The sequence below is a fragment of the Dryobates pubescens genome, chromosome 22, assembly GCF_014839835.1.
Source record: "Dryobates pubescens isolate bDryPub1 chromosome 22, bDryPub1.pri, whole genome shotgun sequence".
NCBI classification, from domain to species: Eukaryota; Metazoa; Chordata; class Aves; order Piciformes; family Picidae; genus Dryobates; species Dryobates pubescens.
The window spans coordinates 19,403,169-19,509,560 of NC_071633.1; the positions used below are offsets into that span (position 1 = coordinate 19,403,169).

At 62.6% G+C, this 106,392-nt stretch overlaps 11 protein-coding genes across 11 annotated transcripts; 4 read left to right on the top strand and 7 right to left on the bottom strand.

The window, feature by feature from the left end:
- The first annotated feature begins 1,950 nt into the window (after positions 1–1,950).
- MPEG1 (macrophage expressed 1) lies at positions 1,951–4,437 on the top strand. Its single transcript, XM_009897489.2, has one exon. It carries the CDS (start codon positions 1,994–1,996, stop codon positions 4,148–4,150), a length of 2,157 nt encoding a protein of 718 aa, XP_009895791.2. The 5' UTR covers positions 1,951–1,993; the 3' UTR covers positions 4,151–4,437.
- Positions 4,438–5,000: 563 nt separating this feature from the next.
- DTX4 (deltex E3 ubiquitin ligase 4) lies at positions 5,001–15,723 on the bottom strand. Its single transcript, XM_054171867.1, has 9 exons — positions 15,310–15,723; positions 10,658–11,381; positions 9,731–9,792; positions 9,421–9,582; positions 9,229–9,290; positions 8,765–8,917; positions 7,670–7,831; positions 7,264–7,353; positions 5,001–6,902 (listed from the first exon to the last, which is right to left on the bottom strand). Exons 1-9 carry the CDS (start codon positions 15,518–15,520, stop codon positions 6,669–6,671), a joined length of 1,860 nt encoding a protein of 619 aa, XP_054027842.1. The 5' UTR covers positions 15,521–15,723; the 3' UTR covers positions 5,001–6,668.
- A 2,482-nt stretch (positions 15,724–18,205) lies between these two features.
- Positions 18,206–20,022, bottom strand: CNTF (ciliary neurotrophic factor). Its single transcript, XM_009897487.2, has 2 exons — positions 19,647–20,022; positions 18,206–19,383 (listed from the first exon to the last, which is right to left on the bottom strand). The coding sequence occupies exons 1-2, from the start codon at positions 19,758–19,760 to the stop codon at positions 18,910–18,912; spliced, it is 588 nt and encodes a 195-aa protein (XP_009895789.2). The 5' UTR covers positions 19,761–20,022; the 3' UTR covers positions 18,206–18,909.
- A 1,561-nt stretch (positions 20,023–21,583) lies between these two features.
- ZFP91 (ZFP91 zinc finger protein, atypical E3 ubiquitin ligase) lies at positions 21,584–38,389 on the bottom strand. Its single transcript, XM_054171677.1, has 11 exons — positions 38,049–38,389; positions 37,220–37,245; positions 31,945–32,166; positions 31,692–31,728; positions 30,558–30,647; positions 30,088–30,210; positions 26,721–26,771; positions 26,170–26,248; positions 25,775–25,889; positions 25,166–25,265; positions 21,584–24,466 (listed from the first exon to the last, which is right to left on the bottom strand). The coding sequence occupies exons 1-11, from the start codon at positions 38,387–38,389 to the stop codon at positions 23,956–23,958; spliced, it is 1,695 nt and encodes a 564-aa protein (XP_054027652.1). The 3' UTR covers positions 21,584–23,955.
- Positions 38,390–43,883: 5,494 nt separating this feature from the next.
- On the top strand, positions 43,884–47,336 carry LPXN (leupaxin). The gene is made up of 9 exons (XM_054171708.1): positions 43,884–43,951; positions 45,239–45,372; positions 45,485–45,540; positions 45,858–45,945; positions 46,027–46,194; positions 46,273–46,446; positions 46,518–46,599; positions 46,777–46,925; positions 47,003–47,336. The coding sequence occupies exons 1-9, from the start codon at positions 43,939–43,941 to the stop codon at positions 47,267–47,269; spliced, it is 1,131 nt and encodes a 376-aa protein (XP_054027683.1). The 5' UTR covers positions 43,884–43,938; the 3' UTR covers positions 47,270–47,336.
- A 2,228-nt stretch (positions 47,337–49,564) lies between these two features.
- CTNND1 (catenin delta 1) lies at positions 49,565–76,992 on the bottom strand. Its single transcript, XM_054171770.1, has 21 exons — positions 76,962–76,992; positions 62,990–63,107; positions 61,929–62,252; positions 60,915–60,986; positions 60,499–60,657; positions 59,816–60,348; positions 56,114–56,577; positions 55,843–56,026; positions 55,471–55,588; positions 54,739–54,892; positions 54,335–54,352; positions 54,029–54,097; positions 53,398–53,525; positions 52,725–52,875; positions 52,000–52,192; positions 51,780–51,894; positions 51,016–51,103; positions 50,662–50,709; positions 50,426–50,520; positions 50,208–50,273; positions 49,565–50,025 (listed from the first exon to the last, which is right to left on the bottom strand). Exons 3-21 carry the CDS (start codon positions 62,121–62,123, stop codon positions 50,014–50,016), a joined length of 2,862 nt encoding a protein of 953 aa, XP_054027745.1. The 5' UTR covers positions 62,124–62,252; positions 62,990–63,107; positions 76,962–76,992; the 3' UTR covers positions 49,565–50,013.
- Positions 76,993–84,112: 7,120 nt separating this feature from the next.
- On the top strand, positions 84,113–85,127 carry BTBD18 (BTB domain containing 18). Its single transcript, XM_054171709.1, has 2 exons — positions 84,113–84,242; positions 84,340–85,127. The coding sequence occupies exons 1-2, from the start codon at positions 84,113–84,115 to the stop codon at positions 85,125–85,127; spliced, it is 918 nt and encodes a 305-aa protein (XP_054027684.1).
- A 71-nt stretch (positions 85,128–85,198) lies between these two features.
- On the bottom strand, positions 85,199–86,324 carry SELENOH (selenoprotein H). The gene is made up of 4 exons (XM_009897482.2): positions 85,886–86,324; positions 85,657–85,802; positions 85,466–85,579; positions 85,199–85,391 (listed from the first exon to the last, which is right to left on the bottom strand). Exons 1-3 carry the CDS (start codon positions 86,029–86,031, stop codon positions 85,479–85,481), a joined length of 393 nt encoding a protein of 130 aa, XP_009895784.2. The 5' UTR covers positions 86,032–86,324; the 3' UTR covers positions 85,199–85,391; positions 85,466–85,478.
- Positions 86,325–86,805: 481 nt separating this feature from the next.
- On the bottom strand, positions 86,806–89,427 carry TMX2 (thioredoxin related transmembrane protein 2). The gene is made up of 8 exons (XM_009897437.2): positions 89,203–89,427; positions 88,575–88,635; positions 88,290–88,403; positions 87,862–87,938; positions 87,684–87,790; positions 87,516–87,581; positions 87,270–87,399; positions 86,806–87,183 (listed from the first exon to the last, which is right to left on the bottom strand). Exons 1-8 carry the CDS (start codon positions 89,389–89,391, stop codon positions 87,037–87,039), a joined length of 891 nt encoding a protein of 296 aa, XP_009895739.2. The 5' UTR covers positions 89,392–89,427; the 3' UTR covers positions 86,806–87,036.
- A 222-nt stretch (positions 89,428–89,649) lies between these two features.
- On the top strand, positions 89,650–91,765 carry MED19 (mediator complex subunit 19). Its single transcript, XM_054171763.1, has 5 exons — positions 89,650–89,862; positions 90,291–90,547; positions 90,630–90,726; positions 90,813–90,907; positions 91,047–91,765. Exons 1-5 carry the CDS (start codon positions 89,667–89,669, stop codon positions 91,113–91,115), a joined length of 714 nt encoding a protein of 237 aa, XP_054027738.1. The 5' UTR covers positions 89,650–89,666; the 3' UTR covers positions 91,116–91,765.
- A 1,374-nt stretch (positions 91,766–93,139) lies between these two features.
- Positions 93,140–106,161, bottom strand: ZDHHC5 (zinc finger DHHC-type palmitoyltransferase 5). Its single transcript, XM_054171747.1, has 11 exons — positions 105,930–106,161; positions 98,469–98,590; positions 97,979–98,136; positions 97,722–97,894; positions 97,029–97,131; positions 96,470–96,561; positions 96,251–96,383; positions 95,777–95,900; positions 94,760–94,872; positions 93,796–94,655; positions 93,140–93,399 (listed from the first exon to the last, which is right to left on the bottom strand). Exons 1-11 carry the CDS (start codon positions 106,031–106,033, stop codon positions 93,234–93,236), a joined length of 2,148 nt encoding a protein of 715 aa, XP_054027722.1. The 5' UTR covers positions 106,034–106,161; the 3' UTR covers positions 93,140–93,233.
- Between the last annotated feature and the right edge of the window lie 231 nt (positions 106,162–106,392).

Genomic DNA, 106,392 nt, shown 5'->3' on the forward strand with positions numbered 1-106,392 from the left:
CCACAAGCATTTGGGCTCCAGTTACCTGGTGGTTGCAAGCTGTGGCTTTTCTCCTCACCGAGTAACAATCTTTAGTTCCTGCCCCCAGGAGCTCTGCTGCCAGCTGCTGCATTTGTTAGTACTCCTTGGGCATTTTTCGTAGGCCACTCACTTTTCACAGCCAGAGCAGCAGACTGTGCTGCCTTCCCAGACTGATTTGTTGTTGACTCCCCAGTGCTGGGAATGAGCAGCAGGGCAAGGCTCTGTGATGCACTGCTGCAGGAAGTCCCAGCCCACTGGCAGCCCTGGCATGATGAGGCATGAGCCCGGTGTGCCAGGGCACCGTGTCCTTGAGGCTTGGGACCTAGGTGGCCAAAGCTCCTCACCAGAGCCAGCAATGGGCCCAGAAGTCAGACCTGGCACCAGCAGAAGTGGCACCAAGAATGTTTTCCATTGCCCCCAGGCATCCATCCATCCATCCCTCCCTCCATCTCAGGCCCTGCCAATCCAGGCTGCATCAGCACCACGGCTTGCCATGAGCAGCCTGTCCCTCACCCTCAGCCTGGCTGCTGGGGAGCTGCTCCTGCGTGGTGGGGAGACAAGGCAGCTCCTGTCTGCCCTGTGGGGCTTCTCTCCCTCTTCCAAGCCCAGGGCCCACAGCCATCTCTACCCATGGATCTCCACCAGGAGTCACTTCTTGAGCTTTAAAGTTGGGTGGCAGTGAAATCCATGGCTAGAGTTTAGGTTAGGCAACCTCCCAGCCCAGTCTGAAATGCAGATGGCTCCAGATGGTCTATTAGGAGCCTCCAGGAGCCTTCCCATGCCAGGGCTTTCCAGCTATTTCCAGGGTCCAAGCCTCACACTGGGGCCAGCAAGGCCATCCCCAATGTTCCTGTTGTCTGTTCCCCACCTCCTGGCGTTACCTCAACCTATCTGTGGTCTGTGCTCCCTACCTCCATCACAGCTCTCACTTCAGCCTTGTCCATGCCAGAACCATCCTGGTAAGAGGAACTAACCAGCAAAAAAAAGGGGAAGTGAGCCTATCCTTATGGAAATCACAGGCTTCACATCAGAAGCTGCCTTAACACTTTATTCCCTGAAACAAACAGCAGCTGCCCTGTGCCACCCAAACTGGGACATGACCATGTGCCAGCCCTCCTGGGCAGAACCAGGCAGTATCCTTGGTACCAGCTTCCTGTGCCTGAGAAGCCCTGAGCAGGAGCTGCTTTGCCCAGCTTTTGGCACCATGGACACTGGGAGAAGGACAGGGATAGGGCAGAGAAGGCTGTAGAGGGTCCTGCCATAGGTGTTGGTGTGGGGATGTACCAGCAGGGACCCCTGTGCCAGGGGATGGCCCACATTGAGGGGAACCTCCAACCCCACCAATGCCTGCCCTGGGGGGTCGGCAGCCTTCTCCCCAAGAGAGAAGGGAGATAAGCATTGCACTGACCCCCACAGCAAAACCACTCTGCACCAGCTCCCTGCTTCCCCTCCTTGTCTGCCATGAGAAAAGCCTGAGTCAGCAGCAAAACTCACGAGACCAAGGTCAGATCTCAGCCCACCACGTGAGTGAGGCTGTGGGGCTGGGGACAGGTCCCTGGTATGGTGCAAAGGAGGGTGAGTCACCCAGAGCAGCAGAGAGTCATCTCAGAGGGAGTCACCCAAGCACCAGCCAAGGGACAGCCATGCAGTGAACCTCCCTGGGCAAAGCAGAGAGCTGAGGGAGAGATTTCTCCCTGCCCCATCCCTGGCAGAGCAGCTTCCAGGAGGGCAGGGAGCTTTTGCCACAGGGAAGCCATGAGCTCCAGACACCTCCAGTTTCTGTGCCCCACCTGCTTGTCTCACTCTGCTGGGTCCCCTCTCACAGTCATCAGCTCTCACTTCTGCTTTCCCTTTTGTTCACTCAGCCCCCAAAGGAGGAACTGCCCAGCAGCTGCACCCCTCAGCCACTTCATTTCCCCAGCTCCTGCCTCACCACACAGACGTTTGCCGAGGCCCCTGTGCCAGAGCAGCCATGGGCTGGGTGCTGCAGGGGGTCCTACTCGCGTGGGTGTGGATGGCTGGGGTGAGGGGGGCTGAGCCTTCCCAGGAGCTGTCCTCTGCAGGGTTCCTGGACTGCAAGAAGGCTCTGAATCTCCCAGGTCTGGAGGTTCTGCCAGGTGGGGGCTGGGATAACCTGAGGAATTTGGATATGGGCAGAGTCTTCAGCCTCAGCTACTCACTGTGCAAGACCACAGAAGATGGAGCTTATGTCATCCCGGACGAGATCTTCACTATCCCTCGCAAGCAGAGCAACCTGGACATCAACTCCGAGATCATTGAGTCCTGGAAGGATTACCGAAGCATCACCTCTGCCTCCATCAACCTGGAGCTGTCCCTCTACTCCTTCATCAACGGCAAGTTCTCCTTCGACTTCCACCAAGCCAAGACCCACCAGGTGAGAGACCAGGCGGTCACCACCCGGGCACAGGTCAGGAACTTGGTCTACACTGCCAAGATCGACCCCGGGGCAGCCCTGGACAAGGGCTTCAAGAGGCAGCTGCTGGCCATTGCCAGCCACCTGGAGAGCAACCAGACACGCATGGCCGATTTCCTGGCCGAGGTGCTGGTGCTCAACTACGGAACCCACGCCGTCACCTCCGTGGATGCCGGAGCCACGCTGGTGCAGGAGGATCAGATCAAGGCGACCTTCCTGAGGGACAACTGGGCCACGCGCAGCGCGGTCACCGCCTCGGCCGGCGTGGCCTTCCACAGCATCATCAGCCTGAAAACAGAGGAGTCCCTGAGCGCCAGCTCCGGGATCACCAAGCAGTACTTGGAGAACCGAACCCACTCCCGGGTGGAGAGCATCGGGGGGCCCCTCTTCTACCCGGGCATCACCCTCAAGACTTGGCAGGAGGGCATCAGAAACCAGCTGGTGGCTCTTGACCGCTCGGGGCTGCCCCTGTACTTCTTCATCACCCCCAGCGCCCTGCCGGAGCTGCCCACGCCCACGGTGCGGAGGCTGGCCAGGAGAGTGGAGACGGCCGCCCGCCGCTACTACGCCTTCAACACCTCCCCGGGCTGCACCGACGCCGCCTCGCCCAACTTCAACTTCCAGGCCAACACCGACGACGGCTCCTGCCGGGGCTCCGCGGCCAACTTCACCTTCGGGGGAGCCTTTCAGACGTGCGCGGGGCTGGCCGGCCCCGGCGCCGACGCCATGTGCCAGGGCTTGGCGCAGAGGAACCCCGCCACGGGGGCTTTCTCCTGCCCCTCGAACTACACCCCGGTGCTGCTGGGCGTGCAGGAGCGGGAGGAGGGCCACAGCCGCCTGGACTGCCGCAGCAAATGCTTCCTCAATTGGTTCTGCCGCCGGCGGTGCCAGGACGTCTTCCAGCTCTCCCGGGTGCGATTCAGTGCCTACTGGTGTGCCGCAAGCAGGTCGGTGGTGCCGGGGTCAGGGTACCTCTTTGGGGGGCTCTTCAGCACTCGCAGCGCCAACTACGTCACCGGTGCCCAGTCCTGCCCCTCCGGGTACTTCCCACTGAAGCTCTTTGACGAGCTCCAGGTGTGTGTGAGCCAGGATTACGAGGCAGGTGGACCCTATGCAGTCTCCTTTGGGGGCTTCTTCAGCTGCCAGGCAGGGAACCCCTTGGTGAAGCACCAGGGCACCACGGAGGACTCCTATGCCAAGAGCTGTCCCCCAGGCTTCAGTCAGCACTTGGCACTCATCAGCGACAGCTGTCTGGTGCAGCACTGCATCCCGGCTGGCATCTTCACAGCGGGCTCGCTGCCGCCTGCCCGCCTGCCGCCCTTCACTCGACCCTCCCCCAGCCTGCCAGACACTGACACTGTGCTGGTGAGCAGTGGGGACGGGGCCAGCACCTGGGTCAGGGATGGGCAGAGCCACGCCTGGCGGCTGGCCCAGCCAGAAGACGTCCAGCAGGCGGCAGAGATGCTGAGGGGCCGGGGGCTGACGGGGGGCGAGGTGGCTGGGGTCACCGCAGCAGTCCTGGCAGGGCTGGCCGCCGTCCTGGCCACTGTCTGCTACAGCCGCCGGAGGCACAAGGCGAGGGGGTACCAGAGGATGGGTGAGGAGCACAGCCCAGCAGCTGCCCACCCTGGGGACAGCACTGTGCTGAGTGTGGGAGAGGGCTACCAGCAAGAGTCCGAGGGGCCAGCAGCGTAAGCCTCTGTTCCCCACCACTTGCCAGGCAATGCCTTGTGCCTGAAACCCAGGCAGAGCCCCCTGCCCACCCTCCTTCCCACAGGGAAAGCTGCACAGTGCCACCAGACCCCTGCCCCTCACCTCCTGGAGCTGCCCACGGTGGCCCTAGGCCGACCTCTCACGAGGTGCCAGGCCTTTGCCCTCCACTGGATCCCCAAGCTCCAGCCTCGAGCACCTGGGAGGCTCCATGGCCCTTCAGACATTCCTTGCCCCCTGCTCTTGAAGGCCAGCTCCCAGGGTCAATCTGACACCAGTCCCCTCCACGGCTACCCCTCCACCAGCTCCTCCTGCACCTCCAGGGCTGCATCTCCATGGAGAAGGGGCCCCAGGGAGAGGTGCTGCAGGGCTGGTGCCCCTGGGAGTCGACCTGTGCCAGGTGTGCCCCTCGGGGCAGCCACACACACGCATGCAGGGAGCATGGAGCAGCTTTATTTCAGCCAGCAGCTAACTGTGTAGGCAAAACAGCATTAAAAAGGAAACTAAAGGTTGTGAGGAGATTGTGTCATGTTGTGAGAAGTCACCCTGGCACCCAGGGACGGGGGGTGGGGGATGCTCCCTTCCTCCCCCCAGATCAAGGGAGGGTTTTGCATAGCTCCAGCCAGGGATTTTTTTTCTGCAGTGAGGAAAACCCCAGGGCTTGGGCAGGGGGGAAGGAGAAATCACACTGCTGCACTGCCCCAGGCTGCAGAGCCACCCAAGGAGGCTTCTGTTCTCCTGGGGAAAGAGGCTTGCTCCCTTGAGGTAGAAAAGAACATCCCCTGCTAAGGGCAGCTGGAAACAGAGCAGCACAGAGGGGCAGCCAGGGGGATGAGAGGGCCTGGCCTCCCCCCCCCGGTGCCACCTCACTCACCTGGGCACACAGACGACGGACAGAAGACAACAGAGAGGCCAGGCCGTGCAGTGTCCCCTGCCATCTGCTTTATTGATGCCCTCTCCCCTCTGCAGAGTGCCTGGCTGGGGCTGGCACACATTTCCCAGGCCAGGGAGAAGAAACAACATCAAGGACAACAGAACGATGCACAGCAGGGTGCCCCCCCCATCCCACACTGCCATCCCCTGGGACACAGGGCAAGGTGACCCCCCCAGGAGAACCAGGAGGTGAACACAACAGAACAGGCTAGGAGACCCCAGGCTGCCCTGGGAGCAATGGTGCAGGGCTGGGGGCAGCCTGGGCAGTGCCCTCCACTTGCTCTCCAAGCCCGGGGGTCTTGTGAGCACAACCAGCCCCTGCCAACGAGAAGAGTGCCCTGCAGGGCAGTCAACAAAGCCATGCAGACCTCCATCACAGGTGACTCTGAGAGGTCCTAGGAAGTCCCCAGGGGCTAGCAGGGGCTCCAAGATGTCATGCAACACCCACCCCCTGTTACCCATGCTCCCCTCCCCACATCAACCACCCTGGCCCCAGCCCAAAACCACTGTGCCAACCCAATTCCAGCCAGCTGCCCACCACCACCCCTCAGGTAGTGCTAAGACCCAGTGGGAAGGGGACCCACACTTGCACCTGGCCCCATGGGGACCCACTGGCAACAGCCCCACTGTGGGGCACTGACCCCTTTTCAGGGTGAGGAGTCCCTGCAGTAGGGGAGTGGTGCTCCCCCTGCTCCCCACCAAGTGCCACAGGGCTCAGCCTCCAGCCTGGCCACAGCACTAAGCTCTCCCAGCCCCCAGCTCACCTCCCCAGCCCCCAGCACCTATACACACAGATACACAACACAGCCCCAAAAGGTGAGGTATAGATAGAGTCACACAGGGACACCCCCATGAGAAGTTCAAGGAACCAACACAGGAGGGTGGCAAACAAGCCAGGAGACCTCTGCCCCTGCCCCTGCTCCCTGCCACCCAGCAGCCCCTCCCCAGGACAGCCTGGGGGTGCAGCCCAGGCAAGGGGACCCTGCAGGGCACAGTTCAGACACAGCCAAGAGGAGATGGGGGCACAGGGCTGGGGGACCCAGCTGAGGCAGACCTGGGCCCCCCAGCCTCCACAGACACAGGAGACCCATGAGGAGGGACCAGACAGGACAAAGGAACAAGGAGACAGTGGAGGGAGAAGGCAGAGCAAGGGGGACTCCTGCGGATCCCACTCCCACCCGAGGCCAGGTCCCACGCCCAGGTGGGTGTCAGGGGCATGAAGCCAGCCTGGGATCATCCCATGCATGAGGAAGGAGGGCACCCTGGCACCCCTCAAGCCCTCACCATGGTGGCAGAGGGGACAGGACGCTAGGCAGAGGGTACAGCCAGGCCAGCACAGAACACTGTGGCTCCCTCCCTGCCAGAGTGAAGGGGACAACCTAGCAGACCTGCTCCCACATTCCTGGCCAGCCTGGAGATGCTCCCACTGGGCAGTGCCACCAGGACTGGGGGGCTCTAGGTGCCCCCTACAAAGCCTCCAGGTGAGTTTCTCCAGCAGCTTTATCCTCGGGAGGTGGGGAGGGCGGAAGAGGGGCACAGGCACCCCTTCCCTTGCCTCCCTGCCGCCATCTCAGTCCTTCTCCTGCGCCAGGCTCTCCTCTGTGATGCCCTGGGCTGCAAGCTCAGCGAGGACATTGTCCAGATAGTTGATGTCAGGGTAGCCATGGCCGGTGAGGTTGGATCCAAACTCTGTCTTGTGGTGGATCTCGTTCCAGATCACCGTGTCCGACTCGCCTGTGGTGCTGGAGGTCCCAATGGCAAAGATCAAGCGTCGGTCCCAGGCCACCAGCAGCAGCTTCAGTACCTGTGGAAGGCAGAGGTGAGGCAGGCAGCAAGGGGAAGCACTCACTCCTGATCATCCTGGCGCAAGCCAGCAACATGCACAACCCACAGCAAAGCCCTCCAGGCAGCTCCAGATCCCAGCTGTTGGGTCCTGCTCCAACCGCATCAGCAGGACCAGGCTGCAGAGCTCCCCCGGCACGTGGGAACGCCACCGGGCTCCTCCTGCGCAGCACACCAGAGGGGCCACCAGGAAAGCCTCCACCCAGCTCTGCATGCATAAGCCCAGCCTGCTTGTTGCAGCGCTCCAAAGAGCTGCTGACTCCCTCTCCCCCTCAACACCCCCCTGAGCATGCCCTGGCCAGCTGAGCCAGCCAGCCCCTCACCTTTCTGCCCTTCTCGCTGTCTGGCAGGTAGCAGTGCCGGGGAAAGCCGCGGGCGGTGAAGCTCTTCCCAGGGTTTGGATGCTCTGGTCCCTGCAGTGTGTGGAGTGGGACAAAACCCTTTTGGAACTCAGCAGGATGCTCTGGGCACAGTGTAACCCCCCCACCCCCAGTGGGTGGCCCTAAACACCAGCAAGCAGGCAGGGCCAACGCTTTCCTGCAGCTGTACCCCAGACTCTGCACATCCGTACGGGTGTGCGGCTCCAGAGACATCACCCAGCCCAGAACCCCCAAGCCCAGGCATGAGCTGCAGCATGACCCAGAGGATGCAGCAGCAGTGACAAGGGCCACCAGCCCCCACAGGGGACAACCACCCCTGCACCCTCCTGAGCACAGGGCCAGGCCACACCTGCACCCCCGGGGGGATGTTGTAGATGATGCGAATGGTTTTGCACTCGGAGTGGCCAGGCAGGGCATGAGGGATGATGTGGTACTCCATCTTCCCCGGGGGCTGCGTCCCTGTCTTCACCCCATAGATGGTTTTACAGGTGGGACACTGCAGGCTTCCATCCTGTGAGCAGGGAAAGAAGGGAGCATAATGAAGCCAGAATCCTGCAGGCCTGGGCACTAACACTGTGCTCGTGGAGGCAGTCGCCTCGAAACCACTCGGGGAGCAGGGGGTAGGGCTGGGAGAACCTGCTACAGTCACCCAACTGTGACCAACAATCCAAGGCCTGCACTGCTCCTCCTGTTTTATAGTCTATGATCACAGAATGCCAGGGGCTGGGAGCGACCTGCAGAGCTCATCCAGCCCAACCCCCCTGCCAGAGCAGGAGCACCTAGAGCAGACCACACAGGAACACATCCAGGTGGGGCTCGAGTACCTCCAGCAAGGAACCTCCACACCCCCCTGGGCAGCCTGTTCCAGGACTCTGTCACCCCCACAGGGACAAACACTTTTCCTGAGGTTTCCATGGAACTGCCTGTGCCTCACCTTCCACCACTGCCCCTTGTGCTGTCCCTGGGCCCACATGATGCTGTAGCCCCAGGATTCCACAGTCCTTCCTGCTTTCCCTACCTCTGTTCTAGGGTTTGGTGAAATGCACTTTCCTGCCAAAGCCCAGCACAAAGGCTGTTTGCAGGAGGCTCAGGCAAGTCCACCCACAGCTGGAAAAGCACTGCCCAGCACCAGATGTGAGGCTCTGCTCAAACATGCAGGGATCAAAGTTCACTGCCACTGAACCCAGGAAGGAATGCGAGGAAGTAAAGCCGGGCACAGCAGGAGGGGGAACACACACCCCCGCAGCCCTGGCTTCTGGTTTCCTGGTCCCAAGTGCTTGCTGCTGGTAAAAAGTAAAACTCCCTTGTCAGAATGGGGAAGTCAGAGTGCCCTGAGTCCCCTGGGGCAGCAGGACTCAAGCACGGTCCCACTAAGGGCAGGTAGAGCCCAGCACAGGCCACTGAGCCGGGGGCTGAGGCATCCCCTGGGGCTGCAGCCTTGCACCTTGTTGCCGTTGTTGTACATGGCCACCAAGCAGTGGAGGTGGAAGATGTGTCCACACTTCACCAGCTTCCCCACCAGGTCAGGCTTGACGGTGGGCTGGGGTCCCTTGTAGCCAGAGGGTGCAGAGAGGCGCTCCATGCAGATGGTGCAGTCCTGCACAGAAGAGGAGGAGAGGGTTCAGCTGTATGGATGCAGTCAGAGCCTTGCCAAGGACGCAGGGCTGATGAGCTGCCCTGCTCCTGCCCAGGAGCCAGCACCTACCCCTGGCACAGTGCCACCACCCTGGGCCACTACAGGGGCCAGCCAACGGCACGGCCCTCTTTCAAGGGGGGCAGGCACAGGGCAGAGACATGAAGGGCTGCAGGAGCCCCCTGCACAGCACCAGGGCATCACCCACGTCCCCAGTCACTCCTCCCAGGGCAAAGCACCCAGGGACCCCTCTGCACGACCCCCACCGGCCTCACCTCATCCAGGGGGTGCCGCACCTTCTGCAGGTATTTCTTCAGCACCTCCTCCGGGGTTTTACCTGCGGGGAGCCAAGAGTCAGAGGGGCTGGAGGGCAGCACAGGGGAAAGCCGCTGGCGGCAGGAGGGGACAGAGGACCAGGTGGGGATGGTGGCACGGGAGCTGGGGTCAGCTGGCAAGGTGCCCCTCACCCTTCTTGGCCTGCTTCTTTGTGGTCTTGCGGCAGGTGTGGGAGATGCCAGGGATGGACTGGATCTCGCTCTTGCTGACGGGCGGGGGGTGCAGCACCAGCTTGGGGGGCCGGGTCAGGCACACGGGCAGCCCGGCCGCGCTCATCAGGATCCCGGTGATCCCTGCCAGAAGGGGTGTGAAGCCTCACCGAGCGTCCAGCACCGCTCCAGGCAACAGAGGTGCCCCCCACAAACCACCCCCCGGGGCTGACCTGCCCCCTGGGAAGCACAGCGCAGAGCAGCGGGCGCCCTGCCGCAGCCTCCTCCTCACCTGCCAGCGCTGGGTTGACCGGGCTGGAGCCAGTGAGGTTCTTCACGGGGACGGTGGGGACCCTGTGAGGAGCCAGCAGAGACTATGTCAGGGCCATCCGCAGGCACCCAGCTCCCCACAGCCCCCAGGGGCCAGCGAGGGCCAGACAATAGTTGCCTGAGCGACTGCACGAGCCCTGGCTGGAAAGGGAGAATGCAGCGAGAGGGCGACGGAGCCCCCCCGCTCCACCGCCGCCTTTTCTCCGGCTCTTCACAAACTCCGCCTGCATCTCCATTCACAGCCCCTTTTTGTCACCGCTCCCCGGGACGGGCGGCTGAGCGCTTTTCCCCCCTTTTCTCCTACGGCCACGCCGCTGCCGCAGCTCTTTCCCCCTCCTCCCCTTGGGGCTCTCTTCCATGGGAAAGTTTTCCTGCGGGTCAGGAGCGGAGGGAAGGGGGAGGACGGAGAGGGAGAGGAAAGGGGCCAAGCTGCGACAGAAGGCTGACGGCAGAGCCAGACAAAGGGGAGAAACAGACTCGTTAAGTGCCCACCCCCTTGGAAGAAAAAAAGTATCTTCAGAGTGCGGAGGTCTGGAGGGACCCCTTCTCATGGGGCTTGAATGGCTTTTCTTTGGGCCTTTCGCAGTCCCCCACCCATCCCCTGCCACCAAGAGAAAGGGCAGCCCGAGCCTCCTCATTGAGATGCAGGAGCCACACCATCCCTGCTCCAGTCCCCAGGCACCCGTGAGGAAGGGGCCCAGCAGAGCCCTCCGTCTGCAGAGGGACTGCCAAAGCCATCTCCCACCGGGCTCAGGGGTGACAGCACCTCTGCAGTGGGCAGCTCCATGGCACTGTGGCCTCCCCGCGCCCTGGCAAAGGGGCAAAGCAAAACCACACTGCCCCTGTTCTCCCCACAGCTACCCTCTGGCTCACACGTGGCAGGACTCACCCAGAAGCAATCAGCACCCGGGACTGGGCGATGGCCAGGCGCTGGAGGTGGCTGCGGTTCAGGGTGCTCAGGGCAGGACGGGAGGCCTTGGCACTGCCCGCACCAGGGGGGCTGGCGGCGGAGCTGGCCAAGCTCAGGGCGGGAGTGCTGGCCGCCTGCCGCCGGCCTCCTTGGGCTGCCAGCGGCTTCAGCGTGCCACGCACCGTGGCTGTGCCGTCGGGCGCCTTGGGCCCCGAGGCCGGAGCCGGAGCTTTAGGAGCGGTGGGCGGCGCAGGGGGCGCTTTACGGGGCTGGAGGGTGGCGGCGCCAGGGCCGGCGGCCGACACGGTGGCCTTGACGCTCATGACCAGGAGACACTGGGGGCAGGCGCAGGCGGGCACCGGGGGCGCCGCCGCCGCCCCGGGGCTGGCCGGCCAGGACTGCGACTTGGGCAGGGTGCCCGAGACCAGGGGGTAGACCATGTCGAGGCGGCGGCGGATGCGGCGCTGGCGCTGGGTCTGGCGGTTGATCTGGCCCATGGTGGCGAAGTCGATGACGTAGCAGAAGCCGATGGCGCTCAGGTCCACCCAGGGGTGCTGCTTCTCGTAGGCGCGCTGGATGGTGATGCCCACGTCCATGTCGTAGGGCGTCCAGGAGCCGCTGTCGTTCTCCCACTCCCACACCACTCCCTTGCCCGGCGCCGACGAGGGGTCATAGTAGCTGCGCCGGACCGGGCGGATGGTGCCTGAGGGAGGGTGAGAGGTGACATCAGACCCTGGTGCTGGCATCCACCAGGGAGTGAGGCCACCCCCAGCCTGCCCCATTAGTGCCATTCAGCACGGGGACAGGAGAGCTTTTCAGCTCAGCTGTGCTTTGGCTGCCCCAGGCTGCGGCTGCTGGCGCAGCGAAGAGGCCAGAGAGCCCCTGGGCCTTATGTGCCTGGCACTGGGGGGCACCCCCAGCACAAGGGAAGGGCAGATTTCACCCCCATCAATCAGTGGCGGCGGTTTGCCCTCCCAGCCCCAGTGTGCAGTCACTCAGCACTGATGGTGAAACACAGAGCCACAAACTTAGCGACTCCCAGGTGCGCCCAGGGCCCTCCCACAGGAGCCTGGCAAAGCCAGACAGGTAAACACCGGGAGTCCTGCAGCGCCTGCCACAGCCCTGTCTCCCTCTCAGCTCCAAACCAGGATGAGGAAATGCAAGATTGACAGGGCAGCTGCAAGCCCCACGGTGGTGACGTGCAGGCACCCACATGTGCAGAGGTGGAAGCCTTGTGCCAGCCTAGAACTGCCACACAGCCCCACTGCCTGTGGCTGCCAAGCTGGCCCAGGATGAAAAATCAGCCCACAGCACAAGGCAAATCCATGCAAGGCTAAGCAAAGGACCTGAAGTGGGGCCCCACGTCCAGCCCCTGCTCCCTGTCAGGGAGCATTAAGAGTAGGATGGGAGCACAAAGCATGAAGGCTTTGTAGTTTGCATCCTTATTTTCGCCAGGCAGTTCCTTTCCCACCACTCACAGTCGACTGGGACACGCTGGAAACGCAGACACAAAGTTAGGAAGCTCCTACAATGAGGCAAAAGCTTTCCCCTTCAGGACATTTCACAGCACAGCAGGGCAGGCTAAGTACGGCCGGGCTCAGCCCGGGGGTCCCGTCCTAAACGTGCACCGAGAGTTGCTTGGTTAAGAGGGGAGAGGAACTGACCAGCACCACCGACCCCAGGCTCTGCCACCACAGCCCATGCCAGCAGCAGGAACAGCAAAAGCCCAAGGGAAGAAATGAGAAGTCTGCTCCTTGGGCTTTTCACCATGTCCAGGGTAAAGCCTGCAAGCAGGGCAGCTCCTTTTCACTCCCCTCTCTCTGCTGGGAACAGCCACCACCGCCAGCCCCCAGGCAGGCCCACTCCCCAGGCAGGCCCACTCCCCAGGCGGGCCCACTCCCCAGGCAGGACCACTCCCCAGGCAGGACCACTCCCCAGGAAGAAGTGGGCAAAAAGGAAAAGCTGTTTAATAGTGCTGCACATCCAGCACCCTGCCAGGGATCTTGGGGTGCAGCCGTGCATCCAGCACCCTGCCAGGGATCTTGGGGTGCAGCTGCGCATCCAGCACCCTGCCAGGGATCTTGGGGTGCAGCTGCACATCCAGCACCCTGCCAGGGATCTTGGGGTGCAGCTGCACATCCAGCACCCTGCCAGGGATCTTGGGGTGCAGCTGCACATCCAGCACCCTGCCAGGGATCTTGGGGTGCAGCTGCACATCCAGCACCCTGCCAGGGATCTTGGGGTGCAGCTGTGCATCCAGCACCCTGCCAGGGATCTTGGGGTGCAGCTGCACATCCAGCACCCTGCCAGGGATCTTGGGGTGCAGCTGCACATCCAGCACCTGCCAGGGATCTTGGGGTGCAGCTGTGCATCCAGCACCCTGCCAGGGATCTTGGGGTGCAGCTGCACATCCAGCACCCTGCCAGGGATCTTGGGGTGCAGCTGCACATCCAGCACCTGCCAGGGATCTTGGGGTGCAGCTGTGCATCCAGCACGCTGCCAGGCATCAGGGGTGCAGCTGCACATCCAGCACCCTGCCAGGGATCTTGGGGTGCAGCTGTGCATCCAGCACCCTGCCAGGGATCTTGGGGTGCAGCTGCACATCCAGCACCCTGCCAGGGATCTTGGGGTGCAGCTGCACCCCAGGCCCAGCCGGCCCTTCGCAGGGGCACCGAGGGGAGCGAAGCTGCTGGCAGCGGCGGCAGGGAGCGGGGCCGCCGGGGCGCGGGGCGGGGAGGGCAGCGGCGGCATGCGGCATCTGGCAGCCCCCGAGCAGCGGTGTGGGAATGCCGGGCGTCCCCCAGCCCGGCACAGCCAGCCGGCCTCCCATTCAGCAGGGGAAGAAAAGGGACAATAGCTATTCAGGGCTTGCCAGGGTCGCGACCCTCCCAAATCAGAGCTTTTAATGACCCAAAATACCAACATCCCCAGCAACCCAGGGACAGACAGAACAATTCCCCTTTCAGGCCTCCTCCCTTGGTGACAATAGCCCTCAGAGGCTGGCCCCCAGCCTCGCGGCAGAGGTCCCTTGGCCCCCACACCCCTCTGCAGGAGAGGGTCACTGCCAGCCCCTAGGGCTGCTGGGGGAAGGACAAAGAAGGGTGTCCAGCGTCTCGCTACATCAAACACCTTCGTGAGGGTGTCAGCAGAGGCACAAGTCCCCGGTGCCAACCTCTTCCCCATCGGTGCCCATGTCCCACATCCCAGATACCCCCAGGGCCGTATGTGTCTCACCACAGTGACAGTCCTCCACATCCTCACTGCCCTGGTCCCTCATATGCCTGCTTGTTGCCTCCCCACCCACAAATGCCCCCCTTTACCTGTCCAAGCCACCACCCTCGGGACTCCCCCACCTGCCAGTGCCTTCCCTAAGCATTCCTCCGCTTGCCTGTGCCTCCAACCCCGGTCACCCTCATGGGCTGCCATGACTCAGAGCAAGATTTGGCCCCCAGGTACCAAATGGCACCAGGCCTTTGGGGTTGATGATGGCTCAAAGAGCCCTGGGAAGGGTTTGCAGGGGACAGGTGCTGCACACAAAGGGAATCCCGGCTAGAACAGAACATAGTGTGCAGTAGGGCACAAGGAGGCTGGGCAGCGTGACCCCCCAGAGGAGCCAGGAACACGTGGGCAGTGCTGGGCAGCATGGGACACAGCAGGCACCTAGGGACCAGGCAAGCCCAGACTGCAAGGGCTTAGCCAGCACGGGACTGGGCAGCGAGAAGCAGAGCTGTGAGACTGCAGCACAGGCAGAGCAGGATGACATGAGGCAAAGCCAGGCACAACCTGGGACCAGACAATGCAACCTGCGACCAGGGAGCACAATGCAGAGCAGTGCCCAGCAGCACAGCACGGCTCAGTACAGCCAGCCACACACCAGCAGAGCAGGCGATGGGATGTAACGCAGGGCAAAGCAGCACAATGCAATATGGGACCGTGAAAAGCAACGCAGCACAAGCCAGCTCCAGATCAGGCAGTGCAATGCAGCATGGGACCCAGCAGCACAGCATTGTGCAACACCGTGCAATGCAATTCCAGGTCAGGCAGCGCTGTGCAATACCAGACCCGGCTGCAAAGCACTGCACGATGCAACTCTCCGCCAACCACTGAAATGCAATAAGGGACCTGGATGCACAGGAGAGCCAGATCAGTCGTGTCAGGCAGGAAAGCACCTGACCGGGCAAGGCAGCACCGGGGCCTGGCACCGTGACCCCGTGCAGCAAGGGACCGGGACTGGGCAGCTCCGGACGGGACCCGGGCACTGAGCGGTGCTGCGAACTGCAGCGCTGGGAGCACGAAGCGGGGCGAGAGCAGGAGGGGCTGGGCAGCACCGGGAGGCACGACAAGGCGCAAAGCAGCTCCAGGGCAGGCAGCACCGTGCAGCGCCAGGCCGGGGAGCCGCAGGCAGCGGGGACCGGGCAGCGCTTCGCGGCGCCGAGCACCGCAAGGCCAACCCGCGGAGCCCGGGCAAGGTGCAAACCAGAGCGGGTCCCGGCAGCGCAGGGCAGCGCAGGGCAACGCGATCGCAGGCCGGGAAAACCCGGCGCAGGGCCCAGCAGGGCCGGGCTGGACAGGGCAACGCACACCGGGACGGGGAGCGGCAGCCCGGCGGCCGTCCCCCGGGGCGGACTCACCGGTGTCCTGGCGGAACTGGTGCATGGACTGCAGGTCGATGATGTACGGCGCCAGGCGGCTGTCGGCCTGGCCCAGCACCACGCTGCCCCCCGCCCGCGGTCCGGCTCTGGCCACCGCCTCGATGTGGTGGCTGACAGCAGGGCTGTAGGGCCGCCAGCGCCCGTGCTCGTTCAGCCATTCCCACACCACCACGGCCGAGGCCAGCAACATGGCTCCGCCGCCCCGGCCCGCCGCTGCCCCCGGCTCCGGCTTGCCGCTGCAGCCCGCCCCGCCGGCACTCGCATGCTCGGCGCCGCGCCGGGCTCTGCCTGCCCCCGCCCCGGGGCCGGCCGCCGAGCGGCGCGGAGCGAGGCCGCCCCTCAGCGCCGGGCGGACCGCAGCGCCGGGCGGCCCCGCCCCTGACGTCACCGCGCCCGGCCGCGGCCCGGCGGCACCGAGCATCCCGCCGCGGGGCCGGGAGGGGCGGGCGGCGCGGCGGGGACCGGCGGCTGCGGCCAGGGGCGGGGCGAGGCGCGGCCCTGGGCGTCCCACGGACCCCGTGCCGGAGCCCGGGGCACGCCGTACCCCCTGAGCCCCAACCCTGCAGCCCGCGGGCCCCACCGGTGCCCCCCACACCCTCACCCCTGAGATCCCGGGGTCCCTGTGGCTCACCCTACACCCATGGGACCTCTTCCGGTGCCCCCTGCAGCCCAAGGACTCTACTGGTGCCCCCCACCCCTAAGACCCCAAAGTCCCTGTTGTCCCACAACCTTAGGTAAGATTGCAGCCTCAGTGCTGTAAGAGGAACCTTGCCTGCTGGCCCCAAGCCTGCCAGCAACAGGACCCAAGGTGGGGAGGGTGTTGCATGCCCAAGCCAAGGCAGGACCCCAAAGACAGAGTCTACTTTACATGGTGGGGCAGAGAAACACGACCTGAGACATCTCCTTCCTTGCACTGCAGCACCTGTGGGGAGCAGGCTGGTGAGCTACCCCCAGCCATGGTCCACAATACATTAGCCATGGGGGTAGGACTGTCCTCCATCAGGCTCTTCCTTTCTGCCTCCAAACTCAGCGGCTTCAGTCACCTCCAGACACCCAGCTCAACTTACCTTCAGCCTGGGATAATGCAAGTCCAAAGGGCCTCCTGTCAGCAAGGCAGCTTCACTGTCAGGTGCCCCTGCTCTGACCAAATCAGTGACCAGGGATTCCCTCCACAGTTGCAGCTGAAGCAGAGCACTGAAACCCAGCAGGCTCGGGGGGCACCAGCTCTCTGCTGCATGGAAGGGGCTTGCCAGGGAGGAAAGCTTGAGCCTTGGAGTGCCAGCCAGAGTAGAGTTTGCTTTTGCACGTGTTCCTGGTCACAGTGGCCATTCCAAAGCATTTCTGGGTGCTTTGCAAACACTTTTTTAGCTGCTGGAGAAGAAGCAGCAAGGAAGGAATAAGGAAGGCTACAAAAGTGGCTAATTGCACTGCAGGGCACAGCCTAGGGAAGCTGCAGCACCATCCTGATCCACCTTCAATACCCTGCTTTGACTCACGGGGTGTGATTGTAGCAGGCAGAGCTCAGCTCTCAGCAGCACCTGACCTGGAAGGATTGAGTTGCATGGATCTGTGCCAGGGCTGGGGCCGGCTCCTTGGAAGTGGCCTCATACCCAGGCTACTGCAAGGGGGAAAACGTGGTCTGTTCCTGTGTGCTGGGGTGGCAAGGTTCAGGGACAGCCATGCAGCAGTTGAGAGGGACACACCTGCCTCTGGGCTGGCAAGGATGCCAGCACTTGCCCACTGCTGAGCAGGGAGGTGCAAAGGGAGAAAAGTTAAGATGGCTTCAAGTGCACAAAGCAGGCAGGGCTGGGAAGCAGAAATACTTGTGGGGGAAAGGGACTGACTCTGACTAATCCTGAGAAACAGAAAGGCCTGAAGTTGTTAATCCCAAGTGCGGGAAAGCAGAAACATTACCAATAATCCCTCCTGAGCTGCAAAGCTGCGGTCAGGCACGAAGGTGCTCGTTCTTCCCCTTGGGTGTCACCCACACACCACCAGGCACCACTAAACCACCCGTGGCCAGACTCCACAGGGCCCTCCTTGCCTTGATGTGGACGATGGAGAGGGCAGGATGGGTGGCAGGGGCTCTGCGCCTCAGCGTCGCCCTTTGTCCTCCCGCAGCGCCTGGGGCCCCTGTGCCCATGCAGGCAGCAGTGCTGCTGGGGTGGGCGCTGTGCCCAGTGTCGCCACCACCCACCACAACAAAGGCTCTTTGTATGGGGCCAGCCAGGCACGTCCCCAGCCTGCTCCCCACCTCGTGCCCCTGGCGTCCCTCTACATTGCCTTCCCTCTCACAGGCCAGAGAGGAAGGCAGGGCCACACCAGGATGATGCACAGCCCCAGTCACCCTCTCCACCACCTCCTCTTCCTTCATCCCCAGCTCCCTCATCTTCCTTATGGCCTCCCAGCAGGCATCATCAGCCCCAAACCTCCCACCCCACCAGGACCAAACCTTCCCTGGGGTAAGAGCAGTGTGGCTCAGGCTCTCTGGTGAAGTTGAGCCCCATTGTCCCACCTCTCCCAAGAAGTCACGTCACCCCATTAGCTCTCCCAGCCCTTTTATTCACTCTGCAGCCGGCAGCCATCACATCCATTCAGCAAGAAAACCACAGCCTGGGCAGCTGCAAAATGTCACAGCATTCCCCCTCACAGGGTAAGCATAGATATGGTTTGGGCTACTTAATCCTCTGTGCCATTTCCAGTCCCAAAATAACCCCTGGAGGCACAAGCCTCCTTGCAGAGAGTCTTCTGAATCACAGCCTTCCATTAAAAGCTCTTCTCCATTACTTTGAGTGCTTAAGAAACCCCTTCCATATTGTACTCCCACACCCCCTCTCCCCCCCAGAAAAAAGCCCCCAAGCAGTTAGAGCAGAAATTCAACGTGCAGAAAATGTGAGCCAGGAAGGAGAAAGGAGTCCCTGTGAACATGGCCAAGTCTTGCATCTCACACCTGGGGGGCAGGTCCCCAGCTTTCTTCCACTAGGCAAAATTCTTCTGTCCTTTTGCTCCTGCCTTGCCTCTGCAAGAGCCCCAAGGCAGCTTCTCTCTGCCAGAGGCAGCATCTGGCCACAGCAGCCCAGGCAGCAACTGGATTTCAAAGGAAGCCCACTGAGGACCGCAGCCTCTTCGCCCTGGGGTAAAGACCAAAGCTGCTTCCCAGGGGATAATTCTGACCCTGCAGCAGGCAGAGTCAGAGCCACCCCTGAGGCTCACCCCACCTGGGTACCCCAGCTTGCTCCAGGGCAGAATGCATCATAGGATGTTAGGGGTTGGAAGGGACCTTTGAAGATCAAGTCCAACCCCCCCTGCCAGAGCAGGACCATAGAATCTAGCACAGGACACACAGAAACACATCCAGATGGGGCTTGAAAGTCTCCAGAGACTGAGGCCCATGCCTCAGTTTCCCCCCAGGGAGTGGTACCAAAAGCATGAGGGAGGCCCAGGGGTTAGAGACTTGGTCCCTCCCACCTGCACCCCATCCTGAACAGCTCTGTGCTGTCAGCAGCCCTCTGCAAAGGCTGCAAGGAGCCCCCTGCTATGCCCCAGCAGGACCCAAGCCCTCCCAACACATACCCAGCTTCAAGGGCTCTCATCGGGGCTGGGCACCGAGCTGCTGCCCGGGCTGGGCTTGGCAAGCTGCCGCAGGTCCCGCGCGGACCTGACCGCCCACTGTGCCAGCTCCCGCAGCACCCCCAGGCCCCGCAGCTTCCTCTCGAACAGCCCCAGCTGGGAGGGGGGCGCCGGCACAGCCACCTCCTCGCTGGGGGTCCCACGGCTCTCCAGCTGCAGCAGCTCCTCGAGGTGGTAGGTGAAGGCTGAGACCTGGAGCAGGACGGCCGCCAGCGCCCGGCCCAGGGCAGTGTCAGCCTCACCCAGCTGCTCCTGCTGCTCCTCCAGCATCTGTGCCAGCAGTGCCCGGAAGGCTCTGTACGCTGCCAGGTTCTCCAGCAGCCGCTGGGTCCCCGTCTGCTCATCCCAGCGCTCCACCGCCGCCGCCGGCACGCCCTCCACCGCCGCCACGCTGGCCGAGGCGTCCAGGCCCTGCCACTCCACCTGCAGGGCACACAGCAGCTGGGTATCAGTGGTGAAAGACAGGAGGCCTCTCCAGGGATCAGCTCCAACACCGGCCAGGAGGCACTCGGGGCGGCGCCAGGCAAGGTGCCTAAGGCTTGCCCAGGCGGCAAGGCCTCAGTACCACCAGGAATTAATTCCCCACTTCCCCTGGGGGCCAGCCCCCTCATGCCCCAGCACAGCCACAGCCCCCCCAGCAGTGCCCCCCACCCCGCCAGCGGGCAGAGGGGGCACAGCCAACTCACGTAAGTGTCCAGGAGGTCCATGACATCCGAGCGCATCTTCCCGGCCAGGCGGATGCCTCTGCTGCAGAGGTCGCGGCGCCGGAGGCCGGCGGAGGGGCTGTCTGCCGCCGCCATGGCCTGGGCAGCCGTCACGGGCACCAGGCTCAGGGCACGGTGCCTGCCCAGCCCAGAGAGGACAATCCCTTGCTGAGCTGGTGCATTCCAGCCGAGAGCTCCGCTCACGCGTACGCCGGCCTGGCACTACCCTCCTTCTGCGCCCGGGGGCTGGCACGGCGCTGCCAGTTCTGGCCTCTGGGATCAACAGCAACAGATTATTGCCCTAATTCCCGCATCGCTCCCCCGAGAGCTCGCCCATGATGGCCCTGCCCGGCGGCAGCAGGCTCCCAGCCCCAGCTCCCAGCCCCTCGTCCCTCCCAAGCACACAGTGAGATTAGCAGCAGGCTAATCCCCCGGCTCACGCCACGGCGCGGGGAACCGCTGCCGGGAAGCGGCCAGCAGAGCCCAGACGTTGCTCAACGCCTCGGCCTGGGCCGCGGTGGGGCAGAGCACTGCGACCGACGAAGGACGGAGGGGAGTCCCTGGGCTGGAGACCCAGCACCGGCTGCAGCCCGGGCTGCAAACCAAACCACAACAGAGGGCTGCAGGGGCCTGTCCTGGCCCTCTCCAGTCCTCTTATTTCCCCGTGGCTGCAGGGCGCTGGGTACCTCTGGGTGCCCTTTCACAGAGGGGCCCTGCAGCAGAGGAGGAGGTCCCAGGCATTAGCCCAGGGCAATGCTGGCCACCCACTAGAGCAAACTGCATGCACCAAGACAAAAAGAGCCCTTTAGGTTGGTTCGGGTTGTTTTCCTCAGTATGTTTATTTTGGTTATGTATTACCCAGATTAAGAGAAAGAACAGAAGAAAAACCAGGGGTTGAAAAGCAGTTTCCCTTTAGTATCACAGTACGCTGAGCCTTGCCCCAGCCTGGCTGGGGGGCTGCCCCGGCCCCACCAAGTCCGAGCTCCCAGGGCCGGTGGCCAACCCAACAGCATCGTTGCCACCTGGTGGCTACTGCAGAAAGTGCTGCTGAGCTCCGGAAGCCCCCAGCCGGCGCTGGCACAGCCCCCGGCCCCAACCCTGTGCCCTGGGGGCTCCCGGACCGAGGCCCCTGCCCGCACGCCGCTGCTCGAACTGGGTACAGCGCCTGCAAGCTCCCCAGGGCACCGAGAGCAGGCACAGGGCTCTGCACTCCCTCCATTCCCTCCCCGGGGAGGAGAAGAAAAATAAATACAGGGGGGGGAAAAATACAAAAAAGTTTATTGCAAACTACTACAATAATTTATTGAAGCAAACTGCATGCGAGTGAAGGAGAGACATCGAGGGCGGGAGGAGCTGCAGGAGGGCTGTGTCAGTTGAGGGTCTCAAATGGGAGTGGGAAGGAAGCTACAGCAGTCCCTCCTGCACCAGGGGTTAGCAGGCTGTGGTTAGAGGACAGACAGGCAAGGGGCTGAGCCCAGGAAAAGGGGGGAAAAAAAGGAGAGAGCTGAGAGGGGTGCGTGGAAGGCCGAGGTGGGGAGCAGCAGGGACCAGAGGTGCCCAGGCTGGGAAGCAAAGGAGCTGCTCGCCTGCATCCCAGCAATGTGGCTGATGGTAAACTCCTCGCTCTGCTCAGAGCTGTTGGGGCAGATGCAGACGAGGCAGCCTCCCTTGCCTCCCAGCCAGGTGCCAAGTGTTGCATCACCAGAGGTGAGCAAGCCCTTGACTCAAAAACATTTTAAGTGCCATCTCTCAGAAAACAAAACCCCAAGCTCTCCATTTAGTGTTCTGTGCCAGGCCCTGCCCGCCTGCACCTCCCACGGGGCACGGGGGGAGGGCACGGAACCCAGCTCCAGCAGTGCGCTCTGCAGTAAGCGTGGGGACGACTGTGGCCAACCTGCACTACACCGGCAGCACGTCTGCTGCTGCTGGCAGGATCCAGGCCAGGAGATGCCAACGCCACCGCCACGCCACGGGGCTCAGTCAGCCCCAAGCCTGCCCAGACAGAAGAGCACACTGCTGGGGCACGGAAGCACCCGAGGGGAGTTTGAACACAGCTCTGCTGCGCTGCAAGGGAGCCACCTGGGAGCTACCTGCTGGAAACCACACTAACCTGATCCAGGCAAGAAACTGGATCGCCCCAGCTGCAGAAACTGGTTCAGTTTAACAAGGTACCACCATGGACCTGACATTCACCATTCCAGAGACCCACGTTCAGGTACTGGGGCCCTCAGCCTTATCTGCAGGAGAGGCTCATGGCCAGATGCATCTCCTGCAGGCATGGGAGTCATGCTGCTGCCAGGGTGCAGGAACGTGGGATGCCCACACCCAGGACGTAAGACACCAGCCACGGTGGAAAACTGCTCAGCCACAAACCACCCCAACACCAGAAGTGTTTCAACTTGCCCTGACAAAGCTATCAGTGTAAAGGGGGAAAGGTGGGGGGGACAGCTCAGGACAAATGGCCTAATGAAAGCTGTCAGGTCTGGCCCACAGCTTCGTTTCCAGGCAGCACAGGGGACAGAGTGGGTGTTCAGAGCCAGTTTCCTCTCAAGAGTCTCCAATTAAATTCCCTGGTTTATTGCCATCCTACAGCCCCCCAGGTCCCCAGTCCTGCCCAGCTGCTGTGTGCCACAGACCGACTCAGCCAACCTTGTGCTCGAACAAGATACCTCAGTTCTCTGCTCCCAGCCACACGACCCAGAAACCAAGCAAACAGGAAAGCAAAAAAAGAGCTCAGGTTGTCCTTCACCTCTTCCAAAAAACACCACGAATTCAAGGCCACTGAATCTCCACACACAACTCAGGTCAGAGCAAAAAGATCCAAGTCTCCATAGCAGACACACCATATCCTATGCAAACTTCTGCCAGGGCCCAGAGCTGTCCTGGCCACACCAGCAGACAAGGCTCGAACCGACAGGCTTCGCGGACAGCACAGGAGAGAGAAGCTTTGAGACCGTGGCTGCAGCAGCCCCTCCCCCCAGGACGGGCCTGGGGCAGAGATGCTGACAGCCTCTGCGTCCCCTGTCAGTCTATTGCCTTGGATAAACAAGCCTGAGACAACCACATGCCATCCCTGCTTCTGTATCTCTGTCCTAGACCTGGAAAGAGAGAGGCAGAGCTGGAGGAGCTCACCCCCCAGCAGCAAGCAGCTCACCGCTGTCCTATGTCACGAGAACAAGCTCCTGGCTGATGTTCTTCCCTGAAAGGCAGGGAGCAAGGGGGAGGCTTCGAGAGCAAGGAGCTCGCCCCTGGCTGGGAGGTAGGCAACAGCCAACCGTTCCATCACTCACCGCATCCTCCTGCTACAGCGCTGCTGCAGAGCCCCCCAGCGCGAGCAGCCTCTCCTCCAGGGGCTCTGCCTCTCCTCTGGAGAAGCTGAGAGACATCTGAGCCCAGAAGGCTGCCTCCAGCCCAGCTCTCCCAGCGACCTGCTCCCTGCAGCTCGCTAGTGCAAAGGAGCCTACTGGGAAGTAGCCCAAGCTCCTTCCACCTCCACCCCCTAAGAACATAACTAAAAATACCGACCCTCTTTCAATCAATAAATAAAGGAATCTCGTTACCACAACACAAAAACGAAGCATGTTCAAAGTGCAAATTACTGTCGTCAAACTGGGATGCTCCTCCTTGCCTCTCCCACGCAGGGCTCCCGTAGCCCCCGGGCCTCTCCAAGCAAACATGATCTACGAGCCAGGGCGTTCCCTCCCCTCCACTTCCTGCCGGAGCCGGAGCCAGGGAGCGCGGTGGGGAGAGGGACGTGCGCCGCTTCACAGCTCGCCCTGCTGAGGGGGCCCTAAAGTGCCAAGCCAAACTCCCAGCCCTGGGAGAAAGAACCAGTCTGCGAGGACCAGAGTGCAGCAATGCATAGACGTTGGGACCGGGGGCCAGAGGGAGCCCTAAGAAACTTGTCCAGAGCGTATCAAATACTTTCTAGTTTGCAAGTGGTGCCACGTCAAGGAGCCAGAAAGGCAACTGCTTTGGGGTAGAGTGAAGGGTCTCAGCAGTCCCCCCCCTTGCCCTCCACCGGGGACATCCATCGCTCGGTCCGGCTCGCTCTGGTAACGGCAGCACCTGCCCCTTCCTACAAAGGAGCAGTGGGAGAGAGAGAGAAGTGGTTGGAAGAAAGAGGATGTGCTGTGATCCACACTGGAGGGGAGCAGACCCTTCGGTTATTTACTAGTACTGTAAGTTGTGTTGAACTTTCCTCTCTTTCAGTTCAGTCTCTGTTTGTTTGTTGCCTGTTTTCCTCTCTTTAAATACAGCGTCCCAGCACCCGAGGCGCTCCCCACCCACACTAGGGGCCGGCGGAGTCTGAATCCTCGATGAGCACCTCCGTGGTGGCCCCCAGGATCTCTGTGTTCATGACCAGCCCCTCCGGGTTGGCGCTGCTGCCGCCGCCCACGAAGAGCTTGCCGTCGGCCACCAGGCTGACGCGCTCCGCCCCGCCGCAGTAGGGCTTCGGCATCCCGTCGGGGCCCAGCAGCAGGCACTCCGCGGGGGCGGCGCCGCCCAGGGGGTCGGGGAGCAGGGGGAGGCCCTGGCCGTCGGTGGGGGGCGCGATGGCCTCGGGGTTAGCGCCCAGGATGTCGGTGCTGGTGATGAGGGCGCCCGCGTTGGCAGCCAGCGCTTCGGCGATCAGCACCTCGGGGTGGCTCTTGGCCTTGTGGGCCACCACGCTGTCCTTCTTCTCGAACTTCTTGCCGCAGATGTTGCAGGAGAACTGGTAGAAAGAGTCTGCGTCGTGCTTCTTCATGTGCCAGTTGAGGGAAGCCTTCTGCCGGCAGGTGAAGCCGCAGATCTCACACCTGCCAGAGGAGAAGGGGGAGGTCACCGCAGAGGGACGGCAGCGAGGAGGCCGCCCGGAAAGCAATGCAAAGGAATCATCTGGTGCTGGCTGCAGCTCTGCCAGCTCTATCTGCGCAGGGCTGCGGCGACCCGGAGCAGTGCTGAGACGCTGCCTCGAGGAGCGGGTGAGCCAAGTGGCAGCTCCCACTGATGTGTGTTTGGAGAGCTGGGATGCCAGGCTCCAGCCCTCAGAGCTGTCCCTGCGCTCAGTGCAGCCCAAGAAAGCTGTATCCAAGGGTCTGTTCAGGTTGACAGAGAGGAGGCTGAGGGGAGACCTTACTGCTGTCTACAACTACCTGAAAGGAGGTTGTAGAGGGGCTGCTGCTGGTCTCTTCTCACAGGAAATTAGTGCTGGAACAAGAGGGAATGGCCTCAGGCTGCCACTGGGTAGGTTTAGACTGGACAGGAGGAAAACGGTTTCCAGGGTAAGAGTGGTCAGGCCTCAGAACGAGCTGCCCAGGGAGGTGCTGGAGTCACCAACCCTGGATGTGTTTAGAGGCGGTTTGGATGTGGTGCTCGGGGATATGGCTTAGGGGTGAGCCTTGCAGAGTAGGGCTCTGGGTTGGACTTGGTGATCCTGAGGGTCTGTTCCAAGCGGGATGTTCCTGTGATTCTGTCCCTCAAAGCAGGGGAGCAAGGGCCAGGCAAGAGGTACTCACTGCAAGGGCTTCTCGCCCGTGTGGATCATTCGGTGCACTGCCAAGTTATGAGAACTCTTAAAGGCTCGGGCACAGTACTCACAGATGTAATCCCTTTGATCTAGAAAGCAACACCAGTTGGAGCATTACTTCCCTGCAGACCTGCTCCCCTTCCCAGCTCTCACATGCTGCAGGTAAAGCTGCCCAAGAAGCAGCAGAACTAGAAGTGCTGGGAGGCCAGCAGGCATAGCAGAGGAGGAGGTGTCTCCCAGTACAGCCCAGCAGCTGGCTGGGAGAGTTAAAGCATGATTAAGACTCTCCTAAGAGCTAATTATCCATTCTGGCCAATACTGAAGGGCTAGCAAATGAGGTTAAAGCTTGGCTTGGTTTCTTCCCCTACACAACTCTCAAGTGATACTTGCCAGAGGGAGAACTCCAAACTCTATGGCCTGTTCCTTCCATTTCCTTGAAAGATAGCAATCCAGAAGGACAGAACACCCTGCTGCTGCAAATTATCCCACCTGCCTTGGCTTTGCTCTCCTCAAAAGCCCCAGAGGCTCCTCCTGCCCTCCCTTCTCTCTGCTCACCGACCTGAAGCGCTTGCATCGTGCCTGTCCCGCTTCCCTGTACCTGTGTGATGCTTGGCGTGCCGCAGGAGCTGCTTCTGGAGGCGGAAGAGCCGACCGCAGGAGGGGTGAGGACACACATACTTTTTCTTCAGCAAGTGCTGGTACTTTATGTGATGCTGTAAAGCAAGAGTGAAAGCCTGAAGACTCTTCACATGGCTAAGAGAACAGCTGAGACACAGGGAGCCCAGAGGGCCCCTCAGCAGACTCCAGTCACTGAGATGGACACCAAGCAACAGGACAGGGACACGCACGGCCACAACTGATTGCATCTACCATAAAGGCAGTGCTAGGAAGGAGTGCCCCAGTGCCAGCCAGTGAAGGACCGGCTTGCCTCTTCCAAATGGTCCTTTCCCTGCCTCAACCCTTCATCCAGGAAGTGAAAAAGCCTTAACCAACCTGCAGGTACCGTGGGTGAGCCAGGACTGTGCCACAGCCTTCCATCTCGCAGCGCACATACTGGATGGGAGGCTTCTTCCTAAGGAGTCAGCAGGGAGAGTGGCAGTGGTTAGCTGATGCAGCTGGAGCCAGGGCAGCAGCGAGGTCAACGAGTGCCAGGGCAGCTTGGTGATGGCAGAGCACAGGATTACTGCTCCAGCAGTCCTCTTTGGGCTATGCTGATAAAGTCTCTGTCTGAGAGTTCCCTCTGCTCCTAGCACTACCTGAGGAGTCTCCCCCGAGCTGAGAAAACCACAGGGGACACAGACTTCCCAGAGCCTTGTTCCTGGGCAATGCCAGGCTAGAGAGCTACTTGGAAGTGGGGAGGGGGAGTGCTGATTCAGTTAGCTGAAACCAAACCCACCCTTACAGGGAGAAGGAAAGGAGGGAAGTCAAAGCACAGTGCTTGTGCCTTGTGCACAAGTGACAGCTTTGAGACAATCAACATGTCTGTGCAGGGTGCAGGGGAAGCAAGTCCTGAGGAGGGAGCTAAGCAGAGGGCACTCACTCACCTCCTCTTGGGCAGCCTTGGACTTTTGTCATCCTTTCTCCTCCTTCCCCTCCTGTGACAAACAAGGTTACAGAAACAGACCTGAGAGCAGCTTCCTTACAACATTAGTGAGCAAGACTTTGTGAAGTGTGTGCTAGGGAGCAGGAGCAGGATGTGTGAAACACACTACAGTGCTCCTGTGCACTTTGAGCCTGGAAAGCAAGGCTGCACCCAGCAAGGCAGCTGCTGTGGATCCCAGACCAGGAAACACTCTGGTCAGAGCTGGGCAGGCTCCCTAAAGCAGCTGAGCACCTGGGCCTCTGTGTGCAACCTGCTCCTGCAGGCTGCTCCCTGTGGAGCTGTGATCCCCACACTTCTGACAGTTTCTTTGCAGGACACTGGGTGCCATGTGGCAGACCTCAAACCAGCCCAAACCAGGCTGGTGCTGCATGGCTACCAACCAGCTCTAGTGCACAGGGCTGCCTCTCTCCAAGGTGTCACAGCTCACCACTCACCACCACACAGCTGCCAGCACAGGACAAGGGGCAGTGGCTATGAACACCAGCACAGGAGCTTCCACCTCACCATGAGGAGGAACTTCTGCACTGTGAGGCTCCCAGAGCCCTGGAGCAGGCTGCCCAGAGAGGTTGTGGAGTCTCCTTCTCTGGAGCCCTTCCAGCCCCATCTGGATGCACTCCTGTGTGACCTGTACTGGATTCTAGGGTCCTGCTCTTGCAGAAGAGTTGGAGTTGATGATCTCCTGAGGTCCCTTCCAACCCCTAACATCCTGTGCTGTGTTTCTTTCCTCTTGCTGGTCCTAAGCTGCTGCACATTGGGCTCTTTTCATTCTGTTGGAGATGGCTGCCTGAGGCTCGTGGTGATGTTGTTTGTGTCAGATGCTGCTGTGCATAATGAAACCTGTGCCCACTCTGAAAGCTTGGCTTGAATGCTGAGTGCCTGCTCAGCATCTTACTGGCATGGTTTTGCAATAAAGATGTCTCAGTATGGTCTGGAAAAGACTTCCATCAATCCACTGTAAGTGTCTCTGCAGCAATGTGAGCAAGCAGGCAGAGTGCTCTGGGCAGGGCTGCTGCCTGGGAGCTGCATCCTGCACATCAGCAGAGGGCTGCTGAGGCACAGCAGAGATTTTGTTTTGCCTTGACAGGTGTACAACCTGCTGTGGTTAATGCAGAGGGCTGCAGAATAGCTGCTAGGTCATTAACCTCGTTCCTCCTAGTTGTGCAGGTTGTTTTTCACATGATGTGAAATGTTAGGCAACAGAGCAGAGGAAGTGGGGAGCAGCAGCAGCTGTGGACTGTGGTGGCAAACTACCTGTTTATAAACCATGCTCTGGGAGCTGGAAGCTGTTGTGTGAGCAAACCACATGAAGGAAACCACAGGAATCTGCCTCTGACCTGCACTCTATTGATTTTTTTTTGCCTTTTTTGCCTCTTCTCTGGAGCTTGCAGTTAATGAGGCAGCAGCCTGCTAGCTGTCTGCAGCAGGCACTTACACAAGCAGAGTGCTGAGTGCTGATGTGCAGCCTGGAAAAGGATGAATTTCATTCTAACATCAAAAGTTGTTTGGACAGTTGCAGGCTGAAAAGAAAGGGCAGGGTGTGGTGCCTGGGTGAGGGCTCCCAGAAAAGCCTTCCCCACTGCTCTGTGCAGGGGAGTTGGTCACTTCTGACCACAGCCTGCTGGGCTGTGCCTGGCTGATACACAGGCTCACAGGATGCCAGGGCTTGGAAGGGACCTCAGGAGATCATCAAGTCCAAGCCCTCTGCCAGAGCAGGACCCTGGAATCCAGCACAGGTCACACAGAACACATCCAGATGGGGCTGGAAAGGCTCCAGAGGAGACTCCACAACCTCTCTGGGCAGCCTGCTCCAGGGCTCTGGGAGCCTCACAGTGCAGAAGTTCCTCCTCCTGTTGCAGTGGAGCCTCCTGTGCTGGAGTTTCCATCCACTGCCCCTTGGCCTATCCCAGGGTGCAGCTGAGCAGAGCCTGTCCCTGTCCCCTCCCTCTTGACCCCCAGCTCTCAGCTATTGATAGACATTGATCAGATCCCTCTCAGCCTTCTCCCTCTCCAGACTGAACAGCCCCAGGGCTCTCAGCCTCTCCTCCCCAGGCAGTGCTGCAGTCCCTGCAGCATCCCTGCAGCCCTCCCTTGGACTCTCTCCAGCAGATCCCTGTCCCTCCTGAACTGAGGGCCCAGAACTGGCTGCAGTATTCCAGGTGAGGCCTCACCAGGGCAGAGCAGAGGGGGAGGAGAATCTCCCTGGCTCTGCTGGACACACTCCTCAGTGCACCCCAGGACCCCATTGGCCTTCTTGGCCCCCAGGCCGCATTGCTGTCCCATGCAGAACTTGTTGTCCAGCAGCACTCCCAGGTCCTTCTCCCTGGGGCTGCTCTCTAGCAGAGCCCCAGGCCCCAGACCTGCAGAGGGAGCCCAGATTGCTCCAAGGCTCCCAGAGGAAGGAACCACAGCAGCTTTTGTGTACTTTCAACTCAACAGCTCTTGGTGTTTTGAACTCAGCACCCCAGAGAGTGGCTGGGACAGGCACATCAACACAACCTCCCTCAGCTGCCAGAAGGGAAGCCTCAGTGCTGAGCTCCAGTGGCAGCACACCCAAAGGTTTTGAGTCTCCACTCCAAGCACCAGAGACTGACTAGGTAGCAAAAGTTTCTTGTTTCACTTCTCCAAAATGAGGGAGGACACAGCTGGCTGTCCTGAGCCCTGGCATGTTAGTCCCCAGTGTAGGAAGAGGACACTTAACCAGATGCCATAGAATGGTCTAGGCTGGAAGGGACCTCCAAAGCTCATCCAGTCTGCAGGGCTGGAGCAGCTCTGCTCTGAGGACAGGCTGAGGGAGCTGGGGGTGTTCAGCCTGCTGATGAGAAGGCTCCAGGCAGACCTCAGAGCAGTCTTCCAGTACCTGAAGTGGGCTCCAGGAAGGCTGCAGAGAGACTGCAAAGGCCTGAAGGTACAGGGCCAGGGGCAATGGCTTCAAACTAGAGAAGAGCAGATTGAGATTGGATATCAGGAAGAAGTTCTTCACTGTCAGGGTAGTGGAACACTGGAGCAGGCTGTCCAGGGAGGTGCTTGAGGCTCCTTCCCTGGAGATACCCAAGGTGAGGCTCAGCAAGGCCCTGGGCAACCTGATCTAGTTGGAGCTGTCCCTGCTGACTGCAGGGGGTTGGACTGGATGACCTCTGGAGGTCCCTTCCAGCCTGGACCATTCTGTGATTCTACCAGAACCAAGGCTTCTGCCTTATTATCTTTCAGGACCAGATGAGGAGGAGGGAGGTCACCACCACCACAACACTGATACACAAGCAAGGCTGTGAAATGAACACCACACTCTGCATAACTGCACTTTTCCTTACTTCCTTGGTGGTTCTTCATCTTCCTGGAACTCACTCTCTTCTTTCACTTCTACTTTGATCTCTTTCTGCTTCTCTTTTTCCTCCTTCACCTTGCTAGCTTTCCTCCTCTGCTTTGGTGCTTCCCTACAAAGACATAAACACAACAGATCACTCCAATACCCTTCCCATTGTCTGCTCTTCAGAAGCATTTAAGCAATAAAAAACCCCTGGAGCTACATTCAGCTCAGTTTATCCAAGTCCCACTTTCAAGCAGAACTCTGAGCAAGGATTAATATAGAACTTGGCAGCCAGCAGGGCTCTAAAGGCTTCAGTCTGCCAGAGAAGCAGCATTTAGGAAGCACTGAGTCCACTGGGAGCCATTCCACCTCTGCAGCTAGCACAGGTGCTTTGGGTCACACAGTGCTCATTAACCAAGGTGTCACTTTGGTTGTCTGTGTCTGCAAGCACAGCAAAGGCCTAACCCAACTTACTTCTCCAGGTGGGGCCGGTAAGTTTCATCTCTTGGATCATCTTTGAAGGGAACTTCTTCCTCACTGATGAGCATCTCCTCCTCATCCTCACTGTTGGGAGGGGGAAAAAAACCAAGAGAGGACTTTACACAATCACAGAAACATTCAGCCTGGAACAGAGCCTCAGGATCACCAAGTCCAGCCAGAACCCTGCTCTGCAAGGCTCACCCCTAAGCCATCTCCCCAAGCACCACATCCAAACCACCGTGAAACACATCCAGGGCTGGGGACTCCACCACCTCCCTGGGCAGCACATTCCAATCCCTGACCACTCTTGCCAGGAAAAAATGTTTCCTACTGTCCAGTCTAAACCTGCCCAGTGGCAGCTTGAGGCCATTGCCTCTTGTTCTGTCACTAATGACCTGTGAGAAGAGACCAGCAGCAGCCTCTCTGCAAGCTCCTTTCAGGAAGCTGCAGACAGCCAGGAGGTCTCCCCTCAGCTTCCTCTGCTTCAAACCAACCATCCCCAGCTCCTTCAGTTGCTCCTCATCAGATTCATTATCCAGGCCCTTCCCAGCTTCCTTGCCCTCCTCTGCACTGCCTCCAGCACCTCCACAGCTGACTGAGCTGCCCAAAACTGGACACGACACTCAAGGTGTGGCCTCCCCAGAGCTGGGTCCAAGGGGACAATCCTCTCCCTAGCATCAACAGCTTAAGCCCTGCTGCAGGGATATTCCTGCATCATCCCCTAGGACAGGAAAAGCACTGCTCCACAGCACTTGCTCACCCAGCCTGACCTTGGAGAGCTAACAGCTTGCACTGACTAAGAAGCACAATGACAGCCAAAACAGACAGGCTGGGCAGAGCAGTCCCCTCCGACGTGCCCCCTACCCACAGCCCCTGCTCCTGAGGGAGCAGAGGCAGCAGGTGCGATGCCCAGACCAAATCTCACTGCCCACTCCTCCACAGCACCTCCTGACATCTGCAGTCCACCTGGAACCCAGACTGAGAGCACACAGGTCCAGGGCTGAGCAAGAACAGAGCTCCTGTGCAGCCCAGAGCCTTCCACAGAGGACATAAAGCAGAGCCCCTCGAGTGAGCTTCCCCGTCCGGAGGAGCGGCGCGGGAGGCAAACAGCACCGAGGCGTCGCCTACCTGAGTGCAGCGGGAGACTGATGTCCTTCTGTCACCTCTGAAAGGGAAAGTCGCCATTAGCTTCAGCCTGTTCGCCGCAGTGAGCTCATCCAGATACCTCTGCTGCCGTTCAGTGCCCGGAGCGCCGGCGGCAGAGGGTTCCCACGGCCGAGCAGCGCCGCGCCCGCGCCGCGCCCGCGCCACGCCCGCGCCACGCCCGCCTTCGAGGCTCCCGGCCCTCGCCCCCTGCAGGCGCCTCCCGCCCCCCGCCTACCGTACTCCAGCTGGTCCGTGTTCGGCTCCGACTTGCAGACGAGCTGCAGGGAGGCAGCCTTGGGCCTGGCCGCCCGCGGGAGCTCAGGGTCGCGCTGGCGCCCGGCGGCCGCCCTGCTGCTGCGCCAGCCCCGGCCAGGCCTGCCGGCGCCGCCGGGAGAGCCGTGGCCGAGCGCGCCCGAGACCTCCTCCTCCTCCTCCTCCTCCTTCTCTTCTTTGGGATCTGAAACACCCGTGGCAGTCTCTGTAAGGACACGAAGCGCAACTGCTGCCATTAACTCGCGCCCCCCGCCCGCCCCGCCGGCTGCTGCCCACAGAGCTGCAGCACAGCCAAGCAGGGCACAGCCCAGGGTGAGCCCCAGCAAGCCTTCATGTAAAGCTCTCGTCGCAGCCCCTGCTGCCTCCAAACGGGCTCACACCTCCCCCTGACAAAGGCTTACAGAAACCCCAGCTCACAGGTGCCAGGGGCTGGCAGGGGCCTCTGGAGATCGGCAGGTCCAGCCCCCTGCCAGGGCAGGAGCAGAGAACCCAGCACAGGTGGCACAGGAACACATCCAGGTGGGGATGGAAAGGCTCCAGAGGAGGCTCCTCCACAACCTCTCTGGGCAGCCTGCTCCAGGGCTCTGCGAGCCTCCCAGTGCAGAAGTTCCTCCTCCTGCTGAGGTGGAAGCTCCTGTGCTGCAGTTCATATCCATTGCCCCTTGGCCTATCCCAGGGTGCAGCTGAGCAGAGCCTGTCCCTGTCCCCTCTCTCTTGACCCCCAGCCCTCAGATACTGACAGACATTTATTAAATCCCCTCTCAGTTTTCTCCTCTCCAGGCTGAACAGCCCCAGGGCTCTCAGCCTCTCACAGGGCAGTGCTGCAGTCCCTTCAGCATCCTTGTAGCCCTCCCTTGGCCTCTCTCCAGCAGATCCTGAACTGAGGAGCTCAGAACTGGATGCAATATTCCAGGTGAGGTCTCACCAGGGCAGATTATTTACTGTCTCTGATCTCTAAGCACAAGACAGACACTCCTGAACCTCAGCAACTGCTTGATGACAGACTAGCTTCAAACCTGGGCCATGTTAGAAGCCAGGCTGGGAGAATCCCCCAAACACATAATTAAGCAGGCTTGGACACCTTGTAATTACCCTGAGGAATCTGAGCTGGATGCTCCCAGCCTCAAGCTCAAGCCAAAGGCATCATGAGCCCTGTTAGCCCAAGGTCTCTGCACTCATTTATAGCTTCTGCAGGTGGTTTCTTTTTGGCTGGTGGCAGAGCTCCAGCCATGGTTTGGCAAGAGAACAGAACTGGCTAAGATGTTTGCATGTGAGCAAGTTCCTCCCTTAAAACCAGCATCTCCAAGCCCTTCTCCACAGCACTGCTCTCAACTCGCTCATCCCCCAGCCTGGATCTGCCAGGACCCAGGTGCAGGACCTTGCACTTGGTCTTGTTGAACCTGATGAGGTTCACAGGAGCCTGATTCTGCCTGAGCACAGTGATGTGAACTCTGTGTTGAACAGCAGGTGGGACCAGGGGGATCCTGAGGTCTCTCCCAACATGAACTCTTCACACCAAGCCTTTTGAGTCCTTTTACTTCCAGCATGTAGCCTGCTCTGTGTGACTCATTCCCCAGTCCTTGATTAACAGAGTGGGAACAGTCACCACCTGACTGGAATACAGGATGCTGAGGCATCACAATCTCACTGTAGAGCAGCAACCAAGGCCAATGCCTTGCACATATGAAGCCACTCCACCATCAGAGCATGAACTGCATTGACCCACACACCTCCTGACTTCCTGGTTTAGCAGATCCAGGTGAGCTATGACTGCTTTACATTGTCAGTCCTAACTGTGAACACCTCCAGGGCTTTGGGTGTTTCCTGGAAAGCTAAATCAAACCCAAAGGCACCTGAAGCCCTCCTCTCAGAAACCTTCCCCTCACACCATGCCCTGCTGCCAGTGCCAGCACACACAGCTGCTCCTGGAAGAGGCCTGCTCCCCTGAGTCAGGCACTCGGCTGAAAATCTCTTAGCAAGGGATTTTCAAAGCTCCTTGGGGTGTTGAAAGAGACCTCTGCCAGGACACATTTCTACCACTCCCCACTCTGCTTCACTCCTCTGCAGTGAAGCTGTTCAAGGAGCCTTCCCCACAAGAGCCCTCCTCCTTTGTACTTCCTCCTCTGCCTCAGCATGGCTCTGAACACCCTGATCTAGTGTGAGGGGTCCCTGCCCATGGCAGGGGGATTGGAACTGGATGATCCCTGAGGTCCTTTCCAACCCTGACAGTCTTGACATTGCCAAGAATACCCCAAAAAGGCCTCAGTGCCAATGAAAATGACAAACTGAAAGCACACAGGAGAAGTAAGTTGCATAAACCAAACCTCCACATCATCTGCTCTGCACAACTCCAGCAGAGCAGCACCAGGCACACAGAGCCTGAGTGTTCATTCATGGGGTGACACCTCTGTACCAACCCTTCCAACCCCACCCTCTTCCTTCTTACTGTGGCAGGAGCAATCTGCTCCCAGTCTGCAGCTCCAAAACCTCAAAGACAAAGCACAGATGGAAGGCAACACACACACAACAAAAACAGCCAGAGGGGCTCCAGCACCAAGCACAAACCTAGCAGCACCTCTGTATGCAGCCACTACTCCAGGACAGCTGCACAGCCTGGTCTTTCACCTGCTACAGAAAGAACTTCACTCAGAGCCTTTAGAGTGATTGGCAAACAGCAGAGGCAAAACAATCTTACTGAAAAAAAGAGAGTGGATGAGAGTTTGCAGCTGGCTTGGATGTAATATTAAATGGGAGAAGTGGCTTTTGCTTGACTGCTGACCTGGCTGGAAGAGTCACACCAAGCACTGGGAAGGAAGCAGGTCAAGGATGTTCACTGAGCTAGATCCCAATCACTAAAGCTATCCAGGCCTAAGCAAAATGAAAATCATTTCCCCAAGAACACAGAGAGCAGCTTGGGAAGCCAGATGTGAATCCTGCTACTACTACATTGCCTGACTCCAGCCCCATCAATTCTCTGATCAGCTGAGGTGGATCGTTGCACTGCTGCAGCGGAGCTGCGGGCACAAAGAGGAGGGAAATGTTTGCCACTGCACGGCTGAGCAGGGCCAGGCAGGGAATGCAAGCAGCACCACCTCCTAGCTCTGACACAACACACACCTCTAACCTTCCCACCACACCTGCACACTCAAACCTTTGTGTTTGTGCTCCCAAGCCAAGAGAAGTGCCTGCCCCCACGGCACCACCGAGAGCAGCAGCGCTGCCCCCGGCCCAGCAGCTCGCCGGCAGCGCAGATTCAGCCAGGGCTGCACACATCACAGCCAAGAAGAGATGGAGAAGGACCTGGGGGTGCTGCTGGACAACAAGTTCTGCATGGGGCAGCAGTGTGCCCTGGTGGCCAAGAGGGCCAATGGGGTCCTGGGGTGCATTCAGAGGAGTGTGTCCAGCAGAGCCAGGGAGGTTCTCCTCCCCCTCTACTTTGCCCTGGTGAGACCTCACCTGCAATACTGCAGCCAGCTCTGGAAAGCTGCAGCTTGCTTACATCTGAACAGGCTGCTTCCAACATTCTGTGCTAAAGGCCACAAAGGAGGGAGTGGGAAGGAAGTTTCTCTCCTGCAAAGTGCCTTATCTGTCTGAGGAAGGCACTTCATTTGCTCTGCCTCATGCCTTCCCCAACAAGCACAAGCATGGTGCAGCCACCTCATCCAGCTGGAGCACAGAGGCACAGATTTCTCACCTCTGTGTTTCTAAAGACTGGAGGGGAAAAAGCCACAAACAAAGCAAAGCAAAGCAAACCAAACCAAAAATCAGCAAAGCAGATTTCCTTTGGGCTCCTCAGTGACAATTTCCATTCTGACTGGGAGGCTCATCACTTCAAAAAGAGCCCAAGAACCGGAGGAAACACCTTTTCCACTCTCACATTTTAGGGCAGCTGAGTTTCCCACAGCCTAAAGCTAAAACCCTAAAATGGAAGGAGTGCAGAGAGCCCCAGATGTGGGAAACCTCAGACTGGCATTTGCTATTTTCAAGCAAGTCCCAGGGAAGAGTGGGGTTAAAGTGGAACTGTTCTGCCCATTTTTCCACCCCTACCACATAAACATTTCTCCTGAAGGGTACCCAAGACGCTGGACTCACCACAAAGCTGTGATGTTGGCACTACATGAAGTGATGACCCCAGGCCTTCTGCCACACTCCTGCGATTGTGCCTTGGCCCAAGGGGTTGAACCTCTCTTACAATGAATCCTCTGCCCACCCTCTGTGCAGCAAGAGCCAAATGCACACCAGTGGGGCCTGTGCTAAACACACATTGGCTAATTCTGCAGCAATCCACCTTGCCAGCCAGAATTCTGATGGATTTCAACACTGTCATGGCTTGAGTTGAACCTGCTGCTGATTCAAACCAATACAAACCCCCAAGGGAACAGAGAGCTACTGAAGTACCAGACTAAAAGGCACCCTTCAAGACACAGATGCCTGCAAACAACAACTGAACAGCTCCAGCAGAAAGGTGAAGTCATTTGCACAGGTGTCTGACCTTCCTTCCTCACCACTTCAGGTCTCTGACAGTTCTCTAGGGCCAGACCAAAACCAACACTGCACAAAGCCTTTCACTTGGAGCTGCTTCAGAAGTCATCACTGCATGAGGAGCAAAGCCCTCTAACATTTTGTTTGGACAAGAAGCTGTTAAGTAGAGAGGCAGAGTTCACATGGCTGGCAGTGGCAGCACAGAAGTTCTGCTCCTGGCTGCATGCCCCCCAGCTGGGGCTTTCTGGGTTAGACTCATCAAGCTCCTCTCTCCTCTTCAAAACTTTGCTCTTTCATCCTTGAAGACACAAGCATGAGAAATTCACCATCCACCAAAGCCAGAACATGGCAAGGGTAAATATTTGAATACTCTCACTTCAAGACCTCTTTCACATGTCTCTTGAGGACCCACACCTGTACTTTAAGACCAGCAGCACTGATAGCAGCCCTGGGTTTGCTGCCTCCTGAGAACCACTGCATAACAAGAGCTGTCAAATGGTGTGGCCTCAACCTCCCCCAGCACAGCAAGACCCTGGTGCTTATCTAAAAGAGTAACTTTTAACACACTGAGCACAAGCAGCAGCAGCAGTTTATTGCAGTTCCAGAGTCTTGACAGAGACCTTGGGAAAAAAGAGCCAATCATCAAGCAACAAAACACTCTTTAAAAGGGCTCCAAGAGATGCTTGGCTGCCTTTGTGGGAAAGCTCTGACTTTCTGGGTGGCATACAAGAGTAAGAGAGTGATTTAGCTCTTACCTTTACCAGCTGCTTTATCTGTGCACCTGAAAAAAAGAGTACAAAACATGAACATGAGAGAGCTCCTACAGCATGGCAGCAGAAACAAGAAAATAGATGATGCTGAGAACAAACCCTGACTCCCAACTGGGGGCAGACCCATTGCCATGTTCTCAAATCACTGCTTTCAACCCCATAAACCAAGGTGGACTGCCTCACCCAGAAAAAGTTTAGGTGAGCTGGAACAATAAAGCAGCAAGAGCCCACTCTGGCCCACAGCAAGACTAAACTGAAGAGGCTGTGGTCAGAGAAAGGCAGCTCAGCTCCAGGACCAAGTGCCCCAAGCACCCTGGTGCAGGTGACTGCAGTGGTGACTGCTCTGCTACTCCAGAAAGAATGCAGCAATGAGATGCTGTCATCCTCTCCAGGAAAACAAACGCCGCCACCGCCTTCACCGATGCCCTGGGGCATACAGGGCCAAAACAAGCTGGAGACCGAGGAGCACGGAGGAAGGCAGATGCTCTTCCCGAGGACGCTGCGCGGCCGGCGGCTCACAAGGTGCTTCGGTTCGACTCACAGTCGAAGGCACACCTGCCGCAACAGGCAGGGCGGCCGTGAGCCGGTGGCACTTGAGACACTGTTTTTCTCGGGCAGGGACCGGTGGGGCCGGCCCGCAACAAAGAGGCACAGCGCCGGGGCACCCCCCAGACGGAAGCGGGCCCCGGGGCCTAGGTGCCACCCGAACGGGACAGAGAAGAGGCCCCTCGTCCAGGACAGCTTCCCAGCCTCCCACCCCCGATCGCGACCCAAGGGAGAGCGGGGACCAAGCCCGGTGCCGCAGGGCACTCACCCGGCCCGAGGGGCCTTCTTGGCCGCGGGTGGCGTTTCGGCGGCGAGCTGCTCGGCGGCGGGGCGGGCCCCGGGGCTACTCCGCCGGCGCCGAGGATACTCGGCCTTACGACGGCGAGAAACGGCGGCAGCGGCTCCCCCCGCGGCCGAGGCGGCAGCGGCCCGGCCCCGTTCCCGGCCGCCCCTTAGCACACGGCTGCCTCCAGACTCCTCCCCTTGATCGGCGGCGGACAGGGGCGGACGGCGGCGACCCGAAGGCGGCGGCCTCTCAGCCGCCGCCGGCGGGCCTTGGGCAGGTGGCTGCTCCTCGGCGCCCGCCGGCTCCTCGGTGCCCGCCGGCATCGGGGCGGCGAGCGGCAGGACCACAGCTACGCCTGCGGGCTCCACCCTCCCTCCCGCCAAACCTCACCTCGCCCGCCTCGGCCGCGCCCAATCACCGCCCACCGCCCACCTCCGCGCGGGGGAGCGAAGGACCCACCTCCTCCCGCGCCCGCCAATACGCGGGCGGGAAGCGAAGGATAGCCACGCCTCCCAGCTCCGCCTCCTCCTTCCCGCGACCCTCCCGCCCGTCTCCTCCGCTCGCGCACCACCTGGCCAATGGGCTGCCCGACTGCGACGGGGCCCGCCCCCTCCACTGTCGTGCGGCCAATGAGCGGGCCACGCCCCGCACGCCCCGGGCGTGCGCCACGCCGCGCAGGCGCCGCTAGGGCCACCGCGCTCGCTCTCCCACTCCCCCCCCGGCCGACCCCGCCGCGGCGCCCACCCGAGCGCGGCCCCTTCAGCTGCCGCTCCGCCGGCCCGCCGCCCGGTTCGCCCCTCCGCCGTGCGTCCGCCGCGGGGCGCTCGGCGCTGCCAGACTCCCTACCGCCGCCGCTGCCTTGCGCCCCTCCGGCTGCCCCCAGGTCCCGTCACCCTGCGGGCGAGGCCTGGCAGGGAAAGCCGTTCGTCCCCAGCCCCGCGCGGCCGCTCCCTGCCGCCGGGCTGCGACGCCGCTCGCGGTTCCGGCGAGGCCTGGCGGCGGAGCCTGCTTTTGGCTGTCGCTTCTCCTTTAAGAAAAAAAAAACCGCCCCGTCGGGCGGCGGGTGAAAGTCGGTGACAAAATGGCGGCCGGCGCAAAGGGGGTGGGGCTTGGCTGTCCTGTACCGCCCTCTTCCGTCCAGCCTCCGCGCATGCGCGCTGCTTGCCGGGAGATGTAGTTCCCCGCGGCGGAGTAGGCTCGGCCCTGCCGGAAGCGGCCGCGGGGCACGCCGGGAGGCGGCCGGCCGAGCCGCCCTTGCCGCGGACGGCAGGATGGCGGCCGGCAGGATGGCGGCCGGCGGGCCCGCCCCGGGGCCCAGGCAGTGCCCCTGCGGCCGCAGGATCTCCATAACGGATGAGCACGACCGTTGCGTCCTCTGCCTTGGAGCGGGCCACGACCCGCTGGGCTGCGGGGTCTGCGCCGCCATGGCCCCCTGCGCCGCTCGGCTTCGCGGGAAGCAGCTCCGCGCCCTGCTGCAGGCCCGGCCCGGCGCTGGCACTGACCCGCTCCCTGGGCGGGTGAGCTGCGGAGCAGCAAAGGGGAAAGCCACCAAGCGCCGGCACGATCTCGCCTTCCCTGCCCGTAGTCAGGGCTCGGTGCCAGCGCCGCAGCCGGTGACCCCGCTGTGCCTTCCGGCAGAGCCTGGGGGAGCAGCTCCGCTGGAGCAGCCGATACTGCCATCTCCAAAACCTGAGCTGCCTCCTCAAGGCAAAGCTTGGGCAGTACCTGACAACGCGTACTCCCCACAGAGGAAGCACTGTCATGTAAGAACCAAACAGAATCCAGAAGCTGCAAGCCCACAAATGCTGAAGCCACCACCTTCAAGCGGTTCTGTGTCCCAGCCTCCACCCCATGCCCTCCACCCACTGTCGGGACCAGAAGAGCCCTCTGGGGACTCCCAGTGGCTGGGCATGCTCTCTGACCTGGCCAGATCCATCCTCCTTATAGCCGAGGCTGCATCAAGACCCAGAAAGCAGCCTTCAGCACTCGCTGCAGAGCCTTTGGTGAGCTCCAGTGCATCCAGGATGCTTTCAGAACCAAGGACATCCTCTGGATCTCAAGAGCTGTCCTTCCCCCTGGACGAAGGAGTCACCTCCAGTCGGATACCCTTTCTGCCAACAGCTTCAGTACAGCCACTGTCGCCCCCCTGCCCAGCAGTGTCCCCTCACCCCACCTCACCAGCAGTGGTTTGTGACTCATCCAGCTGGAACCCAGGTGTTGCCTTTGGGCATGAGGATTCCTGCTCTGATTCTTCTGGAGAGGAGGATGTGGCTGATCTTGCCTCCCCTTTCAGAGCAGAACAGAAGGGTGCTGCTTCCACATCAGAAAATCCATCTTTCCCCCAGTTTTTGAGAAGATTGGCTAATCTGGTTGGGTTTCATTTAATTCCACTCCAGGAGTCGGCAGGGAGCCTCATGGATCAGTACCTGGGTCAAAGCCCCTCCTGCAACAGAGTTGCTGTGCCCTTGCACCCTGTCTTGGACAGGCTGGTAAAGAAAGTGTGGCAGGCACCGCACGCTGCGCTCCCTGTGTCCCAGGAAGTGGAGAGGAAATACCTCCTCCCCGAGGACGCGGTGGGTTACAGCTCTCAGCCTGCCCACAAGAGCGTGGGAGTGGAAGCAGCAGCAGCGAGGGAGAAGGGCAGAGGGGAGCCCAGCTCTGCACCCCAGAGCCCCCAGCTGCAGCCCCTGCAGTCGTTTGGCCGGAAGGTTTACCGGGCGGCGGCCGCAGCCCTTCGCGTGGTGGACTACGAGGTCTACATGGCCAGAGGGCAAGCTGAGCTCTGGAAGAAAGTTTCTGTGCTGACAAAGAAACTGCCTCAGGACCTTCATCAGGCCTTGCAGAACATTGCCCTCGAGGGCACCGACCTGGCCAGGCACCAGCTGCAAGCAGCCTTTGACGCAGGGGACACGCTGGCGAGAGCTGCTGCCTTGGCGGTGGATGCGCAGCGGTCTGCTTGGCTGCAAGCCGCCGGCTTCCAGCAGGAGGTGCAGGCAAAGCTTCAGAACTTACCCTACACGGGGAAGGATCTGTTTGGGGAGCAGGTGGAAGCCGCCTTGCAAAGGGCTGAAGAGAGGCAGGCAACGCTGCGCTTCCTGCGCTCCGTGTACTGCCCCCCTGCCCCCGCGCGGCGGCGCCGGGAAGGGGAAGGCTCCGCTGCACAAGCCGGCGTTCACCTCCACGCTGTGCTTCAAAGGCATGCAGCGCTCTCCTGGGAAGGGGACCCCGCCACGGTAGCAGCACCAAGCGGTCTTTATTCCCTCTGACACCAGAAGGGGAATTCAAAGAGCCTGAGGTAGTGAGCTGCTCAGTCAGGCTCGGGAGCCGAGAGCCATCCCTGTGAGCAGCTGGGCTGCCTTTGGTTTCCTTCCCCTCTTGTGGTTTGGACTCCTAAGCTTTGTTAGGTGTGACTGGAAATGGGTGCCCACAGCTCCACTCCTCAACTGCTGAGAGTGCTCCAGGGACCCCTCTGACTGGAGGGCTGCACACAGGCTGGTTGCTCCTGGCAAAGCCAGCAGGCTGTAGGGAGCAGGACAGCCTAAGGAGGAAAGAGCCAGACAAGTTCGGGCCAGGGGGGGATTGCTCCACCCCTTGCAGGCCAAGGCAAGAGGCTCCTGCAGAAGCTGTGGCAGTGCACAAACCTTCTGCAGAGTTGGGTTCCTGGGTGGCTTGAGGTTGGGTTTCAGCACAGCCAGCTGGGCTGGCTCCTGGGCTGGGGCAGCCTGGTGTGCATTTGTTTTTCTTTCAGCTGCACTGCTGCTCTCTCAGGGAAGGAATTAAGCAATGCCTGCTGCTGTGTGTGGTGTGAGGGGCTGAAAATGCTCTCTCTCCCCACAAGGATTTGTCTAGCTGGAAGCCTGAGAGGCAGCACTTCCCCGGCACAGCCCTTCTGCTGCAGGTGAGGCAGCCTGGCAGCTGGGACAGGACTTTGCCTTCCTCCTTAAATAAAGTCACTTTCCTTGCAAGGAAAACACTCTGGCTGGGGGAAGTTATTCTCAGCTTGCTGTTGGGATGGGTTTCTGCCTTGCAGGTGAGGCACAAGGCCTGTTACAAGGGCTTGGCTAAGCCAGGGCAGAAGGACACAGCTCAGGTCAGGACACAGGTGTTGGGCTGCTGTTTTGCAAGGGGAACATTTGCAAGTGAAGCTCCAGCTCCAGGCAGCCATTCCCACCAGGGCTCACCTTCCCACTGGAAGGGGAGAGTAAATTACTGAGAAGTCTAAAGCAATCCCAACCCTGCCACAAAGAGGAAGATTCTGTTCTCTGCAGAAAGGGAAGTGCCTGACCCAAGGGCCCTGTCTGGAGGCAGCTGGAAGGGAGGGATAGAAGCAGCTCCTCCTCCTCTCTTTCAGGTGGCTCTCAGTAGTGCCTGCCCTGAAATGCAGCCCAGGACTCAGAGTTCAGCCTCCCCAGTGACCTTTCCTGAGGTGAGACCCTTGGGACATCCCTGCTGCTGGCAGGTAGCAAGAGAGGTGGTAGCAGCTTGGAGGGGCAATAATGAAGTGAGCCTCAGCATTCCAGCTTGGTGCAAAGGGGCTGAAGTTGACCTTGCTCCCCCTTGCTGCTGCAGATGGGACCAAGGGCGTGTGAGAAGGAATGCCCAAGGCCACCTCAGCTTGGCCTCTTGAGCAAGTGTTCATTCCTCAGGGGTGTAGGATGCTGCAGGGCCCATGGCACAGCGCTCAGGGGACTCAGGGAGAGGGTGGGTGTGGAAGGAGCAAGCTCAGACCAGTCTGAGAGACACTGACAGGTGCTGACTGCAGCCCCTGATCCTGCTGGCCTGCTCTTCCCCAGCCTGGGGTTGGACCTCTCGCTGCCCAGGATCAGCAGCACGCCTGAAGGAAGCACCTTGTGTCGTGGTGGAAGCAGTGCAGTGCTGTCTTGCAACCCTTTCTCTGAGGGTCTTCTGGAAGCTCCCTTGATGAGGCATAAAAGCTGCCAGAGCAAAGCTGTGCCCAGAGCTAGAGCTGCTCCTGCCTGGCAAACACAACAGAGCCATTTGGCTTGGGTAGGAATTGCTCTCCCAGAAGCCACCTGCAGTGCCCCTGTCTCAAGAGAGAGATGCAGGTGCCCAGGGGCTTCTCCCCCGAGGTGCCAAGGAAGGGAGCAGCCTGGCTCAGGAGAAGCAGAAAAGCCCCAGGGGAAGGTAAATCCCTCAAGTTGCCAGCACAGAGCACTGCTCCAGCCTGCTCCTGGCTGTTGTGCCTGGCTGGCAGTGCTGTGCTGAGCTGTGCCCAGCAGCTGCACGTGTGGTACCTCTGGAAGGCTTTTAGGCATCAGCACAGAGAGCATGGAGAAGAGGCAGCAGCGGTGGCACTGCCACCAGCGCCTGCCCTGCTGCAGGCAGCCCAGCCCTTGTGCTCAGGCTGGCTCTAAATGACACCAAGAGCTTTGCCCTTAGCTGGGAACAAGAGGAGGCTCCCAAAGCATCCCCCAGAGGCTGAGGCTGTGCTAGAGCTGCTGTCACTGCAGGTCCTGGGCCTGCTTCTGTCACAGACACATTGCCACCTGGTGCAGGGGTGCCACTGCTTGTCACAGGCAGCTGGTGGCAGCTGGGCAGGGCCTGGGGCTGCAGGCTGCCTGTGCTCAGCCTTCCAGCTGAGAAGGCCGAGGGGCTGGGGTGGTTTTACCCAGACAGGCTGAGAGCCAGGCTCTTCCTCCTCCAGACCCAGCCTGGGGCTGCTTCTGGCTGCCTTTGCCCCAGCCCCTGCCACTGCTTTCTTCCTGTTGCCCATCACGTGGTGCAAAGCACACAGCCCACAGAGGAGAATCTCCCCGAGTGGCAAACCCCAGCCCCAGAGGGGAACTGCAAGCCTGCAGCCTCGTGCCCTGCGGGTGCTGCCCCGGCCCCCAGGACCCCCCACCACGGCAGGATGGAGGATTTAGGTAAGCTGGGGCTCTGCAGGGCCAGCCCTACGCCCAGGCTTGGGGCAGGGTCTTGCTTCAGCAGCTCAGAGGAGCTTTGTCTTTCCGCTGCCTCGGGGTGGGGTGGGGCGGCCCTGAGCGCCCTTCACCCAGCTGCCCACCCCCAGGGCAGGATGCGGCCACCACAAGGGTGCTGCCCTCCTGAAGGAGTGCTTGCAGCAGGGCTCCTGCTTTCCCCTGCGCCGTCTCTGGCTTGCCAAGCAGCACTCACCAGCCCTCAACTGCACTCCGGCACAACCCCCGGCAGGGCTGCGCCTCGGGGCCCTTCCCGCAGAGAGCGAAGTGCTGCTTCGGGCTGGCCCTTGGCATCCCCCTGCCCTCACGCTGGGGGAGCAGGGGGATTGCCCCCACTCCAGCGCAGCTGCTTCTCCGGCCCCGTGCCCCGGGGCAGGGCTGACCCCCGGCTCCCTTAGACCTTCTGCTGCTCTCTTTGGGGCCGCTCGGCTCCGCGGTGTGCAGCCAGGATCTGCATCGCTGCTGCCGCAGCCGTTTCCTGCCGCTCCAGTTCTGACCAGGTGCTCGTTCAGCCCCCCGGCTCCGTCCATCCATCCCTCCCCCCAGGCAGGCGAGGCGGTGAAAGACTTCCCGATCGCTGTAATCGTTAAGAGCACGCTGGGAATCGACCCGAAGGGCTGCGAGCCCCGAGCGGAGCTAAGCGCGGCTCTTAGGTGGAGCTTAGCGATACAGATGAGTTAGGACGGCTAAGAACTTACTTTACATCGCTGAGGTCCTTTCACTCCTGGGCTTTCCTTGTCACCTTCTGGTCTTCCAGCGACATCTCTGCTGCATCTCCTCCTCCCCGCTGAGTCTTCCTGCTGGTTTCCAGCTGATCTTTGAGGGCTAAGAGTTTTTCTCCTGGTCGCTCTGTACCCAGCAGCTGCAGCTTCACCTGAGCTCCAGGCTGGACCAATGCCTGTGTTAATTAAAACACACAAACCTATCTCCTGTGCTGAAGCCTCTCTCTTCTGCTGCTGGGAAAGCTTCCTAGCAGGCAGGAATTCCAGCAGAGAGAAAACCACCGAGTGGAAAACAATTAGGGACTCCCCTTCCTTCCTTCCTTCCCAGGGGAGACGCCGCAGGGAGAGCAGCTCCATTGCTGCCCCAGCCACAGCTGGCACAGCTGGCACCAGGCTGAGCTGCTCCTCCTGCTCCTGGGCTTTCAGCAGCGGCACAAAGCTGCTGTGGGGAGTGCAGAGGCAGGGAAGGCAGCCAGGGGCTGTGGTACCTGACCCAGGGCCCTCTCTGCAGATGCTCTCCTGGCAGAACTGGAGCAGAGCTCTTGCCCAGCCTCTGAGGACTGCAGGCTGCAGGTGCTGGGCTCCTTCAAGCAGGATCCGGTCCCAGATGAGCCTCCCACCCTTTGTGGCCATGAAGCCCCAAAGGTAAGGCCTTGGCACAGTGGGGCTGGTGGATGAGACCGGGGCGGTGGTGCCAGGCAGGCAGAGGGCCAGGGGAGCACCCTGCAGGCTTGGCCACAGAGGTTTGTCCCTCTAGGCACAGATGCCACCTCAGGCTCAGCCTCTGCAGCAGACTTTGAAGACAGCACCCAGGTAAAACATGGCCTTGGGAGGGCAAAACCATCTGGGGCTCCACTTTGCCTTGCTTGGATACATCCTCTGGGGGCAGCTGACCTACAGCACACCAAAGATCAGGTGCAGGAGCTGAGGGGGGTGGGGGGAGTTGTGTACCCTGCATCTCTACAGCACTGCTAAAGTGAGGGCTGAGGTGCCACAGGTGGCCATCCCTCCACAGACTGTGCCCTAGAAGGAGAGGGCAGCGCCTTGTGGGGGGATGTTTCTCAGCCTCAGGTACTGTCTGACCTTGGGGTGGAGCCACAGCCTCCCTCTCTCTCTGCTGTGCCCAGCAGCCCCACGCCAGTCCCACAGCCCCCACCCACGGCAGCTGCCCAGCAGCTGGATGAGCTCCTGGCTGCCCTGGGCCAGATGCAGAGCAAGGTGAGAGCCTTGTCTGGGGGAGGGGACACCGGGGGCCAGGCCCTCACCAGCCCCTCACCATCCTGCTTTCCTGGCCAGCAGGGCTGCTTCCTGGCAGAGGCTGCAGGAGAAGGAGCCAAGGCGCCAGCAGAGCCCTCACCCTCACTGGACAACATGCTGGGCAACCTCACCCAGGACCTGCAGCAGCTGGGCATCACAGCTGCCCCCGCGGGCATCTGTGCCACCTGCCACAAGCCCATCGCCGGCAAGGTGAGCCCTCGCCCTCCTGGTACCCCTCTCTCCTCAGCTCCTGGCCTCCCCTGGAGCTGCCCTCCCTCCTCCTCGCAGGTCCTCACAGCCCTAGGCAAAACCTGGCACCCTGAGCACTTCACCTGTGCCCACTGCGGGGAGGAGCTGGGCAGCCAGCCCTTCTTCGAGCGGGACGGGCGGGCATACTGCCAGGAGGACTACCAGCAGGCCTTTGCCCCCCGCTGTGCCTACTGTGCCAGCCCCATCTGTGAGGTAGGACACCCCCCGGCCCCCTCCATCGCCCTCGGCCTCCACCAACCTCCTCACCTCGCCTCTTCCCGCAGAGAGTCCTCACAGCCCTGGGCCAGACCTGGCACCCGGAGCACTTCTTCTGTGCTCACTGTGGGAAGGTGTTTGGAGACGAGGGTAGGTGCCAGGTACCCCCTACCCCCGGTACCCCCTCCAGAGCCCAGCCCCCAGGCCTGTTGCCCCACCCAACATCAGCCCATCCCTTGCCCACCGCCTCCCATCCTGGGCACCCCGCAGCCATGCCCCGCCGCAAGCCTTCCCCGGGGGGTGCCCACCCTAAGGCTCTCCCCCCAGGTTTCCACGAGCAGAACAAGAAGCCCTACTGCCACCAGGACTTCCTAGCCCTGTTTGCCCCCCGCTGCCAGGGCTGCGAGCGCCCCGTGACAGACAACTACCTGGCAGCCGTGGGGGGCGCCTGGCACCCCGAGTGCTTCGTCTGTGCGGTGAGTGGGCAGCAGGGGAGAGGCCCAGCAGGTGCCCGAGGCTGTGCCAACCTTCTTCATCTCCTTCTACCCCCCAGGACTGCCTGAGAGGCTTTGCTGGCAGCTCCTTCTTCGAGCTGGAGGGGAGACCCTACTGTGAGCTGCACTTCTACCAGCGGCAGGGCAGCATCTGCCAGGGCTGTGCCCGCCCCGTCACCGGGCGCTGCATCACGGCCGGGGGGCGCAAGTACCACCCCGAGCACTTCACCTGTGCCTACTGCCTGGGCCAGCTGCAGAAAGGCAACTTCCACGAGCACCAGGGCAAGATGTACTGCCAGGCCTGCCACAAGAAGCTCTTCCTCTGAGTCCTCTGCCCCACCACCAGCCCCCAGCACCGTCCCTGCCAGGTCAGCCCTGGCATCATCCCTGCTAAGCTAACCCTGCCTCATGTTGTCCTTGCCAAGCCACAGAGCCTGGGCATTGCTCCCTTGCCCTTCTGAAGCAATAAAACAGCTGCCCCTGCTCCCTGCCTTGGCTCTGCTCACTGGTGGCTGCAGGGGCGAGGTGAGGCAAGGTGGGAGGGCTGGAGGCCCCCACGGCCAGCTGCATCCAGCTGTGCTGCCCCTGGGTGCAAGAGGTTCCCCTCTCCCGGGGTGACTCTGTCACACTCACTTCTACCCCATAAGCCAGAGGGCAGCAGCCCTGCCCTCCCAGGAGCAGGTCAAGCTCCAGCTGCACTGCACCATGCAGGAACTCAGCACCACCCCAGCCCAGACTTGCTCTGCACCCTACTGCAAGGCTGCTGCAGTAAAAGCTGATGGACAGCAGGAAGCAGAAAACTGCTCCCTGAAAGGAACGGCCACAAAGCTCCAGCATTTCCTCCTCTACCTTCAGACACAGAGAGGTAAAACCAGAGTGAGTGGAGCTGGTGTTTGAGCCTGGCTTTGCTGTTCCCCAGCAGGGGATCTGCATGGTTGCAGCCTAGTCCTGCTCTGCCAGGGCAGCCCTGCCTAGAGGGCTCCCCCAGCAAGGCTTTTCAAGCGGCATCTCTTCACTTGTGCAAAGCCTACCTGGCACCAGAGGTGAGGGAAGACTCAGGGAGAGACCTCCCCAGCTGGGTGCTCTGCAGAGGGCTTCCAGCTGTCTCCCAAGCACTCTGCAAAGCTGCTGGAGCTCAGCACAAAGCCTCCAATGCTTTCTGTGCTCTCCCCTCCTGGGCTGGGAAGGAACACACAATGTCCCACAGCAGCCCCAGAGGGCTCGCCACAAAGTGGCATCTCGCAGGGCTCAGAGGCTGCCCCTGGAAAGGCAATTCTTGAGGGCAGCTGCGGGAGGAAGGGCCAGGGGGCAGCCTGGGAGGCAGAGAGACACTTTAAAAACTTTATTTATATAAAAAACCCTCATTTTTGTTTCCAAAGCGTTACAAGAGTGTGCACAGGAATCAGCCCACGGCCCGGGCTGCTCCCCACCCCCCGCCCCGCAGGGCTGGCCCCGGGCAGGAGGGGGGAAGGGAGGAGCCTCTCTTGTTTTCTTTTTTGGTTCATTTGAAATTCAACATTTAAAAAGGAATTAGTGTTTTACATACTCAGAGGAAAATAGAAGAGTTAGACCCCAGAACAAAACCAAACCAAGCTGAGGTGGGGCTGGAGTCAGGGAGGGCTCAGCCAGAGCTGGGAGGGGCTTTGGGGCAGGAGCAAGGCACCAGTTCTGCCCACGGCAGCCTCCCCACCCCCCAGACGAGCCCAGAATGGGGAGGGGGCCTGCTCCAGTTTGCAGCCTCCTACAGAGGCTTCCAGTTGCAGAGGGAGCCCAAGGGCTTCCCTAAAGATCACAGCACTTAGATACGCTCCCACCACCACCACCACCAGCGCAGAGGGGAGGAAGGTACAGCCCAGCTCCTCTGGCAGCTCACTCTGCCCAGGACAGGCTGCAGACCAGAGCCCTGCATCCCATCACTGAGAGGGGAGGGAGGGGAGGTGCTGGGATTCCCCCTCCCCAGAAACAGACTTCCAGCCCCACTGCAGACAGTTAAGGCTCCCCGTGGGGAAGAGCTCAGCCCTGCCAGAAGGCCAGGCCTCCCCTGCCCAGGGAAGCAGCCAGACAGTACGATTCAAAGAGCTATTTCACAGTGGCAAAAGAAAGGCACGTGTCGAGTCGGGGGCACTGCTGCAGGCAGCTGCTGCCTGCCAGTGGGAGGGGGGATCCTGGCTCTACCTGCTTGCAGCCCTGCCAGTGCCTGCTCCTCACACCTGGCACACAGTGTGCCCCAAGAAGCCAACCTCTTTCTTCCCAAAAGCCCTGCTGCATCTCCTCCTCCCACAGGGACTCCTCACCTCCCGTGCAGGGAGGGCCATCCCAAACACCCTGGACTGACCATCTTCCCTACATAAAGATCACTCCTTGCAGTCACTGGGTAGGGGCCAGCAGCCCCATACAGACCCTTCTGCAGGCCCCAGAGCCAGATCCCCCTTCCCATGTCCCCAGAGCCTCATCTAGAGCAAAGCAAGAGAAGTTATTGCTGTTTTTCCTTCCCATCACCCCCCCGACGACTCCAGCCTCCCTCACCCCGGCTCTCGCCACCACCAGGGAGGAATGCTCCCACTGTCCCCACAGCCCTGGTTGAAGAGTGACCCCACAGCAAAAAACCAATATATCCCATAGGCAACAACCCCCCCCCCAAAACCAAAAAGGCAGCAACTGAAGTCCCAGTCTGTCCCTGCAGGTGTCTGCGTGGCAGAGCGAAGGCTCGGGAGAGAAGGCAGCTCCTGGTCGAGGCAGAGATCCGGAGTCCTTTTGCAGCATGACAGCAGCTGGCCTGGCAGAGGCCAGCAGGAGGTTTTACCCTCTGAAGGAAGGTGGAGGTGATGGCCAGGAAGGAGGAGTTATTGGTTGAGGTGTCCCAGAACAGGGAGGTGCAGCAGTCTCGAAGAGGCAGGGCGGCCCCCTGGGGGCCCAGGCCCAGTGGTGTGGCTGGCTTCGTTGGCACAGGCAGTCCAGCAGACAATTCCCAATGAGACAGAAGTGAGTCTGTTCCACCACGAGGAGTTTATATATATTTATATATATAATATATTAGCAACCCAGACTGAGTGGAGGCAGGGATGGCAGCTTAGATCTTCTGCTGTGGAGAGAGAAGGAGACACATTAGCAACCCAGAGCGCGAGCCAGCAGCAGCAGCACGACCGAGGCCCCGGCGGATCAGGCACTGATTGCAGGGAGCAGCGATCAAAGCAGAATCTGGCTGGCCAAAGCACCCCCTGGAGGGCAGCAGCAGCTGTCCCCACTGCTCAGACAGGGACATACCGACACGGGGGGGCACAGGGCAGCATCCTCCTCCACCTCAGGCTGCAGTTCCTGCCCCTCCTCCTGCTGCAGACACAGGGCTGGGTTAGTAGGGGCACTGGGGTGGGGGGGTGTTAGTTGAGCCCAGATCTCCCCTCCTCCAGCCAGGACAGCGATGTGGCATCATGCCCTGCACCTCAGTCCCACTGCCTCCTCCCTCCTCAGGAGCTGCTGCTCACCATCAAGGGCACTGCCTTCACAGGCTCCATCTCTCCCAGGTCACCGGCGCGGTCCAGTGTCCTGCTGTGGTCCCTCTCGTTCAGCGTGGAATAGTCTGGAGCAGAAGAGGGGACAGTCACTCAAGTCAGCTCCATGGGAGGCAGCATCATCCTCATGGGAGATGTGAGCTCCGACCCCTCCTAGCACAGCAAGGAGGCTGAGGCCAAACACCCCCCAGTTCCATTCCCTCTCCTACCTGGTCCCATGTTGCTCATCTGGATCTCCTCCCGGGAGGATTTCTTGTCTGCAAGCATGGGAGAGCAGCAGATCAGACACAGCCCTGCAGCCAGGGGCAGCAGAACCACCACTGCCCAGCCCAGCCAGAGAAGCCCAGACACAGCTGCAGCACTGTTGACCCAAGGATGCTACAGGATCCATGTTAACTGCCCCAAGAAGCCCAGCTGATGCTCTCGTGTGAGCAGCTGTGGCTGCCAGGAAAGGCAGGGCTGAAGGGCAGGGCCGAAGGCCAGTTCTGGGCGGGTGACAGCAGGGTGACAGCAGGGTGACAGCAGGGTGACAGCAGGGACAGGGGCTAAGGGAAGGCACATACCTGATTTTTGGTTCCTGTCAATGAGAGGCAAGGTGCTGTCATCAAAGGAGTTGCCCCCTTGGGTCCGAGATGCATTGCTCAGGTTCACCTGGGGCATCAGACAGTGACCACTCACACTCTGGTCCAGGCCCTTTCCCCATCAGCACATCCTATCCCTCCGGCCCCAGGAACTCTCCCACAGCCCTTGAGCAAGGGGCCTGAAGCAGCCAGGAGGAGCTTCAGAGCCCCTGGCTGCACCCACATTGGAGTGGAGGTGGCCTGCCTGGACTGGGTCAGGGCAGCACACAGGCCCTAGGCAGCAAGGAGAGTCCCAGCCCTTGTGAAAGAAGCTGAACTCTGCAGAGCCTTCTCAGCACTGAGTGACTTCAGTGCTGCAGGCTTCAATCACAGACTGCTGGAGGCTGGAAGGGACCTGGGAAGTTCATCCAGCCCAACACCCCTGCAGAGCAGGATCACCTCTACCACATCACACAGGAACACATCCAGGTGGGCTCAGAGTATCTCCAGAGAAGATATTCAAGATCTGCACACTTGTGTGGGACCAAGGACTTGCAGATTTACAGAGTGGCTCTTCAGCAGAGGCTTCCTGACAGCCATGCACTGAGCAACAGTGGAGTGGACACCTCCAAGGGTCTCCAATCCCACCAGCAAGGTAAGAGCTGCTATCTAGCATTGCTGAGCTCCAGGAACATCCTTCTCCCTGCTGCACAACCCTGCCTACCACCCCAGCCACAACAGGGCACCTCCCTTCCCTCTCTCCATACCTGGAAATCTGACTTCTTCCAACCTTCCTTCTCGAGGGGCTTCCGCAGCTCCTTGTACCCCCAGACCGTCTGCAGGACCAGGGCAGCCGCTCTGACTTCTCTCTCTGAGCGGTTCCTAGCACGAGGGGAAGAAGAGATGTTGGGCAATGCCCCTGGCTTTGAGAAGGGCCCTGGAGAAGCCCCTCTCTGCCCCCTGCATTGCCCTTGGAGCACAGCCTACCCAGATTTGTTGATCAGCACCAACTTCTCAATGCCCTGCGTCTCTCGCAGCTTCTTGGCAGCCTCCAGGTTGTCTACAATTACTTCATTGATAGTGTTGAGGACTGACACCACTGTGTCCTCAGAGAGGTTCTTGGCTGGGGTCTGCTGGCCTCCAGGCAGGTTCTTCACTAGGTTGGGGATGGCATGTTTACCTGGCATGGGCAAAGAGCTGGGCATCAGCAAGCAAGGAAGAGGACTACAAAGCCAAAGAAGATCAGTGTAGAAAGATCAGGGACAGGTTTTGAGGTCCCTCAGTGGAGCTCAGCACACTCAGAGGAGCAGCAGAGAGGCTGTGCCAATGCCATGCCCATGCTCCCCCTGAGCTGCCAGCAGCAGGCAAGAGTGTTGGTGTCCCTCACTGGAGCTCAGCACTCAGAGAGGAGCAGCAGAGAGGCTGTGCCAATGCCATGCCCAGGCTCCTCCTCAGCTGCCAGCAGCAGGCAAGAGTGTTGGTGTCCCTCAGTGGAGCTCAGCACACTCAGAGGAGCAGCAGAGAGGCTGGGATGATGCCATGCCCACGCTCCTCCTCAGCTGCCAGCAGCAGGCAAGAGTGTTGGTGTCCCCCAGTGGAGCTCAGCACTCAGAGAGGAGCAGCAGAGAGGCTGTGCCAATGCCATGCCCAGGCTCCCCCTGAGCTGCCAGCAGCAGGCAAAGGTTCCTGCCCCCCCGGCAGGGCGCCCTCACCTATCAGCTCCTTGTTCCTGGTGTCCACAGCCAGGTTGCGCAGGGCGCCGGAGGCAGCCTTCACCACGCGCTCGCTGTCGTGGCTCAGCAGGTCGGCGATGGCGGAGAGCCCTTTCTCCTGGCGCAGCGCCGAGCGGATGCAGCGGCCGTACTGCGGGCACAGCGGGCAGCGGCATGGCACCGGCGCACGGCGGGGCCGGGAGGCTGCCCCCGGCCCTGCCGCCCGCCCTCACCTTCCCAGCCTCGCCCGCGGCGAGAGACTGCGCAGGGCCCGGTCCCACCCCAGGCCTCCCTGCAGGACGGGCGGCTAAGGCCTCCCAGGTGGTCCTCCCGCAGGCACCAAGCAGATGCAGGTCGAGCCCAAAGCTTGAGCCTCTGCCCTCAGAGTCCAGAAGGGGAGGAATGGCAGGGAGGCAGCTGCAGGGCAGGGACACAGCCAGGCCGCCCTTGGGCACAGGGCTGGCAGGGAGTACAGGGCCCTTAGCGGCACAGGAGAGACCTGACCCACACCTGACCCTCGGCAGCGAGTCACTCATGGAGCGACAGCCTGAAACAGCAGAGCCTTGGCCATCTGCAGCTCTGCTGGCACCCCAAGGTGATGTTCCCTGCTCCCCAGAGTCCCCTTCTGGGCAGGGCTGCCGGAGGAGGGCAGGGCCAGCTCTGAGGCACTCACCGTCCAGCTGCCAGCACACAGGTTCTGGATGGCTCCTGCGGAAGCCTCGAGGATGGCTGGGGTCTTGCTCTCCTTCAGGAGGGAGATGTATATCCGCACCACCTCCGGCTGGAAGAGCAGCTCGTAGCCTGCAGGACAGGTTGGAAGGGCTCTGCTGGCATCCCATGCCAAGCAGCACTGCTGGGCTGACAAGGCTGCAAGTTTTCTCCCAGGCTAGCTGCCCCCCCAGAGGCTGGATCCTTCATACAGAGGGGACCAGGTCCCAGAGGGGCAGAACCCCCAGCACCAGCCCCTGGCAGGGGCTGTGGAAGAACACTAAGGCAGGGGCTTCCGGCTTTAAGTCCTGCCTGATGAGGGGAGAAAAGCAAGCAAGAGAGCAATTGTGCCAAGAAGCCTGAGACCACCATAGAGGGGCTAAGCCTTCCCAGGGCTGTGTCTCACAGGGCAATCTTTCCCTCTGGCCTCCTCCAAGCATCCTCACAACTGTCTATGGCAGAGCTGGCAGACTCTTGGGCAGCCAGAAACACCTCCTCCAAACCAGCCTCTGCCCATGTGAGAGGCCCACACCCATGGGAGCTCCTGGGCTGCCTGGGGACGTGCAGTCCTGCAGACCAAGCCCTGGGGAACATACCTTTGGCTGGAGTTGTTCTCTTGGGAAAGTCCACTGCATCAGCACCAGGCTCTTCTGGGAGCTTTTTACCTTCAAAGGGCAAGCAGGGAGGTGTGAGCCATCTCTCCTCTCCCCACCCACCGCAGCCCAACAGCTCTCTGCCACTTGCTGGAGTAACGAGCCCAGAGAGATGAGCTGAAGCTAAGCTAGCAGCATGTCCCAGGAGGGATGTCAAAGGCAGCATGTGCCCAGCTAGGGGGGATGACAAAGAGCTAGAGAAAGCACCACATTAAACCACAGAGGAATTCAAACCAAGAGCACACTCACCTCTGGAGAACCACTCGTCTAGTGGCCAAGCGGAGAGGAGGAGAGGAGAGAGGGGAGGCAGGAGGAGAAGTGCCGACAGCATCATGGGGCAGATCAGTTGGCAAGAAAGCAAAGGGAAGGGGCAACACAGGAGAGAAGGGAAGGTGTGGAGTTAGAGGACATCTACCAGTCACCAGCCCACCACCACAGAACCCACCATCAGCTCGTGACAAACGCTCTGGGGAGGCCAAGCAGCAGTTCCCAAAGCCAGAGCAGGCACAGACCACCACCTCTCCAGAGACAGCTGCATTCAGCCTTCACACAGGTGCCAGAGTAGGAGCAGAGACCCCAGACCACCCTCAAACTCCACTGCAGTGGATCTGTCTTGATCCCACCTCGCTCCACACTGCCGCCACCAAACCAACCTTTGCCCTTCTTGGTGCCAAAGCAGCTTGCAGCATGGGGCCCAGCATTGTTGGCAGGGGCCAGAGGAGTCTCCTGGTAGCGCTCAGCGTGGGGGATCTCACGGTGGACTTGGTAGGACAGGTTTCTCAGCAGGCACACACAGTTCTCCACCAGCTAGAGAGAAATTCAGAGTCTGTCTTGGAGCAGGCACGTGGCCACCCCCTGCCTCTGTCCAAGGGCCCTGTCACAACCTGCAGCCAGGCCATGGGGTCTGAACTGGGGGCCATGGAGGTAAGCAGCTCTGCATCAGGTGGGAGCTGGAGCACATCCCCACCTCTCAAGGGGCACAAAGATCTCTCTGCCATACACAGAAAGGTCTAAGGAAAGGCTCAAGGAGGATTCAGACCAATGCCTCATCCAGGTGCATCAGAAGAGCTGAGCCAGGGGACACCAGCATGGAGGTGACACCGGCTGAGCCCTGCTGGAGAGCCAACATTCCCCCTGCAGGCTGATTACCAAGCACCTCCTGGTCAGACCCCATGCAGGCTCTCTTCCCAAGTAGAGACTATGGAAAGGTGTAAGCCTGGACTGGGTTTTCCCAAACCAGTCCTGCCAGATCAACTGCCCCCCTGCTGAAGATTCCCCTCGTCCATCCTTCGCCCACCCTGGGACGAACACAGCTTCAGCCACCACAGAGCCGGTGGGCAAGGGCAGAGCTCTGAACGTGCCCCAGGGAGCCCCTGCTGCAGCACCTTGCTGTCAGAGTCCTTCTGGCCTATCTCAGACTGGACGATGTAGATCAGCGCATCCACCAGCCCGTCGCACTCCCGCAGCTTCCGACGCGCCTCGCTGCGCTCCGAGCTCACGTTCCTGAGGGGCAGGGGAGAGAACAGATGAGGGCGAGGCAGGAGCAGCCCACGGCCCACAGAGCTCACAGCAACAGCTCCCACGGCAGCCCTCCACCGAGGAGCTCCTCCAGAGCCACAGCCTGCACCCCCAGCAGCTGTCCCAGGGCAGCAGCTCCCCGACACGGGCGGGCCCAGAGAGCTGCCAGGACCGGCCAGAGCAGAGCCCCGCCGCGGCCCCAGCCGCCTCCGCCGGGAGCTGGCGGCCCCCCGCGGTACCTGAGGCAGCCGGCGGTGTTGGTGAGCACCGACTCCCACTCGATGTGGCGCGGCTTGGAGTCCTCGTTGGGCTCCCGCTCCCAGCCCGAGCGGGGGATGACGACCTCGTCGGTCAGGGCGTGCAGCGCGTGGTCCACGATGGCCATCTTGATGGAGTCGTGCGAGGACAGGTTCCAGAGCGTCCCTGCAAGGCCACGGGGGGAGGCTTTACCACCCCGGCCCGCGCGCCCCCCGCCCGGCGCCTCCCCCCGGCCCTGCCCGCGGCCCGTACCGGTGATGATCTCGGTGAGGTCCATGTCGCTGGCCTTGCGCAGCAGCCGCACCAGGGCCGGGACTCCGTCGCAGTTCTTGATGGCGATTTTGTTGTCCTGGTCCTTGCCGAAGGAGATGTTCTTGAGAGCCCCGCAGGCGCCGTAGTGCACCTCCTTCTTGGGGTGGTCCAGCAGCCCCACCAGCACCGGGATGCCCTTCAGCTTGCGCACCTCCGTCTTCACCTTGTCGTTGCGGTAGCAGAGGTGCTGCAGGTAGGCCGCGGCGTTGGACTTGACGGCGTCCAGGCGGAAGCTCAGCATGGCGATCACCTCCGGCAGCTCCGGCTGGCGCCAGCCGCCCGGCCCCGCGCCGCCCTTCCGCAGGCTGTCCAGGCTGGCCAGGCTGCCCCGCTCGTGCTGGGCCAGCGGCGCCCAGTAGTACCGGTCCGGGGCCACCTCGTCCACCAGCATGTCCTCGTAGCTCCTGCAAGGGGAGGCGGCAGGCGTCAGAGCCGCGGGGGGACGCTGCGCCCCTGCCCACCCGGCGGGCACAGCCGTGCTGAGGGCAGCCTCCTGCTCCCCAGGCAGGAGCCCAGCCTCCTCCACAGCTTCCCAGGCCGGCTCGGGAGAGCAGAGGCTGTTCCCCGACCGCTCCTCCAGCCCCTCCCCACCCAGCGGCTCCGGGTCGGGGCCTGGATGCCAGTCCCCAGGTGACCCTGGAGGCGCCGGGAGCCAGCCAGGCCGTAGCCACTAGGGGGCAAGTTCAGACCACATCCAGCAGCCGTCCCGGCCCTCACCCCGGCGCTGCCAGCTCTGCCTGGGCACGGCAGGAGCCCAGAGCCCACGGTCAGGTCCCCCCGGTCTCAGCTGCACCCAGCAGTGCACCTGTCAGCCCAGCTGCCCTGCAACCCCCAGGACATGCCAGCTGCTGCCAGACCAAGCCCCTGCCTGAGCATCGTGGCCAGAACAGCTCAAAACTTCTGCCTGCAGACACTGGGTGGCAGACAAGTGGTTCTGCTGCCCAGGGGACAGAGCCAGGCTCCAGGGATCAACCTGGCTGCCCCAGCTCAGGCACAAGGAAGAGCTGCAGCCCCACACCCTCTGCCCTGCTGAAGGGGGGTGAGGTCACCCACAGACCCAGCAGGAAACACACAGGTGCTGAAAGGAAGTGCAGCAGGGTGACATTCAGCACCCCCAGAACACACACCACAGAGCCCCAGAATCCTCACCCTAGTTCTGTAGTCACTGCCAAGCTCATCCTGCCCCCACTCAGGCAGAGGAACCCAGGGACTTCCAACAGAAGGGGGTGGGAGAGGACTTGGCACTTAAATGGAGCAGCCTGACTGTGCCAGGGTGCAGGATGAGGCTGCATCCTCTCACCTGCCTCCACCCCAGGGACCTCTCAGCCACCTTCTGATCTCCCAGATGAGATGCAGGCAGACCCCAGCTCTCAGGCAAGCAGGAGAGACTGGGACAAAGGACACCACAGCCTCTGGGAAGGGGCTTGCAAAGACCACTGGCTCTGGGTGGCAGCCAGGGCTCCCTCGGGTGCTGCTGCAGAGCTGCCCACCCAGTGCCATGGCAGAGGGTGGCAGCAGGCTGCGAGTTTGGCTCCTGGGGAAATGTGCCACTTGCACCATGTCCTGGCTATTAAGATGTCAGGAAGCCCAGCTCTCGGGGGAGTCACTCCCTGCTGCTGGCACCACCCTTGCAACAGGACAGAGCAGCTGTGCCAGCACTGCAAACAAGCCACCCAACGCTTGGCACCACCGCCAGCAGCTGACCACATTCCCACACCAGGGCACAGGTGCCCCAGAAGGGAGCTGCTGCCCAGCACAAGGGTCATTAGGCACCGATCCCTGCCCCTGCAGGCAAGCTGTGGCTGGCAAGGAGCAGCCCCCTGCATTGCTGCTGAACCTCCCCCCACTTTGCCTCTCCTCCTGCAAGAGGAAGCCCAGGGAAGAGCCCCAGGAGAGAGGGCTGGCAGACAGCAGGCAGCATGTGCCCACGGCTGCCACATGCCTGGCAAGCTGCCTCCCTGAGGGAAGCCATTAGCAGCCAGGCCCCTGCTCAAGACAAACATCTGGGCCAGGGGGATGCTGATCCTGCCTGCAGATGGTAACTGAGAAGGCAAGGGACAGGCCAAGCTCAACAGCCCTGGATTCCAGAGATTGCTGCAGTCTCCATTGGTCTGCCTGGGGAGGGAGAGCCTGCACCAACCCACCCTCCAAACCCTGCACCATCCCTGCAGGACAAGGTGGTGAGGTCTCCACCAGGGTGGGACCTTCTCCCTCTGCTGTGGCCCAAGTGCCCAGGTGGCTGCAGCCCCTGCACACAGCCCCTGTAAGCCCTGGCTCTCCAGGATCCAGAGGGGCAGGAGGAGCACACACACCATCCAGCCCAGCATGGAGGACTTGTGGCCTCCAAGATCAAGCAATGCAGACCAGGCCATCCAGGGAGGGCTCCTTCAAGCCAGAGCCTTCTGTCTTGACCAGCTTCAGTCCCTCCACAAGCCCAGGCTGGTCACTTAACCCCTCCTGCCCAAGCTGCTCACTAAGGGCCACAGGCTCCAGCTGCTGACAGGCTCCTCGTGCGGGGGCAGGAGGCAGGGGCAGCCCTGCCTGCCCTCCTCCAGCCAGCACAAGCCCCACAAGGTGAGGCAGGACAGGGAAATCAATCCAGGAGCACAACTGCCCGGACTGGTTCAGCACAGCAGCAGCACTTGTGCTGGCACAAGCCGGAAGGACAAAGCTCCTCCTTCAGCAGCTCCCTGGAGTCCCAGCACGTGGGCAGACCTCTGGCAGGAGCCTCCCAGTCTCTCCCTTCCTGCCTCTGTTCTGTGCTCCAGGAGCTTAAGCAGCCTGCCCTCAACCCTACCTGTCCCACTCTGCCCCAGGCACTCAGGAGATGCTCAGTCCCTCCCTCACCACCCTTTCAGCAGCCCCCCAGCACCTTCCCAAACCTCACTGACAGCTCAGGCAGCAAGTGGAGCAGGCTGAGAGGCTCAAGCAGGCAGCAGCAGTGTTTGTGGAAGAGACAACAGCCTGCAGGAGTCACTGCCACAGGCACCCCACATCCCAGGGCAGCCATGCCCACACGCCTGGCCAGGCAGTTAAGAGATCCCCAAGGCACTGCTCTGGCTGCCCAGAGGTGGCCAGAGCCTGGTGGGGCAGCTGCTCAGTCGGGCTGGAGGAGCCACCATTGCCCACAGCCATGTGAGGGGGAGAAGCTGCTACTGCCAAACAGGTCGAGCAGCTCCTTCCGCCCTGCCCTGCGCAGGGCTGGGCCCCGCTGCAGGAACACTCCCCGGGGCACCGCGTGGCTGAGCCTTGCTCGCCCCAGCCCTGGTCTGAGCACCACCCCAGGGCTGCTCTCAGCTCAGCTGACGGTGAGGCTGCTGCTGCAGACGGTGGGGGTGGCTCTCAGCTTCCAGCGGGCACAGCCTTGTCCAGGCAGGATAAGCCAGGCCGGGACACAGGGGAGCCTGAATGGGTCCCAGCAAGAGGGAAGGGCCTGGAGCTGCGTGCAGCTGCCCGGAGGAGCTGCTGGCTGCAGGGCGACCTCCTCAATTAGCACCGAGTTTTAACCACCAATTAAGCAGACAATTAGAAGCGGATGCAGCTTTCCTCCTCGTGTGACTCAGCTCTGCCATCCTCCTCCCCCCGAGGAGGGGGAGGCTGAAGGGAGGCTCCACAGCCGCCCCAGAAGCTGCCGGTGCCTACCTGAGCCGCCGCCGAGGGTCGGAGGGGGTCCCGGCCCGCCTGGCGGTGCCGTAGTCGGACACCAGCCCGTAGTCCACATCCTCGAAGCCCACGCTGCGCTGGTCGTCCTCCAGGCCGTAGGGCTCGGGGTGGAAGTGGTTGAGGTCCATGCTGCTGCCCCCGACGCGCACCTGGGGCTGGGGGCCGTAGATGTCCTGGCGGCTGGGGGCGCGGTAGGTGTCCATGGAGGGGCGGTAGCGCTCCTCGATGCGGGTGACGCGCGACAGGCTGCCGTAGCTGTGGTCGCCGCCCGGGTAGCCGTCCTCGTAGGGCCGGCTGTAGCCGTCGGGGTAGTGGTAGTTACGGGGCAGGGTGGCCGTGCCCGGCTGGCCCAGGTAGCCGCCGGGGCCTCCGTTGCCGTTCTTGCGGAAGTTCCTGTCCATGGTCTGGACGTAGCTGCTGGGGACGGGGGAGGCCTCCAGGGGCAAGCCGTCAGGCCCCACGGGCACCTGCTGCACCGTCCGGGTGGTCATAGTCTTCACCACCTTCTTCACCTAGAGGAAGGGACGCAGGGCAGGCTGCTCAGGAGGCCAGCACGCTCCACACACAGCCCCCTCCCGGGCAGGGCCCGCAGCACAGCAAGCTGGCAGACGCCACGGCTGCAGGACCCCAGCCCGGCGGCCTCCCACCCCCCGGGCCGGTACCGTGGTCTCGGTGCGCCGCGTGGTGCCGTCGTCCGACGTCTCCACAGACACCACCGACATGGCTCCCTCCGGGTCCTCCTCCATGGTGTAGGTCTCCTCCACGATCTGGCCTGGGTCCTGCATCCTGGGGATGGTGCTGTACAAGAGGTGGCTGTGGTCCTGAGGGGAGCGAGGGACAGGCCGTCAGCCCTCCCCCATGCCATGGGCCTCCCCTGGAGTCAGCCCAGGAGGCCTCACCTCTCCAGACAGCCTCCTGCAGGGGAGGGGACACCAACAGCCCCACGCTCCAAGTCCCCTCGAGCTGGGTCAGCCGCATGAGGCCTCCTCTCGGCTGAGGTGGGGACACTGGAGCCCTACCTCTGCACCCCCAACCCAGCAAGCAGGCTGCCCAAGCCAGAGGGCCCAGGCCTCCTTACCTGTGGCCCGTTGAGCTTCAGATCTGAGTATTTCTGCCTTTCCAGGTCAGCATCGCCCAAGAAACGGCCGTTCTGAAACACACAGCACCACCACCTCATCTCCCACTGCCAGAACGCCGTCCCCACAGCCTGCCCCTGCCCGGCTCCGAGCTGGCCACCTCTGCCACACGTCACTCCCAGGAGAGGAGCACACTCCTTGGGGTCCATGCCACACACAACAAACCACCTCTCACTCCAACCTGGAGCACCCCCCTCCAGACACTCCAGCTCTCCCACAGTGCCAACATGCTCCTCATGGAAGGGCTGAGGCCTTTCCCTGCTCCCCAGCACAGCTCTGGAGACCTTCTACATCTTCTGATGCAGGAGCTGCAAGCAACCCTCCCACACCCCACAGACTGTGAGGGAACAGTGTGGGTGCTCGGTGGCTGTTGATGCTCCCGCTGTTGGACTGCTCTATGTACCCTCTCCTCCCCCTGACCCAGCTCTCTCCTAGCACCACCACCTTCCACAGCTGGAAAGGCACCAGCCTGCTGCACAACATCCCTCCAAGCACCCCTCCCCAAAACAGAGCCTGGGGAAGCAAGAACAGAAGAGAGACCTCAAGCCAAGACAGACAAAACCACATTTCCAGTCCTGTATGGAAGGAAGATCTCTCCCAGCCCTGGTTTGGCTGTGTGTGGGATAGACAGAATGCAGGGATTTGCCCAGGGGCACGAGAGAGAATTCCTGACAGCTCCACAGCAGCCCCTGCGCTCCAGCCACCTTCCAAGCAGCACAGAGGGACGTGGAGCAAAGGTGCCCAGGTACCAAGTACTGCCTCCAACCTCACCAATCAGAGCAGAGCTGGCTGGCAGCAGGACCCTCCAGCCAAGCTCCTTCTCCCAGGAAGGCTCTGGCCCCAGCTCACTGCCGGCACCTCCAGGGCTCCCGCGGCAGCGGAGGGCCGAGGCCGGGGGGGCCGAGCCCGGGCTGGCGCGGAGCCTCGGCGCCCAGCCGCGCCCGGGGGGCCGTTACCTGGTGCCGCCGGGTGAGCGTGCCGTTGGCCAGGCCCGGGCCGGCGTCCTGCGGGGAGACGCGGACTCGCTCCAGCTGGGCAGAGACATGGCGCCGCTCCTCCTCCAGCGCCCGCGTCAGCTGCTCGAACTGCGCCTCCTGCTCCTTGACCGACGCAAGGATGCTGGCGGTCGACTCCACCTCCGAGTCGTCCATGGGTGATGGGTGCCCAGGACGGGCGGGGCGGGGGGGCGGAGGGCACCCGGAGGCAGGAGCGGAGGCGCTTTGGTGTCAAGGTGAGGGGGAGAAAAGCGAGCCCGGGGAGGGCGGGAGCCCCTCTCTTCACTAGGCGTGATTGGGGGGGAGGAAAGGGGGAGAGAAGAGCGGTCAGGAGAGGCTGATTTCATTAAGACAGATTCTCAGAGCATGAAAAATCAATTCCCTTATGGCATGAGCACCCATCCCCCCCACCACCAGAGAGCTGGCGAGAGTCTCAGAGCAGCAGAGCCCCAGGCGTGACTCGGAGGCTCCTTGCCCCGGCACTCGAGCCCGGGGAAGTGGCACTCCGGGGACAGAAAGTCCTCCCCCATCACAGCAAGCAGGTGGGGTTGAGCCAGGTTCAGCAGAGGGCCCTCCTCGGGCTGCCAGAAGTCCCAGCCCGGGGGAAAAGCTGCCCACAGCCAGTGGCAGGAGGGGTGGGCATGTCCCTGGAGCAGAGCTGGGGACACTGCTGCAGAATCGAAGTGACCCACAGGGCAGGGCTGAGGGACAGGCCTGTGCCACTTATCTGCTCCCTCCTCCCCAACAGAGGCAGCCACAGTTCCTTCCTCCCTAGGAAGAAGGATGAAGTAGGACAGGATCCTCCTAAAGAGGCCTCCATAAGACCCTTTGCTGCCACACCTTACCACCCTCCAGGTTCTCACTGGGGCTCTCAAGGCTGCAGCGACCCAGGAGGTCCTCAGCCCAGAGACCTAAAGGGCAGGCACTGGCTTGGACACTCCAAAATCCCCTCCCAGAGGAGCACAGAGAACGAGCACAACCATCAACGTTTCTGTCAAGGAAGGCAACGATTCCATACAGACCTGTCAGAGGAGGAAGGTCAGGTCTGATTGGCAAAGGCACAGGACAGCCAGGTCTAGACGCAGAGAGCCATGGGGGAAACAGCCCAGCCACCAAGGGAGGAAGCAGGAGGGAAGAGAGCTGCAGAGACAGCAGGAGAGCAGGTCAAAAATCACAGCCCTCGACCCAGCACAGGAGGCAGGGCAGGCAGCGAAGGGGAAACGGGCTCCTCCCGAGGGACGCCGCAGCATCGCCGGGGCGGCAAACGGGGCTGCCTCCCCCGGCAGCCCCCCGCGCCTCCAACCGCTCCCCACCGACAGGGGAGCTAAAGGCAGCGCAGGGGTGGAGGGGAGTGGCAAGGGCTGAGCCCTCCGCCCCTCGCCCAGCCCAGCCGAGTCGCGGCAAGCCCGGCGGAGGTGTTGCCAGCCCCGCGCAGTCACGGCAGGCGTGTGGGGACTCGTCGGAGCCAGGCAGCCAGCACCGAAACTGCTTTCCCACGGTCTGCAGCATCAGCTCTGCCCACTCCCCCCGGTGCCCCCGCGCTGGTGCGGCCGGAACAGCAGCCTCGGGCTGCGAGCGCGGCAGGGACCCATCGCCCCTCCAGAGCCCTGTCCCCTTCCGCAGCCCCGGGCTCCCCGGCAGCCCTGCCCCCCAGGAAACGCTGCTTCAGAGGAGCTCAGGGCAGGGGGGGTCAGTTTATTTCCCCATGTAATCTCCGGTGTATTCACACCAAACACCTCCCAAAATGCCTCCCCGACCCCCAGCCAGTCCGTGCTCCCCCCAGACAGAGGCAGCACCAGGGCTGAGCCCACAGAAGCAGGACAGATTTTGTTTGCAAGAGCTCTGGAGGTCGCCTACAGCTTGTTTGAACATCTGGTCACCACCACCCTGTAATCTGCCTTCCAACCAGCCAGTTCTGCCACTTGTGCCCATGTGGTGCCCGGCCAGAGATGAGGCCGTGGCACAGGCACACCCGCCTCGGTGCCCTGCCCCAGCCAGGCGGGGGTCAGCCTGCACCCCGGGAGGCACACAGCCCACCCAGCTGAGCTCAGGACCTCAAGCAGGCTTTTGGAGGCTTCCAGACTCCTGGCTCATGCAGGCAGCTTTCCACTCCTCCCACCTGGCAGCAGGGATGCCCTAAGGCTTCCTCCAGCAGTCTGACTCCCCAAGCCTTGTATGGAAATGCTCTGCTCTGACCCTTGCTGCTTCCAGGTCTCACCTGCCCCATGGATTTGCAACTGAGAGCCTCTGAGTGAGAAGCCTGGTACACCCCAGAGCGCTGCTGACAAATCCTAACCCTCATCCTGCAGTCATTTCTGGTGGGCATCCGTGCCCTTCTGCCAGGGAACAGATCCTCTGCCCCTGGGACCTGCTGAAGGTCGCAGCCAGGCCACGCAGACATGGAGCAGGTGGCAAGGTTCAACTCCACAAGGCCTACTGCAGGGCAGAGGCAGTGTCTGGGCATGAACCTCTCCCCCTCGAAGTGGGCAGCATCTTGCCCTATATGCCAGGTCAGGGGATGGTCCTGGCACCCAGACACCCTACACAACCCCAGCCAGGAGTCCCAGTGGCTTGCTGCAATTTACTTCCAGAGTGGTATTCCACCAAGCCCAGAGAGGAACATCTGCCACAGAGCAGGGACCCTCCAGGCCATGGCCCTGCCCAGGCAGCTGTGCTGCTCTGCACCAGCTCCCCAGCCTGCCCTTGCCCAGCTCTCTGCAGAAGGGGCAGATTTTTGGGGTGCATGGGGTCAGTATTGTGGCCTGGAGGAGACACTTGCAAGCAGCCTCAGTGCTGAGCACAGAGCAGCAAGGTTGGTGTGGAGGAGGCAGCAACCCCAGCAGACTCCTCCAGCCCTGCATGGCCGCCGGGCAGGCCTGGCACAGCCGTCAGTGCCCGCTCAGCCCCGGTCCCCACCTCCACACATCTCCTGGGAAGGCAGCTGGAGAACGTGGAAGCTAACAATGAAACTCCAAGGGCAGTTGAGGGCCCCAGATAAGGGGCCAGAGCAGCCAGAGGCTGTTTCCTTCCCGTCCCTTCCACAGGGAGTAAACACAACAGCAGGGGGAAGGCACAGGACAGATTCTTTGCCTGCCAGGTCCCCCAGTCCCCTCCAGCTCAGGCAGGGGAAGGGGTGGTGACTCAGGCTCCCCTCTCCCCCTTCGGGCCACCAGGTCATAGCAGAAAGCCTGAGGGCAGGGAGGCGGCTGGGAGGCTGTGGGGGAGCTTGTCACAGCAGGGCAGCCCGAGAGGGGCTGGGCTGCGGTCCCAGGCTGGCTCTGCAGACCCATCAAGAGCAGCCACCCGAGGGCTCTGCACAGGACCAGGCCATGCTAAGCAGTGACTCTCCGTGTCTGGAGGCTGTCCTGCACACACAGCTGTACTCCTGCTCCAAACAGCAGCACAGCTCCATCCGGGGCAAGAGGTGCCAGCAGGATGGGGCACACACTGCCCAGCTCTCTTCTCCTGTAGCCTCCACCATCAGGACACATCACCTCCCCCCCAGGCTCATTCCAGCCATGTGGAATTAAAGACAACGCTAGAGGCAGCACCAGGTCCCCAGAGGTTAGCAGGGACCGACCCCAGCTCTGCAGCCACACACCAGCCCCAGCCCAGGCTGCAGGGCAGCCACCCCCCCGAGCAGGCTCACACAAACCCCAGCCAGCTCCATGCCCTCCTGGCCTGGGGAATGTGTCTCAAGCCCCTGTGTCCTGGCTCACATGCCAGCATTTCGTGGGCAGGGGCCTCCTGGACACAGCACAGCCCCTCACTGCCTACCAGTGACAACCCAGGGCCTTGGTCACTTTCAAAGCAAGGCGGGGAGCGGGGGGAAGAGGAGAGCCTCAGCTAGCAGCCTGATCACGCCAGCCCCAAGTCTCTTGTGACAGCTCAAAGCCAAGCATGCCAGATCCCACAAGGGTGGAATTCCAGGGATCACTTGGAGCCCGTTGCCCCTCCTCCTCCCCAGCCTCTGAAGACACAACTATAGAGCATTCTTCCAAAGCCAGACCCTGACCATCTTTGATGATGGCTGCTTGAAAGCCTTTTCATCATGAGGCACTTGCTGACACACCCGTTACTTACAAACCCCAGCCAGCCCAAAATACTTCGGCTGGCTTGGTGCAAGGCTAAAGAAGCCTGAGGACAAAGCACAGCCCCGAGCAGCTGCTGCCCCAGGGCAGCACTTCCAGTAGCTGCCAGTAAGAGAGGACCCCCGGGGCCCAACGCTGCTACCCAGCAAGCTTCACATCCAAATCCCCCTGGCCTCATCTCTCCACTTCCCAGCACCAGCTCAACCCTGTGCTGCACCCAGAGGTCCACCAGAGACCAGTGGTGCCCTTGGAGAAGAGCCCCTGGCCAGCAGGAAGGCAGCCAGGAGCTGATCCCCATGCACAGAGCTTCTCTCCACGAGTGCCCACCATACCCCTGTGACTGGCAGCAGCCAGAGAGCCAGCCTCAACCCTGACCCTCCAGAGCCCTCCTGCTGAGGGCAGCTCTGCCATGGCACACTCCCTCCAAGCCCCTGACTGCTGCTTCTCAGGACTGCCTTCCCACAAAGGAAAAGTCATTCCCAGGGTCAAACCACAGCCATACCCACCCAGAGTTCACCTGCACCCTGCGCTGCCAGAGGATGGAGTTCAAGCCTCGAAGGCTCCCCACCAGGAGTGCTTCCCTGTCAGCCATGAAAGATTAACCCTGAGGCCCAGATGGGACTCACAGAGCACAGGCCAGGGAGAACAGACAAGATCTGTCAGCTGAGACAGGCAGGAGGCTGGACAGACACCGCTCTGCAGTGCAGGGGATCTCCAGCACGCAGACCCCTGCTGGAGTCTTCCCAGCGACCTGCTCCAGCCCTGCTCCATGCCCTGAGCCTCCAGAGAGCTCTCACCCAAGGCTCCTGGGATCCCAAGGGCTCAGGCCGCTCCCTCAGCATGGATTTGGAGCAAAGTTCAGCCAAAGCACCCAACTAAGCCAGAAGCCACCTCTGCCACACCAGCCCTGCCCCAGCTGCCTGCTAAGGGACACACCTGGCACCCTCTCCCCACAGCCCACTGCCCCCAGGGAGAGGGACAGACTCACACTGGCTCTGACCAGAGCCCCAGCCCTCCTCACAGCCATGGCAAGGTTTGTCACTGCAGCTGGGCATCCTGACAGGCATGAGCCAAGCAGCCCTCCTCCTGCTGCTCACCACCAGTGTGAGCAGAGCCGGGGCCAGGAGGGGCTCAGTGCATCACTCAGGCTGGCTGAGCCCCTGTGGGCACCAGGAGCTTGGGGCTGCCAGGCCAGAGCTCCCAGCCAGGCTGACAAGAAGGGCTGCACTCCTCAAAGAGCTGCTCCAACAGAGCTCCCAGCACCAGCTCCACAAGAGAGCACTGCTGAAATGATTGGCCAGGGAGGGCCTCTGAGGAGAGACAGCTGGCTGCTTGCCCTGCAAAAGTGAGCACCAGCAGCTCTGAGCACCAGATACCCACTCTTGAGAAAGGAAGCAACAAATTCCCCTGGTTCCAGCTGCCTCTCATGATGCACTTAGGGAAAACAGAAACTCCATCAATAATTCAAGCCTGCAATTGTCCAAGCCCTCGCAGGGCAGCACCACACTTGCTTGCTCTGCACAGGATCACAGCCCTGCTCATTCACCACAGGCTTCTGGTCACTCTCAATTAGCTGAAAAATAAATGAGCCAGCATCTCTGGCATCTTTCCACCACCTTGAGCACTGAGCCCAGGCTCACACATCAGCCCTCGAGCTGCCCGCGGCAGCAAGCAGCGAGGCTGGCCCAGGCTGGGTATGGGGCAGAGTGCCCGAGCTCACCCCCACCTCCTCTGCTTCCCTGTTCAGCTCAGGAGGGCACAGCACCCCTCAGGCCTTGAAGGAAGCAGGAAGGTTGATGGACAGCAGCTGCCACAGCAATGCAGCATTTTGGCTGTGGCTGTTCCCCTCCCACCACCCCAGAGGCAGGAAGGTGCCCACAGACTGCCAGCTCCCACCACCGACCAGCGTGCCAGGGAGGGACCCACCTGCCCAACCACACGTGTCCTCACTGCCAGGTTGTGAAAGCCACTTGCTCAGGCTCCCAGGGCCTTGCCAGACCCCCTCCAGGGTCCAGGCTGCCCCATCCGAGCAGAGGGCTGCGGCTGCTTCCTCCACCCTGCCAGGAGTGGCTCTCCCCAGAGGCAGGTGACAGAGCACAGGGACTTTGGCCAGGCAGGCAGCCAGGGAAGGGCTGCTCCCGCAGGCAGCTCAGGCAACCCTCCGGGCACCCACCCTGCCCAGCCCCACCTTCCACAGGAGTACCGAGCCCCATGTGCCCAGCCCCAGCAAGAGCCGGGCCAGGGAAGTGCCAGGAGTGGCTGCCTTGTGCAGCAGCAGGCAGGGAGCCTCTCGCCTCTGCCTGGCACACCCAACTGGTTGAACTGGCAGCAGGATGACTGCCTGGGCGACCCTGCCTGCCATCCCCAGGGCCAGGGTGAAGGCCAGGAAGGGGGAAGCCTCCCTGGAGAGGAGAGTTACCTGCAGAAAGGCACTGGGACAGGCAGCACTCGCACCTTATAAGGGAGCAGGCGAGCAGCCAGCCCAGGAGGATGAGGAGCGAGAGATAAGGGCGGGTGGGGCCGCTGCCGGCCGCAGGGAAGGAAGCAGCTTGCTGGTCCCCAGCAAGGGCAGGGGGCCCAAGAATGCAGATACCGATCAGACCGAAGGGTCCGGACACAGCTGGGGGTTGTGAAATGCGGTGGGCGATTCCCGGGGGAAGAGCTCAGTCCCTGGCCCAGCCGAGGTCACCGCCTCGATGCCGGTCACGGCCCCAGGGGCGAGGAAGGGAGCAGCTGGGGCCGGCCGCAGGGAGCAGGGCCGGCCCCAGCGTAGGGCCCGGCACAGGCAGCTGTCGGGCGGGCACGCCACGGGGCCACCCGCCCCGAGCACGGCCGGGACACGGCACGCAGGAGCCTTCTGCTGCGGCTGGCCGAGAGGCTGCCGGAGGGGCTGCCCGCGGCTCCGGGGCGAGGGGACGAGCGGCCGACCTCGGTGCAGCGCTTTCGGGGAGGGCAGGACGGGCACGGCGCCGACTGCCTCCCAGAAAGGCGGCCAAGCCGCACGGCTCCAGCCAGGCAGAGTCCGCCCGCAGCGGCGGCAGCAGCCCCACGGCCGCAGGGGTCCCGCCCGGCCCGGGGTCCCTGCCCCACCCCCCGCCCCAGGCCCGGGGGATTCACATGGCCGAGCCTCCCGCAGCACAAAGGCAGCTCTCTCCTCGCTGTGGGAATTCGCAGCTGAGCGCCGCAGGGACAAAGGGATTTCACAGGCACGTCCCCCCCGCTGCCCCCGGCGTCCCCGCTTCCTGTCACAGTAGCACCAGACCAGGGCGAGCAGCAAACAAACACCAGCGCCGGGCTCCGGGAACGGGGCCAGAGCATTCCCCGGCCGGCCGCGCTCGGCAGCCGCGGCTCCGGGGGCGGGGGGTGGGCGGCAGCCCCCCTGGCTCCGACAGCCCTGGCCAGAAGCGTCCCGCTCCCGGCGGCACCCAAGGGACCGTGGCCACCTGGACGGGCGAGGCGAGACGTCCCTGTGCCCACAGGGCTCGGCCGGACGCCCGGGGGGTTGGGCTGAAGGCCGGTGCGGCCCCCGGGCCCACCAGTGCCTCTGTCCTGCTGCCGTCTCTCCCCCACCCATCGCCAGGCTGAACTTTCCCACTCGCCGCCTCCCTCCCGCAGCGAGAGCAAACAGCAGCCGAGCTCCGCCGAGATAAGCGGCGCAGGCAAAGCCCAGGGAGCAAAGTCCCCTCGATTAAATTCAAGGCTGCAGCACGGCAGGAGCCGTGCGGAGGAACCCGGCAGGGCGAAGCCACCCCGGTCCCCACCCCAAGGGCAGATTTAGCTCCCGGCTGCCCTCAAGCACAAATCATTTCCTCCCCGACACCAGTGGCCAGGCTGGGCCCCAGGGCTGAGCCACAGCGCGGGTCCAGCCTCTGCTCCATCCGCGGCACGAAGGCTCAGGGCACCGGAGCGACATCGCCTTCCCCGCACAGCACTCGAGTCCCTCAGGAACCACGACCGCAACACCGAGCGGCACAGGAGCAACCCCAGGCAGGATGTCCCTGCCCAGGGGAGCCTCAGGCGTGCTGAGGCAGACGAGCTCTCCCCCCCTCTGCCCGGCAAGCTACACAACTCTCCCCTCCCCAGGCTGAGCAAGCAGGCGAGCGGCAAAGCAGCGCCTGGCAAGGGCTCACTGCTGAGGCTAAGCCAAGCTGCCCTCAGAGGGGCAGCCCGAGGGGGCAGGACACACACCCCCACCCCTCGCCCCGGTCAGGCTCCCCAAGCAGGTAGGGCCCCGGCCAGGCTGAGTCACAGCAGGAGTCAGGCAGGGCTGGGCGCCCCAGCTCCACTCGGCATGACCTCATCAGGTGCCCTGCTCTCCAACTGCTCTCCAACTGCATGCCTGCGGCTGCGCACCGCCAGCGCTGGAGAGCCCTGCCAGGAGCAGTAATGAATGGGTGAAGGAAAGCCACTGGAGAGGCATCAGACAAGAGCCAGGGAGTGAATCACGGCTGGGGGCAGGGAAGGGGCTGCTGCCCTGCTGAGGGGCTGTGAGAGGGTAGCAGCAAGTGCCCCAAGTTCCCCTCGTGCCTGTGGCCGGGCAAGCTGCACGCATGGGCTGGCACCAGCCAGCACTCGTACAGCAGGGGCCTGATGAGACAACAGGGCAGACTGTGCTGAGGACACCCCAAATTATTCACTGGTGCCACGTCTGACTGCTGCTCCCCCCAAGCCACTTGCTGAGAAGAGGCTTCCCAGGCTCCTGCATGAGCCAAAGGGAAGGAAACCTGCGCTTCCTGGTCAGACAGGAGGTGACATCGTGGCTTCCCCTTCCTGCAAGCTTCTAAACACAAAGTCCTGCCAAGGGCTGCTCCCCACCGCCCCTGGCCTGCTTACAGGCACCCTGGAACCAGGCTAGGAGTGCCAGGCATGGGCACCACCACTGGCCCAGCCTGTGCTAGCCAAGAGGTCCGCATGGAGACCAGATTCCTGACCAGCCTGCTGGAAGCATCCTGCCTCCAGGGAACACACTGAAGGGCTCCTCATTCACAGCAGCATCACACTCGGGCCCAGGGTTGGGAGTACCTCACAAGCAGAGAAGATTCTGTTCTCCAGCCCCATGAGGACATGGCTGTGCCCACACCACGCTGTGGAGAGGCTTGTGCTGAGCTGACTGCTGCTCTCCACCCCCTGCCATGCACAGCTCCATCAGGGCTATCCAGCACTTTGTGGTGCCCCCAGTGCTTTCCAAGGCAGGGCAGGGATGTCCCCAGGAAGCCAAGCTAGGAGCCCCTGTGATGGTATGGAGCCTCTGCTGCAGCTTTGCTCCCCAGGCCCATCCACTGGCCCAGCCCAGGACGCAGCTCCTCTTGCTGCCAGGAGACTAGCAGAGGGAAGTGGTTTTCCACCTGAGACAGCTGCTGGAGACCAACACTGGTGTGGTCGTTTGAGGCTGTGCCTTTAAGAACAAACACTGCTGGAACACACTGGCTAATGTTTTTAGTACTAGAACCAAAACATTCTGATATTCTAAACGAATTTCATTGGTTGATAAACAAAAATTCAGCTTTAGATTGTGAAGCGGTTGGAAAATTTTTTCCTCAGTTCAGTTCGGTTTGGGAGTTGGGGGAGTTTGGTGTTTCAGCCTGTTCTCCCTGCCTGCTTCTTCTGCGAACTGCTGGACTTGGCCTTCAGATAAGCAAACACTAATCCTGCATGGGCTTTTGAAGCTTGCTAACAACTCTTTTCCTTAGTAACTTGCCTTTCTCTCTCTCTAACCCCTTTTTGGGGAAAAAGGGAGGTAAGGGGGGGAGAGAGGGGGTTCCAAAGAGGGGATCCCTCCCTGAGGGAGGGATTTTTGTTGTGTTATTTGTCTTTGCTGTGTATTTCTGTGTATATATTGTAAATACCTGTATATATTGTGTTATATATAACCTGCTTTCCATATATGCTTGTAAATATATAGCTTTTGCTCTTCGACTGAGTTAGCTGTGGTTTCTTGCTCTGTGGAGGAGGGAGAGCTAAGCCCTCTCTCAACCTACCACAACTGGGCAGAGATCAAGGGAGAGGAGGTTTGCCACAGCAGTGTGCTCTGGAGGGGAGCTGCAGGACCCTGGGAGCTCCCTCCTGCAGGTGAGAGCAGACAAAAAAAGAGAAGCAGAGAGGAAGGAGGGCTACAGAGGTAGCCTCCCCACATCAGAGACAGCTTCTTGCAGAAGCACCCCAGGCTGTCCCCCTCCTCCCTATCAGCCTCGGGTGAGCACGAAGCAGGGTGACAGCTCTCCCCTGGAGCCGAGGGAGCCTGCCTGCAGCCAGAGCCAGGCATGGCAAGCAGCACTGCATGCAGCAACTTGCTCCAAGAATGTGTTACTCCGGCGGGGCAGGGGCCTGCCAGCACCATGCAAACACAGTGACCCACCCCTGCAGCTCGGCAAAACTCGTCTTTGCAGTTCCACACAGTGCAGCCACCCACGGGCACGAGCTGCCCAGCACCAGCTCCCCAGCACCAGCTCCCCAGCACCAGCTCCCCTGCCCTCCCGGGCCGGGAGAGCAGCTGGGAGCACCAGGGGGAAGCAGCTGGGAGACCTGGGGAGCTCTCAGAACAGCCCAACCCCGGCACCACCAGAGGGAAACTCGTCAGCTGAGGACAGCAAGGCGCCTTCCTGCGCCCGGCCAGGGAGTCAGTTCTCTACTCTGAGGCTACCCAGCTCCCACACTGGGCCACCTGACTCCTGGGAGCAAGCCCACCCCCTGGGCAGGCTGTGCAAGGCGAGGGGAGAGCAGCTCAAGGAGGCGATTCTGTGGCTGCAGAGGCTTTGCGAGGGAGCGGAGTCAGCGGCTGCTCTTGCTGCCTCTTCCCCCATGTCCGGGCTGCTCTTGCCCCCTCAGCCCAGCTCAGGCAGCTCCCGGGCAAGCAGCAGAGGCAGGTCGAGCTGCCAGGCTCCCCAAGCCCCCCAGGGGCCAGGCGGCAGGAGCCGGTGAACTTTGAGCAGCGTTCAGTGTAATTGGGGCCAACGCCCAGAGAGCAGGAGAGGGAGCAGCCGGGGCTGGGGTGAAGGCACAGGAGCAGCTCCTGCTCGCCCTGTGTGCCCGAGCCCAGCACCCAGGTCAGCCCACCAGGGCCTGGCAGGGGTGCCCTCGCACCAGCCCTGGAGCCACAGACGTTCAGCAGCACTCCCGGGGCCGCACCACTACCCTGACCAGGCTACAGAGCGCCGCTCCCACGGCTCACTGCGCGCTCCCCGGCCCCGCCGTGCTCAGGGGCCAGTCCCTCCCAGCCCGGACGGGCACACCGACAGGGCTGCTTTGCCAAGTGCTGCTGCCAGCCAGGATGCCCATGCACCCACCAGCACATCCACAGCCACCCCCACCTCCTGCTGCACTAAAAGGTCAGGGCTGTGGTTTCACAAAACAAATGCTGACCTCCCACCAGGGCAATGAACTATTGAAATCAAACACATGGGGGAAGCACTCGGCCTAGATCAGTTCCCCTGGCACACACTGGCACAAGCAGTTTTGCAGGGGCAAGAGCTTTGCAGTGCAAAATCACCCTGGAGACACAGCTTAGGGATGTGGGGACAAGCCCCCAGACAGCCCCTGGTCCTGTCATCACCCCTTGCAGGGATGCTCACCTCCCTGAGGGCAGGGAAAGCTGCCATGGAGGCTGATCATTCCCACCCCCATCCAAGGCACACCAGACATCCCACTGCCAACCTGACCTACAGCTGCTTGGGGCTGGTAAAAGCAGCAAAACGTGGAGGCAATGGGCACCTGGGTTAAGAGTTCACCTTCCTGGCACCATGCCTGCCAGCTTGTGCTCCTTAGTCACCTGTTTGCCCCCACACCCAGCAGAGCCACCTCATCCCACCCCTTTACACCGTGTGACAAAGTGGCATCTATCCCTCTCGGGGAAAACTCACTTCCTCCTGGTGTGGAGCAGTGCTGCAGGAGGATCACAGGGCATCCACTGCCACCCCAGAGCCCACTCAGGCTGAGGTCACACAGGAATGCACAGGGCACATCACCCCACGGGTCAGCCCCCGAGAGCAGCAGCCACCAGCCTCGCACTGCTGTGCTGAACCAGCAGCACCCAAGGGGGAAGGAAGGCAGATTAGCAACGAGCACAAGACAGGCAGGAGCCAGACAGACTCAGCAGCCTGCTGCTGGGAGTTTCCAGTAAGAGAAATGACTCCAAGAAACAGTTCCTTCCCCCCCCCGGCTCTAGACAGCCTCCTCAAAACATAAGCAGCGAACAGAAGGTTGTGGCCACCTTGGGGAACTCGAGGACTTTGGTCAAGAGACTGTAAATCCAGCCCCTTTGCAACAGCCTCATGCTGAGGCACATTCCTGCACTCTGTGCCAGAGGACAACCTCCTCCAGCGGCCAAGCCCTGTGTCACACACCACAGAGCCGCCTGAATCACCCAACAGGTTTGGGGTTTGTCACCGCATCCAAGCAGCACCTGTTGCCTTTTATGGCCCCAGCCGGCTCCGCGGTTCTGCTCCTCGCCGTCAGCAGGGCAGGGAGAGGGGAACACAATCCTGCTGGGGTTTCAGAGCCAGCAGGAGAGCTCTGCAGCTCCCCGGAGACAGCACCACCGCAGTCTCGGGAAAGGGCTCCGTCTCTGCCAGCAGCAAATGAGAGGCAGTTCCGAGGGGTTGTTGGGAAGAGAAACCAGGAGATTTAACCAGCACTCTTCCCTCAGGTCACAGACACTGGTGAGCTATTTTGAGAAGCCAACAGCCTTCCAGGCACGGTCCAAGCTATCCTATTATTTTCTGGGTGTCCTAAAGCCACCCCCAGCACAACTACAATACACCACGGTCTTATCTCCACGCCAGAGGCTGGAGGAGGGAGGAGGTGAGAGGCAGTCCGGGGACAGAGGCACTGGCTGCCCGGTCTGGGCTGGACTATTCATCTAACTGCAACCCATCCCCAGGGAAGGGATGGCCTCAAGGGCTGCTCAGCCACAAAGATTAGGGTCTGACCTCCGAGTCGGAAGGGAGGAGGCTCACTCCTCTGCAGCAGCTCAGGCAAGCCCAGCTCACTCCACAAATCAAGTGCTTTCCTCTTCCCACCCCTTCCAGGAAGGCTCCGTGCGAGATTCCAGTCAGCGCCGCGCATCGCGAGGGACACTCGCACGCAGCACAGCCCCAGCCAGGCTCAGCCAAGCAGAGGGGAAAGAGCTTTTCAGAACCCCCTTTCCTTCTCTTTAAGGTGAGCACCAGTAGGCAAGAGAGCCTGCCTCCAGAAAGTGCTGGGAGCAGGAGGAAGCTGGCACTGTAACCATGGGCATGGAGATTGCCCTGTGCGGGCTCTTCCTGCTCTGACTTCCCACAGACCTGGAGATGCTTCCCCAGTGGGAGCCCCAGACAGCTCCACGGATCCCTCACAGCCAAGAGCTTTTGCTGGGGGCAGGAGCCTCAAAGTTGCCTGCCAGCTGTTCACCCCACCTCAGCCTGTCTAGGAGAGCTTCTCAGAGGAGGACAAGCAAGACACAGAAAGGGAAGCTTTGAATGCCTGATGCAGCCACCAACTATGGGATTCCCAGCACACCAGGGTCCTGGAGGAGCTGAGCCTTCCCTGCTCCCTACAAAGCCAAGGACAAGACTGTTTTCAATTCCACACCAAGAACTGGGCAGCTGAGTCCAAAAGCATCCACTCAGGGTGGGGGGCACATCGAATGGAACTACAGGCAGCTGTAGTTAGATGCCACTACAACGCCCCACACGCACTCAGATGCTCCCCTCCTCCCCCCCACCAGCTGCCGGACAGGAGCCTGTGCAAGGCTGGGTGCCACAGCCCAGCCAGGGAAGGGCAGCTCTGTCACCCCACTGTTACAGCCCAACGAAGAGCCTGGGCACGAAGCCCTCACCAGAGAGGGAGGCACCTCCAGGAGGTCCAGCCCTCTCCAACAATCAGAGGAAGCTTTGTTGTCCAGGCTCCCTCGCCCAAAGCCCAGGGGCATAACGGCAGTGCCCGCTGGCTCCTGCGGGCCCGCCCGAGCCGCGCATTCACCTCGTGACGGAGCCGCCCCAGCCCGGGCACCTTCCCCGGCACGCTGCTCGGAGCAACGGGAGCGCCGCGGCTGCGGGAGAGCGCCGAAGGTCACCGACTCCTCGCACAAAAGGCGCTGGGCCGGGACAGCCGAGCGGCTGCTCGGTGACAGCGCGGAGCGAAAGGGGGAGCGGCCGGCAGAGCCCGGGGCGTCCCCTGGAAGCCTCCCGGTATCGCTCGGTGGCGGCGGCCCCGGCGGACGCTCAGCGGGGCTGTTTCGAAGCTCGAAGCTGCTTCATTGAGGGGAGCTGCCGGGTTTGCCCACAGCCCCCGGGCCCTTCAGCCCCTTCCCCGACAGAACAAAGGCGCAGGTGAAGCAGCTACCGGGAATCGTCCCGCCCTCGGCCGGGCGGCAGAGTCGCGGACCCGGGCCGCTTGCCGGGGCCCAGCGCCGGCCCCCGCACAAAGGCACCGCGGGGCGGGGGGGCCGGTGCCGGCCGCGAGGAGCTGGCACACGGGCTGCCTTTGTTCCGGGCAGGCAGAGCGCCGGAGACGACGGGCCGGCACCGGGCGTGGAGCGGGGCGGCCGCCCGGCCCCACCGCCTTTGTGTTGCTCCCCGCCGGCTCCGGGCGGGTCGGGCCCCGCCAGCGCCCCCGCCAGGGCCGGACTCCGCTGTCCCGGCCGGTCCCGTGGGGCGCGGTCCCCGCCTGGTACCCGGCTCCCAGGCAGCGGCCCCCGCCCAGCACTCGGCTGCCGGGCAGCGGCGGGCCTCCGGGGTCTGACTTCAAGAGAGGCGGCAAGAGGGCACGGCCGAGCCCAGGTAGCACCGGGAGGGCCGCGGGGAAAGGGCCGGGCCCCCTCCTCCCGTCGCGGGGGCGTGCGACGCCCGACCGGCGCCGGCCCGCACCAGCTCCCCCTCAAGCCCTCCCCCGAACAGGCGGCGAAGGGGACGCCAAGAACGAGACTCACCGTGGCCGAACTCCTCGGCGGCGGAGGGACGGGGTGGGGGGGGAAGCAGGAGGAAGGGCGGTCCGGCTCCGCGGCGGCGGTACGGCCGCCCGGCCCGCTCCGCAGAGACTGGGGAGACGATAGGAGAGGTCTCAGTAACGTGCGAGCGCTGCGAGAGGCGCCCGGGTCCGCACGGTGCCGGCGGCAGCTCAGCAGTCGGTGGGGTCGGGCCGGGCCTGGCCGCGCCGTGCGCCCCGCGCCGCTCCCGCACCTAAAATGGAAGTTGCGCCGGTGGGGCGGGGCCAGGCGGGGCTCCGCCCCCAGCGTCAGCGCGCCCCGGCCAATGGCAGGCGGAGCTCGGCGGCGCCCGGCTCGCCGTTGGCGCCCGCGGCTGGAGGAGGCGAGAGGAGGCAGCGCGGGGCTGGCTCGGGGGGTCTGCCCCGGCGGCGCTGCCCGGCGCTCCGCGTTCCCCGAGCTGGGGTCTCCCTTTGAGGAGGGTCCTACTCCAGAACAGGATCTGCCCCGGGATCGCTGCCCCGAGAAGGATGATCTGCAGGTCTGCTGCTGGGGGTGGTGGGACAAGAGGTCTCTCCAGTGACTGCCCAGCCCCTCTCAGTCCCTCCGGAGCAAAACCCCCTCCCTGGCCTGTCCTGCCGGAATAGGGTGACACGTTTGACCCCATCCAGGCTGCAGCCCCTCAGAGAGGTCGCCTTTTCCACTTAGATCTATGGCCCGAGGGAAGCACTACCAGCCTTCCATCCTGGCTTGGAGCATTTGCTGGGAATTCATCCCGGGTGGGTTCTGCCCCGTTGCACATGCCAGCGTGTTCCACAGGTTCCTTCACCTGGGACTGCAGATGGGGGACACAGCCAGTACCTCGGGATGGAAACACTGCCAACCGATCTAGGGGAAGGGGCCTAAAGGTCCCAGTGAGTGACTGTGGCAAATTTAGGGAGACAGTGCCACATGGACAGGCAAAGGACTGCCAGTACAGGGAAGGCTGGCAGAGCCCCATGAAAGCCAGATAAGAGGATCCAGGGGTGGAATGGGGTGGTAAGGTGTGGTGGCTCAGGGCTGTGCTAAGGATGTCTTTTGCAGCAGGCTGGAAAGGGAACAGCAGCACCGCCCAGCCACAGCCATCCTGCTCTGCCTGGCTTCCAAAGAACCAAATCAAGCTGGCAGGGAAAAACAGCAGAGGGGCACCTGGAGGGTACAGAGACCTCAGGCAAGGAATTTAAACGTGAGGTTTAATAATTGCAACGAATCCAGACAGAGAATTGTAACCAGCATGGGGGAGCAGTGTCACCTCCCAGGCCCTGCTGCTGCCCCTCCATAGCTCTGGGAGCAGAGCTTGGGCATGAAGCTGCTGCCAGCGCTCCAGCACCTGGACATTGGTGGTGGAGGATCTATTTTACCCTGGGTACATGAGGAGGTGATGCCCAGCCTGCTCCTCCCCCTGTTCCACCACTTCACCTGGGAGGGTGCACATCCAGATCCCCTGAAGGTGACAGTTTTCTGCTGGTCTCTGGCCCTGGGCTGGCAGGATTCAGGCACTGGGGAGAGCCCCACCTGCTCCCGATTGCCAGACGGTTAATGAGGCAATGACCAAAGGAAAAGGGGTGAGGGAGGTTTTGGGTGGGGACAGGTGATTCTTGGGGTAAATATGCATTGCTTCACGAGACACAGAGGGGGTGGGGGAAATGTGATAGCAGCCTGCAAGTGTCTGGAGGAGGCAATCCCCCGCCAGGGTGGGGTTTGCTAATAAGGGTGGCGCAAGAGGGAGAAAGGGATTCAGTGCATGTGAAAGGCACATGGAGGAGATCGATGAGTTGTGGGACCCCCAAACTCTCCCTGACCTTTGATTGTAGCATGGATCACCCAGCCTGCTGGATAGAAAGAGACAGGAGAGCTGGCCTCTGGCCTTCCAAAGGACAAGAGAGGTTTTTCCACCCCACAGTGGGAAACTTTTCCCCCTGCCTCTTCATCCTTGCTGTCACCCAAAACAAGCAAGTCAGCCCTGTGCCTTCAGTGAGAACTGCTCCCAGAACACAACAAATCCTCAGCTGCTCTCCCCTTCTCTTTGCCCACACAAGGAGGAAGGTCCCCTGGAACCTTGGCAGCGAGAGTCTCTGGGAAGAACAGTCCTTGGCTACCTGTCCTCAGGATTTCTGACACCTCTGAGGGGACAGCTCTCCCTCACAAACAGGCATTGGGGATACCCTGGTCCTCCACACACCACAAGTCACCACAATATGCCCATAAGCGCCCCAGACCAGGTTGTTTGGCCAAAAGGCTGTTGGTGGGGCACACACATGGGCCTGGTGCAGCACACAAACCCTCTGCCCCTGGGCAAGGTAGGGCTGGAAACAGCATGGAACCTTGAGTGCCAGTGTGGGGGACGGCCAGATGGGGCTGTTCCACCTCAGCTCACAACTTAGTTCAGCATGCTAGTAGATTCTAAGCATGGCCTCTGGTGCCCCTCCTTCCCCTGGCACTACTGAATTACCTGGTCCTCACCCTGAGGAAGCTGAGCAGCCAGGAGCAGGGTGCAGTGGTAGTGCCAAAGCTTTGCCTGTGCATAAGAGCCTGGCAGATGCAGACAGCACACCCCAGAGTGTGACATGAGGCAGATGGCTGCCCCTAACCTGGACAACAGGCAAGTGGCTACTGGCACAGGAAGGCCAGGGGTAGCCTGCTGCTGAGCCAGGTACACAGCTGCCTTGTCGGTGTTTCAGTCAGCCTAGAAACTGAGCAGCCTTTAAAGGCTTTAGTTTCTCCACAGATGAAACAGCTCTGCTGGCTGCGGGTTGGGTCTGATCTCTTTGAAGCCAGGCAAGTGCCTCTTGTCCTCAGGGCTGCAGGATGGAGCTGGACAGGGTCTGTCAGTGCATGGTCAGCTCAGGCTTCTGACTCAGACACCCCCTGGCAGCCCCAGAATGCCCAGCAGTGTCTGCCTCCTTCTGAAGGCCAGGCTAACCCCCTCCTGCTCTGAGCTCGGTGTGCCCAGCAGCAGATCACGCTGGTGTTTGAATACAGCTCCCGTGGCAGTCTGTCCCTCTGCTTGCTGGGGAGATGTGGGGAAATGTGCCCTGCTTGGGGCAGTAATTGCTTGTGATGACTCCTTGCACATCCCCTCTCATCCTGCAGCGCCGCTGATGCCTTACCCAGATGAGGCGCCCAGAAGATGCAGCCGCGGCCGGAACAGAGCAGGACGAACTTTGTTTACAGGCAGCGCAGCACTCCCGGGCAGTGCAGGGCCAGAGGAAGGGGAGGCTGCCGTCCCAGGTCCCACAAAGGCTGCTCAGAGGTGGCCTGCATTGTTCTGCACCAGAATAACTCCGTGCTTCCGCAGCCCCTTTCCTATGGGAGTCCCCACAGGTTGTTGTCTTCCCCCTGCGGGAGGGGAAGTGTGGCACTGAGGGGTGCCACCAACTCCTCTGCTGGGTGCCAGCCTGAAAGGGGAGGAGGGAAGCTGGGGTTGCTGCCTGAAGCTGAAGACACCAGGCGACAAAGCAAGTCCACAGCCCGTCCTGACACCTTCCCAGAGCAGCACTGGGCAGCTCCACATGCTCGGCACAGTCAGAGGAAAGTGAGGTGCCTGCCTTCAGCTGTGCCTGAGCTCTCCTGTGCCTGCAGATGGGCAGCTGTGAACCTTCCATGCCTGCCCTCACTGCATCCCATTGGGCTCTTGACTGCCAAATTCCTGATGCATCTTTGGCTCAAGTACAGAAGTGACTGCAGCATGCATGGAAATCTTCTTCCCTCCCAGCCCCACAATGATCTAACACTGAGAGACTCACAGTCTCCTCTTCTTCCTCTCTCCACCTCCAGGTCCCTTCCCAGCCATGGACCCCTGCCTTCATCCTTCCCTCCTGTGGCAGCTGCAGCCAGGTATGAGGTGCTGCCCAAGAATGAGGGAACCACTGCAGCCCCAGCACTGCAGCACAGCAACAGAATCACAGACGGGTTTGGGTTGGAAGGGACCTCCAAAGTCATCCAGTCCAACCCCCTCTGCAGTCATCAGCTGGGTCAGGCTGCCCAGAGACATGGCTAGAAAACAGTCACAGCTGCAAGGGAGAGCCGCGACGAGAACCCATCCCGGAATCCGCTGCTCTGGGGGCTCGGGAGATGCTGGGAAGACCTGGCTTGTCCTGTGGGGAGGATCCTCTTCCAACCGACGGCAGAGGGAGCCTGGATAACCAGCGCTCATCTGGGCTACCGCCAGACCGAGCCACCTTCCCTCCTCAGGAAGCCCAACCGGGAGATAAACCTGCTCAGCATTCCAGATCCGCTGAGTCACCCGGGAGCCGTGCCCAGGACGGGCGCCTGAGTCCCCACCAAAGGGAAGCACAGGCTGTGCCTCAGGTACCCAGCTTCAGAGCGCCTGAAAGTGGACAAAAAAGATTCCAGCCACCTACACAATCTGCTGGCCTGGCAGCAAGAGCCACGGGCACACACATTTAGCCAGCACATTCTGGCAGCAAACAGAGGTGAGAGGGGTCAAGGTGACAAAAGGGTGTCAAAGCTTTGTTTCCCAGTGCAGGTTATCTTGCTTTGGGTACTAGAAAAAGTGACTTTTCTGAAAGGCCTCTTTTGTCTGTCCACAATGGGAGCATTTGCTGGGATCACCAGATCGTATAGCAGCAAATTTCAGGGACAGACAAGGCTGCTGGCCAGGCAGGAGAGGCAGCAGCCTGTCAGCTACTGAGGATGGATGCAGCAGAGGAGGGGATTAGTGCTGCCATCTCTCTGAGACACTGAGACCACCCCAAAGCGAAGGGCTCCTTGTCCCAAACACTCCAACCACCCTAGAATAAAAGGCCCAACGCCTCTGCCAGGCCAGGGCTGTGTCTTGCTGACAAAGTGGCTCTGGGACCCCACCGTCCAGCACAGACTCAGGGGCAGGGGAGTATCTGTGCCATGTTCCCCAGGCCAGGGAGGCTTGCACAGCAAGGGTGGATGCATGGGAGCTGTTCTGCACAGCACAGGCATAACGTTTCTGGAGCTGAGGGGCTCTGCCTTCTCAGTGTGGATAAGTCCAGGTGGCTCCCCACACCTGAGGGCCAGTTATGTCTTTGCTGCGTGCTTGCAGAGGCCTCCTCTGAAGCTGAAGGTGCTTCCCGAGGGGAGTTTTCCAGGTTTGGGATAGGGGCATGGGGGCTGCAGGCAATCAACAGGCTGGAGGTGGTTTAAAGCCCTGAGGCTGTGCTGGTCAGGCTTGGACATGGGCAGACCAACCCCTCTGACAGTGTCTGGGTCCCTCTGCTCCTGGTGCATCCAGGCTTTCCAAGAGACAACTCCAATCCTTGCAACCCCAAAAGATTGCAAGGTGTGGGGGAGGAAACATCCCTATTTCCCTTCTATTTTTACAAACATATCATAGCACTCTGATATAAAATTACTTGTTTTGCTCTATCCCTCAGTATTTGTGGCCAGGCTCCAAGCCACCCGAGGTCAGTGGAAAGACTGCCACTAACCTCAGCAGCCACTGGCCCAGGCTTCTCCTCAGGCACTTTCTTTCTTGTGTTCATTTTGCACACAGCAAAAACAGAGGAGGAGGGTAGGGAGGGAGCCAACAAACCACCCTCCTGTGTCAAGCCAGATGAAAATCCATCTGCAAAGCCATGTAAAAAGAAACCATCAGGGGATGATCCCACATCTGAAAACTCTGCAGGTTGAAAAATCTATGCAGCCATGCAGATTCCTATTCTTCCACAGCTCTTGAAGCTTCCACCCACTTTGGTTGTTTGTGAGAGCAGCAAACGTCTCCGGGCAGTCGGGCCGGGATCATTAGAGCTGTTGTTCCTGTGTGTGGAGTGACTGACGCAGATGTTTGTTACAATAGATGCTTTATGGAACGACAAAATACTTTCAGACCAAGTAGGCAGCGTCGTTTGCATGAAAGAGGGCTCCCAACGCACTCACCACCCCATCCTCCCCTGCAGGACCTCGCTGCCCGTGGGCATGCCCCACTCCTCCTGAGAGGCCACAGAAATAAGAGGTTTTCATGCACGAGGCCACGAGAGAGTCTGAAAATCCTTAACGAGGCCTGATACAGGGCTCTGCAAGAGCGAACCCCCGTGCCACCCTGCCAGGAGGGGCTGCCCTGCAGGCAGCACCCTCCGCTATCTAGCGGGAGCATTCAGGTGGCACCGCGGCGGCGACCGGAGCACACCGAGCTCGCTGCCCACGGGACAGCTCTGATCAGTGGAGGCGAAAGCCGGGGCAGACCCCTGCTGCTCCTCATGCCCTGCCCCGCGGGGGCGGTGGGATTCAGGGATGGAAGGGTCCCGCAGCCTGTCCCCTCTGCGCAACCAAGGCCCGGGCGCCGCCTTTGGACGAGCGCAACCTGCAGCAGGCTGCGCTCCGATCCCAGCCTGCGCTCCGATCCCAGCCTGCGCAGGGGCACAGCCGCCCGAGGGGGCAGAAGGAAGGGGCGGGCGCCACAGCCGAGGGAGCGGCGGAGGAGGAGGGAGCTGAGCTCGGCAGAGGGGCTGGGCTCGGCGGAAAGACTCTGTCGGGAAAGAGCTCGGCCGGGAAGCGGCTCCGGGGCAGGGATCTGTCCCTGCAGAGGTCCCTCCCCCGCCAGCCCGCCCCACGCGGCCAGCGCCGCGCCCCCGCGCTCTTCCCGCCATAGCCCCTACCGCGTCTCCATTGGTCGACAGGTTATGATTGGCTGCGAAGCGAACCAATGTGGAGGCTGCCGCTGGGCGGAGCGAGGCGCTGGGCCATGCTGGGCGGTGGGCGCGAAGCGCTCGCGTGGTGCCGGTCCCCGCTTCCCGGCTCCCGTTCTCCCCTCGGTTCCAGCACTTTGCCAGCCGTCTCTTCCCCCTCGGCAAGTACGCGGCGGGCCCGGGACTGCCAGCCGGGGCGGGGGGGAAGGTGGGCGAAGGCCGGACCAGGGCACGTGAGGTGCGGGCGGCAGACCCGAACCCGATTGTTTTCGTGGCGAAATAGTCGTGGCTGGCGCCCTCTGGTGGCCAAGCGGAGCCCCGGGGCTTGGCAGCCACGCGCGGCCCTTTGCATCGTACCGGGGCCCCGGCCCGGGGGCTTTGCACGGCGCTGTACAGGCGATGCAGAACGCGTCCGCAGCCCGGCTCCCGGCTGTCGCCGCACCGTAGCCCCAGACCACTCGGCCGGCCCCCAGCGCTGCGCTGTCTTGCAGGCTGGCCATGGGTTCTCCGGCGGGCGCCCGGCGGCTGCTCTACCGCAGCACTCGCCTGCTCCGCGCGGCCTTCCAGCACCTCCACCAGCAGCAGCAGCGAGCCGATGTCTTCTGCGACGCCGTCCTCCAGGCTGAAGGTGAGCAGCAGCAGCAGGGCTCGGGCCGGGTCCCTGCCACCCCCAGGAGAGGGCCAGGGCAGGTTTCAGAGCGGTGACAGCCGCTGTTGCTTCGCAGGCGGGACGGTGGTGGCCCACTGCTGCGTCCTCTCCGTCTGCAGCCCCTTTTTCAGGGAGCAGCTGCACCAGGAGCTGCCCCCCCGGGGAAAGAGAGTGGTGCTGGAGCTGGGAGGGCTGAAGATCGGGGTGCTGCGCACGCTGGTGCGCTTCCTCTACACCGCCGAGCTGGAGGCCACGCAGGACGAGGTGCAGGAGGTGCTAGCAGCTGCCCGCCTGCTCCGCGTTACCGAGCTCGAATCGCTGCAGCTCCAGGCGGGGCGGCTGGTGAGGCTGGGACCCTCGCGGCAGCTCAATCGCTCCTGCCTGGGCCCGGCGCCGAACGGCTCCCCAGCGGCGGCAGACGACAGGGCTGAGCGCGGGGGGCGCGCTAGCCGCCCCGGGAGCACCGGCGGGTCCCCGCAGGGGCAGTCAGGCTTTCCAGGGGGCGCGCAGCCCAGCCCGGTGGGGCGGGTGAAGCTGCGGAAGGTGGAGAGCAGGGGCTGCTGGGAGGTGGTGCGGGACAGGCAGCCGCCCGCCGCTGCGGCGGTCCCCAGAGGGGAGGGGACAGAAGCGGAGCGACCCCTGGATGCAGGAGCATTGGGGCAAGCGAGCAGGCGCCACTCACGCCGGCAGAGCCCCCAGGCAGCCTCGAGGAAGCAGGGCTGTGGGCAGGTGGTGCCCCCGGCAGACCCCAAGGAAGAGGAGGTGGATGTGGGGACGGTGGAGCCGTGCCTGCCCCCTGGCACTGTCTGTGTCTGGCCCTGCCCCTCCTCCGAGTCAGATGAGGAGGTGGATATCCTCACCTAGGGGGATCAGCTCTTTCCCCATGACTGGGGCACCGCAGGAAGGGCTACCCTCACCCTGTGACATCAAAATAAAGGGCTGGAGCTGTGCTGTGGGGCTGCTGAACTTTATTGGGGAATGGCAGGGGGGATGAAGGGGAGCCAGGGGGGTCCAGCGGTGGCTGCTCGTGGTGGAGCTACAGCATCAGAGACGGGACTGGGGCTGGCAGGTGCCCCCCACTTCATCTCATCTCTTCATAGACGCTCGTGCCACGGGTGACAGCCCTGGCTGCGAAGAACGGGCAGTTGGTGTGTGGCCCCAGTCCCCCTCCCTGACCCTGTCCTCACCCTGCCCCTGTTTACCTGGCTGCCCCCTCTATGCCAAGCTGTTCTTCAGGGCTTCCACCACGGCCTCCGGCTGAGGGAACTTCAGTTTACGGGGGGGACCCTTCCCAATGCCACTCCACAGCTCCACGGCTGGGAAGAACAAAAGGGAGATGGGTCAAGGGGGCCAGGGAGCTTCCCCCTTCCTCCCTGGTGGTCCCAGCACTTACTGCTGCCGTCCTCCTTCACCAAGGACACCTCGAAGCTGTTCCTGCGTGGCTGCTGGGGGTTGATCTCCACGGGGAGGTGAGCCACAGCTCCTCGCAGGGCCTCGCTCACCGCCGCCGCGTTCCGCCCGTACACCCGTCAGCTCTTACTGGAGAGACGCGGGGAGGGAAGTCAGTACTCGGGGGGCACGCCAAGGAACCCCCCCCCCCTTCAGCACCCGCCCCGGCTCACCAGTGCTCGATGACAATGCGGGGGCCGGTGTCCCCCGGACTGCTCTCGCCCTGGGGACGAGCCCGCTTCTGCGGGGCAGTCGCCTGCTCCGACGCCTCGACGGCCGGCGGCTGCTGGGCCCCGCGCTTTCTCCCGCGGGGAGGCATCCTGGGCCGGCAGGTAAAGTCCGCCGGGAACGTGGAGCTCGGGAACACCGAGGGGGCGACCCGGGTCCGGCTGTGGATGGAGTAAAAGAGGGGTCTCGTAAGGATCCCGCTGTAGGGAGAGTCAAGAAGGGCGAGTCCCCGGGGATTCACTAGGGGGAGGAAAAGAGGGGTCCGCGCTGGACGCTGCCAGGCCGGCAGGGATGGGGTCCCCAGGAATCCCCTTCTGGGGAAAATGGGTCCGGGGACGCCGCGGCACGGAAAGTGCAAGGGCAGAAGCAATGGCCGGTACAGGCAGGATGGGGACCCGGAGCCCGCTCCTGGGGGTACGGAGCCCGGGACGGCCGCGCCGCCTCCTACCTGCCTCGCCGACCACGTGCCAGGACCGAGGGGCACCGCGCCGGGCTCCGCCACTCGGCCGGCCCGCGGGGGGTAGGTGTCGGAATGGAGAGGGGGTGAGCGGCGAAGCGGAGCTCCCGGGCCGAGGGATTCGGCCGTCGTCCTCTTCTCCGCCTTGGGACCCCCTCTTCCCCCCCACCCTTCCGGACCAGCCGTGGGGGGACCGCCGGGCCCCAGCGGCAGACACCCCCCCACCCCCCCCCCCCCGAGCTGGCTCAGTGGTTCCGTCCGCGGCTCCGCCCCGCCCGCGGCCCGCGCCGTAGCACCAGCCAATGGCAATGCGGCCTCTAGGCGGCGATCCGCCCACCCCCCAGGCCCCGCCCCGGACAGCGCACGGACACGGACACGGACACGGTCACGGACACGGACACGGTCACGGACACGGACACGGTGCCTTTATTGTCAGCGATGAGGATGAGCGTTAACCAAGGGCGCGGCTGTCCTACGGCCCTGCTCGCACCGGCGTTCTGCCTGCTTGCCAGGGGCGCAGCCAGGGCTTTCCCTAGCAGGAGCAGCCCAAGGCCTGGCCAGGGCAGAGGGCAGGCCCCACAGGGCCAGTGCCACCGGGATGACGGCGACGTGGTGATGCGTGATGGCACAGGGCACATTCTACTGGTCCTTCTTGGTCTCCCCTGCGGCCTGCCCGGTTGCTGCCCGTGCCCCAGTGGCCTCCTCCGGTCCCTCCTCCCGTGGCTTTGACTGCTTCTTGGCCTTCTGGTAGAGCTCATTGAGGTTGAACTCCCGAATGACGTTCTCCTGTGGCCGAGAGGCAACACTGGCACTCCAGGGACCTCCCCCCGTCCCAGAGGCAGGGAGGCAGGGGGCTGGAACATCCCACTCACCTCAGAGAAAGTCCAGGACACAGCCCGGCCCTTCTTGTCGATCTGCGGCCGGCGCATGATCTCTGTCCCACCCTGGAACAGGATAAGGGTGGGCAGCTGCTTGGTGAGGGGTGAGGTGCTGACTTTGTACCTGTGGGAGGTAAGGGAGAGGCCAGTGGTGAGCCCACAGGCAGCAGGAGTAGAGCTGGGGGTCCCAGGGACCCAGCATGGAGCCCGCTGCGCAGCCCAGGCTGCCCGCTCCCAGACCTGGTGCTGACGTCCGTGTAGCGGCCGACATCCACCTTCCCGAAGTGCAGCCCTGGGCAGTTATACCTGGGGAGGAGGGGGACAGGCTGTGAGTGCCACACATGAGCCAAGGGCTGGCCTGAGCCCCAGCCCTGCACCTCCCCGAGGGCCCCGTTCAGCACCACTCACTTGAGAGAGAGGTCGGCAAAGATGGGGGCAAAAGACTGGCACTCGCTGGACCAGTTGGCAAAGAACTCGACGATCCAGGTCACCCGCTTGTCCCGCTCCAGCTCCTCCTGCACAGGGCTCCAGGGTCAGCAGAGGACAGCAGACAGCCCCCCAGCCTCCCCAGGAAGGGGATACTTACGTCTATGGTCTTGTCACTGAAATACTTGATGTACTCCGGGCCCATGTAGAGAGGGGGCTTGCAGGTCATCAGGAACACTGCAACAACAGTGCCCCTAAGTCCCTGCTGCCCCAGGAAGGCCCAGGCTGGATTTGGGACAATATTCCTCCTTCCCCAGAGCTGCTTGGGGAACCAAGGCATGGCAAGCCCTGGGGTAGGCACACTCCTCTCTCAAGACACATCCTGAGTCCATCCTTTCCCACCATTGCCCCCTCCCAGGCCCACAGACATCCCTGACGCCTGTGGCCGCCTCAGGCAATGAAGGCCACAGGTCATCCCCATGGTGTGGACAACAAATAGTGCCCATGAGTACTGAGGGGGAGCCCAGCTGTGCTGAGGGGGCACTGCTGCTGCCTCTGGTGTGGTAGGTTCCATTCAGCAGGTCTCACCTATGCAGAGCGTGAGGTAGAGCAGGCCCATGCGGATGTCGAGGCGGAAGAAGAGGATGGCGTTTGCCACTTTGCTGAACATGAAGATGTTCCCAATGTGCTGCTCCACAGTGACTGGGGAAGGGAAAGAGGGGTAGGAGATGGGACCACATCCTCCCAGGAGACCAGGGGGGATCCTGAGGGAATGACAGATCTGGTCCTTCAGGTCCCAACCCATCCAGCTCCTTGGTGGACACCCTCCCAGCAGCTCCACGCACCCACCCCAGCCCACGGGCCCCAACTCACTGGAGCGTCGGTTCTTCATCATCACAATGGCGCTGAGAAACATGAGGATCTCCACCTCCCGCTGGGACAGGAGAAACAGTGTGAGTAGGAGGTACCCCTGGGACACAGCAGCTGTCCAGTGCTGCCGGGTGCAGAACCTGAGAGTGGCCACCAGTGCTGGCTACAGCCGCATCACCCTCTTGTAATCAGGCTGCTCCTGGCTCAGCCTGGTCCTGCCCTGCCAGGCTCCGCCGGCCCCAGGTCCCTGCCAGTTCCCTGTCTCCCGGAGCTCCTTTCCCTCCCGAATCCTGAGCAGAGGACAAGGATGGGCATGGCCTCCCATTTTTGCGATGCCTTAGGAGCCCCTTAGCAACAGAGCACCGGCAAAGCAACGCCGGCGACTATCCTTCCCTTTCAGATGGGTCGGGGATGTGGGACCAGAGGAGGGCCAAGCCCGGAGGCGCAGGCATTGGGAAAGGGGTGCAGACCCAGGGGCCAGGCCTAGTAGGCTGTGTGGGTAGGAGAGAAGCCCAGCCTGGGGGGTGCAGGCCCAGGGGTGCAAGGACAGGTACGGAGCAGCGGCAGGTCGGGGCTAGGTGCAGGGGGTGCGGGGGCAGGCCCGGGAAAGCGTCAGGCCGTGCCGCCTCACCCAATCGAAGTCGCAGGGATTGCCGTCTTCCCGCTGCGAGGGCAGCCCTTGGCAAAGCGGCGGGACCTTGCGGACGAGCAGAAAGGCGGTGGCGAGCAGGGCGGAGAGCGGGTAGTAGGGCCGCGCCAGCCAGCGGCACAGCCCCGGCACCGAGTAGAGCAGCGCCAGCACCGGCGCCAGTACCGCCATCTTCACCGCTGCCGTACAGCTGCCGTACAGCCGCTCGCCACCTATTGGCCCGCCCAGCTGCTCGTCCGCGGGAGGAGACGCCTCCACGCTCTGAGCCAATAGCGAGCCGCGTTATCACCCGCTCCGCGTGCCGCGGCGGGCCAGTAAAAAGCAAGAGAGGAACAGCCAATCAAAAGGCTGGGACCCAGTCTCCCGGAGCAACGGGGAGGGGGGCGGGGCCTGAGTGTGCTCGGCCAATCTTGGCTGGGCGGCCTCGCGCGGGGCACGCCGGGAAGATGGAGAACTTCTCGGCGCTGTTCGGCGGGGCCGAGCCGCCGCCTGCTGCCGCGGCCGCCGCCCTGGGCTTCGGGCCTGCCAAGGCGCCGGGCACCGGGGCTGCGCCTCCCCCCGCCGCCGCCGCGCCGCCACCGGGCGAGGACGCGACTCGCAAGGCCGCCGCTGGCCCCTTCTACCTGCTGCGGGAGTTACCAGGTGCGGGCGGGGCCGCCGGGCGGGAGGCGGGCGCAGCTCTTATCCAATCGGCGCGGCGGAAAGAGGGCGCAGACTTAACTGGCAGTGCGGCGGGCCAGTGAGGGGAGAGGGCGGTGGGCGGTGAGACGCGAACTGACGGTGCGGCAGGCCAATGAGCGTGCGGGGGGAGAGGCCAAGCAGCTGTGTCCAGTGGGGAAACGAGGCCTTGGGAGGGGGGGAACCGGGCTGGGAAGTTGGGAAGGAGCGGGGCTGGTGGGTCCCGGTGCCCGGGCTGGGGTGAGGAGCCAGGCTTGGGGGTCCCCGGAGCTGGGGCGGGGAGGGACGCGGCGCCGGAAATCCTTGCTGGGGGAGCGGGGAGGTCCCGGGGCTGGGGACTCGACGGGGCGGCAGTTGCACACCTTCCCCGCCCCGCGGCGGCGGCTGCGCAGGCACCACGGAGCTGACGGGCAGCACCAACCTGATCACGCACTACAACCTGGAGCATGCCTACAACAAGTTCTGCGGCAAGAAGGTGAAGGAGAAGCTAAGCAACTTCCTGCCCGACCTGCCTGGCATGATCGACCTGCCCGGCTCCCACGACAACAGCAGCCTGCGCTCCCTCATCGAGAAGCCCCCCATCTGCAGCAGCTCCTTTACCCCTCTTACGGGCACCATGCTGACCGGCTTCCGCCTCCACGCCGGCCCGGTGAGCGTGGGGCCGAGGGCTGGGGGCAGCCACTCAGGCCAGAGGTGCCTGACATGGCCTGACCAGCCTCATCTCTCCCCAGCTGCCTGAGCAGTGCCGGCTGATGCACATCCAGCCGCCCAAGAAGAAGAACAAGCACAAGCACAAGCAGAGCCGAACCCAGGATCCCGTTCCCCCAGGTTGCTGTGCCTCACTGCCCCAGCCTAACCCTGTTCCCTTCAGCCCCAGGGGGTTCCCAGCTCACCCAGTGCTCTTACTCCCCCAGAAACCCCCTCAGACTCCGACCACAAGAAGAAAAAGAAGAAAAAAGAGGAGGATCCAGAAAGGAAGAGGAAGAAGAAAGAGAAAAAGAAAAAGAAGGTGAGTGGGGAGAGGCAGAGCCTGTTTCCCAGCCTGTGCCCACCCTGGGGGCTGCCTAGCAGTGAGCTCGACCTGGGCAGCAGCACTGCTTGGTGCCAGCTGTTCCCTGGGGGCTCATGGGTTTGTCCTTCCTCCACAGAACCGGCACAGCCCAGAGCACCCAGGGGTAGGCAGCTCCCAGGCCAGCAGCAGCAGCAGCTTGCGGTGAGGCTGTACCAGTGCTACCCCAGGGAGCCTCCTGCCAACAGGACTGACCTGGGCTAACGTAGGAGGGGCTGACCCCTCCTGCAGCACTCGGTGGGGGGCTCGGGCTGGCCTGTTTCCCCCCCAGGCAGAGAGGACACTCACAGCCCCCACCTGCGGCGTGCAGGCAGCTGGGACCAGGGGACAAAGGCACCGCTGGCCACAGCCTTTTATACCAACCCCCCCCCCCGGCACATCGGGACAGGACAGCTCTTTTTTAATCACCTTTTAATTAAAGTCTCTGCCTGAGGAAGGGTGGTGGCAGTGGCAGCTGCCCCCCTCAGTATCGTGGCAAGGTGAATTGAGCAGGGTGGCTCCATGGGGTGCTATGGCCTAGGACAGAAGGTTGTGGGCGATACCACCCCTCACCATCACCCTGCACAGCGGCTCGTGTGCCATCTGCTGCCTGCACAGTGGGGAGGGCAGGATCCTGCCTCAGTTCTGCCTGCAGAGCTGGTAGGGGCTCTGTGCTCCCCTACCTTGTGAGGACAGGAATGGCCCCCAAAAGGCCCTGCGTCCGCAGACAGCTGCCAGCCAAGCACCTGGGACTGCAGCTGTGCACAGCAGGAGCTCCAGAAGCAGTCGCGGCACAGCACCGAGGTCCTTCGGCCCCAGCCCCCTGCGCCTCGCCGGCTCCACCCCACCTTGCCCAGAGCCACTTCGTCACACCCTGGAGGAAGGTTGCCTTCTGTGGGAGCAGAGCTTGCCCAGAAGCCACCCAAGGAGGTCTCTCCCCGAGACGGGGCCGGGCCTGCCTCCTCCCTGGACGCCACACAAAGCACACGCATGCCTGCTGGGGTGGCTCATTAAATATCCTTTTATTCCTCGTTTTTTAAATGGCTAAGAATAATAATAATAAAAAAAACCCAACCCAACCATGGTGTGGCTCTGCAGGGGCCACAGGAGAGCTATTGCCATAGAGTCAAGTAGTGCCTCAAGTTTGGTGGGCCCCCTGGGGGGTGGTTTGCCCGGGCAGGGAGGAGGGAGCTCTGGGCTCCTTGGCTGCTTGGTTTGGGGTCTGTGGCGCTGTGAATTTTTTTTTGGCATGTGATGAGAAAAAAAATATTGCTTGGTGGGGGTGCAGCCTGCTGGCCTTCCTCTCCCCCCAGCAGAAATAAAAACAACCCCCTGACAGCAAGAAAGCCCCAGCCCACCCCTTAAAAAAACCCCAACCCCAACAAAAAACAAACGAACAAACAAAAGCAACCTCCCCCCCCCCCCGCCCTCCCCCCACCAACACAAGCCCCAAGGAAACAGAAACAAAGAGAAAAAGCTGCCGGTGGGAAAGGCCTGGAGCCCACAGCTCGCTGCAGCCATCCTGGGCCAGCTCATGGCAGGGTGTGGGGAGGGGGCTGCTCCCCTGCTGTCCTCAGCCCCGGGCTGGGTGGTGAAGAAGAGGGGAGGGGAGGGTCCTGGCTGAACACACCTTGGCCTTTGGCAGGGGCAGGCAGGGGGAGGGGGCACCTGCCAGAGCCTGCCCCGCATTGGGTGGGAGAGCGACAGCGAGCGTCTGCCCCCCCGCGGCGTCTGCCCCCCGCGGCGTCTGCCCCCTGCCTCCTCTGGGGGGCAGGAAGGGAGCAGCTTCCTCCTCGGCCCCGGGGGTGAGACCTGGACCTTCTGCCTTCCTGCTGCTTGTTTGGGGTTTTTCGTTTGTTTGTTTGTTTTTTTACTCTTTATATTTCTCTCTCTAGATACTTCTCTGTACACACAGCTGGTAACTCGGGAAGAGGCAAAAAATAGAATCCGTAACAATACTCATAATAAAAAAAAGTATTCTGGTTTATAAACAACTCCGTTCCTACCACGCTAGGCGAGCGGTCGATTGCACAAGGCCCACGGGAGGCTGGCCCGGCCGGGGTGCTGGCCAGGGGGCGAGGCTGGAGCCCCCGCCGGCCCCCGGCGCTGGCAGTCCTGGGGGGAGGGCGGGCGAAGCTCAGCCCCGCTCGGTGTCGGCGCCCGGGGAGCTGAGGAAGGGCGGCGGCGGCGGCGGCGGCGGGCCCGGCCCCCGCCCGGCTCTCCTGGAGTCCGCAGAACGTCCCTGGGGGGGCGGCCGGGAGCAGCGAGGGGCGAGCGGCTCCGCCCCTCATACCGAGATCTCGTAGGTGGTACCCCCCACGCCGGAGACCTTCTTGACTCCTCCACGCGTGGGGCTGCTGAGGGGCACCTGCCCCGGGCCCGGGGGGGCCGCGCCCAGGCTCTTGGGCTGCCCATTGGACTTGCTGTAGGCTGTTCTCATCTGCACCTCATCCCTGGGGAGGGAAGGATGGACACAAGGTGTGAGGAGCAGGAGCCACCGGGGCTCCACGGGTGGGGCCTGGGACAAGGACCCCGGGGAGGGGTCACAGCCACAGCCCTGCCTGCCCCAGTGCCCCCAGCATCCACACACCACCCCAGCTCCCTGAAAGACGTGGGGCGTCCCAGGGAGGTGGGCAGGGGGTGCCAGCTCTGCTCTGGGCAGAGGAGGAGGAGGATCCCTCTCGCTTCCCCAGACTGCATGCAGCACGGCTGCCGCTGAGGGGAGAGCTGCTGACCCTGGGTGCTGGTGCAGCCAAAGCTGCAGCTGGAGGGGGCACCAGGCAGGGAGGGGACGTGCCAGGCAGGGGAGGAGGCATGCAGTGGGCAGCCGGCTCCCCCCAGGTACTCACTTTGGTGCCAGTAAGGGCTGCAAGGCCACCTCCTCGGCCTCGGGGCTGCTGGCCTGAGACGCTGTTTTTTGGCTGCTGTAAGACACAGATTTTCCCAGGTGGGGGGCGGGGGGCTGCTCCGGGGAGCCCAGGGAGCGCCCGCGGGGGGGGTCGGGCTTGCCGAAGCGGGGCGGGGCCGGGCGGGTGAGAGGGTTTTTGCCCAGGGGCGAACGCTTCGAATCGTCCGAGGAGGAGCTGCTGCGGGGGGCGTTGCTGGAGCCCGGCGTGGACTGGATCCCCGAGTCCGCCAGCGCCGCCTCCTCCTCCCGGCCCGCGGCCGGCGGCGGCTGCTGCAGCAGCTTCTCCCGCTCCTGGATGGAGGCCACAATGTGCCGGGAGAGGTTGTCGTAGCGCACGGGCGACGGCTCCCGCGGCGCCGCCTGCTTGGCGAAGCGGCCGTGCAGGTCGGGCTCCCGCTGCTGGGCGATGCGGGCCGAGAGGAAGGGCGAGGTGTAGCCCACCGGCGGGTCGGGCTCCGGGCCCGCCTGCACCGACTCGAAGTCGGGGCTGTCGGAGGGCGTCAGCAGGCTGTCGTAGGACAGGCTGCCGTTGCGCGTCTGGTTGGCCAGGCTCTTGTAGGAGGTGGAGGTGGTGCCCTCCGAGCGGATGGACTGCAGGTGGCCCATCTCGAAGCCCGTGCCCTGGGCAGACTTGAGGCTGGAGGAGCGGCTCCCGCTGGAGAGAGGGTCGAAGGGGAAGCTCTTGCCGAAGGTGGGGGAGCGGAAGCTGTCGGGCTCCAGGCTGGGCTCCGAGCGGTAGCTGGGCTTGTGGCCGCCCTCGCAGATGGAGTTGGGCTCCTTCAGGCTGTTCACGCGGCTCAGCTGGGGGCAGAGGCACAGAACTGTGAGGCTCCTGCGGCTCTCTCGAGCTCTCCCCTGGACCAGGCACAGGCTGGCAGCCCCTCGAGGCTGGCATCCGGCCTTACCTTGGCGCTGGTGGAGTGCGGCAGGGCTGCGGAGCTGCTGCTGCTGCTGTAGCCGGGCCGGTACCTGTACATGGTGGGCGTCGGGGGGCTGTCCTTGCCTAGCAAGCCGCTGTCTGTGGGCAGGGGAGAGCACACTCAGACACAACAGTTCCCTAGAGCTGTGCAGGGAAGGAAGGGGCTCTGCCCAGCCAGAGAACACCGTGCCCAGCCCTGCCCTCCCCTCCCAAGAACCAGCACCAAGCCTGGAGCAGACAGACCAGGGGACGGAAGCGGAGAGAGGGACGGGCGCGAGGAGAGGAGCACCGGGGTGGAGAGGAATGGAAAATGTGTCCCCCACACAGCAGTGTGTGTGGGGCTGGCACCTCCACACCCCTGCAGCAGCCCCAGTGGGGTGTGCAGAGCACACAGTGGATGCCAGGGTGCTGTCTCCCCATGGACACATGCTGTAGCCCTTCTCCAGCATGGCCAGAGGGTGGGGAGAGCTGCAGAGGCCTCCAGCCTGCTGCAGGAAGCTGGGTTGCTTCCAGGCTCTGCCCCTCACGTCCCACCTCTCTCACCAAGCCCTCTCAGGAAGCTCCAGCACTGCTTTGCCAGCACACAGGGAAGCAGGAGAGCGAGTCACGCTGCCACACATGCTCTGTGCCACCAAGCCAGGCTTGCTGCTCCTTTGCCACCTTCATCCTGGTGATGCTCCTGTGCCTCCCTGCGGCACAGCACCCCGCCTGTCACAGGCCACTGCGGCTCCCTGCAGCTCCGGACATGCACTGTGCTGCCTCAGCTGGGGCTGCTGCTCCTCTCCCGGGGAGCAGAGCTGGCTGGAAGCGTCCTGCAGGCTCCTCCAGGCGCCAGGGGCCGCACAGGCCAGCCCCGAACGCGTGCGCGCTGTGCCGCGCCACGCAGCGCTGCTCCTCGTCCGCCCTGCAGCCTGCTCTGCCTACGGCCCTGGATCCTACTCTGCGTGGCACAGCCCTGGGCTCCCCTCCCAGCGGCTGCAGGGAGCCTGTGTGCCCTCCTTACCCTCGGTGGTGGCCAAGGTTAAGTGTGTCCTCAGGCCCGTGTAGCGGCTGAGGTCTGGCTTAGGTGGGGGGGGTGGCTCAGCATCCGCAGACTGGCTCTCCGTCACCTCCAGGCTTCCTTTGGACTGCAGAGACAGAGGGCAGAGCGGGGGGGTCAGGGGCGGCCAGGGCCTCAGCCTGCCCGCAGCAGGCAGGGAGCTGGCAGCGGCGCCCGGGGGGGCTCTCCTGGGCCATCCGACGTCTGAAGGTGCCACGGTGCCGGGAGGTGCCGGGGACAGGGACCTCCAGAGGACACTGAGGGGAAGGACAGGACGGGGGGGGTGCGAAGCCTCACGGCGGGGACGGAGCTGTGCCCCCCGGGGACACGGGAGGAGACGACACGGAGCGGACGGGACAAGGCTCGCTCGGTTCTTTACTCACGGGTGCAGGCCTGGGCTCCACGCAGGGCCCCAGCGCTGGCCCACACCCTCCTCACCTTCGTCCTCTTCAGCTCTGTCTGGATACCATTGTCCATGATCTTGACGGTGACCTGGCCGTCCGACACCTCCGGCCGCAGGAAGGGAGGCCGCACCAGCACCGTCTGCTCCGCCCGCGGACGCCCCAGGTACCTGCGAGGGGGGGGGAGGAAGGGCAGCGCCTCGACCACCGCGCTGCCCAGGGGCTGCGGGGCGCAGCCAGGCGGTGCCAGGCTCACCTGGGGGCCGGGGAGCTGCAGAGGACCCTGCTGACGTTCTTACAGCAGCCGTTGGTGAAGGGGTTGACGCCACCACGGAACTTGCCCGTCACCTGCGGGCAGGAGGGATGGCAGCACGCTGGGGTGGGCAGGGACCCTGGGGGTCTCAGGGCCAGCCCCAGGGCAGGCTGCACAGTTTGTCCAGATGCCTCAGGACAGTCTCCAGGGATGGAGCGACTTCCCCATTTTAGCAGGAGGCCCCAGGAGGGCCAGAAGCCTCTCCTCTCCTCACTGTGTAACTGGGAGGTGCCTCTCGTGCCACCCTCTCTGGGTCACTTCCTACCCTCCGAGGAGCCTGCTCAGCTCCATCCTCCCCACAGCCCCCCAGGAGCAGCAGCAAAGCCCCCACACCCCAGGCTGTGCAGACAAGGTGCTCTCAGGCTCCACTCCCCGACACCTTGTGCTCTATCCTCTGCCAGCTCAGGGGCCACCCCTCACCTCCACCTAGCCTGCCCTCAGCCCCCTGGTCCTGGGGACACCCACAGGGTCCACCGGCCCCGCGCCAGCCCCGCCGCTGTACCTGTTCGTTGGTGGTACGGCCTCTTGCCACCAGCACCACGTGGAAGCCTGTCAGGCCAGCCACAGGGATGAAGAACAAGCCAGCCACACACATCACCACCATGCTGTCAGCAGCCAGCTAAGGAACTGCTGCACTCTGCCTCTGCTGCTTGCCACCCCCAGCCCCACCGACCCCCAGTCCCACCGACCCCATTCTGGGCTCCCCAGCTCAGGAGGGACAGGGATCTGCTGGAGAGGGCTACCAGGATGCTAAAGGGACTGCAGCACTGTCCTGTGAGGAGAGGCTGAGAGCCCTGGGGCTGTTCAGTCTGGGGAGAAGACTGAGAGGGATCTGATCAATGTCTATCAATATCTGAGAGCTGGGGGTCAGGAAGGAGGGACAGGCCCTGCTCACTGTGCCCTGGGATGGCACAAGGGGCAGTGGATATCAACTCCAGCACAGGAGCTTCCACCTCAGCACGAGGAGAAACTTCTGCACTGTGAGGGTCCCAGAGCCCTGGAGCAGGCTGCCCAGAGGGGTTGTGGAGTCTCTTCTGGAGCCTTTCCATCCCCACCTGGATGTGTTCTGTGTGCCCTGTGCTGGGTTCTCTGCTCCTGCCCTGGCAGGGGCTTGGACTCGATGATGTTCAGAGGTCCCTTCCAGCCCCTGACACCCTGTGACCCGCAGCCCCCTCCCCCCGGCGGCAGCGGATACGTGACGGCCATGCGGACCCCCGAGAGCTCCTCCACCTGGTAGAGGACGTAGAGCAGGCCGAAGCCGAAGACGCCCATGATGTGCGTGGTGAGCGAGAGCAGGAAGAGGAAGAAGTAGCGATAGTTGCGGCGCCCGATGCAGTTGTTGACCCAGGGGCAGTGATGGTCGAACTCCTGCGGGCGGGGAAGGGGCACAGGGAGCTGCCAGGGCCGCCGGCGGCCGCCGGGGGGCGCGGGGGGGGGCCGGGGGGCGCTCACCTCCACGCAGTTGTCGCAGACGCTGCAGTGGGAGCAGCGCGGGGGCCGGTAGAAGCGGCAGGTCGCGCACCACTTCATGCGCACCTGGATGCCCTTGATCTCCACCGTCTTGTAGAGGGGGGCTCGGAAGTCATCCTCCTTGTCCTCGTCCTCCTCGGCTGGGGGGAGCCCCCGGCGCAGCCAGGCGTCAGCGCCCCGCCGCCATGAGCCAGAGCCCCCCCCCCCCACCAACAGGCAAGGGAGGGTGCCCCCAGCCCTGCCCTGAGCCCCCAGCACCCACCTGCGCCCCAGGGTACCCACCACCATGCCAGGATTTGTGCTGCTCCCCCCTCCTCCCCCCGGGTGCCGAACCCAGAGCTGCCGCCCCCGGCACGGGCATGACCACCCAGTGCCACCCAGGCAGGGCAGGGAGGGCTCTCCTCAAGCCCTCTGGGGGATCCTCTCCGCCTCCCAGGAAGGGGGGCAGGAGGCAGCCGAAGCCCAGCCTCACCTCGAGGGAAGATGCCTGGGTCCATGAAGGTGGCCATGCTGAAGTTGGCCAGCACGAAGAGGAAGACAACAGCATTGTAGGCAGGAATGGCAGGGGAGACGTAGAGACTGAGCCCCGGGCACCTGCGGGCACAACAGCACTGAGACAGCCTGGCACGGGCCATGGGTTGCCCTCTGACGCCCCCCCGCTGTCCCCACAGCCCCAGGCAAGCGTCCCCAAGCCCTGGCGATGCTCTCGGGGAACACCAGGGTGGAGCAGGACCTGAAGAACCCCCAAAGCCCTGCAGCTGCCCTGCCAGCCATGCCCACCGTGCCCAGGGTGGCCTGGGCAGGACACCCACATTCCCTGACCATAGGTCCTGTTTCCAGGCTCCTGTCCAGGCAGGACGTGGGCAGCTCTGCCTTCTCTGTGCCCTCCACACCTGAACCGGGGCTGTGCCCAGGCCGGCCCGGCCCTGGCTGTGTGACCAGCCAAAGCTCCAGCCCCAGGGGAGTGCCCACAGGGGGCTGCTGTGGGGGGAACCATCTGGAAAGCCCTTGGAGAGCAAAGCCACTGCCAGCCTCTTGCCCCCAGGGTCCCACAGGGCAGGGCCAGCACAGGGCCCCGCCGGCAAGCGGGGCGACGCCAGGCCGCGGTGCCGCCGGGCTGAGGGCACGCAGGGATGGCAGGGCTGCACCAGGCACTGGCAGCCAACGCCTGGCTCTGCCATGGGCACGCTGAGGGAACCTCCAGCACGGCCGTGCCCGGCGGGCTCAGGGCCCTGGGCTTCCCCCGTGGCGGCGCCAGCCTAATGCCCTAAGCTGCTTTGCTGCTGGGAGTTTAATCCCAGGATCTAGGGCAGCATCTGTCCCTCTCTTCCCCCTGCAGCCAGCAGTGCAGATGGATTTAGGCAGCAGGAGCAGAGAGGGGCAGGGCTGGGTGGGCAGGGCGACATATGGTGCCCAGGCCGTAATCCCCCGCGGCCCCTGAGCAGGTAGAGGTGAAGGGGCAGCCGCTGGTCCCTTCCCCTCCTCTGCCACAGCTCCTGCCCCTGGCAAGGCAGCCCCTGTCCTGCCAGGGCAGCGCCAGGAGCCTTGGCCAGGCTGCAGCCTGGAATGAAGCCTTGCTGCAGCGCTCTGCCCCCAGCTCTGCCCAGCACAGGGCTGGCAGGGCCCCAGGAGAGCAGAGCCGGGGCACCCATGCAGGGGACAGGCGACGGTGCCAGGCAGATAACATGGCAGCAGGAGACAAGATGGGCTGGGCTGGAGGAGCGGGCACACCTGCCTTGGCACCCACCTGGCAGTGACGGAGAGACAGGCAGGGCACACCCAGGCCTGGGCATGACTCCATGCCCAGCCCTGCCTGGCACCCAGGTCGGGTGGGAGCAGTGGCAGGACCTGCCTCCACTGGCCAAGGATAAGGCAATGCCCCTTGGGCACAGCCACAAGGGCAAGACAAGAGTGGGAAGGGAAACCTTTGCCACTTGAGCAGACACCTGGCTGGCAGGAGTGTGTGCAGGGCCAGGCTCAGCTCTGCCACCCAAAGCACTCCTGCCCTCCTGGCACCCCCACCCTCCGCACTCCAGCCCTGCACACCAAGCCCGGCTGCACCTGCAGGCTCTCCACACCCTCCTGCTCCTCCAGAGCCCCAAGCACCACACCAGGGAGGGTGCCTCACCCTGCTGGCACCCTGGGCGATGCCTCCTCACCTCCCCACATCTGGGATGGCATCTCCAGGGTGGGGAGCAGCTCCTCTGCACCAGCCACACCGGCTCTGCCATGCTGACCCCGTGTCCTGCCCTGGAGGACCTGCCAGGGGTTCTCCACAGAGCAGGTGGTGCCAGAGCACTGGGCACAGGCTGGTGAGGGGAGCCTCCTCCAGTCTGTGCCCCAAACCCCCCAGAGAGCAGCTCCAGAGAGGTGTGGGACCCACAGCAGGTGGTGAATCCAAGAGCTGAGCCAGCCCAGTACCACCAGCACTGCTGGGGGCTGCTTCAGGACTGGCAGCCATCCATGCTGGGAGCTCACAGCTCACCCAGCAGCCCCTTGCCCTCCAGTGTGCCCAGGGACAGGACTCAACCTGCCTGCCCCAGCCCCGAGATGCTGCCAGGGCAGCCCCTGGCCAGCACCATCCAAAACGTTCCAGGCTTTGGTGGCCGGCAGGAAATGAGGGCAAGAGCCTCCCAGTCCCCCAGAGAGCAAACTGCTGTCTGTGGTGGGGCAGGCTGGCAAGGCAGAGAGCTGGCAGGGACCTGGCAGCCCCCAGGAGCTCACCCAGCAGCCAGAGAAGAGCTGGGGAAGGGACAAACTGCCTGTTGCCTGCAGCTCCCAGGGCTCTGGGGGCCCACTGGGGATGCTCTCTACCCTCCTGGTGCAGCAGCCCCTTCAGAACAGGATTCCTTTCTGCTCCTGCCCTGGACACCCAATGCAGACACAGAGCTGAGCACCCCAACTCCAGAGGAGCCTCCCTGGCTCTGCCCTCTGCTGAGTATCAGAGCAGAAAGTGCTGAAGGAAGAGGGGCAGGCCGGGGGGGCTCAGAGGAGCCCTAAAGGGAGGAAAAGCCCTTCCAGGAACACCGAGGAAGGAGCTCCTCTCTCTAGGAAGGAAAACCCCAGCCCAAACCTTTGGCTGAAAGGGATGGAGTGGGGCCATGGAGAGCCACTGCATGCCAGCATCCCTGCAGAGGGCTGTGCCAGCCTCACAGTGCAGGTCCTCGACAGACCCTGGCACTGCTGCGGAAGATGGAGCTGCCTCGGCGAGGGCTGGAGCCAGGGAAGCGTTCTGGGGTAGGCAGAGAGGGCACAATCAGCCTGCCAGGGGGAAGGGGCACCTCTGCCACCAACTCCCACACTTCTCAGGCACCAAACCTGCCCCAGGAGGCAGCAGCACAGCTCCCAGGGCACACCAGTGGCTGGCAGGTCCCCAGGGCGACAGTGAGCAGGCCTTTTGCTAAGGGAGCATCATCAGACTCACACCTTGGCACCGAGGGGGCACAGCCATAGCTGTGAAAGGGCAACTGGATGGAGACCTCCCTGGGGACACTGAGCCCTGCCCGCCCAGCTCTGCTCCAGGGCTGCTGCATGCCCTGCAAACCAGCCTCCTGTCTCCATGTCAGGTGGTGCAAGCCCCCAGGCAGGGCCCAAGTGCTCCCAGACCCAACTTGGCAGCCAGGCGCCACAAAAGGATGGAAGACTGAACTTCATCCTGCAGCAGGGAGAACTGGCTGGAGGGCTGGTGCAGCGCCCCAGGGCTGACTGGCAACCCCTTGTCCTTGCCAGGCTGTGCTGGCTGCCAAGGGCCACTCTGCACAGCGAGGACTTTAGACCCTGAACAACCAGCCAGGGAAGCAAAGCCACCCGAGCTGGGGCTCCATGTGGCACGGCAAGCAGCACAGCCTCCCCGAGGTCAGGGCCCTGCAGCTTACAGGGTGGCCTCAGGCTGAACATCTCCAAGTCGATGCCAGCTGGGGTCTCACCCCTAGCATCCCCAAGTACAGCAGCCCCCTGCCTGCTGCCCTCGCAGACTCCACCGTGCCATGGAAGCAGGAACCACCCCCCCAGTACCAGCCCAGCCCACCCGGGGCACCGTGCCCGCCGCCCCCGGCGCTGGGGAGGAGCAGCCCCGGCAGGAGGGACGCTGCAGGGGGAGCAAAGGGGGCTGCCAGCCCAGGACACCTCCTGGTCGGGGACTCTGGCGTGCCCCAGCCCTCTGCCCTCCCCCCCGGCAGCGAGGAGCTGCGGGCCCTGCCCAGGGCAGCGCAGGCTGCGACCCCGCAGGGAGGAGGAGGAGGAGGAGGAGGAGGAGGAGGAAGCTGCTCCCCGTGGCGGCCAGGCTGGTGCCGGGGAGCTGGCCGGGGCCCTCCCGGGTGCGAACACGCCCGCGGCAGGGCAGCTGCCGAGACTTGTCCCTGGCAGCACATGAGAGGATCCGGGGAACCCGGGGCAGGCTGAGTCACACCTGGGCCCGGGCCGGGCTCCGGCCGCAGTCACACCAGAACCTCCTCCCCGCCCGCCCCAGCCTCTCCTCCCTGCGGTGGGCTCGGAGCCTGCGGGCCCCCAGCCCCTTCCCTGCCCCAGAGCTGTCCCCAGGGACACTGTTCCCGCTGCCCCCCAGGCTCTGACAGCTGCTGCGTGCAGGCTCTCCTCAGCCTGGACTCCCGGTCCCTCCAGCTCTCTGTGCTGCCAGCACAACCCCTGCTCGGTGCCACACAACTTTGGGTCCAGCCAGGAGCGTGCCAGCAGGTACCAGAGCACTGTCACACCCCCACGGCTCCCCCGACAGGAGCAGAGAGCACAGCTCCTGCCCCAGAGCCTGCACAGACCCTGCACAGCTCCTGCCCCAGAGCCTGCACAGCTCCTGCCCCAGAGCCTGCACAGCTCCTGCACAGCTCCTGTCCCAGAGCCTGCACAGCTCCTGCACAGCTCCTGTCCCAGAGCCTGCACAGACCCTGCACAGCTCCTGCCCCAGAGCCTGCACAGAGCCTGCACAGCTCCTGCCCCAGAGCCTGCACAGACCCTGCACAGCTCCTGCCCCAGAGCCTGCACAGCTCCTGCCCCAGAGCCTGCACAGAGCCTGCACAGCTCCTGCCCCAGAGCCTGCACAGACCCTGCACAGCTCCTGCCCCAGAGCCTGCACAGCTCCTGCCCCAGAGCCTGCACAGAGCCTGCACAGCTCCTGTCCCAGAGCCTGCACAGACCCTGCGCAGCTCCTGCCCCAGAGCCTGCACAGCTCCTGTCCCAGAGCCTGCACAGACCCTGCACAGCTCCTGCCCCAGAGCCTGCACAGACCCTGCACAGCTCCTGCCCCAGAGCCTGCACAGCTCCTGCCCCAGAGCCTGCACAGCTCCTGCCCAGCTCCTGCCCCAGAGCCTGCACAGCTCCTGCCCCAGAGCCTGCACAGCTCCTGCCCCAGAGCCTGCACAGCTCCTGCCCAGCTCCTGCCCCAGACCCTGCGCCGCTCCCCCGGGGCCCACAGGGAGCAGAGCTTTACAGATTCACTCAACTGCTAGCAGAGGTTCTCACTCTGCAGACTTTCACAGAGCTCCAGAACGCAGGCTGAGCCCCAGCCAGGAGCAGGAGGCAAAGAGGAGGAGGAGGCTGGCTGGCAGCAGGCTGTCCCCAGAGCCCTGCCCAGGGCAGCGTGGGTGCTCCCAGCATCCTGAGGACACAGAGGCTGAGCATGAGGAGCAGAGGCCAAGACAGGCCAGAGGGAGATGCAGGAAAGGCCAAACTGACCCCGAAGAGGAATTTCGGTCCTAGAGCAGCACCAGTTTGAGAGCCCAGCCCGCCAGAGCCCCCCACTGCTTCCGGAGGCAGGGTGGGAGTGTGCCCTCCCCCCACCGCCCGCCGGCCTCAGCTCATCCCGACCGCCACGTGCTGCTCTGCAGCGTCTCCTAATCCAATCACTCCCCTGAAGAGAGTTCTTGGCCGGGAGGGGCAAGGCCTGGGCCAGCAGGGATGTGCCACAAGGTATTTTCACTAGAAATACGACAGTCATCCCCCCGGCCCCGGCCCGGCCCCGAGGGTGCCCAGCGCCAGCAGCAGGGCCAGTCCGCTGCCGGCCAGCAGCCCTGCGGCAGCGCCCCGTGCTCCGCTGCAAAGTAGGTTAAACAACATCCCCTGACCTGCAATTACAGGGCCCCTGCCCGGCTGCTCCTGCTGCCAGCAAACCTGCTCGGCGGCACCGCGCCGGCTCCCGGCAGCGCCTGATAAAGGCTGCGGCAGGGATCGGCCCCGGCCGCGGGGCAGGGCCACAGCGGGCAGGGCACGGCCGGGACCCGGCGGGGGGCACGGCCGGGGGGCACCGCCGCCTTGATGCCCCCCGCCAGCGTGGTGTGACACGGTGGGGTCACAGCCTCCCCTGCGCCGCGGCGCGCACGCACGGCTGCTCGCTCCTCACAGGGGCAGGGGCTGCCGGCGCTCCGTGTCCCCGCTCGGGGACCGTCACCTGCTGCCGAGCGACACTGCCAGCTGCTCCCGGCAGGAGTCGATCAAACCACTCTGCCCTTTGGTCATCAAATTACTCTTTTATTGCCCGGTTGTTGCCAGGCATCACAGCCGCGGTGACCTTCCAGCCCCCGATGGCTCCATCCCAAGGAGCCGCAGCAGCCAGCAGCCCTTCTGACTCTGAGGAGCTGCCTCCCAGCTCTGGAAAATCCCTGCAGCCCCCCAGCAGCAAAATCCCTCGGCAGGGAGAGTTCTTTTGCCGAGGTGCAAGAGAAGGGGACCCGCAGAAGCCCCCTCCCCCTCCCCGTGCAGCCCTGCCCTTGGAAGCTGGCAGCAGAAAAGATCAGCTAACAGAGGGCAGTGGGAGCAGGGCCATCTGCCTCCCTGAAGAGCCTTCCTGTCACCCACCTGCAGCACTGGGGCTGCAGAAGAGAGGGCTGGAGGGAGGCACACCAGGGGTGGGGGCTGCAGGAGGCAAAGCAGGGCCGTGCTGGCTGCAGGGAGCTGCTCACGGGCACCCTGCATGAGGGCATGCAGGCAGCAGCCACCTTGCCCCCTGCCCTGCCCCCCCAGCCCCAGACTGCCCCAACAGCCCTAGACCCTTCACATGGAGCCACCATCGAGCACCCTGAGGTGTGGGCACAAAGCAGGACCTAAGCTACAGCTCTCTGCTCTGCCCCCTCAGACACCAATTTCAGGATCTGCTAGCTGGTGCCAGCTGCAGTGCCCTGGCAATCCTGTCCAGCACACACCTGCCTTGGCATAGCAGCCCAGCAGCCTGCTGGGCACCTTGAGGTGCTCCTGTCTCCCCACTGCACCACCCAGAACAGAACAAGCATTAATCAGCCATTTGTCACCCAGTTAGCTGAACCAAAGCCCTGCCCTCCTCCAGCAGCTGGTACCACTTCACACCCCACTGGCCCCAGGTCCTGCCCAGACCCTGCCAGCTGGCCACCTCCTCAGGTCCTCTGCAGGGACATCAAACCCTCAGCTCCTCAGGGCAAGGCTGGTATCAAGGTGACATCACAGACTCCTAGACCCAGGCAGGGGACAGAGGAGTTCTCCCCAGACCTTCCTTTGTGGCTCACCAATCAGTTATGAAACTCTAGCACAGAGCCCCCCGGCCCCGACCCCCCCTCTCTTCGCCCCAAAGCAGAAAGTTCTCTCTGCCATTTCCCACCCACAGGTCACAGAGCAGCTCCCAGATGATCTGTGAGGGAGAGGAGAGAGCAGCAGTGGCTGACAGGAGACAGGTGCCTCGCCAGGAGCCTCCCTGCCCACTCCCTCGGCCCCGCTCCAGGAAGCCAAGAGAAGCAGGTGGGGCTGCTGCATGGCTCTGGTGGATGGCACCAACCACCCTCCAGCACCCAGGGCACCTCCCCCCCGCCTTTAGTGCAGGAAGAGGGCACAGCTCCCCTGCCAGACACCCCCCAAGACGGGAGCTGTGCCCCCCCCGATCCCCGGGCACCGCAAAGGAGGCTGGGTGCCAGGTCCCTCCCTCACCCACCCCACGGCCTGGCAGGCAGCTGGCACTCACGTGAAGGCAAAGAAGAGGGTGGTGGCTCCCACTAGGAAGATGGCAGCAGCCGAGACCGGGACGTACTTGCTGGGTTTGAACCTCTTTCCGGACGCTGCTGGCATGGTGGAGCTGTGGAGGGGGATCCGCCCCGCAGCATAGCCCAGGCCCGGCGGGGTCAGAGCAGGGCGAGAAGGGGCGGGGAGGGGGCCGGGGGGGCGCCCGGTCCCCTGCCGCCGCGCCGGCTCCCGGCTCGAGCGCCGGCTCCCGGCTCGAGCGCCGGCTGCGGCGGGCAGGCCGCGAAGCCCACGGAGGTCTCGGGAGGGGAGCCCACGCTACGCTCTGCCCCGCGGGGGCGCAGGGGCGAGCAGGGCGGAAACCATCCAAGGGTCAGAACAGAGAACCCTGCCTGGGCTCGGGACCGGCACTGGGGCAGAGGTGCCCAGAGCCCTGGAGGGCCTCACTGGGTCGGGCAGCAGCTGGC

Excerpts from the sequence above, each read along its gene's own strand:
- MED19 (XM_054171763.1), top strand. The coding sequence starts at position 89,667 with ATGGAGAACTTCTCGGCGCTGTTCGGCGGGGCCGAGCCGCCGCCTGCT. Across the intron at positions 90,548-90,629 it reads TCCGCCTCCACGCCGGCCCG|CTGCCTGAGCAGTGCCGGCT; the intron begins GTGAGCGTGGGG and ends ATCTCTCCCCAG. Across the intron at positions 90,908-91,046 it reads AAGAGAAAAAGAAAAAGAAG|AACCGGCACAGCCCAGAGCA; the intron begins GTGAGTGGGGAG and ends CTTCCTCCACAG.
- CTNND1 (XM_054171770.1), bottom strand. The coding sequence starts at position 62,123 with ATGGACGACTCGGAGGTGGAGTCGACCGCCAGCATCCTTGCGTCGGTC. Across the intron at positions 54,893-55,470 it reads AGAAGGACTCTGACAGCAAG|CTGGTGGAGAACTGTGTGTG; the intron begins GTGCTGCAGCAG and ends ATTTCTCTCTAG. Across the intron at positions 53,526-54,028 it reads GAGAACAACTCCAGCCAAAG|GCTACGAGCTGCTCTTCCAG; the intron begins GTATGTTCCCCA and ends CCTGTCCTGCAG.
- ZDHHC5 (XM_054171747.1), bottom strand. The coding sequence starts at position 106,033 with ATGCCAGCAGCGTCCGGAAAGAGGTTCAAACCCAGCAAGTACGTCCCG. Across the intron at positions 96,562-97,028 it reads GCCGTACCACCAACGAACAG|GTGACGGGCAAGTTCCGTGG; the intron begins GTACAGCGGCGG and ends TCCTGCCCGCAG. Across the intron at positions 95,901-96,250 it reads CAGAGCTGAAGAGGACGAAG|TCCAAAGGAAGCCTGGAGGT; the intron begins GTGAGGAGGGTG and ends CTGTCTCTGCAG.
- CNTF (XM_009897487.2), bottom strand. The coding sequence starts at position 19,760 with ATGGCGGCGGCAGACAGCCCCTCCGCCGGCCTCCGGCGCCGCGACCTC. Across the intron at positions 19,384-19,646 it reads TGGACCTCCTGGACACTTAC|GTGGAGTGGCAGGGCCTGGA; the intron begins GTGAGTTGGCTG and ends TGTGCCCTGCAG.
- BTBD18 (XM_054171709.1), top strand. The coding sequence starts at position 84,113 with ATGGGTTCTCCGGCGGGCGCCCGGCGGCTGCTCTACCGCAGCACTCGC. Across the intron at positions 84,243-84,339 it reads CGCCGTCCTCCAGGCTGAAG|GCGGGACGGTGGTGGCCCAC; the intron begins GTGAGCAGCAGC and ends GTTGCTTCGCAG.
- TMX2 (XM_009897437.2), bottom strand. The coding sequence starts at position 89,391 with ATGGCGGTACTGGCGCCGGTGCTGGCGCTGCTCTACTCGGTGCCGGGG. Across the intron at positions 87,939-88,289 it reads CTACCTCACGCTCTGCATAG|TGTTCCTGATGACCTGCAAG; the intron begins GTGAGACCTGCT and ends CTGTTGTTGCAG. Across the intron at positions 87,400-87,515 it reads TACACGGACGTCAGCACCAG|GTACAAAGTCAGCACCTCAC; the intron begins GTCTGGGAGCGG and ends TACCTCCCACAG.
- MPEG1 (XM_009897489.2), top strand. The coding sequence starts at position 1,994 with ATGGGCTGGGTGCTGCAGGGGGTCCTACTCGCGTGGGTGTGGATGGCT.
- DTX4 (XM_054171867.1), bottom strand. The coding sequence starts at position 15,520 with ATGTTGCTGGCCTCGGCCGTGGTGGTGTGGGAATGGCTGAACGAGCAC. Across the intron at positions 8,918-9,228 it reads TGCGGCACCCCCTGGATGAG|GACTGCACCATCTGCATGGA; the intron begins GTGAGGCCGGTG and ends TCTTCTGTGCAG. Across the intron at positions 7,354-7,669 it reads ACATCCCCCCGGGGGTGCAG|GGACCAGAGCATCCAAACCC; the intron begins GTGTGGCCTGGC and ends CACACACTGCAG.
- ZFP91 (XM_054171677.1), bottom strand. The coding sequence starts at position 38,389 with ATGCCGGCGGGCACCGAGGAGCCGGCGGGCGCCGAGGAGCAGCCACCT. Across the intron at positions 30,648-31,691 it reads CAGTCTCCCGCTGCACTCAG|TGAGGATGAGGAGGAGATGC; the intron begins GTAGGCGACGCC and ends CCCTCCCAACAG. Across the intron at positions 25,266-25,774 it reads GCACGCCAAGCATCACACAG|ATCAAAGGGATTACATCTGT; the intron begins GTACAGGGAAGC and ends GTTGCTTTCTAG.
- LPXN (XM_054171708.1), top strand. Across the intron at positions 45,946-46,026 it reads TGGGCCAGATGCAGAGCAAG|GGCTGCTTCCTGGCAGAGGC; the intron begins GTGAGAGCCTTG and ends CCTGGCCAGCAG. Across the intron at positions 46,600-46,776 it reads GAAGGTGTTTGGAGACGAGG|GTTTCCACGAGCAGAACAAG; the intron begins GTAGGTGCCAGG and ends CTCTCCCCCCAG.